Raw genomic sequence first — 144,179 nt, forward strand, 5'->3', positions numbered from 1 at the left:
CTCACAACCGCAGTTGAACAGGTATTCAGAGACATAGTGGAGGAGGAAGAAGAAACACAGATACTCATAGACAGAGTCCATAGAGTGGGCCCGCGCCGCTCGGGAGAACCCGGAACTCGCCTAAGAGATGTGCTAGTCACAATGACTTTGTACGCAAAGAACGACCAGATAATACGGAAAGCGAGTACGATGGAGCAGATAAGGATGAATGGGGTAGATATACAGCTCTTCCATGATTTAGCGCAAACGACACTCCAGAAGCACAGGGAAATGGCACCAATCACAAAAGAACTCATTGCAAGACAAATCCAATATAAATGGGCGTTCCTATTTGGTCTTCTATTTACATGGGAGGGCAACCAACAGAGAGTCACCACATGCGAGGAAGGCATACGAATCTTGAACATACAAGAAGAAGTGGAGGGAAAAGCTCATACTAGAGAATCCACATTAAGGCAGAGAGCCCTGAGAGGATCGCAAACTACAAACTCCAAAGAGCCCCTCCAAGAACCAGGAAGCCAAGTAGACACCACCCTCGATGTGAGGAGAAAAACAGATAGGAAACCACCAGAAAACCGACGCGAAAGCCCAAACAACGATGAAGCCACCGTCGGCAAATGCATAGTGACGTGGGAGCTGGGAATCGGCCAAGGATTTCCAGAGACCTTTAAGTGGGGTTTAAGACTCCCCACGACCTAGTTATACCTGAGTTTGAGAGGCCATGGTGTGAAGGGCAACACGCCCAAGCAATCATAGGGCCCAGGGCCTTCCTCAGGGAAGTTATGGGCGGTGGGTGGGATTTCAGGGATTAATGGGGAATGTTGGGGGAAAGTTGGGAAGGGGGGAGGGAGGACACACCAGAAGGAAAAAGAACCAAGTCAACGAATCCAAGCGAAACACCAAAGGCAGGATGACACCTACAGAAGATGGGGCTAAAAGTTCTTACATATAACATCAGAGGGCTAAACTCCTCAGTAAAAAGGAAAAAGGCGGAACATTTTCTACAGAAAGAAAAATTGGACATAATAATGCTCCAGCAAACGCATATTAAAAAGCAAGACAAGGGAAAAACCAGCATTAAGGGATTCACACAAATCCTCCAAGCAAATGGCACAGAGAAGAAAAGAGGGGTGCTAATCGCATTCGCTGCTCCCTCAATGTACAAAATCTAAGAGACGCTACCAGACAAACAAGGCAGATTTCTGTTTGTGAATGTGCAGATCAAAGGCTACCCCCTAACATTTGCTACCATATATACCCCCAATACGGGCAGAATGGCTTCATAAGAGACTACATAGACAAGCTGGAATCCTTTGCGAAGGCGGAAATAATACTAACCAGAGATTTCAACCTAGCATGGGACCCTAACAAAGATCGATCAACCTCCAAATCATCGTGGCAGGGAACGCCATCAAAGGCCCTGCAGAAGGCCATGGCAAGGCTAGCCCTGGAGGACACTTGGTGGAAAATCCGGGGGCCGACCCCGAGATACACACCCTTTTCACATGTCCATGGCACAAGCTCCAGGATAGACTACATTTGGACCTCCACAAACCTTTTGGGGAAGATTCAGGAAGTAGAGGTGGGCAACCTCTCTCTTTCAGACCACACCCCTCTATGGATATCACTCCCCACTCGAGGCAAATAATCAAACCTATGGCGATGGGCGCTGCCGGGAGAAATCCTCCAAGACCCCGTCATGAGAGAGTCAATCAGGGACACATAGAAGAATACTTCAAGGAGAATAATACGCCGGATATAACCAAAGCAACGCTATGGGAGGCCTTCTAAGCAGTAATACGTGGTCACATACTCATGCTTAAAGCACAAAGAATCAAATTAAACAGCAAATGGGAAGCCGAACTAGAAGCAAAGAGTGTGGAACTACGAGAAGAAATGTCACATGACCACTCCTCACAAGTGAAAAGAGCCTACAGAAACGTGCAGGGACAGCTAGAGACACGCCTCCTACACTTGAAACACATTGCTACTTTGTTAATGTTAAAGGACATTTGTACCACGCACTATCACCACCGGAGTGGTCATCTGGCACTCTGGCAGCTCTGAAAGAGGAGGGGAGGTTGAGTTAGTGGGAGGAAGCAGGAAAAGTGCAAGAGAGCAGTGATGTGCTGTTGGCGGCCTCAGCCCGGTTGGTCCGTTGGCTGGGCCTGGGGTGTTTGTGGCCGGTAGTCGTTGTGTACTGTTGTGAAAGACGGTGTGTGTTTTAGTTTTGTTGTTGCATTGTAGTGAAGTTTGTGCGGTTTGTTGTGCTGTGGGTTTTGGTTGTGTTTGGTTTGGAGTTTGAGAGGTGTATGCAGAAAGGGAAATTGTTAGTAGGGTTGGTTAGTTTGCGTCTCTATCCAGAACTGAGGCGCTCTGTTTGCGTAGTCTCCCCTGATGCGGCTCTGTCCTGATTTGGGTCCGACTGGCATACAGGTTCCTTACTCCTCTGGCCCCCACCTCTAACATGTTCTCTAGCAGCTCCCCTTATCCTCCCAGTGCACCTGCCAATGTCGACTTCTCAGGTAGTGTGGTGATTCCCAATATCTTGACAATTCCACACCACTGTGATACCTGGCGGTAACTAAGGGGTGGGCGAAAGTGTTGGTGGGATTGTCTGGGGTAGTTGACTCAGTCTCCGTGCGTGCCACCTGTGTTCCAGTCTATCCGGTGTCACCCATCCAGGTGCCATGGGAGTTACCCTCTCGGGTCAGGGATGTCCGTGTCCTTTCCGGTTTAATCATCCTTTTTCCGGTTTTGGTTTCCAGATTTAGTCTGTGGTGTTGAAGAGCCAGGTTTTTAGTGATTTCCTGAATTTTAGGTGATCTTCAGTGTTTCTTATTTCTTTTGGGATGTTGTTCCAGGTTTTTGCGGCTAAGTGGTAGAAGGAGGTACCTCCAGGTTTTCTCTTAAGGTATGGTTTGAGTTCCAGGCGGAATTTCGTTGCTTGATTGGAGGGGTCTTGTTGGTTTGTAGAGTGTCATTTTCTTTTGTAGGAATTCTGCTCCTTGTCCGGTGATTGCCCTGTGCGTTATGCACATTGTTTTGAAGGTGATGCAATGTTTTACTGGGAGCCAGTGTAGTGTTTTTAGGGCTGCAGTGATGTGGTCTCTTATGGATTGTTTGAGGAGTAGTCTTGCTGCTGCATTTTGGATCCGTTGCAGTTTCTTCAGGAGGTATTGAGGTATTCCGAGGTAGAGGCTGTTTGCATAGTCGATTTTTTTCCATGATTAGAGCGACGATAGTGAGTGCTTTGTGCGTGAAGGAGAGGAAAGGTAGAATTCTTCTTGCTGTGTGGAGGAGGAAAAAGCATTTCTACACTGTTGCATTTATTTGTGGTTCCAGGGTTAGGGAGTTGTCCATTAGGACTCCCAGATTTTTTACTACCTTCGATGGTGTTGGTGCATTTCCCATTTCCATAGGCCATGGGATGGTGGTTTCGTTCTCTTGGTCTTTGGATACGATCATGATTTCTGTCTTTCCTGGGTTGATTTTCAGGTTGTTGGCATCCATCCAGTTGAAGACTTCTTTTAGACAGTCGGTTAGGGTTGAATGGTTGGTGTCGGTGTCTTTGATTTTGTATATGATCTGAGTGTCATCTGCGTAGTTGTAACATGTTTGATTTGATTTTATTTTATTTATAAAGCGCAAAAAATCAGGCCCAGGGGCAACCGGGCACATACTCTTAAACATGTTACAAAAAGCAGTAGTTACAGTGAGTTACAAAAATATACAGCATATATACTTGTACATACTCTTAAACATGTTACAAAAAGCAGTAGTTACAGTGAGTTACAAAAATATACAGCATATATACATGTACCGAAGGGTACCATTAACAGCGTATAATACAGGGACAGAGCAGAGAGAAAACGTATATTCAGTTCTGTACCCCACATGGAGTCTGGACTGTGTCAAGGTCTCATGAGTCTTGGGAGAGCAGCCATGTTTTAGCATTGTTCTTGAAGGAGTGGAATGATGGTTCAATTCTGATAGGTGTGGGCAAGGTGTTCCAGAGTTTGGAGGCCAGGACGGGGAAGCTCACCCCACCAGCTTTTTGGAGTTTGCATCTAGGCACGATGAGGCTGTGAGTTTGGGCTGCTCTGGTAGGTCGAGTGGAGGTGTGGCGTGAGAAGCGAGTGGACAGGTAAGGTGGGGCGTTGTTGTTCAGACATTTGCGAGTCAAAGCTAGGGTTTTCAGGGCAATTCTCTGTTTTACCGGGAGCTAGCGTAAGTCCAATCTGACGGAGGAGATATGAGAACGTCTCGGGATGTTTAAGGCTGCCCTTAAGGCATTATTTTGTACAGTTTGCAATTTATTAAGGTTAGACTGACTGGTCCCTAGGTAGAGAGCACTACAGTAGTCGATTTTGGCAATAACAAGAGTTCTGGCGAGTGTGATACAGTTGGTGAAGTTTAGGAAGGGTCTACAGGCAGTGATAAGTTTGCAGGTATAGGCCGAAGCTGACCTAACTGCATAATGTTTTATTTTTTGAAGATTCTGATGACCGGAGTCTGATAGATGTTGAGATATAGTGGAGATAGTGAGGATGCTTGAGGCACTCCACAGTCGTTAATTCGTGGAGTGGTTTTGAAAGGTTTTATCCATACGGTTTCTGTTCTGTCTGCTAGGAATTATTTGGTCCAGCGTAGTGCTGTGTCTGTTATACCTATGTCTTCTAGTCTTTTGGTCAGGGTGTTGTGCCTAACTGTGTCAAAGGCTGCGGAGAGGTCAAGCAGAATAAGGGCTGAGGTAGTGTTTGAGTCTGCAATCGTTTTGAGGTTGTCCCAGATGGATAGTAGTGCTGTTTCCATTCCTCTTGCTGGTCTGAAACAAATTTGAGCTTGGTCCAGCAGGTGGTGTTTTTCTACATGTTCTTGGATTAGTTTATATACGTAGGTTTCTAGAATTTTTGCTGGGTACGGGATGTTAGAGATCGGCCTGTAGTTGGAAAGGTCATCTATGTCACCACTTGTGTTTTTCAGGAGTGGCTTGATGAATGCTGTTTTGAAGATCTTCGGTACAGTCCCTGTTGATAGTGATAGATTTAGAAGGTTTCTGTAGTGTTCTGCTGGCGATCCTTGCGCGAGGATTGATTTGTAGATGTCTGGGGGACAGAGGTCCATGGGTGATCCCGCTTTCTTGCTTCGCTTTACCAGCATTGCGAATGCCTCTGCTGATATTTCAGGAAAGCTTTGGAGTTTGTGCTGTGGTTCCGTGTTAGGTTTGTTGGGTTGTATGTTGTGGTTGGTTGGTCGCTTTTGTATGGTTTGTCAGATGTCATTGATTTTTTTTTTGAAGTGGTCTGCCAGGTTGTTGCATAGTTTTTCCGAGGGGGTTGGGGTGTTTCGTAGCCTGGTGGGTTTCTCATTTCTTCAATGATGCTAAACATTTCTTTTTGTGTGTTGGTGGCATTATTGATTCTGCCATCGTAATGTCTTCTCTTTGCCTTTTGAATTTCCTTCTTGTATGCGCGGATTTGTTTCTGGTACAGTGTTTTTTTCCCTGGGTTGTATTCTTTCCTCCATTCCAATTCCTTCTTTTTGTTTTCCTTTTTCATGCCGTTTAATAGTGGGGTGAACCATTTTGCCATTGCTCTTTTTTTAATGGGGTGAACGGTTTTTCTGGGGTGATTTTGTCTATTGTATCTGCAATCCATTTGTGAAGTATCTCGGCTTTCCCGTCAAGGTCAGCTAGCTCCAGTTCTGTAGTTGAGGGTTCCGTTAATTCCAGTTGTTCAAATAGGTTGCTTTCTTTGACGTGTTTCCAGTTTCTTTTGGTGGTGGTTGTGATTTTCCGATGTTGGATGTAGGCTTGGGTAGGCAGAGTGATCACGAATGGGATGATGAGATGGTCGCTCCACAGTATTTGCATCAGAGGTGCCGTGGTGATGAGTTTTTCTTTTGAGTCTAGGGTGTGTCCTGCTGAGTGCGTTGCTTCTTTGACTAGTTGTTGTAGTTTCATGGTGCTGAGTTGTTCAATTAGTGAGTTTTGGGAGTTGGCGTGGCTGTCTTCAAACCAGATGTTGAAGTCCCCCAGGATGATTAGGTGTTCGTGGTTGATGACTAAGTTGGTGATGGCTTCTATGAAGTTATCGACGAATGTTGCATCATATGTTGGCGGTCTGTATACCAGGGTGAATGTGATGTTGGTTTTTGGGCTTGCTGTTAGGTGTATTACCATGGTTTCGCAGTTGAGGATGTTGAGTGGTTCATCAGTTTTTATTTTCAGGTGTTCTTTGAATGCTATAGCGATGCCTCCTCCTTTGTTGTTTTTCCTGTTTATTTGTAGGCATTTGAAGTCGGTCGGAAGACAGTTTTGGAGTGTGATTTTGTAGTTGTCGTCCAGCCATGTTTCTGTGATGAACAGGATGTCAATGCTGTTGTCGTCGAGTAGGTCGAAGATCTCTGTTGAGTGTTTTGACATGGATCTTGCGCTTATTAGATTGTAGTGAAGTTTGGAGGTGTTGTTTGGTTTGGGCTTTGTCAAAGTCATCTTCTGCTCGGTGTTTAGGTTTCCTTCCTGGTCGGTCACTTGTTGGGCTGTGGGATTTGGGGTGTTAGCGTCTTCGAAGAGTTCTTCTAGGTTTTGTCTTGGATTTTTTTGTGTTGTAGTTGTTGATTGGAAGTTCTTCTTGCTTTGGTGTTGTAGGGGGTTATTACATCGGTCGTCAGTTTGTTGTTTGTGTTGGTCATCCTTCTTCTACTTGTTGTGTTTGCTTGTGTTAGGTTGTTTGATGTTACTGCTTCTAATGTTGGGTTGGGTTGCCTTGGTGGCCAGTTGTCTGCGAGGTATGGAGTTAAGTAGAGGGATTTTTCTCTTCTCTCAGAGTTGCTTCGGTTTGTGTTCCTGTCTGTGGGGGTCTGGTCTATAGTTGTTGTTCTAAGTTGCTGTTCTGGAGTGTTTGTTCTTTCATCTCTTTGTCTTTTCCTTGGAATGGGTCGTTTGCGCGGCATTGTAAGATTGAGAGTTTAGTCTTTGTTTAGTCTTTGTTTGCTCCTGCTTTGGTCTGGTTGTCTTGTGGTCTTGTGGTGTAGCGCCGGGTGAGGGGGTGTCCACTACTAGTTTGGGCTCTCTATGTAGGTGGTATTCTGGCTGGAGTTGGCATCTCGTTCAGTCATTGTCCTAGGAGGGGAAGGGGGTGGTAAGGGTTATTAAGTTGGGTGTTATCGGTGGCTCTCTTTACTGTCCTTCTCCCTGAGCGCGGTTCACTGTGGCGAGCAGGCTGTGTGGGTTGGGAAGGGTATCTGCTGGTTGGACAGGCGCAGCTTGGACTTTCGCCTTGTGATGCGAGAGGCCCTAGTCAGAGTGACCCACCCTCGTAATTCACTGGTGGCTTCTGTCTCACTTGAGAGTTAGCTAAGTTTGCGAGTGAACTAGATTAGAGATACCTGTATAGTGGGAGAGAGGGTTACTGGTCATTTGGTCGAAAAAAAAAAGTCGACAGGACAAATGGTCGACTCAATTTGGTCGAAAGACAAATGGTCGAATTATTTTTTTTTGTATTTTCACATTTTTTTTTTTTTTGGGGGGGCCCCCTTCTACTCCCTTTTTTGCTTAAAAACCCTTTTTTTTCCTAAACGAAAACCTGAAAAATATATATAAAAATAAAAAAAAATATTCAACCATTTGTCTGTCGACCAAATTGCGTCGACCATTTGTCTGTCGACCAATTTTCTGTCGACCAAATGACCGGACAGCGGGAGAGAGGCTTATCAAATTTGAGACGTCTGTACAGTGGAAGGGAGGCCTATCAATGCAGTTTGGAGATCACCAGTACAATTTGGGCACAGAGACCCTGCTAAGTTTGAGACACCTCTATAGTGGGAGAGAGGCCCATCAATGCAGTTTGGAGATCAGACAATGCAATTTGGTCACAGAGGCCCTGCTAAGTTTGAGACAACTGTATAGTGGGATAGAGTCCTATCTATGCAGTTTGGAGATCACCAGTGCAATTTGGGCACAGAGGCCCTGCTAAGTTTGGACACCTGTATAGTGGGAGAGAGGCCTATCAATGCAGTTTGGAGATCAGACAATGCAATTTGGTCAGAGAGGCCCTGCTAAGCTTGAGACACCTGTATAGTGGGAGAGAGGCCAATCAATGCAGTTTGGAGATCACACATTGGAATTTGGGCACAGAGGCCCTGCCAAGCTCGAGACACCTGCACAGTGTGAGAGAGACCTATCAATGCAGTTTGGAGATCACACAATGCAATTTGGGCACAGGTGCCCTGCTATTAATATAGTTTGGGGATCACACAATGCAATCTGGGCACAGAGGCCCCGCCAAGCTTGAGACACCCGTATAGTGGGAGAGAGGCCCATCAATGCAGCCCGGAGATCACACAATGCAATTTGGGCACAGAGGCCCTGCTATCAATGCAGTTTGGAGATCACACAATGGAATTTGGGCACAGAGCCTCTGCTAAGTTTGAGACACCTGTATAGTGGGAGAGAGGCCTATCAATGCAGTTTCGAGATCACACAATGCAATTTGGGCACAGAGGCCCTGCTATCAATGCAGTTTGGAGATCACACAATGCAATTTGGGCACAGAGGCCCTGCTAAGCCTGAGACACCTGTTTAGTGGGAGAGAGGCCCATCAATGCAGTTTGGAGATCAGACAATTCACTCTGGGCACAGAGGCCTCGCTAAGTTTGAGACACCCGTACAGTGTGAGAGAGGCCCACCAACGCAGCCCGGAGATCACACAATGCAACTTGGGCACAGAGGCCCCGCTAAGTTTGAGACACCTGTATAGTGGGAGAGAGGCCTATCAATGCAGTTTGGAGATCACACAATGCAATTTGGGCACAGAGGCCCTGCTAAGTTTGAGACACCTGTATAGTGGGAGAGAGGCATATCAATGCAGTTTGGAGATCACACAATGCAATTTGGGCACAGAGGCCCCTCTAAGCCTGAGACACCTGTATAGTGGGAGAGAGGCCCATCAATGCAGTTTGGAGATCGCACAATGCAATTTGGGCATATAATGCCATTTGGGCACAGAGGCCCTGTTATCAATGTAGTTTGGGGCAACGGGGGGTGATCACATTGGTCAACATTGGTTTTGCCTAGTGGTCAGGTATCTACGGTAGAGCTGTACCTCTCCCCAACACAAGCCACCCTACCTTACTGGTCCTTGTAGTTGCTGGTTGACGGCTGGCTACTGGCTTCCCCTGCAGACACCTGCTGACACTTCCTGGAGCTGCCTCTGTTGGAGCCGCCTTTGGCCTTGGGGCCCTTAGCCGATGGGGCTGCTGGGCAGAGGGCTGCCCTGGGAGGACCAGTGATGAAGATCGAGAGGCCTATCAGAGCGTGGGTAGGCGGGTCGGGGGGTGGAAGGGAGGCGATAAGGAAGAGGGTGTAGCGGTAGGGGAAGGACGGCAGCAGGGGGAGCAGAGGGCCCGGGGGGGTTTCTAAAACAAATTTAGGTCCAAATGGGCTTCTTGCTTTGGGTGCACTCACCGCGCTTCCACTGGAAAGTGGAGCCAGTGCAGGCGAGCAGGTCGCTCGGCCTTGGGCACTGGATAGGAACGGCCTATCAGAGCATGGGAAGGCGGGTCGGGAGGCAGGAGGGAGGCGATCAGGAAGAGGGTGTAGAGGTAGGGGAAGGACGGCAGCAGGGTGAGCAGAGGGCCTGGGGGGGGTTTCTAAAACAAATTTAGGTCCAAATGGGCTTCTTGCTGGGGGTGCACTCACCGCGCTTCCACTGGAAAGTGGAGCCGGTGCAAGCGAGCGGGTCGATAGGCCCTGGCCACTGGATGGGAACGGCCTATCAGAGCGTGGGTAGGCCGGTCGGGAGGCAGGAGGGAGGCGATCAGGAAGAGGGTGTAGAGGTAGGGGAAGGACGGCAGCAGGGTGAGCAGAGGGCCTGGGGGGGTTTCTAAAACAAATTTAGGTCCAAATGGGCTTCTTGCTGGGGGTGCACTCACCGCGCTTCCACTTTAAAGTGGAGCCGGTGCAGGCGAGCGGGTCGCTAGGCCCTGGCCACTGGATGGGAATGGCCTATCAGAGCGTGGGTAGGCGGGTCGGGAGGGAGGCGATCAGGAAGAGGGTGTAGAGGTAGGGGAAGGACGGCAGCAGGTGGAGCGGAGGGCATGGGGGGGTTTCTAAAACAAATTTAGGTCCAAATGGGCTTCTTGCTGGGGTTGCACTCACCGTGCTTCCACTGGAAGATGGAGCCGGTGCAGGCGAGCGGGTCGCTAGGCCCTGGCCACTAGATGGGAACGGCCTATCAGAGCATAGGTAGGCAGGTCGGGAGGCAGGTCGGGAGGCAGGAGGGAGGCTATCAGGAAGAGGGTGCAGAGGTAGGGGAAGGACGGCAGCAGGGGGAGCGGAGGGCCTGGGGGGGTTTCTAAAACAAATTTAGGTCCAAATGGGCTTCTTGCTGGGGGTGCACTCACCGTGCTTCCACTGGAAAGTTTGTGAAATCGAACAAAGCAGACAAACTACTGGCAAGGCAGATAACGGAAAAACAACAAAGCCAATCGATAAAAGCCCTGGTGAACGAACAAGGCCAGAAATGTACACTGTCAACCGAGATATGAACAATCTTCAAAGAATTTTACCAAAAACTGTACGCGTCAGATAATCCAAGAGAGAAAGATCAATCCGCATATTTGAGAAAAGTGACCCTGCAGACAGTGACGCAAGAGGAAAAGCAACAGCTCGACGGGCCCATCACAGAAGAGGAGGTGAAGGAGGCGATCCGGGACCTGCCGAGCAACAAGGCCCCGGCTCCGGATGGATTCACCACAAAATTTTACAAAACATATACAGGGGACTTGTCCCCAATCTTGGTGGAGTTATTTAATACCTTTGAAGATAACGTGAATATTACGCCATCCATGAACAAGGCAAAAATCAAGGGGTAGATGACAAAGGTAGATCATGGAGAAGTAATAGCTCTTGAGGAGGGGTACAGATTGACTCACATAACATTGAAGATATGTTCAGAGACTAACATATTGATGATGAAGTGGTTTTCTTTATGAGCATTACATACTAGATAAGGATCGAGAAGAGAGAAATCCCACAGCGAATGGCAATAATGCTGCAATTAACTACCAGGAAACAAAATGACTCCACTTTGTTAGGAAAGGCGCTTCACAGTTAGCCCCAGTTAGGTTGCTAATATTTAGTATGCTGTAGATTAAGTGTCAAGTTTTCGATATGAAAGTAATGAAATTCAAAGAACTGATTGATTCTTGGCAGGAATTGTTTAATTCACATTCCTGTAATATTTGCCGCCAAAATTTGTCTTTGTAAATCACACAATGAGTTTGCATCTCAAATTGCCCATAATACTCTGGTGCCAATGCATTTCGGATAAAACCTTCATCAGGGCGGTATTATAGCAAAAAACAAATTATATAGCATGACTTGTATTTCATCATTGTTAACAGTATATGCATACACATAACAGCCATTATTTAGAGGTAATTACAAAAGCACATACCAATCTGCGAGCCACATCCATTTGAAGAGATAATGAACACAAATAAATAAAACAAAACGGCATCCCAATTAGTTAACTGAAGTAAATGTGCATTTTCTCTCTATCTTTAAGCTATATGTGCTTGTCCTACCATGGTCGTGCCGAACGTTTGGATCGTGGTGTTGTACGGTAGTACAACAAGATCTACAAGAAAGTTAAACAATAATACTGAGTCATCTTCAAGAACTTCAGTAAGTGAAGCATGTGAAGCCTAATTGTTGCTGCTGTACTTACCAAGCATCTGCTGTTCACAAGCCGTGACGCAGAGTGAGTTGCTTTCAACGCGCTCGCGTTAGTTTACCTTTCGTTTTAAAGGTTACCATGGAGATGGTGCGAGGCGTCGTGGTCCAACTGGAGCACGTACGCCTCGTGCCCCACCCTCCACCCTACATTTTTTGCCGTAATTCTTTATGATTGGACTATACCTGGGTTGATTTGTTCATAATAGTAGAATGCTCTGAACTAATTGCTTAAATGACATCATAGCGATCAATGCACAATTAACAGAATACATGTCCATGTGATGGATTACACTGGATCAACTAATTCCTCCATACGCTCTACTTCCTATATTTAGTCGCTGGCTTAATGCGGACCCATAGTCTTTAATACATCATTACGATCCATGCAAAGAATACACATTTTTATTACCCTTCCTGTACAAGTAACTGCGCCTTTAAGGCTTCGAAGACACGAGATTACAATCACGCGCTTTGAATCCCAATGCGACGGTCACCATGGAGACATCCCCGCCCCCTGGCTCGCGCCCGTGGGTGGGGCACGAGGCGTACGTGCTCCAGTTGGACCACGACGCCTCGCACCGTCTCCATGGTAACCTTTAAAGCGAAAGGTAAACTAACGCGAGCGCGTTGCAAGCGGCTCACTCTGCGGTCACGGCTTGTGAACAGCAGATGCTTGGTAAGTACAGCAGCAACAATTAGGCTTCACATGCTTCACTTACTGAAGTTCTTGAAGATTACTCAGTATTATTGTTTAACTTTCTTGTAGATCTTGTTGTACTACCGTACAACACCACGATCCAAACGTTCGGCACAACCAAGGTAGGACATGCACATATAGCTTAAAGATAGAGGGAAAATGCACATTTACTTCAGTTAACTAATTGGGATAGCGTTTTGTTTTATTTATTTGTGTTCACTATCTCTTCAAATGGACGTGGCTCGCGGATTGCTATGTGCTTTTGTAATTACCTCTAAATAATGGCTGTTATGTGTATGCATATACTGTTAATAATGATGAAATATGAGTCATGCTATATAATTTGTTTTTTGCTATAATACCGCCCTGATGAAGGTTTTATCCGAAATGCATTGGCACCAGAGTATTATGGGCAATTTGAGATGCAAACTCATTGTGTGATTTACAAAGACAAATTTTGGCAGCAAATATTACAGGAATGTGAATTAAACAATTCCTGCCAAGAATCAATCAATTCTTTGAATTTCATTACTTTCATATCGAAAACTTGATACTTTATCTACAGCATACTAAATATTAGCAACCTAACTGGGGCTAACTGTGAAGCGCCTTTCCTAACAAAGTGGAGTCACTTTGTTTCCTGGTAGTTTTTTGTTTGATTAGGTCCTAGTGCTACAGGACCGTTTTTTGGATTGGCAGCTCCAGGCGAGAACGTTATAAAAGACTATTTTTTTATAGAAAATTCATGATTTTCTTAATCTAAGCAACTACTACAAGACTAAACTTTCAAGTGGTGCCCTCCTCACCCTCTTCATCTTCGATTTCCCAATAATGCTGCAATTGCCAGAATTTCTCCAGGAAGACCTCGAAAAAGTGCCAAGTGTCCTATGGACCACGGGCCCTTATGATGTAGGTTTATTGAAGGGAATAGGGGAGGTTGAAATAAAGCTTAAGCCAGGAGCAATTTTACCCCAAGCAAAACAGTATCCCATGTCCACAGAAGCTCATGAAGGTATATTTCAAACTATTTCAGCACTGATGAACAGGGGTTCCTGGTTAAGCATTTCGGTCGCAGGTACTCCCTTTTCCATTTTTCCGGAAAGAAATCTGTCACCGGCCCCTCTGCTCTCTCTCTCGGAGTCCAACAATCCTGATCTGATGTTTGCCCTTTGGGATCTCCTTCTGCATCCTCTGCTGTCTCTTCCAATGTGCGATATTTCGCCTGTAGCACCTGCACTTGTGTGTGGTGAGACTTTTCCATATACTCCAATTGACTGATCCTTTCCTCAGCCTCCCCCTCTCTTTCTTACACTGCTCTCAGGTCTGTTCTGAGCAGGGATACCTCCACTCCCACTTGGTTTATCTTTGCCTCCAAGCTATTTCTGGAGTGCATCACCACCCTCAAGACATGCACCATTAATCTACCTCAGTATCAGCATGGTGCACCAGGTCCTACCCAGGTATACCCTAGTGGGTGTGCCCTTGTAGCTTGTCAGCATTGCCCATTGTAGACCTCTCCATCCTGCTTTGCTTTGCTCTGGCGGGCTTATCCTTTACCATGGCTGTTGCCTTCGTGCCTCCGCCTATCTTAGATATCTCGCAGTCACCACACTGCTGTTTCTAGGCACCAGGCCTTTCTCTGTGCCCGCCCAGTCATTCTGTGGGTTGTCCCCTCCTCTGCCTTTCTTTGCACTCCCACCGCCAGTGAGGGACCTCCCCCGTCACACTGTCTCACTTTGTCCACTTCAGGCCACTGTCTGGTTAGGCCTTTGGTCCAGGACTCATCCCACCTCTTCCTGATGGGGTTAGACCCCCTTTCAGGAACCTCCTGTCTTCTCTGTGTCTGACTCTTGAGGGACAGGGAGTTCCCCCTTACTGTCCCTGTAGGCCTCTGTCCTCTCTCTTCCACAGTGTCCGCTCAACCACAAGGCCTCTTTTCTTCCCTCTACATCCTGTTTCCCGGGGTGCCACAGGCCACTCGGTGCCTGTCCCCACTCACTGCTGCCCTCAGGGCCTTTCCAACAGTGTGTTGCACATTCCAGGATTTGCATGCTGCTCGGCTGGTGCTGGGACAGAGACCGGTCAAGCCTCCTCTCCCCATTCCCATGCTGCCGTTCTTCTCTGGATGCCGGCGGCCACTAATGCCTGGTGCACCCACCACCACCCGGTATGTGGTCCAACCGCACTGCTACTATGCTACCTGCTCATCCTCGACCGGAGTGGCTTAGAGAGCTCTGCAACTCCACTGCCACCGGCCTTCAGATAGGATCTGCCATGCTGATCAAGGCAGATTAGCCTGGTTGGTGTCCTATCGGCTCCAAGGACCATTCCTAGGGGTTGCTTCTTTCTTTCACCTCAATGGACAGATATATTAACAGAAGTCTTGTGGGGTAGGTTGGGAGCCATCACCTAAGCATCCATTTTCTATGGGGCCTTTAATGGCTCTCACCTAATCACTGGTTAGGCCACTTTTTGTGCTTTTTTCATCCAAGAAATATATCCTTCCAAAGAACATTGTGGTTTTTACTTGCCTAACACCCCTGATTCATTGCTCAGAGTGCTGCGTTAAGCTACTGTTGTCTAGTCTCTGTCATTTCCTCAGGGGTGGGTTTTGGGTAGTGTTTTTCCAGTTAGTAATTTTGCAGTTGGCGCTTTTTATTAAAGTATATCTATTTTTATATAACCTTGATTGGACATTTCCTTTATTTTCGTCTGTTCTTCATTGCTGTTTGCATCTCTACTGAATCATATTCACACTGCTATTAAGCGCATATCTATCTCTCGGCCCATGTTACTACACAAGGCAAAGGAGGGCTTTTAGCTGTGCCTGCTTTACCTTAGTGGCTTTATTGGCTCTTGGTTTGTAGGAATGTGAGGTCTGAGGGTGTCCAGTCAAATGGTCGACAGACAAATGGTCGACACAATTTGGTCGACAGGTCAAATGGTCGGTTTTTTTTTTTTTATTTATATATATATTTTTTAGGTTTTCGTTTAGGGAAAAAAAGGGGTTTGCAGCAAAAAAATGTGAAGAAAAAAAAAAAAATCGACCATTTGACCTGTCGACCTTTTGGTGTCGACCATTTGTCCTGTCGACCATTTATTTTCGACCAAATTACCTAGAACCAGGTCTGAGTAGGCTGTTTATCATCTACTCTTGCTTGTACTTCTGCAGGGCGAATCCAATTTGTCATATATGCACAGGTATACATCTGTGTTGTCTCCGCGATGGTGGGCTTCCACTTCAACTCATGTGTTTAGTAACATTTGGCTGACTTATAGGATGCAGGATTCTTAATTTGTTTCAGCAATTAATTTCTTCAGCTACACAGTCAGCTAAGGAACCCTGCATCATACAGGTGGACATCCCTGTCGATGCTATTGCCAAAATTGTTGCCAGGGTGATTCTCGAATCACCTAAGGTGTGAGATATGAACGTCAATCAGCTGCCACTGAATTTGGCACAGCCTTTGGGAGATCATGAAAATGTCTTTATCTTTGCTTTACTTTCTTCATGGAGGAGGCAGATAGTACTGCTGCTTTGTGAGCTTGTGAATAGTTGTGCCATATAGTCCAGGAAAACGTCTCTTGGGTTTAACGAGAAATACATACATTTTTTTATCATGTAATGACTTACACCGAAAACAAAAGCATATTGAGGTTGAGTCACAAAATCTCAAAAGAAGAGAGGCGCAGGCTTAGATTCCCGTTTTCCGTCCAGTACTTGCTATTGAGCATAGGTTAGAGGGGAAGTCCAATACATTTAAAAACAGACTCCTGATTTACGAATTGGATATGCTTTGAAATACTTAAAGAGCGAAAGTATCCCACCGTGCCTGGTTGGTACTGGTGCAGAGGGATTCACAATGCATAGCTAACTTTATTTTATTACCCATCTGTGCATGTTCACTCAAACTAAGATGGCAGTGGTATGAACCGCTTTTGTCTCGCTTTCATCAAACGGGGTAGAAGAGTTTGTTCCCCCTATTTTTACACATTTCATCAAAATACGCACCTTAAAGACCAGTTAGGCTACATTTTTCCCCCACAAGCATTATAAGAGCTGACAGCCTGTAGTGCATCCGTGCCATTTGCACCCACTCCAGATACAGTTGTCTTTAGCAGAGCCAGCGCCAAACGATTTGCACTGGCATATGAACCCCGACGAAATCTTGTGTTCACATTTGTGCATTAGGTGGATATTGTAAAGTATGTTTCTAGTAGCAGCAGGTAAGTCTTTAGGTATTTATTCCATTACAAAGTAATCAGGTTCCTTCAAGATGTAAAGTATTAATAATCAAGAAGCAAAGGTCTTTAGGGGAGAGCCCGCTGGGTCCCACCACTCAGGCTACATTTCCACCAACTGCCTGGGTAGGAACTCTGAGACAGACAAGCATCAGTATTCCACCCACTCACACAACATTCTCTGCTGACATCACAGCATTCATGCATACATCCATGCAGGGAGGGAAGCAGGATACAGCACACCTTCCTTTGACATGTTACAAGCAAACACCAACACAAGGGAAACATGATACAACACTGCTTCCTTCCTTGACCATGCTAAAAAGGGAACGCCAGCACAAGAAAAGGCAGACCACAGCGCCGCAAGAGGAACCAGAACACAACACCGAACTTAATGACACAATTCCAAAAAAGCGCATCCTCTGCCGCTTTTGAGTTGCCTGATTCCTTGTGGACCGCCCCATTATGTTAACCCGAGTAATATGATGCAATTCACGAACATTCTAATAACCTGTCTTCAGAAAAAGGTTCAAATAGTATGCATGGGTAAGAATTGTAGTTGTTTTGAAAACTTATGAGAGTAAAATGAGAATTGTGCTCGGGTTACTGTTTAAAAGTAATTATTAAATACAGTGCAATAGATTTAAAGATAGACAATGTCAGTCATTCTTGAATTAGAAGGCCCTGAGCATTGATCAGACCTCTTCTATATGGTGACTTCTAAAGCCAATACATGGGGTCATGTTACATAATATTTGCCATCTTTCTTGACCACAGCTGGTGAATTCTTTGGCCATTAGGTAATGCTTGGACAGAGTTGGAACATAGAAATAAATGCTGCTATGTCTTTGTTGCCACCTCAGCAGAGCAGGACGGATCCACTGTACCTCCCAACAAATGGCATTGGCCTCACCAAGATACCTGTGTGTCAGTAAACACGCCGCTCAGTAGGGGACCAGCACAGGGTTTATCTTATTATGGCTGCTTTTTTTTGCCACCACCTTCCTTTCTTGGAGCAGGCAAGAAAGGGGTGGGGTCAGTTGTGCATTGGGCATTTCCCCATGCAATTTCGTACCCCTCATCTACAGTCTGCCAGTGATGACGTGAAGAGGCTTCTGCCAATGAGTAATTCCCACCATCTTAGGCTATATGCCCCGAGGGGGCAACACTTACACACAGGTGTGCCGTCAGAAATGGGACATTTTGCGACTAGCGTTTTTCCAAGTAGAATCTCTGTAGATTTTTGCCAATCTCCCTTTTTCTTTTCTTTTCTTTTCTTTCCTTTTCTTTTCTTTAACTTTCTTTTCTTTTCATTTCTTTTCTTGCTCTCACTCCCTCGCTCCTCAGCAACATTGGGAAGGCACAGGCTGTAAACACCGACATTAATCCCAACAAGACAAAGAAAAGGTCAAACGATTGGAAATCTGAAAGGCGGGGTTGCTGAATGTAGAGCGGCCTACTTTGCAAAATATTCAGAAGCAGTCCCATACTGGCAAAGCCAAATCAATGCTCTCAGACTTCCAATGCCTTTAGCCTCTAGCACAGAACAAACATTTGAACTGCTTTATTCTTGTATTTCCATGTAACAGGTTTCTTTATCAGTATCAATATATTGTAACAAGCGTAATCTCAAGACTAGTGCAAACAAAGCACTAGAGGGAATTATAAAGATTAATTCTAATGCACTTGAAATCAAGTCACGTTTTGCCTTTTATTACGCTTAAGATTGATTTCTCTATCTTAAACATTTTTTATTATATAGCACCCTATGCTTCTGCAGCTCATAATAGAATACAAAAAATAATAATATGGCTTTGCAGTCTGAGAGAGCGAGAAATGGCAGGTGGATGCAGAAGCTGACGCTGCAAACAGGGCCCCCATGAAGAAACAAGCAGGCATAGCGCTCTCTGACATGATGGAGGAGGGCATATCCTATGGCCCTCTATTCCCCTCCTCCACTGAGCCAACCAGACCTAGCCTCATAGCCTCTCATCTTGAGGTCAGGCATGCAGCAGTTGGCCTCCCTATCCGTGTATCCAGGCCTATGAGGAAGCTGCATCAATGCTTTCTTCTCCGGCCTTCAATCTCCCGGCTTCAGTGCCTTTGACTCTTTCAAACCCCCACTTAAAAGCCATCACTGACAGGTCACTGAGACCGGAATCATTCCCCCTTGACTCTGCTTTCTTGGTGCTCTTCACACAGAATCTGCTACCTTCTTTGACTCCGCCCACTCTTCCAAAAGAGGTGAGCTCGTTGGTCCCATAGTCAACAGAGCCCAGATCCCAATCCCTTCCCTCCTTCCTTCTAACTTCCTACCACCCTCCTTCAAGGGACTCAACTTGCATTCATGGGAGACTAACATTACAAAAATGTCTCCGACCCTCCATGTTGAACTTGGACCTATTCTTTATGATCACTCTCTTGACTCCCTTTAAAACCTACCTACTCACTCTCTACTTCTCTTGCTGTCCATTCTCACTATTGACCTCTCTCCTTTTTACCACTCTATTTTCCACTCTATTTCCCACCCAAGCATTACTGTGCCTCCCTTACTTGCCCTCTCTCCAAGCCCTGCTATAATTAAATGCAAATTCAATCCTGACTCCCTGCCCCGCTACCTAGCCAAAGTCAGGTCCTACCCACTCTCACTTTCCAAGTCTCCTCCATTGAACTAGTCTGGCTCCCTGCTCACCCTTTGATCTCCATTATCATAGCTTTACATCTCACCCTCTAGCCCCCGGCTCTGGATTACCCCACAGATCAGCCTCCTTTAAATGGATATGCAATGCCACCTCCACAAATGCGGCAAGGTTTGCACTTCTCGCCTTCTAATTGCCTACAAGAATGCTGCCTCTCCTTCCCCATGACCATTGAATCTGTCAATGCATTTTACTTCTCAAATCTAATATCCGCTCTAATCTCTCACCCATGCAAACTCTTTAGGCTGTAAGTTATCCTGGTCATGTATTTATTTTATTTTATTTTAACATTTGTGTAACACCCAGACCCACAGGTATCACAGTGTTTGTACAGGGTAACAACAGAGTAAACACTTTACAGATTATTGAGTTAGTAAGAAGTAGTATGGGCAAAGTAGGAAACAGTACATACTTACAGGCCGATTCATGAAATTAATGTGCACCGAAAATCGCAGCGCAAGCGTGCGAATCGCAGCGCAAGTGCGAAAATCGCAGCGCAAGCGTGCGAAAGCCGCTCAAATCGTTTCATAGAAGTCTGTTCACGTGTAAATCCTGGGATGTGCGCTAAAATTGTGCGTGGCGCACGCGGGCGCACACGTCATCAAACGGCGGGCGCTATGCACACAGCGAAAGCGCACATAGCGCGGCGCACACAACAAAAGTGGGCGGAACATGGGGCGTAACACGCGGAAAGGGGAACAATGCGTGAAAATGTGGGCATTACGAGGGGAGTACAGGAGGTAAATGCGCGGAACGCCCACACGTGCTCCTACAACACGGAAACACCTGCGCCAAAAAAGACGTGCTAATCCAGGAACACGTACGCCAGCAGTAATCAGGCGTACGCGGCCCGCACAGCATAAAAGTGCCCGCAAACAACAAACAAGCTCAGACACTACAATGAATATACCATTCCTCGCAGCAGTGGTCGTGGGACACCGCAGGAGGAGGAGGATAGCCAGGCCCAGCATTTTTACACCCAGTACCAGCCTTTTTGGGATGCCTGATGACCAGGTGTATGGGAGGTACAGGTTCCCACCGCACATAATACTCGACCTGGTGAGTGAGTGGGAGGATGACCTCACATCACCCACCCTGTGCTCCCAAGCACTGAGCCCCTTGGAAAAGGTGCTCAATGTACTGCACTTCTTGGCCACTGGTTCATTTCAGTGGACAAGTGCCATAGTGGGGGGGGGGTGTCACAGGCCACGCAGTCACGCTGCCTACACCAGGTGTTGGCCATCATGACTGCATGCTCTTCAGTCCGCAGGCACATATACATGCCCAGAACAACTGCAGAAAGGCAGGCTGTCGTCCAGGTCTTTTACGGGGTGGCACCCTTCCCCAAAGAGCTAGGTGCCATTGATTGCACCCATGTGGCACTATGTCCTCCCAGGGCAACTGAGCACATCTATAGAAACCGCAAGCACTGACATTCCATCAACGTGAAGATAGTATGTGATGCCAAGGGAATCATCACCTCAGTATATTCTTACTATCCAGGGTCCACCCATGACAGTTTCATTTTCAGAATGTCACCCCTAAACTGGGACCTAGAAGCTGGGCGGCATGGCGATACATGGCTGCTTGGTGAGTATAAATGCCTCTGCACATGCATGCATGTCAGATACTGAGTAATGTCACAACCCCACTAATGATACCCATCATCACCTCCCCAGGGGACAGTGCCTACCCTCTGAGCACCCACATGAGGACGCCAATTCAGAACTCCACCATACCACCCGAGGTAAGATACAACACAGCCCATATTGCAACCCGGGCATAGTGGAGCGCACATTTGGAGTGCTCAAGTCACGCTTTCGCTCCCTTGACCGCTCTGGTGGGCAACTGCTATACGCGCCCCCAGTAGTGTGCAGGGTCATAGTGGCAGCATGTGTCCTGCACAACGTTGCAACCCGCCGGGGCCTGCCGGTGGACATGGTGGTGCCCCCACATCCCCAACCACATGCACATCCGCAGCGCATGGGAGGGGAAAGGGCACATGGTGAGGCAGCCCGTACACAGCTGGTGGCTAATTACTTCACCTAAAATCACACCCGTGTGGAGTGCACACAGCCCTGGCACATACCAGCTGACAATCAATGATGATGACATAAGGGACAGTCAACTGTCACAACCATAGCAGCCTGAGATTGGTCACCTGGAAGTGTTACATTATGTGCATCCCTACCTATTGAAAAGCAACCAATGCTGTGTCACAAAAAGACACACATTTATGCTGCATGAATGACTACCCCCTTGCAAAATACAACATGAAAATAGTGCCATGTCACCAAACCCCTCCCCATCTCAGCTACCCAACACACCATGGCATGTCATGCAATGTGAAAGCAACCAAATGAATTCACAACACATGACACAAGTGTCACAAAGTGCTCTGTCCCAAATGGAAACAGGCCACAGACAATATGCTCTCAGTAATCAATACCAAACAGCACACATGAACAAATACTTACCAGCAACACAATACAACAACAAAGGATAAAACAGTGGCAAAATATGACAGTACAAAATCAAAGTAGTGCAAATCTTACAACCTGAATAAGCCAGCACATCGACCCCTTCCAACTGCAGAGTGTTGCTGTCAGGCAAATGTGTCAGTGTACTGCATACAACATGAACTGCATCTGCAAAGGAGACGGCCTTGTGAAGACATGAAGAAGGTACCTGTGAATAAGGAGGAAGACATGGATGCACAAGCACATATCAAAACGCCATGCAGTGTTCAATACAACAACATTCCCCACTAGGGATGTCCACACAGTTTTGACTATAGACTGCCCACACAGCTCATGGGAGCCCAATGTCACTGTGTAAGTCACTGTCACTTGGTCACACCCTTTGCAAGCCCATGGAAAGGGGAAGCAGGAGGGGTGTGTGTGTCATGAACCCAAGCATCTAACCCAAAGACAGGACAAGCCTGCATGTGCCCAGCTGGAATACACAGTGGATGCCCATGGGAGCCACACAAGGCAGCACACTGTAAAAAAAAAAGAAAAAAAGAAAAAAATGGCCATGTGTGGACCAAGGTAAGGCCACCCAGGAGGTTCGAGGACAGGGTGCACACCAACACCCACCTGCGTGGATGTTGAAAAAAAAAATACCTCCATGGGCTCATGGCCTGCACGGCTATGCCAATGTGGGAGAACTGCTGTCACTCTCTTCACCCTCTGCTGCTACATCAGGAGGTGGCGGTGCTATGGGAGGCAGCCCACACAAAGCCCTGGTATGGTCCTCCATGGCAGCAAGCATGCGGGTGTGGAAGGTCTTGTTCTGGAGGATGATAGTACGGAGATCCCCATGCAGCACCTCACGGGTTGCCTGCATTTCTGCACGCATGGCCTCGCGTGATGCCCGGATCTCCTCATGAGTTGCCTGCTACTCAGCTGAGAGCAAACGTGTGAGCTGTTCTGACCTAAAACTTCGGGAATCCTCAAGTTCACCCAAAGTCTCCCTGAGGAAATGGAGTTCTAACCTCAGGGCTTCCCCGTGGCCCTGTGACTCTACAGATATGGCTTCGCGCAGAGTCTCCAGTGCAGCCCGTCGGTCCCTGTTGGACGCCAACATGTCTTCCCTGTGTGATTGGCAAATGGAGTCTGTTGCCTGCTGTTGTTGCTCCATCTGCCTTTCAGGGGGGAGAATGGAAGTGGCCACCCTCTCCATTGCCTGAGCCATCATTTCAACCGATGCTCCCTGTTGTGCTGCTATACTGTAAATGGCGTTTCCCATACAGTAATGCCTGGTGGCCTACGACCACCGCGTCGGCGGGCACCACACCTGTTTGGGGCAAGGCGATCTGCACCTTGCTGTGCTGGCACTGCCTGAGGCTGCAGGACTGCATTCCCCCTCTGATCTGCTGGCCCAGGAACAGGATCAGATGTTGTGGAGTGTGATCCTGCATCCGTAACTGCCAAAGGCAGAGTTACCAACACTGACATCCCCATAGAGGGTCCTACCCCCAGTGCAGGTGGGTTGGACAGAACAGCATCCCTGCCAGAAACACTCACCTGCGACAGCACATAAGTCCCACTGTCCGATTCAGCTTCTGAATCATAGAGGTCTGGGGAGGTGCACCCAGAGACACCCGTGGACAGTATGGTCTGCAGGAGGATAGGGTTTTCACCCACCACCACACCACGTCCTCCACTGGTGCCTGGTAAAGGCTGAGATTCCTCCTGGGTCTGCACCATCAACTCCACCTCAACAGCATCAAGTGTGTCATCACCTGCAAAAACATGAAAGACAACAAATGGAAACAGGCATGAGCACCATAGCACACACATAGGCCTGACAAGGCAGAGATCCAGTACATGAATAACACATGTCCCACACGACTATAACCCTAGCATGCATGCACTGTCAATGATTTGGAAGGGTAGGCAAAAAGCGGACACTGAGGACTCCAAGATGGAAAATCAACACATGTGCTCCATGCTGGATACCACTGGCATCACATATTAGCTTGTGAGTGGCATGAGCAATCCACATACATGACACATGCCAGAACATAGATGGCACGTAGCATAGCCATGGTACATTTGACAAATACATCCATATGTCAGTGAATGAGTACTGTCACCCATCCATGTGAGATGGACATGATGAGATTAAAAATGCAAAATAGTGTGACAAAATACGCCTGTGCCACACACTGCAACACATCCAGTGTGCAATAATACAGTGATGGCAGGCAGATGGATACATCAATGGTTGCTCACTTCAACATGACAGGAAACAACAATCATGTTCCACATTCAAAAAGGCCCCAAAACTTAATGTGAGCAGGCCCTTACTCAATCAGCCTGAATGGTCAAATCATTCCCATAACAAGGTAATAAATGTGGGCCAATGTGGGTTGTAATCTATGACAGAAGCATGTCACATATGTGGCATTAGGAAAGAAAAATGCGTTGCAAAAATGGGAGGATTGAAACAATCAGGCTGAATGAACACTGAAAAATCAGAACAATGTTGTTGCAAGATGACAGTTCAAGGGCAACTGCAGTAATGTGGCGCTAATTGGCCACTGTGGTCAGAAGGGATACTGTCATACCCAAACCCAAGGCTGGTGAATGGTTTGGAGGAAGCACATGGGTGACCCATACCACTCAGGAGTACACACCCTCACCTGGCACTCAGTCATTACGCATCACCCAAGAAACATACACATGGATTACACACACTTGCATGGGCACTCACCGGATAATGCCTCATAATCTGGTAGGTCTCCCACGCCTTGGATCTGTTCCTCTGTGACGAAGGTTCCAGCAACAGACTCATGTTCAGTGAGTTGTTGGTCCTCTGGTGGAGACCCATCGCCAGTCACCAGAGTAGAGGCATGATTGGAAGCCAGCTTGTTCTTTGCTCTGTGTTTAAGGTCATTCCTCCGCTTTTAGCAATCATCAGCTGTGCACCTCACAAATCCAAGGGCCCTAATGTGGTCTGCGATGGTCTGACAGTTGGCCCTACGTTGAGCAGTCATAGTCTTACAGCCTGCAGTCACCAACATTTCGCAGCTATGTGCCGACACATAGGCCACATGTGCATCAAGTTCGGCGTCATTGAAGCTAGACTTCCTTGACATGCCAGAGTGTGTAGCCGTGTCTGGGGTCTCAGCCTGTAGTGCAAGAGCACCCTTCTTCTTCTTCTTGTAAGGTGGTGCGGATCCTGAGTGGCTTACGACGCTCTGGTCAGTAGGGGCAGAAGCGCAGGTGGACTGGGTACTAGAAGCCTGTAAAGGCACAATGACCATAGGTCTATGTGCAGGCATTGGCTGCAGGGTGATGTCGGCAGTGCCAACGTTGGTGTGATTGACCAGGACCGACACTGTCCCGGCTGGGAGACTCGGAGCTGGGGTGGATTGAGCTCAGTTGCCCCTGCAGCCTCCCCATCCTGCCTACTTGGGGCAGCAGATGACATTGCTGTCCCAGATCCACGTGGCCTGGTGACAGCAACTTTCACCGCCACACGTGGATTAGACTTGCTGACCTGGAAGTCAGCCTGGGAGTCATCCTGTGCCGGTTCAGGTGACAAAATGGGCCGGTCCAACAAGGGGTGAGCTGGGATGGTGTCAGCTATGTTTCCCACAACCATTAGGGGGGGGGCATAGGTTGCCTGATTGGTCCTCCACACATGGGGCTCTAGGGGCACCCTGCAAATCCTGGCCACGTCCCCTACCGCGCCCACCACGCCCACCTTTTGGAAGTCGGCCACCTTTGCCTCCCTTACTGCTTGGTTGTCTCCCAACCATGGCACTGATGTTGTTGTGTGTATGGGAGTTGCAGTAAACAATTGTCCTGGGCAATTGGGGTGAAAGGGGTAGGGTACTAGATGGAATTCATATCCTAGTGCTCTAGCAAGGCTGTATGTGACCCCTGGGGGAAGATGAGAGGTCACGCAACGCACAGGCACCCCACAAACAAAATTACACTTGCACGCAACCCCTGGTAGACCATGTGTGTGGAAAAATGAACCCGCACTACGCTGTGGCACCCAGAAACACAAAAATAAGCGTACACGTGTTACACACAGCCTACAATGACCTCTGAAGGGGTACGCGACACACGGGGGCAACCACAGTTGGAAAATACGTGTGCGACTCACCGTCTGCCTTGAAAAAGAACGTGAAAAAGATGCGTGTGTGCGCATTGGCAACACCCCCACCAAAAGAAGAAAAGAACGCAGTCTAAGGAAACAGGGAGTACGAACTGGAAACGTTGTGAAGTAATCACGTGTGAACCAACAAGAAGTACAAGAAACACCCGCTCGCTCTCCACAAAAAGCAAGTACAAGAAAATAGCGTGATACTCCTACCCTTTAAGCCAGCCCACACATGCAACGTCACTTACACGCTTACACGCTAAGGCCCTTTCCTCCGATAGCACGGTGATGTGCAGTTTTCTCATATGCTGATTCACAATGCACCCGTGTTGTGGGGAACGGGCCTTTCCTCGGATATCACGCTGACGTGCAATTTTTTCACGTGCCAAATCACTCCTTATCAAGCTGACCACGTGAAAACACACGGAAGACCACGCTCCTGCCCAAAAGGCCATTTTCCTGCCCCCAAGAGCCCCGAGCATGCTCCCACCAGCCATCTGCTGCTGCCTGCCTGCTGCCCACGTGCCCTGCTATTTGGTGCCTGCATGTCAGCCATCTGCAGGGGTCCAGTTGCTGTGTCCACCCCTGCTGGAACAGAAGACCCCCGACCGGGATACCATCGCTCCACAGCCCAGCCCCAGGACACAGTTGCCCACCCACGCCTGCCCTGGGGGGTCGCCATGTCGGGGCAAACACCATCTGAGACCAGAGAGGCAGAGGGCCACCAGCTTCAGTGAGAAGGAAGTTGGTGTCCTGGTGGAGCATGTCCTGGGGCATTATGATACCCTCTTCGGAACATCATGCGCCAACAAGGAAGGACGGGAGAGGATCTGGGAGGACGCAGTGGTTGCCATCAATGCGGAGGGAGTGGCAACCCACGACATCAAGCACGTCCGGAAGCACTGGTAGGACGTCAGGTCCGGGACCCTCTACAAGGCCTGGCACCTCGCGAAGGCAGAGGATGCAGAGGGGTGCCGGGTCTGCATGAGCAACATCCAGATGAGGATCCTGGAACGCGTAGGCCCAGCGCTCCATGCCCAGATCCTTCGGAGGCAGACCCGTCTGGAGTTGAGCGGTAAGTGGCCAAGCATTGCTGTGTGAGACAGAGCATGTTGCAGTGTGCTGGTAGTCTGATACTTGCCTGTATGTGTGACATAGGCCATGTATGGATGTCTGTGTGCAGGGACATCATGGTCATGCATGTGAGACCAGTAATGTGTGATCCACATGGATGGTGCATGTGTTCCAATGCAACATGGGGAGCTGTATGCGGAATGCACACATGAATGCATGCCAGTCTCTGTTCTTGGACATGAAGGGGGGGTGAGGGATGGGTGCTGCTCTCATGTACATGTATAGTGCACATGTGTGTGTGCCTGAGAAGTGTGTGTGTGACTTTGAAACGCCAAGGATGCATGACACATGTCCGTGATGATGTGTAGATTCACTCATGCAGTGCGGTCACCGTTGTATCCACTGTGTCTATCCACTGTGTCTGTGGTGTACAAGCCATGATGCATCACCCTCCGGTGATGTGTGTGCATGGGATCAGTGTGAGCCATGATGCATGTGAGTTTGAAGGCAACATTTTGGTTCAAAGAGGCCCTTGTACATGGATGCTGATGTTGATTGCAGGCGCCCTGCCTGTTTCTGCATGTGTGTTGCGTGCATTCACCCATGTATTGTGGAGGGACAGGATGGAAGTGACATTTGACAGAGCCACTCATGTGTTATTGCTTCCCGTCTATGGGAATATTGTACTGTACCCTGATGCTTGTGTTCTATGTCTCCCTCTACGCAGCGTCAAGTGAAGAAGAGGGCGGAGACGGCACTGTGGAGCCAAGCGGCAGGGATGCCTCCACCGGGCAGCGACGCAAGGCCCAGCCACCCTCCCAGGAATTGCCATCATCCGGGAGCGAGGGGACTGGTGCCGCGTCTGCCACTACGGCTGTAGTGGAAGGGCCGGGTGAGCCCCCACAGGGGCTTGCAATGGCGGAAGATGGTGTGGAGACATCCAGGTTGGTGGTCTCCACAGAGGAGGAGGAGCCTGCTACTGAGCCGCACATGGGGCCTGGTGGGGGTAGTACCACTGGTGCAGGTGGTGCAGTTCAGGGCCAGGGTCAGGAGGCAGCACAGGTCACCACGGAGGGGCCTGTGCATGTCGCTGTCCTTGACCCTGTGACCGCACCACCATGCACCTGCAAGGATGCCCCGTCCCAGGCCCATCTGCAGGTAGGGGGGAGTGCCACGTCATCTGCCTCTCCACTACCTGCGGACGAGGGGTCCCATGACCGTATGGGCTCCGTCCTGGTTGGTGTCGCATTGCGCATGCGCGACATTCGTGGTGACGTGCGTGCTTCCTGGGTGGAGCACGCACGCCATCACGAAGAGCAGCGTCGCGACATGGCACTGTTGGGAGGGGCCCTGGTCGGTGGGTTCCTACATGTGTTGTGCACTCTGGTGGACCTCTCCTCCTCTGTGGAGACTATGCGCCAGTCGTTCTCCCTGCCGTCTTCCAGCCCAGATTCCACCAGGGCCCCCTGTGGACCTGGCCTGACCAACACAGCCAGCTTGGTGGAGATCCCAACCCTGCCACAGTCGGGAGTCGGCGGTCCAGCAGGGGTGGACACCACAACAACTTTATGCTTTCATTTCATTGCATTATTTTTGTCCATAATACATTATGATATTTTACTTCCATGTGTGTAATTCGCTCTTTGAGTTCATGCATGTGAAAATGTGGGTTTGCACAATCAATGCCAACCAGTGTGTGTGTGTGACGGACTTGTGTTGATGTACATGTGTTGATGTACATAGTTGACTTTTGGGTTGTGTCTTGAGATAGGCATGTCAGTGTGGGGTGGATTGGGAAATCATTGCGTCTCAAGACTGGGGTGGCGTGCTGTGGTATTTTGTTGGAGATGTGGGCCATGATTGTGCATCTTTATGTCATGTAGAGGGGGGACATGAGTCAGGGCCTGGGGCTCACTGCTGGGTGGGTGGGGGTGCTGGGGGAGATGAGTTGGGAAATGCTGGCCGGTGCCCGTCAATGCTGGGTAGGTGGGGTTGCTGGGAGACATGAGTCAGGGCCTGAGGCTCACTGCTGGGTGGGTGGGGGTGCTGGGTGACATGAGTCGGGGCCTGCTGGCAGCTGCCCATCAATGCTGGGTGGGTGGGGGTGCTGGGGGACATGAGTCAGGGCCTGCTGGCAGCTGCCCGTCAATGCTGGGTGGGTGAGGGTGCTGGGGGACATAAGTCAGGACCTGCTGGCAGCTGCCTGTCAATGCTGGGTGGGTGGGGGTGCTGGGGGACATGAGTCGGGGCCTGCTGGCAGGTGCCCGGTAATGCTGGGTGGGTGGGGCTGCTGGGGGACATGAGTCAGGGCCTGAGGCTCACTGCTGGGTGGGTGGGGGTGCTGGGGGACATGTGTTGGGGCCTGCTGGCAGCTGCCCCTCACTGCTGGGGGGTAGGGGTGCTGGGGGACATGAGTCAGGACCTGCTGGCAGGTGCCCCTCACTGCTGGGGGGTGGGGGTGCCGGGGGACATGAGTCAGGGCCTGCTGGCAGCTGCCCGTCAATGCTGGGTGGGTGGGGGTGCTGGGGGACATAAGTCAGGACCTGCTGGCAGCTGCCCATCAATGCTGGGGGGTGGGGGTGCTGGGGGACATGAGTCAGGGCCTGAGGCTCACTGCTGGGTGGGTGGGGGTGCTGGGGGACATAAGTCAGGACCTGCTGGCAGCTGCCCGTCAATGCTGGGTGGGTGGGGGTGCTGGGGGACATGAGTCGGGGCCTGCTGGCAGGTGCCCGATAATGCTGGGTGGGTGGGGCTGCTGGGGGACATGTGTCAGGGCCTGAGGCTCACTGCTGGGTGGGTGGGGGTGCTGGGGGACATGTGTCGAGGCCTGCTGGCAGCTGCCCCTCACTGCTGGGGGATGGGGGTGCTGGGGGACATAAGTCGGGACCTGCTGGCAGGTGCCCCTCACTGCTGGGGGGTGGTGGTGCTGGGGGACATGAGTCAGGGCCTGCTGGCAGCTGCCCGTCAATGCTGGGTGGGTGGGGATGCTGGGGGACATAAGTCAGGGCCTGCTGGCAGCTGCCCGTCAATGCTGGGTGGGTGGGGGTGCTGGGGGACATAAGTCAGGACCTGCTGGCAGCTGCCCATCAATGCTGGGTGGGTGGGGCTGCTGGGGGACATGAGTCAGGGCCTGAGGCTCACTGCTGGGTGGGTGGGGGTGCTGGGGGACATGTGTCTGGGCCTGCTGGCAGCTGCCCCTCACTGCTGGGGGGGTGGGGATGCTGGGGGACATGGGTCGGGGCCTGCTGGCAGCTGCCCGTCAATGCTGGGTGGGTGGGGGTGCTGGGGGACATGAGTCAGGGCCTGCTGGCAGGTGCCCCTCACTGCTGGGGGGTGAGGGTTCTGGGGGACATGAGTCGGGCCTGCTTGCCCCTCACTGCTGGGTGGGTGGGGGTACTGGGGGACATGAGTCGGGGCCTGCTGGCAGGTGTCCGTCAATGCCGGGTGGGTGGGGGTGCTGGGGGATATTAGTCGGGGCCTGCTGGCAGCTGCCCCTCACTGCCGGGGGGCGGGGGTACTGGGGGACATGAGTTGGTGATCACTAGTGCAAGGTTACATGTGGGCTGGCTGGGGGGCATGCCCATGGTGGATGGGCTGCGTGTGGGACACGGCCAGGGGTGCTGGGTAGTCCTCTGTGGTGTGGGCTGCCGGCAGGGGTCGTGGAGGGGGTAGAGGGCACACCTGGGAGGACCCACACTGCCAATTCACGTGTGGGGCTCCCTGCGCACCCCACTGGATACACGTACCCCGTTCTGACAGCGAAATCACGTGTGAAACTTCCCGCGAACCCCAGTAATGCACATACCCCACTCGCACAGGGCCAATCGCATGTGAAACTCCCTGCGAACCCCAGTAATACACGTACCCCGCTCGCACAGGGCCAATTGCGTGTGAAACTTCCAGTGAACCCCCGAAATACGCATACCCCGCTCGCAAAGGGCCAATCGCATGTGAGACTTCCCGCAAAGCCCCGAAATACACGTACCCCGCTCATACAGGGCCAATCGCATGTGAAACTTCCCGCGAACCCCCAAAATACACGTACCCCGCTCGCAGAGGGTCAATCGCATGTGAAAGTTCCCGCGAACTCCCAAAAAACACGTACCCCGCTCGCACAGGGCCAATCGCGTGTGAGACTTCCTGCGAACCCCCGAAATACACGTACCCCGCTCTGACAGAGAAATCACGTGTGAAACTTCCCACGAACCCCAGTAATACATGTACCCTGCTCGCACAGGGCCAATCGCGTGTGAAACTCCTCGCGAACCCCAGTAATACACGTACCCCACTCGCACAGGGCCAATTGCGTGTGAAACTTCCAGTGAACCCCCGAAATACGCATACCCCACTCGCACAGGGCCAATCGCATGTGAGACTTCCCGCAAACCCCCGAAATACACGTATCACACAGGGCCAAATGCATGTGAAACTTCCCGCAAACCCCCAAAATACACATACCCCGCTCGCACAGGGCCAATCGCGTGTGAAACTTCCCGCGAACCCCCGAAATACACGTACCCCGCTCGCACATGGCCAATCGCGTGTAAGACTTCCCGCGAACCCCAGAAATACACATAACCTGCTCGCACAGGGCCAATCGCATGTGAGACTTCCTGCGAACCCCCGAAATACATGTACCCCACTCACACAGGGCCAATCGCATGTGAGATTTCCCGCGAACCCCCGAAATACAAGTACCCCGCTCGCACAGGGCCAATCGCGTGTGAGACTTCCCGCGAACCCCCGAAATACATGTACCCCGCACCCACAGGGCCAATCGCATGTGAAACTTCCTGCAAACCCCCAAAATACACGTATCCCACTCGCACAGGGCCAAGCGCGTGTGATTCTCGCTTTACAGGCGTTTCCGTGGTTGGGGGCCTGTATGCTGGTCCACTGGCCTGTGCGCCATGTACGTCATTTGTGCGAGGTACATGGCGCACGGTGACGGGTTGGGGGCGTAACTGGCGCTGCTGCAGGGTTGCTGCGCCACTCTGCACCACAGCTGGTAATGGATGTTAAAATCCATGAATACGCTGTGCGCGGAAATGGATTTTTCCTCCTGGCAATGGTTGACAAGTGCAATTTACAAGAAATAGAAAACTCCCCACCAACAAAAAAGCAATATGGTGGTGGTTAGGTGATCCAGCTACATATAGGAAAATAAACCATGAGAGGACAGAAGAAGTAGAAGTGGGAAGGGTGTAAAAACATATTTAGGGGCATCTATGATGTGAATAAACCTGGACTGAGTCTGAAACACACATTACTTTATGGAAATATGGGTGCCCAATTCCAATTATGAATGAGAAGGAGAATTTGAATAATGTGCAACATGGAACTATATAATGGCAAATCCTTAACCGTGACACATTGGGCAAGAACAAGCAAAAAGATATGTTAAAGTTCATGCCAACATTGACTCCTAGAGGAAAGGGGCAAAGAGACCCAAACATTGAAGGAACTAAAATCCACAAAGAACACCCAACACACAAATCCACAACCTAGAACCCATAAAGACAAGTAAATCATATATGACATGAAAGGAGGTGCTGCAGAATGAACAGTAAATACAATTAAAAGCTGCTTAAGCCGTGTCTGGATGTTAGATGTCAAAGGTCCAGGGAAGTACCTCATTGGACCACAGGAGCAGGAGATGATTGTTAGGGAAATTGGTGATGCAGTAGATACAGGGGACACAGAAAGTTACAAAAAAAACTGAAACAACTATCACGATTGTCAATAGATTTTCCCAGAATGTGCTTCTGTGTGAATAATTATTATATGCCCACTTAATCTGATCATAAGCGTCATGCCAGCCATTTCCCGCCCAATATTCCCACCTTCTGATCGATATTTGGTCTTCTTATCATGGGAACAAATTATACTTCATCCTTACAAGAACAAGGATTTGTCACACAAAATGTACCTCACAGCTATGTCAGGTTGTTAATAGTTTACTGTATGAGTTTGTTTATCCAATTTCTCTGCCTTGTGTTACCAACAACATCCACATTTTTACATATCCTACTCTTGGACTATGCCACTTTTGAGCTTTCGCTTGGCAGTTCCATAATTACTATTCAGGAATGCTACCTGTGGCACTATTAATAGACATACTCAGGTAAATAAGCCTAAATATCTTCCAGGATTTCTCGAGCACCTCTTGAGCCCCCCACAGGCAACCACTACATCATTTTATTTTAAACTATTCCAAAGATTTCTTAGAAACACAATCTATATTTTAGCACTACACATACTTGATTACACAGTCTCTCTCTAGGATTGAGTCCACATATTTGTACAAACACCCTAGAGTCATCCTACCACTAAACATTCTCTATCTGCTGCATATATTCCCCCTGTCTCGAGCCTGTTTGCCCACTTTTTTAATAGTGGTTACTGCATGCAGGGGCACACTATGCCATTCTACGGACAAGGGCAGGCACTTGGAAACTACGATAGAGGTAATTTGGCACAGAGCAAAAGTATATTAACATAACACTGCAAAAAGCAACTTTCATGGTATACTCTGTGGGTGAAAGAGAATGTGATATGCAAAACTCATCAGATATAAGGCTTTTAATGGCACAAAGCAATTCACAACCACCTTGGACCCAAGAAATATAATCATCACTGAAGTGCATACAATTGTTGTTAAAACCTCAAAAGAAAGGACAAAAACATAGCCTACAAGGAGGGAAGACCTGAAAATCATCAAACTATTGCAAATCCCAGAGAAGAATCCTGAGCCCTACCCAAACCAAGTGCAAGGATCACTCACAGAATAATTTGGAAGTAAGTTCCACCCTGAAGTCTATACCACGGTGCACCTACTTGTCCAAAGAAAGAGAGCAAATATTGAAATTAGGAAAAATTACAAATTGGATGCACAATTACTGCGTGTCAAGAGATGAATACTATCACCAGAGTTCTAGAGTTGCAACTTGGAGGATGATAAAACCAAAACCAGAAAATCAGTAACCAACCAACAGCAGCTCCTGGTTTACACCACATGCACTCATCTAAGTGCATTCAAAGGCTGGAAGACGAGACTGGGAGTAGCTACAGGGAAATTTGACAAACACTACACCCTTAGAAATGCTCACAAGGAGTGGAACTTTTGACAGGGAAGGAAATGACATGACTAGAAAGGAGAATGCAGGGAAACCCCAAAATACCATCACATAGTTGCCAACATGATCCATTCCAATCTGGTCTGTAGGTGCTTATCCACCTGTTTTTTTCTTTGCATTCTGGGATTTTTAGCCCAAGTTAAATATATATTGGAAAAGTGGAACTACAAGTCCCAGAATTAAAAGAAAAAGTGTTGGCAACTATGCTTTCATGGAAAACTGTGGGATTGGGCACACAATCAAATGATCCAGACCTTCCTAAATTCCCACAATAATTTGACCTAATATTTATGCTGGAAAGGTGGCTGCTTCATGGAGGGAATTTAAAGGATACTGTTCTGTATGCACCACTGCTAAAACACGGATCCGAATCATGTCTGCCACCATGAACACTCTGGTTCACCGCCATTAAAGCCACAAACTGTGTATTTCCAGAGTTATGGAAATCAACAGCGGACTAACAATCTATAGTCTGTCTGTGTTAAACTAGCCACATACATCACGTCGTACGGACAACCAAGCATGAGTTTCCAAGAACAATTTCAAAGATACTATATTGCTACCGCCACACATCAAAAGATATGGGTCCTAATATGACACGTAAAACCTCCGGCAAACAGACTGTAACAAAGAAGGGCGCCATCTTGGAGTGACAAAAAGTACAAAGGAGGCAACCAGTTATTTTCCTTTACCTGGATTGCATTGTGGTGAATAATGCGTGTACACTGATGCATCCACAGATATATATATTTTGTTTTTTCATAACGATTTCTGCACATGGATGTTTTACCATAGGTTCAAACAAATTGTCTTACTTTTACAATGCAAATTGTACAAATTCATGCCGTATTCTGTAGGAGACTTCAAAATTCAAACATCAAACATCAAACATAAAGCCAGCTGGGCCCATGAACATAACAATTGAAAAACATAGTAATTGAAAAAACAGAGAATGATACATTAGCATACTGGGCGCAGTCCTATAATTCGTCACCAGCCACAGATTCACTTATATTCGCACAAAGAATTATACCACTCCACGTCCAATTTTGTATGCAATGCATACAAATTAGCTAGATTGGGTGCCATAGCAGCGCCCATGGCCGTGCCCTCTGTTTGTTGGTAAAAAGTGCCTTGAAAGTGAAAAAAAAAATTGTCAGGGCAATCTCTGCATACCACATGATGAAACCATTAACATTTTGGCTCTTGACAAACTGCCAAATAGGAGACTTTGGATATCACTCGCATATATAGTACTGCTATTACATCATCTGGACACCTTTCATGTTAAATACCCTTTATACGTTGCTGATGTTAAATAATGGGTCATCACAGTAGGTTAATATATCGCTCTTTGCTTTTTCTATGGCAGTGGTCACGGGCCCAGAAGGTTGAATTTCAAAATTGCATACAAAATTTGACGTGGAGTGGTATAATTCTTTGTGCAAATATAAGTCAATCTGTGGCTGGTGACGAATTATAGGACTGCGCCCAGTATGCTAATGTATCATTCTCTGTTTTTTCAATTGCTATGTTTTTTCAAATGTTATGTTTATGGGCCTAGCTGGCTTAATGTTTGATGTTTGAATTTTGAAGTCTCCTACAGAATACGGCATGAATTTGTATAATTTGCGTTGTTAAAGTAAGACAATTTGCTTGAACCTATGGCAAAACATCCATGCGCAGAAATAGTTATGAAAAAACAAAATATATATATCTGTGGATGCATCAGTGTACACGCATTATTCACTACAATGCAATCCAGGTTAAAGGAAAATAACTGGTTGCCTCCTTCATACTTTTTGTCACTCCATGATGGCACCCGTCTTTGTTTCGGTCTGTTTGCCGGCTGTTTTACGCGTCATATTAGGACCCATATCTTTTGATGTGTGGCGGTAGCAATACAGTATCTTTGAAATTTTTCTTGGAAACTTATGGTTGGTTGTCCGTACGACGTAATGTATGGGGCTAGTTTAACACAGACAGACTATATATTGTTAGTCTGCTGTTGATTTCCATAACTCTGGAAGCACACAGTTTGTGGCTTTAATGGCAGTGAACCAGAACGTTCATGGTGGCAGACACGAGTCAGATCCGTGTTTAGGAGATTCTAACTCCTTGGATGTAAAGGTAAGCGGACCTCATGGTGTGATGCACTGATATTTATGGTGTGGTCGATCAGGACATTGGAGTTTAGAGTTTTTGGATAACGCTATGTTTCGCCTCCTTAGAAATAATAAAGTCCGTACTGCACTATCCTGGGTGTAGTTACTCTAAAGTGCTGCGGAATTACACCAGCTGCCACATCGTGATGAAGGTACCAGCACCTGTTTTGTCAGTACACATTATGTAAGGTGATGGCAATTGTTACGTGTTATAGACACCATATGTTGTACAATCTGGTTAATGGTGTTAGGTGGTGAAGGGTGTGTGTCGAGGTGTTTCAAAGGTGATGGTTTTTAGCCATTTGTGGTTATATGGGTGCAGTGGTATTATCCACTAGTTGTATACCTTTTAATGTGGTATATGTGTGCCGAGATGTTTTAAAGGTGATGGTTTTTAGCCATTTGTGGTTATAGCTGTACAGTGGTATTATCCACTAGTTGTACACCTTTTAATGTGGTATATTTTGGATTTATGTTTCTGTTTATTATTTTACTGTCTGTACAGATCTATGAACCAACAGGGCTACTTTGTGAACCCTTTGTAAAAACACAAACTGGATTAAAGAATTTTCCTACTATTGTTTGGACTTGAACAGTAGCGCTACCGAAGGCCTACTCAGATGTATAGAAGCTTTCTTTTTAAGGACAGGCCTAGTTGAGACCTGTATCCTTTATCTTTAGAAACCATTTTGGTTAGAGGTGCTCTGGAGTTACTTTAAGAACTGGATTCACTGTTTTTGGTGTTTATTGTTATCCTATGTAGGTGGCTTTACCCGTCGGATCGCCTTAGCCTTACCCTGGATTGCATGGTGGTGAAAACTGTTGTGCAAAGGTTTCCCCTAAAGAATGTTCAAGCATTAAGAAGCTGTAAAGAACTGAAACATGTCAGGATATTATTTTTTGTGAATTGATACTCTGTTTAAATGCATAGGATGTTGTAATTGTCCTGTGTCTGTTGAATCAGTATATGTTGTGAAATGTCAGTGTATCCCAATTGATTGATGTTATACCCACCACGTGGGTCAAATCTTGGGTTATTGTGTTTTAGAAAACATTTTTAGTAATGTTTTATCAATTTTGATAACAATAATTAAAATGGTCAAATTTATGAAAGTATATCGTTTAGTAAGTCCATTTTTTCAGGACCAGTGGTTGTAGGTTATTCCTAAACACCACATTTTAGATAGATGAGTTATTCACCATATTAGGTCTTTTGTACCTTTCGTCCTTGTTGTATAAATATCATTTTTTATTGCATTAATGTAAAAATGCATTAAGAAAATAAATGAGCAGTCTGCAATGATCCCTATGATGTTCCCTAATGATGTGTCCCAAGTTCATCGCACTACAGCACCATTGCATCTTAGCCAAGCTTAGATGTTACAACTTCCACATATTCGACCTCATTCCGAGAGTGACGGTCTAGAAATAAGAAGGCCTGGTGCACCATACCGGCACCCTTTCTGGTCTGCCACACTCCAACTCTGCCTTCCTGGGCCGTTGTGCCCAGCAGGTCTGAGCTGGCGGGTGCAACAGCCCCGGTAGGTGGAGTTGTCACGGAAGCACTGGCACCGTTACCAACGGTGCCAGTGCTCCCGTGTCCCCATTCCCATGGATTGCACTGGGACTCCATGGGAATTGGGACGTACATATTCTGCCACCTGATATCCCTGGCTGCCAGGACTTGTAATCTCCTCGTGACACTGGAATATCAGGCGGTGGAAACAGTCTTACGAGTTCAGCAGCAACCCGCCAGTAGCACACGCGGGTTACCGTCGAACTCGTAATGAGGCATAGTGTAAGACAGTTCAGTGGTCCTTCATACTGGAGGGGGGGCAAGCGAGCCCCCTTCAAACCAATCTCACAGGACAAGCACAGTACTGGTGTCAATATTCACATTCCTGTGAGACCACCTGGGGCCTGCTAGCAGCTCAAAAGCACCTGTGAACCTCCATCGGAGATTCAACATGTGGGACATGCATCGATGTGCCAGTCAGAATTCCTGAACAGGCCAAACAGTGCTCCTAGTTGTCCAAGATGGTGCGATGGGCTGATAAAAGTGCCAGTACACTTCCTAGTACTCTGCTGGTTGTGCTTGGCTGTGAGAGTGGTGAAAAGGGTGGATCTAAAAAGGGAGGGCACAGGAGAGCTTATCTTGTAGCTTGTGCTTGTTTTGTGAAGTTTCATATAATCTTACTCCTCCTTTTTTCTTTTTTCCCCTTCTTTACCCTCTCCTTCTTCGCACCCCAAAATACATTTTTTTTTAAAAGAAACCCTTACCATTTGTGTAGCCCTTCAAGTTGTTTGTTTTTTAATCCATTTCCCCCTAACTTTCCTACTTCCGCCACAGAAAATGGAAACCCTTCATGAAAACCCTTTGTGATTGTTGTTTGTTTGAATCCCATTCCCATACACCAATCCAAAAATTGAAAAAAGAAACCCTCTGTGAAACACTTTGTAATAGTAGAAACCCTTTGTGAAAACCTCTCCCTTAGTACTGCTGCCCAACAACTGGAATGGAACAAGAAGATCTCTTTGGGAGAATGATCATCTTTCTGTAGACCAGGACACTGAAATTGAAGGGGATTAGTAGAGGGAATGTGAACATGCGGATGAGAGGCAGCAGGAGGTGGAAAATGAGGAGGCAGAAACTGAAATTTAGTAGAGGAAGTGCATGAAGTGGCAGATGGGGGAACAAGGTGTGGAGCCTGAAAAGATGAATGTGGGGCAGCAAGTGGTTCATGAGGAGGTGGAACAGGCTGAGGCAGGTGAAGGGAAGGAAGAGGTGGAGAAGGAGGCGCAACAGGAACAGAGACAGTAGGAGGAGGCATGGTATCCAGAGGAGGGTGAGGAGGCTGATAGAGCTAATGCTGTTGGCCACTGTCCTGACAAGGATGTTAGCCAAACTAGAAGAGGAGGCAAACAAACGGGTACTGCCCCACCAATTTCTATTCAGAGCCACCCCCTCGTTGTGGCAGTCTGTCCCTCTGAATGAGGGGAAGGTATAGGCAGAGTTGTGTGAAATATCTGCATCAGTCAGTTTGCATGGGAAATAAGACTGAGCATTATGCATTGGATATAACTGTAACGCATAAACACATTTTGTGGGAGCATACACCAATCTATTATAGATATGTGCCATCTGCTGCTCCGCCTACATATTTACATCTTGAACTGGGATGGATGAAGTGACTGCAAGCCCATCTGGAGAAGCAGGTTGTTCTCCACAAGCAGCATTCAAAAGAAGCCCAATCGCAACCAGTGATACTAGCTTAAACTATCAGGCCTGAGCTGCTTTGGTTGGCTCCCCAACCCTCTATAGTGGAAAGGATGGCTTCACCCTATATAAGCAGTCGGGGTGAACCTTTGACCTGACATGTAGGCACACATTGCTTGCATTGCTTGGTAATGGACAGACCGAGACGCTAGAAGGCATTGCCATCAAAGACCACCCCAACATCTTCCCCTACATTGAGCAAGAGGAAAAGACTGACAGGCATTCCATATGTTTACCTTGACTCAGAACCTCCATATCTGGCTGTCCTTTTTTCTCACCACTCCCTCCTGGCATCCTACTAGGTAGCATTCTTCTCCATCTCTCTGTCCCTAGTCCATGCGGTGCATTCTCTTCTTCTCCTTCTCTATTCTTAATCCACCCCACCATTGGAACTCCCTCCCTCCCCTGGACATCAAAAACACTGCAACATATTTGCTTCCACATCAACCCCCTTACTCCATCTCCTACACTTATAAGACACTTATCCGCTCATTCTTGTCCCACTTGATCTTCTATCCCTGACCACCACAATATTAATGGCTGCTGACATCTCTACATAAATATGCTACTTTGTTCTCCTGTTGGTCCATTCTCTGTCCAAAGTGTATGTCCTACCTTTAGCCCACCATCAGCAGGGAACCCTGAGAAACAAGTTATGGTTGACCCAAAGAATTCTCATGTAGGCAGCTCTAAGCTAGAGGGGAGAACCAAAAAATGCTCATTATTACAGCACTCAGTGTAGAGAAAAAAAAACAATTCCTCTTCCTCTCCTTCTCTTCCTTCTCACCTGACATTCATGATGAACTCTCCTCTTGCCTCTCTGCTATTAAATCCTGGATATCCTCTCACTTCTTTACTCTTAAAGGGATGGTCTAGTAAAATTTTTTATTTAAAAAATAGATAGGCCACATAAAAAAAAAATACTAGCATCCTCCGTTTTAAAACTTCCTATGTAAAATTTTGAGCTATTCAAGCTCAAAATTCGAAAAAGCAAGCACAGGGGTGCAGCCACTTTGTGAAATGGAGGCCCTCCTGTTCTGGCTTTTGCTTTTGCGGCACTAATGAAGGAAAAGCCAGCCAGCTGTAGTAAACAAAGTCTACCGCTGGGTGGCTTTCCCTTCATTAGTGCCGGGACTCGGAGGACGCGGACCGGAGACCAGAGCAGGAAAGCTGCAGCTGAATCTCGGTAAGTGCTATTTATTTTTTTTACAAAAAATAAGCACTAGCTGCGTTTTTTTTTTAAAGTTTTCTGGGCTGGAGGAGCCCGGAAAACTTAGAAATAAAACCACAGCTTTAAAAACGTTGTATTTATGTTTGCGGTCGCTTTTGAAGCGACCGCAAACATAAATACAACGTTATTGTGTTGGAAAACGCTGCGGTTTTAAAACCGCAGCGTTTTCCAACACAACCGCGTTGTGTCTGCCTGAATCTGCTTTACCATTTGGGGCTCTCGGGCTCCCGGGGAGCCCGAGAGCCCCAAATGGAAAAGCAGATTCAGGCAGACACAACGCGTCATTGCGGAAAACAACCGCGTTGTGTCTGCCTGAATCTGCTTTACCATTTGGGGCTCTCGGGCTCCCCACGGGGAGCCCGAGGGCCCCAAATGGTAAAGCAGATTCAGGCAGACACAACGCGGCATTGCGGAAAACAACCGCGTTGTGTCTGCCTGAATCTGCTTTCCCATTTGGGGCTCTCGGGCTCCCCACGGGGAGCCCGAGAGCCCCAAATGGGAAAGCAGATTTAGGTAGAAACACTACGCGGCATGTAAACAGCAGGCAGAAACACACACGGTTGTGTTGGAAAACGCTGCGGTTTTAAAACCGCAGCGTTTTCCAACACAATAACGTTGTATTTATGTTCAAAAGCGACCGCAAACATAAATACGTTTTTAAAGCTGCGGTTTTATTTCTAAGTTTTCCGGGCTCCTCCAGCCCGGAAAACTTAGAAAAAAAAACGCAGCTAGTGCTTATTTTTTGTAAAAAAAATAAATAGCACTTACCGAGATTCAGCTGCAGCTTTCCTGCTCTGGTCTCCGGTCCGCGTCCTCCGAGTCCCAGCACTAATGAAGGGAAAGCCACCCAGCGGTAGACTTTGTTTACTACAGCTGGATGGCTTTTCCTTCATTAGTGCCGCAAAAGCAAAAGCCAGCACAGGAGGGCCTCCATTTCACAAAATGGCTGCGCCCCTGTGCTTGCTTTTTCGAATTTTGAGCTTGAACAGCTCAAAATTTTACATAGGAAGTTTTAAAACGGAGGATGCTAGTATTTTTATTTTTATGTGGCCCATCTATTTTTTAAATAAAATTTTTTACTAGACCATCCCTTTAATGCTGAAAAAACAGAACTCCTTTTCTTCCCTGCTAACACTCTTCCTCCTCCCTCCCCGCCCCGCTTCATTCTCTTTCCCCCCTCCCAACTCTCCTTCTCTCCCCACGCTCGTAACCTTGGCCTTCACATTGACCCTCACCTCTCCCTATCACACCATATTTCTGTTACTGCCAAATCTTGTCGCTTTCACCTCTACAACATTCGCAAAATACGACCCCTCCATAACCTTTCATGCTACTAAACTCTTGATCACCTCCCTCATCTTCTCCAGACTTTTCTACTGTTCCTCCCTTTTCTTTGGTCTTCCCTCCTCTCACCTCTCACCACTCAAATCTATCTACCACTCTGCCATCCGCTCCCTCTGCCTTCTCTCAACTCTTGACTCCATCTCCTCTACTCTCATATCTCTAGGCTGGCTTTCTTTTCACTCCCAACTTAAATTCAAATTCCTCTGTCTTGTCTTCAAATCCCTCCATGGTCTTGCCCCCCCTACCTTACCTCCCTTCTTACTCTCTACTCCCCCTCTCGTTCTCTTTGGTCTGCTGATCTCTTCCTACTCTCCCCTCCTCCGCCTCCCTGCGCCTCCTCCCGTTTCCGCTCTTTCCAACTCCTTGCTCCGTTCCACTGGAACCGCCTCCCTCTACCCATGCGCTCTTCTCCCTCCTACCCTACCTTTCGCTTTTCTCTAAAATCTTATCTCTTCCATTTCCCCCTAACACCTCTCACCCCCTCTTCCACTTCTCTACTCCCTTGCCTCACCTCCTACTTCTCCACCTCTACACCCTTTCCCCCCCCCCACTTCCCTGTGCATTTTCTGGTGATTTCTAGCCAGCAACATGCTTTCCAGTGGCCATTATGATGTTTCTGCTTCCAGCAATGCACAGTGATGTTGCAGGGCTTAGATGAGTGGGTTGATACATCCCACACTCTTTCTCTCCTCTCCCCCCCTCTCTCTCCTACTGTCACTTTCGCGTACAGTACGTGGCCGATACTTACAAGAAGACGCTGAAATGTTGAAACACGAAACTGCTTTACACCATCCAGGATACTCAATTCTTAATAATAACCCAGTAAATGTATATATTATAGGTGTTAATTAAACTTTGGTATGCATTCTGCAAGTGTGCAGCAGAGCTCTGCCATTTTACGTATCAGTAAAGTATCCTGGACCTATTCAAGTGACCTGTAATGTTTAATTCTTCTTACGTTCATACTATAAAAGGCTGCACAGGCGTTGCAGATCCTATAATAGAAGGTACACAAAAAGGGGGTTTGCTCTGAGGTCTGAAGTTCTGGGTTCTACTTATTGACTGTCCTTCCTCAAACGGAGAGTGATGAAAGTCTTTGCCGACAATGCCTGTGCCACTCCATCCTCAATCGTTGCAGGGTTCCCCAAGGATCCCGTGTCTCGCCCACGCTCTATAACATTTTCACAAAGCCCCTCTTTGACCACCTAGATTCGCCCAGCATAGCATACACCAACTATGCCGACGAAACACAGATTCTTCTCTGGCTCTCAAGATCCTACTACAAAGGCTGCTCCACCCTCAGCTCTACTTACGCCACTATCCAAGCATGGATGGCGGCCCATGGTCTCTGCCTCAATGATGAGAAGACAGAGCCTCTCATTATTGGTCAGGCAGCTGCCTTAAAAACCGTTGACTCTCAATATTCCACCTTCAACACTGACAGATCTGTGATCCATGTCTCCTCGGTAAAAACACTGGGAGTCCACCTTGATGCCACTCTTTCCCTAACTCAGCAAGTAACAATAATGATTTAGCATTTATATAGCGCTGCGAACCCTCAGGCATCTGAGTGCTACTTATGTGTGGTCATTTATCAACCTCAGAAGAATTAAAGGCTGAGTTTGGCCCTGCCGGGATTCAAACCTGCGTCAGCAGGCCCTGAACAGTTGTCAAAGTGAGCGCTCTACTCGCTCTGTCATGTCCTCCGCAGCAGCCTACTCAATAAAACAGCCCAATTCCGCCAGGCCCTTCCTATCCAGAGAAAACTGTCTCACAATCACCCTTGTTGACAAGGGGGGGCCCTGGGAGTCTCTCTGCCAGACATTAGTCCTGGTTACGAGAGACTTACCCAGAGTCTTTAGCTCACTATCTTTCATGGAGAAGAAATATCCCAAACATATCAGTCTTTGTCCTGCCCTGGGGCAGTCCAGCACCGAAATGCTAGGCAATTCTCCTCTGAACAAGAGTACCAACAGCATCCCCAGACACATGTTTCGTCTGGTTGGACCTCATCAGTAGGGAGGAGCTGTGCCTCTCTAAGAATAGTGAGCAAGGGGTCCACGTCTGGATTCCCCTAGTAACTTAGGGTGAGACCCAAAGTTACTTGAATATGCAAATTGACAAGGGGGGTCCTGGGAGTCTCTCTGCCAGACATTAGTCCTGGTTACGAGAGACTTACCCAGAATCTTTAGCTCACTATCTTTCACAGAGAAGAAATATCCCAAACATATCAGTCTTTGTCCTGCCCTGGGGCAGTCCAGCACCGAAATGCTAGGCAATTCTCCTCTGAACAAGAGTACCAACAGCATCCCAGACACATGTTTTGGTCTGGTTGGACCTCATCAGTAGGGAGGAGCTGTGCCTCTCTAAGAATAGTGAGCAAGGGGTCCACGTCTGGATTCCCCTAGTAACTTAGGGTGAGACCCAAAGTTACTTGAATATGCAAATTGACAAGGGGGGTCCTGGCAGTCTCTCTGCCAGACATTAGTCCTGGTTACGAGAGACTTACCCAGAGTCTTTAGCTCACTATCTTTCACAGAGAAGAAATATCCCAAACATATCAGTCTTTGTCCTGCCCTGGGGCAGTCCAGCACCGAAATGCTAGGAAATTCTCCTCTGAACAAAAGTACCAACAGCATCCCCAGACACATGTTTCGGTCTGGTTGGACCTCATCAGTAGGGAGGAGCTGTGCCTCTCTAAGAATAGTGAGCAAGGGGTCCACGTCTGGATTCCCCTAGTAACTTAGGGTGAGACCCAAAGTTACTTGAATATGCAAATTGACAAGGGGGGCCCTGGGGCAGTCCAGCACCGAAATGCTAGGAAATTCTCCTCTCCTCATCAGTAGGGAGGAGCTGTGTCTCTCTAAGAATAGTGAGCAAGGGGTCCACGTCTGGTGCCAGGCTAGATTACGCGCGAAACATGAACAACTACAAACCATTCAGAATAATGCCTTACAAGTCCAATCTAATGGGCCCTGCAGAGACCCATGCTCCCACAGACTGGTTCAAACTTAGTTCAAACGAAGCAAAGCAGGAGGGTCTAATTTCCCAGTCGTTGCCGCCAAATACTGGAGCTCTCTCCGCCCTGCCCTTAGAGCAGAAGAATCCTACTGCGTCTTCCGCAGAGCCCTCAAACCTGGTTATTCACTAAACACCTACCCATTCACCTTTATGGACCACGAATGCTGCATGCATGTAAGTATACTATTACATATGTGTTTCCATGACAGAGAATATTTATCTGTACCTATGCCTATGCCCAACCTTGGACCCCACGTAACTGGTAAATGTGCCTTGATGCTGGCGGGTTTGCGTGCACTCTACAAATAAATAAATAAATAAATAAATATCTAAATAGCCTGTTGTGTTTACAGAACCTGGGTCTGGTAGGCAACAAGAGCAATGCACTGTCTTTGTATTGTCCTCTTTGCCAGTTAAACATGTGCAGCGTACAATTCCAGTCAGTGATAATTGAGGTAAGCTGGTCCGATAGCACAGCGAGTAGAGCGCTCGCTTTGACATCTGTGCAGAGCCTGCTGACACAGGTTCGAATCCTGGCGGGGCCACACTCAGCCTTTCATCCTTCCGAGGTTGATAAATAACCACTACACACCGTGGGTAATAACAAACAGCACTCAGATGCCTGAGGGTTTGTAGCGCTACATAAATGCTACTTTATTATTATTATTCAAGTGATGCACTGGCATCTTATGGCACACTTGCAATGGTGTTAGGCCTGCTTAAGTGTGGCATGTTCTTCTGGGCCATGGCAATCATGGCCTTCATGGGTTGATAATTGCTGAAGAAATGAGTTACCACAAGAGAAATGATTTGTGCAAAACAAGGAATATGGCTATACAAGAGGGAAACCCCATTTCATAGGGCAGCCAGAATATTCAACCCATTCTAAGCAACAACAAAGCTCAGATGTAGGGGTCCAGGTCTAAGCCACTACACCACCACCACTTCCACTGTCACTTAGATGTCAACCTCCACGTGTCCTCTTCCTTCAAATCCTTGTGTACATAAAATGCAATGGTACAGACTGCATGCACTTGCTGGCCTCTATGACTACCTAGTAATCAGGACCCTTATCAGCTGGCAGGAGAAAGCAAGGTCGCCCAATGTGGAGCCAGTCAATCCTCTGTCCACTAGCCTGCATGTGCATGGTGAATTGGATTTTTTGTTCGTTGAACTGATCTAGTACCCGCTTCTAATGCCTTACATGAGGGCCCATCAAGATTGCCAGAGGTCCTCAATTTCCTTCACCAGTTTAATGGTTGTCTGAACTATACGAGTTTGAGAGCACACTGGCAAAGGGAATGGGGAACGGAAATAGGTGGTTCCTTTTGTGCTTCTAAGGTTGCCCCTGCTAGGATGGTCTAACGTGGGTCTCCTCCCTTGAATGAGGCAATGTTGAATAGTGAAAACCCTTCTGGTTCTTCCCTTAACCTTTACTGTCTTCTGATTATCAAAGATTTCCCTCTCTTAGCTGAGACATTGAGAGACCAGGCTGCAAGCAAGTCCAAGTCAGTTATGTCACTGTCCATGGCTGGACAGACAAGCTATCTCAGGCTTAAGTTATGATCACTGATGATCTGGTTTTCTCTATACGACAATGCAGTTCAATGTTCTTAGCACACATTCTCTAGTCCCCATCTTGCTCCAATATGTTTGTGTGATTGTGAACGTATACGCTATGTGCAGGTGATTTACATTTAAGCAAGAATAAATTACATCTGTCTCCTAACAGTTTGGAATAGGAAAACAAGAATCACAGGGAGTGTTCACAACGTTACTTTACCCGCCCAATGTAAGAGGATGTTGCCTGATTTTATTGAATAGATACAGGTACCCATCCCCTTTCATTCACGTATAAATCTCCTTGTGCAGCTTCAGGATAAGGAGTAGAGGAATTTCACCTTAACATCATTTTATATTGTCTATGAAATAACACATCTCCCGTTGCATTTTAAAATCTTCTAAGTGTTTGATGGCTCCCACAGGCAGCCAATAATGCCTTAGTTCGCTATCAGACTATGTACCTTCATGATTGATCCATAGACTGCATTGACTAATAAGTCTGAGGAAGCATATGGATAGATTTTAATTAAGTATATTTCATAGAAACTACACTTTATCTGCGCACGAATGTGGTTAGTGTTACATGACACACCACAGAGAAATGCAATCAATTTTACTAGAAAAAGTCTCACTTTGTATTTAATTACAATGAAAAATACAGTGCATATCATCTTACAGTGCTCCTGTCCCTATTGGGAAATAGCATCCTTCCCACACCACCCTCATTCCCGAGGAGTCACCATGGGCAGTACTATAGGGCAATCTGGAGTTATATTAGGGCTTAGTTCTTACTTCGAAATGTTGCTTTTTATTTTAGGGAATCAGTCTGGACCCTTTCAGTTTGTAATTCCTCAGTCTGCAAGGTCAGGTCCCTTAAACTGCTGTGGCCAGATTGCAGTATAGACCACTCTTCTCCTCTAGCAGACTTTATGGAAATCCAGCCCTTTTGTTCGTGTCACTTCAGCCAGGCATCTCTTTTGGGGTTAATATTATTATTAATAATAAAAACCATAACATCTCACATTGACGTGATAATTTAATCAGATAAAAACCATTAGACACTATGTGTACCCTGCGCACAGAGACATTATACATAGCCGTAGGATATTGATTTCTTTCTTCTTTTATTGCGTCTACAATGAAACTTTTGCACTACTCAAGAAAACACAGAATTCAACAGTGACAATAACATTATGATAACATTATTTCCTAAAACGTCATTACAATCTTGTTAAAAAGTCATATCAACTAACACTTATAGTAATTTATCATTAGAAAGGCCCAAACATGACCCAAATTATGCTTGTAACATTCAATATGCAAATAAAAGTGCAAATAAGTTTAAAAGGGCATGAGTGTATAAGCACATAAAAGTGCATGAAGTGCATTTTGTTCATGAAAGAGAACCCTATTTTTCCACCATGATTCTTCTCAGTGACACTAAACAATTGCAGACAGGAATTAGAGAAAAACAAGGGACAACCGTGAATTTCTACCTGCTATCACTCTTTGCCAAAGATATTCTGTGTTTAGCCAGCTTTTATCTTCCACAAATTTACTAAAGTGTTGTATTCAAAGTGATTGCAGTTGCGGACATACAACTATTAGATGGGTTACATTTTCCATGATGCCTATAACATTACAATATGAGCATTTCTGTACCTCTCAGGCCATTTTGTTTCTGACACCTATAATCTCACCAGTTGGCAACAGATTCAACATTAAACTTGGAAATTGGGAGGGGCGTGGCTACGAGGGCCATGTAGGAGGACGCGATCTGGAGGAGCTCCCGAGATCCTGAAATGATCCTGGTGAAATAGTGCATAACAACGTGCCTATGACTGCTGAAAACAAACATGTCGGTGTGTGAACGGTCTGACTGCGCTTGGTGAACTTTTGGAAGGCGTGGGAGAAACGGTGGTGGAGTTTTGTGCGAAAAAGATAAGGCGCGCCAGAGACGGAAGACGAAACAAAATGGCCGATCACCGACCGGAACAAAGGAAGGAGCAGGCCGCACGGTGGTCGGGCGATAGGAGCGAACTGTGTGCGCATTTGTAACTTGCGTGGAACGAAGGTCCCCTGGGTCATGTCTAATAGAACAGTGAGACCGAAGGCGAAGCAGCCCACGTTGTACGACTTCGCCAAGACGTCCCCTGGTCCGGAAAGTTCCAAGAGCAAGGATAAGTCGCCTGCAGGCGGCATGCCTGTGACGGGTACTAACCAAGAGGTCTTGGCTGCGATTGCGGACTTGAAGGCGGCCTGGAAGGCTAAGCTTGAACTGGCCATAACTGAGCTGAAAACGGCATTGGACCTTAAGGTCGGTGAGGTGCAGGAGGAGGTGAATCTACTCCGGCAGGACGTCAGGTCCCTGGCGGAGCGCACTGAGACCCTCGAGAATGAGTTGAGCCCGAACACCGCGGATTGTGCCTCCCATGAGGCCGAATTGCATGCCCTGGTGCAGAGAGTGGGCAACTTGGAGAACAGGGCGGAGGAGGCGGAAGGACGCGCCCGACGGAATAACATACGGATCGTGGGCCTGCCAGAAGGATCGGAGGGCCACGATCCCACGGAGTTCATCGAATCTATGCTGTTGCAGGAGATACCCAGAGGAGCCTTATCTCAAGGATTTGCGGTGGAACGTGCACATAGAGCTCTAGCAAGGAGGCCGCCGCCGGGAAACCCACCTAGGCCAGTAATTGCCAAAATCCTTAATTACCGGGTCCGGGAGAGGATACTAGAACACTTCCGCAAGGGAGGAACGAATACACGAGGAGCGGCAAACATAACGGCCTACCCGGACTATACCCTGACTGTGCAGCGTAGCCGAATGAACTTTGGGATGGTAAATTGGAGATTGAGAGAGGCGGGCCATAAATACATGTTGCTGTACCCGGCGAAATTGAGTTTTTCACAAACACAAGACTTTGTTTTTTGAGACTCCGGAGGACGCCATGGGATGGCTCGATGCGCAGGGATGTCCCCAGGAGCCTGACGTTCGGATGGGAAGAGGAGATGGAGGAGATAAGTAGTGCACGAGGAGGGCGCTACAAGATGGCGCGGAATAGGTCTCTGGGACTTGATTATAGTCATTTGAGCGGCCTTAGGCAGAGAAGGTCAGACTGTTGCACAATATATTATGAGCACTGTGACTATTGTTGTATTTAGGGGAGCCTTGCAGAGCGGATCTCTTTACCCCACTTAGTAACCTTAGTTAAGTGGCCATTAGAGCGACTTCACCCTACTGAGCTCTGGGCATTGGTTGGTGCTTGCAGGGCTAGATGTGGGGGTGCCTGAGTTGCATGGATGGAGCTGGGCAGCAGTTGGGGAGTGTGGTGTTGGGGAAGGGATGGGTAGAGGGTGGGGAGGGAAGTGGGGAGTTTGGGGTGTACATAGTTATGGGGAGTTCGAGTTTGTACATGAGGCTACAAGAAAAAGCCAGAGGGCTGTAACTGTATCGCGTGGGCAGGTGGGATTTGCTGCACGGAAGGGGGGAGGATACTTATGAGCTATGGGGGATCTTAAGATCGTAACGTGGAATGTCAGGGGACTCAATAGTTACTTAAAGAGGAACAAGGTCATGATGCATTTGAAAAGACAGAAGATCGATATTGCACTGTTGCAGGAGACGCATCTGACTCGGGAAAAGTTGGAACTGGTGGGGAAGAAGTGGAGAGGTATTGTAGTGGGCTCTCCGTATTCAGGCCTACGCCAGGGGAGTGTTGGTCTGGGTGGCACTGCACGTTCCGCTCCAACTTACACAAGAGGTAGTGGATACAGAGGGGAGGATGGTCATATTGAAGGCACTGGTGGAGAATAAGGAGGTGTGCACTGTAAATACGTATGCCCCCAATCAAAACACGGCGGCATATTTTAGGACTCTGTGTACCAACCTGGGTACATGTGTGGGTGGGGTGGTTATTTGGGGAGGGGATTTTAATTGTGTGCTGAACCCCAGGGTAGACAGATCTGATGATAAGATTGATAGGCCCACCCCAGCGGCCAGGGCATTGCAGACACTGCTCGACGACTTCGGGCTGGCAGATGTTTGGAGGCTGAAACATCCTAATGAGGAACAGTATTCGCATTACTCAGCCCCGCAACAACTGCATACAAGACTTGATTATTGTTTTGCCACGCCAGATGTGGTGGTAGAGACCACCCAAATAGAATAGAAAGCGAGGGTCCTGTCGGACCACTCGCCTCTGGTCCTGGGATGGCAGTACTGCCGCCCCAGAGCGCGGATACCGACGTGGTGCCTCCGGGCTGAGGCGCTCAAGGATCCAGTCTTCAGAGAGGATATCAGGGACGAGATCACACATTATTTTGAAGAGAACGCTGGCAGTGTGGATTCGGCGGGCACCCTCTGGGAAGCCTTTAAGGTGGTATTGCGGGGTGCTGCCATTGCTAAATCAAGGGGCCTGCAGGGTGGGGTCCTAACGGAGTATGGGAAAGCTGAGGATGAACTGGAACGGGAACTCAATAGGGGAGGGGGGGATGCGGAGCCAGTACTTAAGCTACAGCAGCGGTGTGCGGAACTTGTGGAAAGGCTCTGCAACCTCAACTATAAGAAGTATGTTGAGAGACAGCATGCAGGTGGGGATAAAACGGGCCGTCTCTTGGCGTGGCTATACAAGAGGGAAACCCCTAGGCCCCCGATTAGGATGATAACCAGAGAGGATGGAGAGGTAGCGAACACCCAAGAAGGAGTCAATGAGGCATTCTTAGATTATTACAGGGCACTATATGAGGACAAAGAGGGGGGCAGCCAAGAGGAGATAAGGGAAACTTTAAGAGATATGGGATTACCTAAGATTAGTGCCGAAGAAAGGGAGGAGCTGGATGCACCGATTACTTTGGAGGAATTGGAGGAGGTGGTGAGGCAGCTGCCCACCAGTAAGACCCCGGGTGTGGACGGACTTTTATAAAGCATATAGAGAGGAGGTACTTCCCCCCCATGCTAGAAATGCTTAATGAATCGTTTCAGGTTGGCCGGTTGCTGGAATCGCTTAGAGAGGCGATAATAATACCGCTCCCTAAGCCCAACAAACCAGAGCATAGCTGCGGCTCCTATAGGCCCTTGTCAATGCTGAACCAGGATGGCAAGATATTGATGGCGGTCCTGGCCAATAGATTGCGGAGAGTTATTAGTAAATTGATACATCCGGACCAAACAGTTATGTCCCCAACAGAAATATAACCCACAACCATAGGCGACTCCACCGGGTGATTGAATGGGGGAGCAAGAGCGAGGGTGAAATGGCGGTTGTGTCCCTAGATGCAGTCAAAGCTTTAGACTCAGTCAGGTGTTCGTGGTTGCTGGAGGCCCTGAAGGAATACGGGATGGGGCCGAGTTATGTTAGGTGGGCGAAGTTGCTTACAGTGAGCCGCTGGCTAGGGTACATACAGGAGCGGTGATATCCGAGAGGTGGCAGCTTAGTAGAGGCACCAGACAAGGGTACCCCTGGTCCCCGATGTTATATATTCTGGCCCTGGAGCCCCTGCCAGTGTACCTTCAGCAACAATATGACATGATAGGCATTGAGGTAGGAGGAGAGAAACACCTAATATCCCTGTATGCTGACGATTTGCTATTATGTTTGAAATATCCGGAGGAAAATCTTCAATATATTCTGGAGGTAATGGAAAGGTATGCAGAACTGTCTGGCATAGCGGTGAACCCCCAAAAATCGAGCATATTCCCATTGGGTAGCTACAGAGGAACCCTTTCGGAGCGGTTGCCAGTGTTGCCGATACCATGGGCGGTTGGTTCCTTCCGCTACCTCGGTATAGATGTGTATCACACGGTAGAGGAGGAACATTTGCACTGAGGTGGCTGTGGGAAAAATCCGTACAAGCATGAAGTTTTGGGAGAAGTTTCCGTTGGCGATGATGGGACGGGGTGCGATGCTCAAAATGGTGGTCCTGCCCAGGCTCTTACATTTTTTCAGCAATATTCCATACATGATACCTAAGAAGTTTTTTGCCAAGCTGAATAGTATGTGCAGAGACTTTCTATGGCATGGCACTCGGAATAGAGTGCTGCTATGGAAGTTGCAGAATTTCTATGAAAAGGGGGGTATTAAGCTGCTTAATTTTGAGGCCTATTATGTGGCTGGTCAGTTGCAATATGTGGTCAAATGGCTCTCTGATGAGATAACTCCCGAATTTAGGCAGTTTGGACAGGACTGCACTCCGTTCTACCTGAAGGAAATTATTTGGTTGCCTAGGTCAGAAATGAAGGAACGCCCGGGAATGATGTTGCTGGGGTGGAAGATGTGGCGTAGAGTATGTCGAATGATGGAGGACCCGTACCCGTGTTCCCCGCAGGTGCCGTTGGTTGGTTTGGCAGCGGAAGACAAACAACTAAGTATGATAATCAGGACCTACTGGGAGTCGGTCGGGCTGGTTACATTGGGGGATGTCTGGCAAGAGGGAGCCATTAGGGATTTTGAAGGACTAGGAGAAGAGGCGGGCTTGCATAGGGGCCAGTATGTCACATACCTAAGGCTGGTGCAGAATATTCGTAAAATCTGGCCTGAGACTGTATTGGCGGAGGAACCAAACGCCACTATGGAGACAATATATGACATATCAGAAGGGGGGCATGAGATCTCTAGATTGTATGAGATGGTGATGACCCGGGTTGGGAAGGAATTGACGCATTTGAGGTTGGATTGGGAGACAGAGGTGGGAGCACAGATCGAAGATGGGATGTGGGAGCGTGCTATGGGATACCACAAGAAGGTGTCAAGAAATACCAGATTACAACAAATACAGTTGTATATAACGCACAGAGCTTACATGACCCCGATGAGAATATCGAAGTTTGTAAATGCGGGACGACAAGCGTGCCCAAAATGCGATCAGGAAAATGCTGATATGACATGTTTTGGTCTTGCCCAGTGTTTGAGAGTTTCTGGAGAGAAGTGGCACAAAAACTAGCGGACAAAGGGGTCACGCTCATTATAGATACGGCCTGGGCCTGCCTGTTAGGAGGGTTTCCCAGACCATGGAAACTTAAACATGTTGGGAAATTGAAGGACTTGACATATGTGCTTGCAAAACGAAGGATTGCCATGGGATGGAAGCAGTGCCATAAGCCACGGGTGGAGGTATGGTGGCGGGAATTGCAGAAATGGGCGGAGGCTGAAACGGTGGTATGGCAGGAGGCATGTAGAATGTGTGGGGAAGAAGAAGTGGGTACCCTGATGGCATGGAGAGTATTAATAGCAGGACTGTTTGGAACAATAACGGATTCTGCAGTCTGAGAAGGAGGTGATACCCTGGAAAACAAAAGATACAAATGAATTTGTATCTTTTGTTTTCCTAGTTAACCCTCCTGGGTAGAATAGGTACCACACCAGGAGCCCTATTTTTTAATTCGGAGGTGATACCCTGCCACTCGCAGCAGATACGGAATGAGAAGGACGAACAAGCTCTTGAAGGGGGAGGGATTAGGGGAGCAGTGGTCTTGACTAATTGATGTTCATGTGATTGTTGCAAAAAGCGCTGCCAGTTTGGTTTGTATTGTTTGTTTGTTTTAAAAAATAATAAAAACCGTTTAAAAAAAAAAAAACTTAGAAATTGTAGACCCATTTAGAATTTGGAATGGCATTTAGAAAATGTATTTTGGGAGGTGTTGATTTTGCATGATTTTTCATTGTTTTATAATTGTAAACAATGCAAATTGTATATTTGTTAAACAAATATTTGCTTGCCTTCAAATAACGATTGGCTTTAGGTTCCTCCCACTTTCCACTATGAAGTTATTTATTTTGCATTTAAAAATGTCTTTGATTACTTGACAAAACATGAAGCTTTTTGCTCATTTGGACTCGAATGCATTCAAATAAAATACAATTTCTGGCCACCAGATATCCTCAGCGCTACATTACCCGCAAGCTCTTTTCCAACATACTTCTTTAGGGAAGCTCTAACATGTAATTTACTATTGGAAAAGAACTCGTGATTTGAAGTATAATTAACTGGCATGAACAAGCCCTTTAGTGTGATTCTTACTGTGGAGAAAACAATACCTGGTGATCTGAAGTCTTATGACACATATTGCTGATGTGGGGGCTTAAACTGCTCCAGTCGGAATCCAAGTTTACATATATTCAGAACCATTTTAAACTGAACAGAATGTTATTTTATACATAGAACTACTGGCTCTGGTTGTTTTTTTTTACCATTGTTTGACCAGAGTTAAATGAAATATATTGCAAGAAGCAATTGTTAAAAATGAAAGCATGGCAACTTCCCATTGAATCACACCATGATTTATTTCCATCTTTTCACTTTTCAGTGAGTTTCTTGGAGCAGAGGATGTGTCATTTGGTTTGCTGAACCAAATATATCGTTCACCCATTCAGGCATTGTTTCATTTAAATGTAAAAGGGCTTTCCTTTCTGTTGTTGCATTTAAAGTTGATTACAAACCCCTTCCTTAAGGGCCTCCTTACATGAATGTTTCTGGTGAGTATCAAATCTCAAACAGTTTGTGGGGTATCTCCACATCTTTCTTTTGGTGCTCTCTTGTATTCAAACAACATTTTCCATTTATGTTCCAATTCACACCACATTAAAAAGAAGCAGCCCAGTATTTATTTAGGATCAAGTTTGTTTTATGGGGATAATCTTTGGTTCCATTTATACCGACAATGGACACTGACAAAACAACTGTCAAAAGTGTGTCTCATTCACAGATAGGGTGTTGTTAGGTGTAGTTGGGAGGCTGCGGGGGAGGGCCTGGCTGCACAAGCTTCTATTGAGGTGCATTGTGTTGATGCTTTGTTGTGGTGCTTCATAAAATGCAAACAAAAAGATATTAACAAAAAAAGAAAGCATGTCTCAAAACTCCTAATTTCAGAAGATTCAACGACGTTGGAAGCAGACAACCTGAATTCCAACATCTACTTGTAGACAAGGAAATAAGGGATGCACACGAAATAATTGACAATGTAATAGTGACGGAAATGATGGAAGACAACTAAGACTATTCCTATCAGATCTCATTGCATTATCTGGTGTTTTGAGTGGTGGACCGAGAAGAACTTCCACAGAATGACTTTTTCTTTAAGTGATTGGTAAGATGATCTGTCCAAGTTAATATGTCATCTCTGTAAGCAATATCCAGGTTCTGAGCTGGGATTTGCGGAGAAGGAATGCTGCGAGGCCAGCTAAGGAAGCTACACATTTCCTTATATGTAAGAAGCAAGATAGAGCCAAAAGTGGTTTCAGCTAAACAATAAAGAAGCTAAAAACCTTTCTTCAGTTTCTTTCTAATTCTTCTTCAAGTTACAACAAAACGGGACCATTGCTGCCACCCTCCTGCTCCTAGCATGAGGCTGAAAGCACCTGCCACCTCATTGATCCAAATAAAGTATTCATAGGTTGAAGCCTTGCAGCCCTTGTTTATGTTCTGGGAGGGTTGTTATGCCTGGCACCGGCTGTTCTGCAGAACCATCTTTGAGAGACTAGTCACATGTCATGCACGAACACATGGCACCCATGGCACCCATGGCATGTGAAATGCCTCTAATAAAATAAACAATGATCCCGTGGTCAGGTGGGCATATAACGCTGTGAATCTCTAAGTGTGTTCTGCAACACTCCAATGCACCACAGAACCCTGGTAATAATCAAACCACTTCAAGTAACAAAAATGCAGTCCTCATTTTGGCATTTAATTATTCTAACTACGTGTCACTTCTTAACACATTTTAAAACGATCAAAACGTTTGAGAAGAATGTTCTGTAGATGGCGGTTCTTTTAATGTTTGCACGCACGAAGGAATCCATTACGTGGCTGTGAATAAATGCAGATTTGCACAACTTGGCGCGCTTCTTCGACAGGAATTATGCTGACATCAGAAACTGCTCTCATCTGCTCCAGGCACAAACAAAAGGAGACTTGTCTCGAAAAGGTCCAGGAAAACGTTAATTGTTTGGCAGCATTTATTTGTGTTTGTAAATCACTGCATGAAATAAAGGTTCGTTTTTATTGCTTTTCTTAGAGGAATGCTGCACAGTAATTACGTTTTCTTTTCGCTGCTCCTAGTCTGTTTATCTTTGAGCCTGACTGGTGATTTAAATTCCCGCTTATCTTTCCTCATGCAAAACATACTCGCCACCCCTTCACCATAAAAATACCACACACTAAAAATATCCATGTTTACACCACAAAGTGAAAGTAGTGAAGTGTCAATGTTTGAATCTGCAATTTGGCACCTGATGTTTCACATTAAAACAGTTCTGCATTAACTGAGTTAAGGTAATATGATTTGGCAGTAAGTGGTAAGTCAGTCATTTATTTGAGGGAGGGGCGTGACAACCGGGTTTCTTGAATAGTGAGGGCCATTCCTATAATGTAGGGTTTTGAGGACCCCAACAAATATATAAGTGATATATGAGACCGAGTACGTAATAACGAGACCTACTACTGGAGCGCCCCCTTTTGCCTCGCTCCTCTACTCAGTCACAGAACTCCTCAGTGACCTGCAATATCCTTGTATGATACAGTAGTGGGTACTTTACCCCATATATTTCAAATAAGGATTGATGTGACACAACTAAACTGTAATAAGAACATTGCAGGCAAGGTTTTATGCAGATATCGCAGGTATACGTATACGGAAATACTTACATGCAATTTTGTATATTTATTTAGCACTCATCTTGGCTCAGCACTTGATCCCATCTTTGTGCTATTGTACAAGCACCCTTTGCTGGAGTTCCTCCCCCATCTGTGAACTTGTTTTTGTAAGTCATTTATGATATAAATTGGCATCCATGTTCTTCAAATAAATAAAAAATACGAATATTATGAGGATATAATAATGATGCTTAATTTGTTGGCAAAGAACATTATGTTACAAAACCAACAAAATCATATCAACAACAATATAAAACAATAAGATACATCCTTAAATTCGTTAAACACCAATTAAAATACGGGGTGATAACGTGCTTTCAAAATCATTAAGAATACAATTGCAGGAAAATATTATAACTCAAATCTAGTAGATAGGATTTCCTTAACACAATAAAAGTCTAAATGTGAGGCTTCCGCTTTCCAGCACCAATAAAAGGGTAATACAACTGGAGTTAATAGACAGCCCTGCAATGCTGGAATTTTTATTGGACAGTTGGCGTCTAGAAGATTACTATGACCCCTTTTATATCACATGTGTTACCACTCAAATGTGAAATGCCACTCAAACCTGTCGCTATGTCCCTTCTTATTTGGTTAATACTTTCTATGGGTAGTACAGTATATAATTATGACACTGATACCCATATAATGTTTGTTTTTATCAGGCACTCAGAACCCAGTACTGAGTTCATCCGAGGCCTTGTATCTACTAATGTTGGGGTGACAAAACTCTCAGGTGGCGAATCCTTCTAAAACAGAGATTTTGGTTGTAGGAACAAGTATTGACAAATGGCTAGCGAAGCCTACTACGTGCAAATGGGGTTATCACCTCTGCTTCTAAAAACGGTAACACATCTGAGCACCGTGATGGGTGCCAACCTTTCTTTCCATGTCCTCCTTGTTATCTGCAGCAGTAAGGAAGCAGTTTCTTTACCTGAAGATGACTATATTCAAGCTGCAGGCTTCATTGGAATATCATACCATGAGTCCACTAAAGGAATTATCCTGGGGCTACTGATGTACCAGACTGGGAGTTTGCAGTGTATCCAAAACACAGCTGCCATTCTTTTACTCATGTTTCAGGAAGCAAAAAGTAGTCTATGGTGCCCTCTACACACACTAGATTGGCTGCAGGTGAACGCTCAACTGGAATTCAAATTTGTATTTAAGGTCCATCAAGCTATTCATAATCAAGGACCAAGACTTTTTAGACAGGATTCAATGCCACTTTCTGGGGTACACTTTTCCTCAAACAGCATCCAACTGCTAACCATCCCTAAAACAAGGACATGTATAAATTGAGATTGCACCTTTGGGTTATGGTGGCCAGACTGTAGAACAGCCTGCTCCTGTCACTAAGAGTGACAGAAGATCACACCTAATTCAGAAACCTGGTGAAGACCAACAATTTTCCACATTAACCCCTATTTTTATATTCATTACACAGACATCACAGCTACAGTTAAGCTCTTAAACTCTTTAGCACCTAGAGGCTAGCTAATCTGTGACAGTAAACTCTATAGGAATCTTTAATTTAACTTAATCTAACTTAATTTACCAACACCAATGGTGGCATTTCCATTTAGTGTGTGTGGCAAAGATCCCTGCCTGATCATTGTGGTCAGTGGTGGGTTCACCAAGGGGGTCATCTAGGTACCGCCACCGTAGGCACGATGCTGGACTTGGGGAGACAGTATGGGGAAGATCCCCTGGGCTAGCCAACCATGCACGATAACTAGGCAGGGGAGTCTAGCATTGACCAATCCAGCATCCCCAAGTCTACCCCAGCCATTTTAAGGCACCCTCAACCCATAATGCCCAGGCAGTGAAACATCCTTGCCCCATATACTCACATACCCATTGCCCAAGACTCCTGTAGCGCTGACCGCAAGCAGAAAACCATTGACAATGTGGGAACAGGCTAGTGTATGCTTGGGTGAACTGCTTCACAGCAAGCAACTAGCTTGTAGACAATCCAAAAGAGCATCCAAACATGGCTCTATTGTGTCCTGCTCAGCCTGGTCTGCAGAACCAATCCCCACTGGTCCCTAATTATGACACACAGCAGGATTCAATAAGGAGCAGGACTTTCCAGGTGGTAGGGCTGAACAACTATAAAAGAACTGAAAATGGTGGGTTAAGCTGTCAGGCAGAAGTAGTTTGGAGAGAGATGGTGCTTTGATCAGGAGCAAGGAAAAAGATGGTGTTTGGAGCAGGAACAAATTTGGAGCAGGTTGGAGAAGGAGCAGGAATAGCTGGACCGAGAGGCTGAAGAATGTTGACAAGAGCTTACGTTTCGAGGTAATAGGGAGATAGGAGTGGATAATAAAATCGACAATGAGGTTGGAAGTGATATCAGGTGAGAGAAAAAGAAGATTATTGGTCAGGAGACATCATTTAGAATATTGAGATCAAGAGTATTGAGGTGGCAATATCTAAGGAGGACTCTGTTGAGGAGGTGAGAGTTGATGAAAAGGTCAACATTAGAACTTAGAGGGGACAAGGGAAGAAGAGTATTCAGAAGAAACACCTCACTATTAGCGTATCCATCGATAATGTCACTGGGGAAATTCCCTAAAAATGCACCACCCAGAAAATTAAACACGTTCCTCAAATATTCTCGAATTGGAGGTAAAAATAAATAATAACACCCCTCCTAGAATACTTGGGGAAATAATTGTATGGGGTAATTTAAAAAAGTCACTTACCTGGCGACATTGTCCTGGCGACATAATCACATGGAACCACTATGAGGAAGTGGAAGAAAGAGAATCAGGAAGATTTTGAGAAAGAGAGGTGGAAGGTTGATGGTTTAAGGATCGAGGGTGTGGTGTAAAAGTATTCAGGAGGACAAAAGTAGCATGGAAAAACCAGATTGAGAAAGAGGAAATGAGGCTGACGGTAGAGTGAGATTGCAGGGAGGAGACTGAATAGGCAGTGAGACAGAGAAAGTTAGGATAAAGCGATGGGACATATTAGAGTTGGAGCGAGAAAGCAAGTCATCTGAAAAGGAGAGATGGTTGAGCAAGGAGGTGAGATAAAGAAAGAGATAACAACTTGGTCGAGGAATTTCTGAAGATGGCGGAGAAGCACAGTATGATAAGGTGGCCAGGACAGAGAAAAATTTGACTGGAGATTTTAAGACGAGAACTATCAGTACAAAGGGATTCATGGCACTTGTTCCATTGGACGGAAAGAGCCTTCTGATAGATGAGATAGATACAGGGAAGAGGAGTTTCAGAGTTTTATGAGAACGATTGGGAGGAGACCAGCTGTGAGAAAGGGCCCAGGGACAGCGCCAGGATGAAGGTGGAGTTTTTATGCAGGATGAAAGCTAAAGAAGTGGGCGTGTGAGGCCCTGAGTAGGTGACAGTTGCTGATTCAAACTTTGAGTCTGCAAAGAGCAAGCCTTAGTGATCTGAAGAATTTAGAGCATGGTTGTGCATTGAGGTGATGCAGATGAAGATGAAGAGGCAGCAGGAAAGATTTCCATAGAAATCAATATGCAAGGAGGCATCAAGGAGGAAAGTGCAAGGGGGCTACAAAACCATAAAGCTACTTCTCTGGAACAGGGCAGAGAACATACCAAATAGCTTTGCATGTCTCTTGTCGACCACTCTGAAGCACTGTCAAAAACCCACACTCAAACCCAACTGCTTGTCAAGACCTACTGTAGCAAGTGACTGAACATGGAACCCAGAAGTTCCATGACATGAGTCTCCCAAGAAGACCAAGGAAAGCACGAAGACCAAGGAAAGGGAGAAGTGAAACGACTAGTAAGATGATGAAGTGCGGGACACTTCATCCCTGGACTGTAAGTGACTTTATTTTTACCAAATGCTGGGAAGGTGCAAGAGCCTAAATTCTGGCCAACAAACACAATTTACAGAAAGACTTGAGCTGGACCAGGTAATCACAGGCACTAGGAACCTAGAGAAGAAGATTGTTCACTAGAGACGCCATTCTGACAAGTTCCTCCCTTTTTGGTATCTGGGCCTTTGCGTAAAAACTCCACAATAAACACCAAATTAACTTTCAGTCTATTTTCCGTCTGGTAATTGAACCATGCCCATGTCGTGACAACCCCCATGCATGTCGGTAAGGGGTAGCGTGATGGATGGTGACTGGGAGGTTGGGTAATGTGGTTTCACCTTTAAACAAACAGCAGGAATGCCTCTGCAAGCATATTTACAGCTGACAGAAATGAACCGCCAGTTGCACATAGAACCTACTCGTGATCTCTATAATGTCATTGAATTAATATATATCTGAATGGTGTGCACATCTGTGAGTGGCAGTTGTGTGGAGTGAGGTTGGTAAAATGTGTTTTTTGTGTCTGGATTTTGTTTGAGTGGAGTGGGTGTCAGTTGACTGTCTGTCTAAACAGAATATGCTCTTTATGTGTTGACGTGGGGTGTGCCCATTTTTGAGTATGAAAGTAGAGTGTGTCAGTAAATATAGGTTTTTGTAATTTCCTGACTGGGGATGTTCATATGGCTTGGATATGCACATGGAAAGAGTAGGCAATTAGCTTTCTGAGGACAGGAGCTGTTCTTGAACTCGCTCTCTAAATCAGTTTTTGGGGTATGTCCTACGGGTGATAAAATGTCAGCTGTCTGTGTCAACGTGATTACAATTGACATACTCAATTATCCGAATCAGGATGCCCAATAATCAATGAAATCGTTAAGCAGTATATTTAGCCATGTGGCACATGTGTTCATGATATACAATATAGTTGGAACATCAGACAATGTGTACCTTTTATAACCTACTTTGGTTTCGAGTTTTAAATATGCGCCTATTGACTCATTAAGGTCCTACCATGTCTCAGGTTTCACTGTGATGGACATCTCAGTTAGGTGCTTGACCTATAATCTCACTGTATTATTTAGTATTCTCTATTTGTGTTCGTTTGCAGTCACTCAAGGGCCAGACCTAGTTTGTGGCACATTGCCATTTTAACAGTCAGTGGGTGCCTCATATAGAGTGGTGTATTGTTTGTGCTTGTGGGCACACAGACAAATGCAATCACGAAGCATTTGTACCTTGTAAAAGCCCTTCCTACAATGGAGCACATCATTTACTGCCTGATTCATGGAATTATTTGCGCCGAAAACGGGGATTTGTGCGCCATTCTGCCAGCAAATCCCCATTTGTTAAACAGGGATTTGCGGGCAGAATGGCGCACAAATCCCCGTTTTTGGCGCAAATAATTCCATGAATCGGGCAGTGTTCGGTAGTTCATCAGTGCCAAATCTTCCTCATTTGTATGGCCGAGTACAAAAGGGGAGGGTAAAAAGACAGCATACTAGCTTGCATGGCAGGCAGCGCTTACAATGGATTCCTATGGAGTACACCGGAAAATCCATGCCCGCCCAAAAGCTGTAGTATGTGTATCGCGGAATAGGAAGAGATTGCTGAAACATCAGTTATGATCCACACTTCCTCTCCATCATAGAAATCCCATGAAAATAAGCCATGACGTGAATGAAAGCATTTACGTTACATGCTCATTCAGAATAAGATCCAAAGTGTACACAATTGTGTACACAGGCTTGCACATAGGTTTCTGCTCAGATTTGTCATGGTGGCCCACTTGTTCCACAGCTTGCACATAATAGGCCCAGCTAGTGGCAGCATTGAGTGTTAGTGCCCAGAGGCATGCAGTAGTATATTCAGTGCCACAATTAGACACAGTAACTATTACTGTTGGAAACATGTAGGAGTGTCCTATTTGTGAACATTCACACATTATGTTTAATGTGTCACCACGCATGTTAGTGTGCAGTAGCACCTGGAGCATTCCAAGTGCCAGATGGGATTACCAATAAATGATTTTACACTTTTCAGATTTCACGTAATGCTCTTCGATGTTCAATGGGGTGTGCAGACATCCTTCTACCATGTCAGTTTGAGGGTACATTCGATACAGTTGACTGAGTACATAACATCTCTCATATCTTCGATGCAGTATTGGGATGATACCTGTTGTCATGCACAGTGTCTTTCTGTTGTTCTTCCAATATGACAGATGATAGGGGGCAGGCACTATAGATGACATGTACATCTGCCTCTCTACATTCTCCCCTCTGGTCGAGGCCTCGACCACTCCTCAATTTTCTTCACCTTTTCTTCACACTGTGGTTTCTTTGGAATCCATATCTTCAACACCTCCCTCAAGCCACCTGCATTCTTTATGTGATCATCCACACTCCAGGTCATATGGCAACACTCCCCAGTCGGCTGACAGAACACCCAATGTCCCACATAGTTGTGATGTTCCTAAGGGTAATAAAGCGTAGTTCCTGGAGGTTTCAAGGGACTTCCTTTCAGGTGCTCGCAGGTGGTGTTTTCAGTCTGTGTGTGTTCATCAGTCACAGAGTTCATATTGATCGTTATCTTCTTCCCAATAGCTTTCTTTGCTGTCTTTTTGCACTGTCCTATGATTATTCTTACAAGACAGAATGCCAGCAATACTAACCCTAGTATTGCTCCAAGCAGCTTGAATGCATTGGCCAGCCAGGTTGGATCCCATGAGAACAGGGACGAAAACCATTCTTGATCTTCAGTCTTATCTACTTCTTCCACCATTTTCGTATGCTGGGTCGACAGCATAGTTATTACTTCTGTCAGGATTCCGTTCTCCCCCATCACGGGCAGGTATTTATGCACAACAATAAAGCCCCATATTGGTGCAAAGGCCATCTGAGTCTGTTCTGGTTTCTCTTCTTGATGACATTGCTTTACTTCAGGACCGCAGAGAGGTTGGTGCTGTTATTCTCCTTGACTTCTCCATGGCCTTTGCCACTGTTGACCATCACAGACTTCTCCACTGACTCCAAGAAGCTGTAATTTCTGGCACCCCCCTGCTAAAGTTCTCATACTTTCTCTCTAACTGAGTTCAGACTGTTTCTCTTCCTCCTTTTACTGCCTCTCCCACAACTTTGGACTGTGGGATCCCGCAGGGGTCATCTCTCTCCTCTCTTCTATTTAATCTGTATATGCTGATCTCTAGTCACGGCATTAACCTTTTGTCCTATACCAATGACACACAGATTATTTTTCATCTTAATGCCCCTTCTACTTATCCTCCACATAAGTTAAAGAACTGTCTCTCTGTAGTCGCTGACTAGATGTCCAAAAACTGGCTTAAGCTTAACAGTGACAAAACTGAAGATTTATTGGTTGGCTCTACCTGTCCTAGTTCATCCTGGTCTTCCGACTACTGGCCCTCTTCTCTTGGCCCATGTCCTGAACCTGCCTCTGTTTTTAAAAGCCTAGGCATAAAAATGCTTTCCTCTGGGTCCAGATCAGCCCAAGGGGGTCATTACGACCCAGGCGGTAACCATGGCGCTAGTAGCGCCATGGTTGCCGCCGGTATTTTATCGATTGCGCCATGGTGAATGGCGGAATTACCGCCCCATTCCAAGGTTGGCGGGGCGGTAATTCCCCATTCACCATTGGCCCTTCCCTATTCCCATTTCTGCCCCCATAGGGCTCAATGGAAATGGGGAAGGCGGTAGTTATGGTACCGCAAATTGCAGTACCGTAAATACCTCTAAGGTCCCTTTGCGGGTCCAATCCTTAACAGTTGGTAAAAACCAGCCGTTAAAGTCGGGACCCGCAAAGGGACCTCATAATTAGGCGGTAAGGGGTTAACGGCGCCGCCACCTTTTACGGCGCCGTTAACCCCTTATCACCTGGGTCGTAATGAGGCACCAAGTGTCTGCAAATTGCAAAACAGGCTTTGCCAAACTCAAACTATTGAAAAACATTCTCCCTTTCCTTCCGATTGACTCTAGATCCAAAATTGTTACGGCCTCTATTATGGGGTCCATTGACTACTGTAACGGGATATACTTCGGACAGCCTGAATTTCTGCTTTAACATTTGCAGATTCTTTAAAACTCAGCTGCCCGTCTTGCTCTGAATGCTCCCAGACTGGCTCATTCCCAGGACATTCTTTGCCAACTCCACTGGCTTCCAGTGAAAAGCCGTATTAAATTTTAAAGCCCTCTGTCTCGTTCACTGAGTTATTCAAAATTCTGCGGCAGAGTTCCTGCAATCCAAACCGGTACCTTACAGACCCTGCAGAGCTCTCCACTCAGCTAATCTCTCTTTGCTCTGTATTCCTCAATTCCTACAGACTAGTGCCAAATCAAGATCTTTCTCTGTGCTAGCTCCTGCCTTGTGGAATGCTCTCCCTACTGAGATTTGCAACATCCCTCATTTTCTCCATTTACATAAATGTTTTGTCCCATTCTTTCAGGCATTCATCAGTCACTGTTTGCATTATCTGTACAGGCACTGTCATCAATAAATGTGCGCTAGATGCTAACATTCCTTCTTCCCTTCCTGTACTGATGGCTACTCATTCATTCACCAATAGCTGAGGTCACTCCCAGCATCCTGGCAATCCTGGTGTTTCCCATGTGTCTGCACAACCCAGTCTCTTTTGTTCAACGGTCCTTATCTGTTCTCCAGTCATCCCACTGAATGAAAATAGGAGCATTCTGCTTTTCCACTCTGGGTCCTTTTCCATGTTCTATGTTTTTATGTATGCATCTTCATATGGGAACATGTTTTTCGACTGCCATCGTAGGGTTGCCCATCATCCTTCAAATTGTCCTCTTGTTGTGCATGCCATTAGATGGCTGAGACATTTTGCATCATGTGTAGGTATTTCTCTTGTGATAAATGATCTGGCTATGCTCATGGAATAAGAGATGAGAGAATACACGTGGCAGCTCTCATTTGATGTTCTCCTCCCCACCTCCTTCATGTGCTGATACCACATATTATTCTTTAAATGGGCTGAATTATCAAGTTACGTATTGATATCCTCATGATCTTCTTCAGCATCCTCTTAAATCTGACAATTTGCTTAGAAATATCATGGAAAATATCACACATGCTTTTGTTAGGGATACAACTAGATGTCTCATTGCTAAACACTTCATTTGTATAATAGAACATTATTTAATGAAATGCTATAATAATAAGGACGAAAAGACAAATCTTTGTACAGAAAGAGGTTACACGAAGTACTACAAAAGAATTCACTGATCTTCTTGCTGGCAATATATCTAAATTCTTGTTACTCTTTATAACAACCATACTTCTTTTGTAATAACAATTGTAAAAGTATCGCAATGATGATCCTGAAAATAATCTGACTGTTTTTAGGATTTAAAAGAAATGTTATAATATCAACATGTAGTGTCACTAAAGTTGGATGAGATCGAAGTTTGGATACAAAAACAGCATGCAGAAATGTGTGCAACATTATAGGCCACATAAAGTGTCATGTGCAATCTTTGTGTTTTATCTTTAAGGCTTTGTATCTTTAGCCTCACTGGAATTGTTCAGTAGATCGTTGCATAGTTCATTAATTTCCCCTTGAACTTGGGAATAGCCGATAGTTAAAATAGTTTTTACTTTATCTGTTCTTTGTTTTGGCTCTTGGTAGCCAATCCCGTCTGCATCTGCCAGAATCTCTTCTCTTGCTTCGCTGTCAGCAGTTGCAGGAGAGGCCAAGATCTCTCCTTTGTAAGACTTTATATCATTCAGATTAAGCCAGGCTCTTCTTCCTTTGATCTTCACTGCAGTAGGAGTGACCCCCCTCTACTAGGTACGGTCCTTAAAAATGGGGCTTGTTCCATGTGCGGACAAAGCTCCTTAGAAGCACTTTGTTGCCAGGGTACAAACTATGTTGTTTCAACAGGTGTATGGGATCAACTGTTTGGCAACCTTCTTCAATCTTCTTCAACCCTTCCCTCTGATTTTTGATCTGTTGAAAAATAAAAACAACACTAGCGGTCATATTTGTCAAATAATCATGCATCTCATCCCCTAATGTTTTTGCTAGACTATGGGCATCAGTTTCTATTCTAGTGGGAGGAGCAAGGGGTACTCTCATACAGTGTCCCTTCACCAACTCATGAGGAATCAGGTGGTGATCTGAGCAAGGCTGGTTTCTTAGTGCAAATAATGCAAGCGGTAAGCAATGCAGCCATCCCTTCTTCAAAGTGATCTTGATCTTAGCTATCCTTTCTTTAAGGAGTCTGTATAGCCTCTCACTAATACCAATTACCTGTGGGTGATAGGCAGATGGAAAAGTGTGCTTTATGCCTAACAGAAGAGTGATCTGTTCGAACATTTCATTTAAAAAATGCGGCCCTTTATTAGATTGCAGATTGTGAGAAACCTAAGGGTGTTCTCCCAAGTAAGAGTCGGGAAACCCTTAATCAGGTGGCCAGGGTAGGGCTGGCATGCTCAGAAACCAACACTGGGGGTGGGCGACCGAAGGAGTATCACCTTGGTAGGGGAGCCCGGGGTTATGCTTGGGGATGTGCCCCAGGTGAGACGCTGTACTATACCATGGAAGAAGGAGAGGAGGACGAAGTCTCTGAGATTTTCTTTGGTTATTCCACATCTACCTCCCTTCCACCTAAAGAAGCTCTCGTACTAAAATCCTATCACCCCTACAACTCTGGTAAACCAACTAGGAACCCAAACCCTGTTACCCTTAAAAGCCACAACCCCCAGGATCCTTGTTTTCCTGTTTGCCACCCAAATACTCCCCATCCTTCGTCTCTGCGTCCCTCTGTTTATCCTTTTCCGAAAACCCAGTCTACTCTGACAAAACACTACTATTCCCCCAAACCGCCCTGTACATTTCACAATAATAATCCGGATCATTCCCGTTTGTTTCACAAACCCCCTGGTACGAGGGCTATAATTTCTTAAACGCTTTTTCCCTATCTTGCCACATGGAATACCTGGAAACTCTAACCCCCGCCCCTTTTCTGACAAGAACACTTCAACTGACAAATATGAAGACGGTCTACCTGACATGTCCCAACCCCAGGGTCAGGCAAAGTCAGGCAATTGACCAGAATCACACAGACCTGAAGGCCCTTTCCTTTTCCCACAGAGATAAAAGGTGAAGCATGAGAGCACAATTCAGAGCAAGGCAGACCGCACGATGAGGCAGCTATCCAAGCACAGCACTTCAAGAGGAGGAGAAAGGCAGTGAGAAGCGAGAGGCTGACAAGGAGAAAAGCGACCTTGCCCTTTCCGAGCCAGACCCGCGAGACCTCTGTGGAAGGAAAGCTAAGAACGCGAACAATACCCCAAGTGTGTTTCAGCAGATGTCAATGGTACACAAAGCGTACCTATGCTGATAAGCAGGACAAAGGGAGACACCTGCTACTGTGGTACCAGCCTTGACGCCAGATATAGTGAAAAGCCAAATGGTTCATCACAGCCGGTGAGTCAAAGTGGAATCAATAAAAAAACCAAACTGTGTTGAATGAAAGTCGCAAAGGGGCACATTGAGGAAAGTTCAAAGAACTCTAAATTATTAAGGGAACACCAACTGCAGAAGGGTCCGGCACCACGTAGGTGCTCATTGGAGAGACTCATGTTGATGAAAGATTGAAGTGGTCATACAGGAGTCTAGCAAAATCCCCGTACAGTTGAAAGTCTTTGGCCGACAAACGATTGAAAACACAAGGGAAGTAAATCATGCATCAGAAGAAAGTAAAAGGAATTGTGAAATGGCAAGAGTGAACCCAGCGGAGGGATGCCAATAAAGCGGCGTGAAGTCTTAAGTGTGAAGAAACAGTGTTTTAACAAAAGTAAACCCGGCAGAGGGATGTACATGGTGAACTGTTTAAAACGACGTTAAGACTTGTGAGTGTCACAGGTGAAATTGTTCAGAAAGGCGGTAGTGGCCGAAACGGAAGGAGGCTGAGATTTTAGAAGGATCTGGGCCTGGAGAGGGGAAATCCAAGGATGAAAAGTTGTCACCAAAAGAACTGGGAAAGCAAAAGAGGAAATGCATGAATGAGAGCCAGAGCAAACCTGACAGAGGGAGGCCAATAATTGAGAAGGGTCTGAGCCCAGCAGAAGGGATTTAAGGGGGTTGAAAACCATCACCACATCAAAGGGTCTGAACCCGGCAGAGGGGGACACAGGTGGTGGAAAACCTTCAACCCATCGACACATGAAGGTAAGAATAAGAAATCTTTTGAACGCAAGCAAGACTGAACCCAACGGAGAGAGGCTGATATTCGAGAGGGGTCTAAGCCCAGAAGAGGGAGACACAAAGGTGAAGAATTGCGACCTCAAGTGCAATCCAAAAGAACTTTGTGTTTGTTATTGGAAGCTATCAGATACTCAGAAGTAGGAGAGACAACTTCTGAAGATCCTGGTATTGATAAGAGCTGTTTGAGGGTTCTTATCATTTGTGAACACTTCTTTGTTTCTTGTGAAACCCTATGCCATACTCTTTTTGTATTTAGCGTAAGGATTGGCAATAGGTTTTTCTTAGTATAGGCCTTTTTATTTGACATACACCACTAGCACTGCCTTATTATTATTTGATGGTCGTAGCTTGCTCCCATCTTAGATTTAGGTTTAGATTAGGCGTTTTTCCAACCTACCTATAAAGTTTAATAAACACCCTTGAACTGTAATCACTTGTGTCTGTCTATTCTTGATACCATGCTTTCCTTACATGAACTTCCTATACACCCCATCTGGGAAACACCTCACCTACGAAAAACTTGGCAGCACATGTGGCATTGCGGTGCGTATATGGGCCTGCCTCAATTCATCTGGAAAAGGCACATACTACCACTAACATGCATCTATAGTGATTGCATGTTTGCAACATATCCACATAATCTATATGTAGATGCTGACAAGGACCATTGGGTCTGGGGATTGCTCCTCTCAATGTTTGCAAAGTGGACCATGCTGTGAACTTCTGGCAAATAATGCAGTTCACAATAAACTGTGCGAAGTGTTCTAATAATTTTTTTGAAAACCAGTCTTCTGCTATCATGGCAACAAGACTTTTTGTAGTTGTGTGCGCAGGGTAGTGAAGCTGCTCCAGCGCCACCTTCCATAATGAGATCCTCCTCATCGGCACACCATCTCCATCCTTTTCCCTCACTCTCGGGCCTGCCTCCCTTGGCCAGCCTCCTACCCCTACCTGCAAGCCTAAGAACCTCAGGGTCATCTTTGACTCCACACTTTCCTTCTCCGCCCATATCTCTGAGGTCTCTAAAAAGTCAAACTTCTACTGCACCTCCTCAGAGGTACTTTGCCTTTCCTCTCCTTCCCTCAGAAGCTCACTGTCTCTCAATCTCTGGTTCTCTCTAGGTTGGACTATTGTAACAGCCTCTTTCTAAATCTATCTGCCTCTACTCTCTGCCCTCTGCAACCTATCCAGAACAGGACTGCAAGACGTGTCCTTGGTCTCAAGCCCTGCGATCGTATCTCTCCAGCTCTGAAATCTCTCTATTGGCTCCCAGTGGATGCAAGGATTAAATTCAAAACCCTCTGCATTGTCCACAAGGCTTTCTGGGGCCTGGGTCCAAAATATCTTTAGCTATCCCTCCGCAAATACCTCCCCCCTCGAGCTCTTCGCTCCTCTACCTCTAACTTCCTCCGGGTTAATCATTTTTCAAAGAAACAAGCTGGGGGTAGATCTATATCTTCGGCTGGGGCCTCCCTCTAGAACAGCCTCCTTGCCACTCTAAACTTGAGGAGAACCATCTCCGGTTCCGTAAGCACCTAAAGACCTTCCTCTTTGCTTCTGCCTTCTCTCCCCCTCTCCCCTGCTGACCCGCTCTCGCTTGGCTCTGTGCACCTGGCAACCCTCTTTCCCCTGGGTCCAGGTACCTGCTCACCCTGCCAACCTCTTGCACTGCCTCCCGGCCACCCCTTGCACTGGATGGACTGTATCTGTAGGCATACAGCCCCCCCACCCCATTTTCTTCTTTTCTGCACTTATCAGACTTACCCAGTCTGTCGCCACAAACACAGCACATGCCACTTGCTGGCTGCACTATCACTGTTTATTGCCTCCATTCTATTTTTTTATTTATTATTTATTTATCTACTCTCCTCTGCTCTGCACTTTCCACTCTCCCCCCTTCCATGCACTGTTTCCCTTTTCCCCTCCCCATGCACTTGCGTGTTCTCAATGTCACTGGGCCTAGTAAGATTGTTGTTTTGTGTTCTCCCCTGTTTCCCTTCCCTTGCCTAGTCGCGTTCTGAAACACCTTTGTACGAGCGCGATACAAATAAAAAATCATATCATATATATGCTAGAGGCATAACTGGCTTTCCAGTACTATCTTGTATCCAGTAGCCTCTGTTTTGGATAATGAACACCCCCATCTCTTTCATAAATCCTGCTCTTCTTGTGAAGCTCGACCTTGTAGCTCAATTAACTGTACAATTGATAACATATTAAAACCTTCCTTCACCATCATGCATCGCCCTGATATTTACTTAACACTTTCTACTTCAAAGTTAAGAAATATTTGAAAATATGCTGCCCTTTTGGCTTCAACATCTACAGCTTCGTTACTGCAAGAAATCATGTCTGCCCTCTTGATATGGGCTGCGCATTTCACAATTGTGATGCCAATGCGAGTTTTAATGGCTTCATGAGTTTACCCAGTAGAGATGCATGTTGCACTGGTGTGCCTTCTGCTCGGAGGTAACCCCTCATTTTCCAACGTGACAATCCTGCGTGTAAGGTTGACGTCACATAGGCAGAGTCAGAGTACCCTGTCACTTTCTCATCCTCAAACCTGCGGAGTGCAGTGATAAGCACCACTTATTCTGCAGCCTTTGCTGAACAATATGAAGGCAGTCTTTCATTTGTCACTACTTCAAATTCACCATTTATTTTAGCTTCACTACTGCCGATCCTGTATGTCTTTCTACTGTTGTTTGGTCCATTCTTGAAGAACAGTCAATAAATAGAATGTGCCCACCTCAGAGAGCATTTTCTCTAACATGGGGAATATTGTCATAAAACTCAGTGTACATTGTGCAGACATGTACATAGTCCTCATTCTCTGCTGGTTCTGCTATTAATGTCTCTGGATTCACTACTCTACATCTAACAATTTTGATTGCTGGGTTTAAAATAATTACTTCATATCCTGATGTTCTTTGTATAGTTAATGTACTTTTGGGTTCCTCTAAAATGGTGAATAATGACTGCCCAATGAATAACGTCATTGAGCACCCATTGTAATACTCGCAGCTTTTTCAAAAAATCACAAAAGCAGCAGCATCTAACGCTTGTTCACAAGGACAATGTACTTTCATTACTGGGTCTAAAATCCCACAATAGTAGGCTAATGGTTTATGTCCATGTCTTAATGGCATCTACTGCATGAGGACTGCTGTCATTACTTCTCCATTTGAATGTGAGAATAAGTACAACTCTTCATTATAGTCTGGAATTCCTAACACATGGGCTGTACAGATCGCTCTTTTTAATTCTTCAAATCCTTCAGTCATCTCATCTGTTGTCATGCCCGCGCCGCTGGCACACGCATTGGCAACCATAATGGACTACTTGGTACTCATTTATCCTCCTAATACTCCTTGAACAACTCCTTTTCACGCCTTGGTCTTTTATTTCCATTTGCTCAACTTTGTTTCTTTCTTATTATATTCAATTAACTACATTTACCATAATGCACCTGCCTGCAGTCCTCAATTCTTGGCTATTCTCATTCATCGTTATTGGGACCACAATCCCCAGAAGCCCTAGCAGCCCATGCTGCTTCCACCTGCTCAGGACCAGAGAGGGAGGAGGCAGATTGTCTTCAGGTGTGCTGCTACAGGTGCTGTCAATTAGCCTGCCTCAGAACCGGGCAGTGCTGTATATAAGCAGCTGCCTGCAGGAGCACAGTGTCTTGCATCTTGAGTCTCCCCACTCCTGTTTGCCTTGACCCTTTACTTTGTATGCTGATCCTGTTGCTGCTTTATCCTGTTTTGTTCCAGTGCCCTTTCCGGGCTCCCTGCCTTGCAGCCGATCACGCTGCGCTGCCTTCTACCTACAGCCCTTGTCCTCTGGGCTTCCTGCATTGCAGCCTATTACAGTCCTCTGCAGCCCTCTACAGTCAGCGGCCCTGCTCCTCTGGGCTCACTCCTTGCTGCCCTGCTTCTCTGGGCTCCTTGCCCTGCAGCCTGCCTCACTCCGGCTGCCTACAGTCCTTGTCCTCTGGGCTCCCTGCCCTGCAGCCTATCTCACTCTGGCTGTCTACAGTCCTAGTCCTCTGCTGCCAGCCTTGCAGCCTGCCTCACTCCGGCTGCCTACAATCCTTGTCCTCTGGGCTCCCTGCCCTGCAGCCTGCCTCACTCCGGCTGCCTACCGTCCTTGTCCTCTGGGCTCCCTGCCCTGCAGCCTGCCTCACTCTGGCTGCCTACAGCCCTTGTCCTCTGGGCTCCCTACCGTGCAACTTGCAACCTTCTGCTGTCTCCAAGCCCTTGTTCCCTGGGCTCCCTGCCTACAGCCCTGCTCCTCTGGGCTCCCTAACTAGCGGCCCTATTCTTTTGGGCTCTCTGTCTGTCGCCTACTACTAATCTCTCTCTGTCCTGTTCTTCTGGACTCCCTGCCTTTCAGCCTACTACAGTCCTCCGCAGTCCAATACAGTTTGCCTGCACCTAGTGCCACTCTTGACTGCAGACCTGCTTCCTACTTTGCAGCCTTCTGTTTTCCTGACTGCTGCTCCTTGTTCTTTTCCTTGAGTCCTCTGTACTCCACCTTAGGTTATCTATTTCAGTCTAACTGCCTTTCCTTCATTTCCTTCTGCTAGATTGCTCATTGACTTCCTATTTTCGCTGGATATTTCTGTTCTTGTCTTCTCATGTGTCTTATGTAATCCCTTTGTACAGAGCTTGCCTGTTGGTTTCCGGCAGGAAACCTCTGCCCCTTCCTTTGTCGCGTTTTCAGTGTTACAGACACCCACTGCTGTTGTTCCCAACCATGAGCATACAGCGTGGGCCTCTGTTATAGCAACCTGTGCAGAAGGCTGGAGTTTCCTAAGGTTCGTGGAACACTCTTTCCCATTTCAGCATACACCCCAAGAGGGAATCCAGTTTGTTTGCACCTTTGTATCTTTGTATCTTTTTCCCCTTTTGGCTCACAGCTACTGTTTTGTACTCTTCTTTCTTGTTGAACTTCCTGCTGTGTGTGCTTACCTGCTACATTACCTCAGCACAGCCACTCAAACCCTACTTGGGTACCCTGTGCCACTCTTGACAGAGTGCCATTCCTGACATATGTCCATATTATCTCACTTTTACACATCTGTACTTCCTTGAGTCCTTTCAAAAGTGGTTTGAATATATGTACTGTAATCAAAAACCCAGGCCCTACAATAATTGTATAGGCCTAACAATTGTTGCATTGCCCTCGGTGTCTCAAGTTTTGGAGTCTTCATGATTGCTCTGCCCTCTCAGGTGTCACTATTCTCCCTTCTTGTGAGATTAGCTGTCCTATGTACAGGACCTCTTCCTGGCAATATTGTTATTTCACTTTGTCTACTTGATTTCCTTTCTCTGATAGTATGGTCATTAGTTGAACTGAATCTTTTTGCATTTTTCTTCTGCCACACTGCACATTAATATATAATCTACATACTGAATCATTGTACTCTCAAGTTCTATGTTACCTAGGTCCATCTGAAGGGCCCTATTAAAGATTGATGGGGACTCACAATACCCCTGAGGCAGTCTTGTATGTTTCCAGCACTGGTTTCTATATGAAAATGAGGTCGAATCTTGGGAGTCCTCATGAAGAGGAATTGAAAAGATAGCATTCTTTAAATCTATTACTCTAAAATACTTGGCTGTAGCTGGAATGTTGCATAATATCGTAGATGGATTTGGAACCAGAGCAAGCTCTGCTTCGACAATATTGTTTAGGGGACGTAGATCCTGAATAAATTTCCACGACCCCCCTGTTGATTTCTTCACTGAGTACACAGCATTGTTAAATCAGGATTCTGATGGCACCAATATTCCCTGCTCCATGCTCTTCCCTCATCATCTGTCCCATGAATTATCACCATTTCCTCTCTCACTATCACTTCCTCCAATTTGATGGGGATTATCTGTCCCATTCATAGGTTTTTCTGGCCTAAAAGAAATACAACCGTTTACCTATCAATCCAGGAAGCCATGTCAACAAAATATTTACTCCATACAGAAATACTTCTGGTTTTAAAGCAACTCCTCGTAGTGCCTTTTGGCCTGTAAAAGCTAACATAAATTCTCATATATTCATATAATGTATCCCTGGAGTGGAACACCCTATCCCTTTGTCAGTGAAAGATATCATCATGTTAAAATTTGTCATCAGGTCACGTCCCAATATGTTAACTGGTGCCTTCCCAGAATACAATAGTGGCATAGAGACAGCATGTTCTCCTACAGAAACTCATAGACCCAGAGAATCCATGGGCATTAATGGAAATACCATTGATTGGGTACTTTCCCCCTCGAACACAGGAACAAGTTGCTCCTGTGTTGACAAGAAACAAAAAATGTCTTGCCTCCTATCATTACCCTGACCCTCGGTTCCTCTTGGGGGTCTGATGTCACTGATATTACTGTACACATCAGGTTGCTCTGTGGGCTTTCCTATTGTGTGTATACATTCATCCCTGTACCCTTAAAAGGGTTCCGTCCCACTACTGTCACAGTCCCTATACTGGGAGGGAATGCTTGTGGGGCTCATGTATTCGTATTCCATTGTGGTACCATTGCTTGTTGTGTCTGTGCTTGCTGGGTCTGTATCTGTTGTGTTTGCATGCTGTGGTTGCACTTGTGGCACCTATGATAGCAATGGAACCTGCTGAGTTGGCTGTATTTGTGGCACATGTGTCTGATTCTGTGTGTGATCTTGAGCATAATACGCCTGCTGTTCTGTATTATATTGTGGAGAATAGTCCATCCCCCCTCTTGGAGCTTGCAAGTTCTGCTGCATGTCTCCTCTACTTCTGATTGTTCAGGACACATGTCCTGTTCTCCCAGAAATTCAGCATTGTTGCGGCTGTCTGTGACAAGGCAGAAAAAGAAGAGCCAGATCAGAGCCTTATTCAGAGCCAATTAAATAACTGTACAGCAAGCTAGGAAGGCTGAGGTGATTGTGATGTCAGCATGTGTCATGAAGGGAGGGTCTCTGTAAGAAAGAAATTTCTCTGGCCCAATGTGAAATGAAAGGAATGGGTTAAAAGGGTGCTTTTCTTTAATACTGGACTTCATATGTTATTATTCGTTTTTGCAGCCTTTTGAAGAGGAGGAGGAAGGGGTTTCCCACGAAGAAGATGCCATATACGAATGGGCTTACTAGTAGGAGAGTCTAGCCCAAGACAAATCAGAACGCTCCCGTTGAGCAACGTTTGAAGAAGTTAAACAGTTGTGCGAGTCACGAAGGTTCACAGATTTTCAAGTGAAGTGAGGCGTTTACCGGCATCAGGGAGGCCGAATGCTCGAACGGAGAAAGGCATTCACGCTAAGGCATCAGTGACGCACCTCCAGCTGCATAAGTTGCCGAACAACCTGTGTCAAGCAGCTGGGAAGAGCTCGCTTCCTTGCTCCAACCCCCACCGTTGCGGAGGAGGAGCCTATGCAGCGAGCCAGGCAGAGTCTTTGAGACCAGCTGACGTGCCACGGCTCCAGTGAGGCTTGGGAAGCCCCGGCCTGTCATCCGACAGCTGATCCACGTTCGGACAAGAGAGGAGGGGCCGGATGGCTTTGGAGGCCGCCGCCCCTCTCACAGACAGCAGATCTGAGCCGCCGCAAGAAGACGAATGGCCGGATCCCTCCAGGAGTGCCGAGATGATGCAGAATCCTCGAGAATGCGGTGAGAAGGGGGGAAAACCTATACAGAGCAGTCGGGTGAAGATACAGGAAGCTATGATAAGTACGGACTTTAAAGTGAACTTGAACTTTTAATGGGGAATTAGAGAGAGAGCCCTGCCAACCACTATTCTACAAGTAGAAAATTAAGGCACCGGAGTGTGAGGGGCAAGCCTTTGGCAGTACTCTCCATACTCTTTCCTTCATCTCGAAAACCTGAAGGTGAACATGTATGATACTACCACCAGTCAGAGTAGTCTCTGAGAGGAGCTGTAATCTGGTGGCTAACACCCAAAAAGACTCTTAACTCCAGAAGACAGAAGGTCTCCCTAATAACCCAAAAGACTGGCGACCAAAGGAGAAAGCACGGAGTCGGCCCTACCCGTTGAAACACAGTTGGTTACTAGAGTTAAAACTTAATAAATGAATCCCATTTCAAGTTAGCCTCTGGTGTGGTCATTTCCCATCCGCCTTGTTACACTGTCCTCCATTAAATCCTCCTCCCCCTTGAGGGTTTTGAAATCCACCTCCTCTTCCTCTTGGTCAATTCCCTCTACCTCTTGCCCAAAAATGTTACTCGACTTGATCTATAAGGTATCCTACATTTCTTGGCTGCACTGGCTGTAACTCTTTGCCACTCATCAATACTGCTCATTCTATAGCAAATTTTGGCAATTTCTTTAGGAACTAACTTTGCTTGCTCCTGCTTTCTATTCTCAGCATTTTTCTTATTCTTCTCTTCAAATAATCAACAATGATGTACAATAGACAACTGTATTTCTGGCCATGGCTTTGCTTCCGTCCCTATCTGTTTCTTTGTCTGCCAATGCACTGGCTGGGGAAGTCCCTGACATAAAATTTGATAGAATAATGCTACTGTTTTATCCCACAGTACCCTTGTCTCAGAATTTCAATGTTCTTGAATCTCATGAATAAAAGCAACAGGATCTTCGTCCTCAACCATTTTCCTTGTCATAATTGCACCAATGTCTGATGTGTCAGGATATTGTACTCTAAGCACCCACCATACGTCTGCCCTGCAATTGTTAAATGATGCTCCATTGTGTGTCGTCGTGTTTTGTGCTGTCACACTTGCATATGCTGCTCTTCTCCCAATGTCGTCAGCTCTCTACCCTAGAATAGCTGCTAATAGGCCTTTGATGTCACCCACTGCTAACGTCAGTCCCGCTGTCATTCTTTTTAACTCATAAATACATTTCCCTGCAGTCAAACTAGGTAATTTACATTTCAAATTATCTTTGTCCATTTGTGGCCATGGTATATATTGTGGTCGTCCCCCCTCTTTCTCTAATAAAGGGAACTGTCTAAATCCTGGTCCACAATCACACCCACCTACACTTCTTGTCTTCCAGGTGGAGCTATTTTCGCCCATACATCTTTGTCCTGGTAATGACCTTAATCTACTTTCATAAAGTGGGGATATATCTCCTGCACTGCGCGGCAGTGCTTGTGGTCCTTCAGAATATGGTGTTGGTTCTTGTGTATTTTCTTTTGGGTTTTCTAAATCTGAAAATGTTACCCCTTTTTCTATATCTAGATCTATCAAAAAACCACATGCACCTTCTCTTTGCGTTCTTTCCTTTCCTTCCCTTTCTTCATCTGACATCATTATACCCCAGCTCATATGGCTGTTGGCCCTTTCCTCATCATCAAGATCTAGTCTACTTAAGGACAGTGTTCTATGCTCGTGCATCATTATGTCACCCAATCTTCTTCCTGTTTCTTTCAGTGGAGATCCTTCAATGCTCCCTTTCGTTTTGTAACCATCTTTCTCCCTCATTTGCCTATATAAATCCCCAATCCTTTTCCTTCTGCCTTCTGCCTCATGTTCAGAAGCCCATGTCTGTATACTCAGTGTGCCTTGCAGCTCTATGCGGGGCTGTTGTGACCCTCTCTCTTCTTCCCATCATACTCGTGCTTCGATAGGTATTATACATCTATTAACAATGTGATCTATTATATCATCCCTTTGTCCCCTACTCCTTCTCATTTCTTCTTCCCTTCTTCTCATCTCCCTTTTCTATTCTTCTTATCTCCTTCTTTGCAAACTACATTCTTTCAATCTCTTTGTTTCTATTTCTTCACGTTTCTTCTCCTATATTTTCTTTCTATTTCTTTTGTTCCTCATACCTTCTTCGTTCGCCCTTTCGCTTTTCCTTCTTTTTCCTTCTCCTCTTTGTATATCCTTTCTCATTCCTTTTCCTTCTTTTCTCCTTCCTCTCTTTCTTCTCTTTCTCTAACATCATCAACACCCTTTCTGTCTAATTTGAGTAATATCTATCCTCCCATCCGCTCATTCTGTACTATTGTTACTTCATTGGTTTTGTCCTTCCCTTTTTTGTCTTTTAGTTTCTCTTCTATCAATTTCTGTTTATCCTTTCTTTCATCATGCTCCTTATGTTCATTGCATGCTGACATATATTTTCGTTCTTTCATTTTGCTCTCTTCTACATTTTCCTCACAACTGTAAGCCTGGGGCGGGTATATCAAATTAACATACCCTGCCGCTGCTTTTAACTTCTTTAATAGATTGAATGCCTGTTTCTCAGTGTCTGTACTCTTGTTTTCTTTCAGAAGGAGAAAGAGGAGTCCAGGGTGTTGCATCCTCCTCTTTTCATTAAGCATCCACTCATTTTTGGGCAGGTCTCCTTTCTCACTTTACATTTTCCATAATTTTAAAATGGCTTATCTTTTTTGTATATGCAGCATGTAGATATGTTGTCATGTCTTGCAATACTGTTCTTGATAACAAACCTTCTTGAGGCCAGGGCATGAACATTTTGTCAGCTGTGCCTTTTAGCCATTTGGCATGGTATTTCCTAATCTTGGATGTGTATCTTGGTAACTTTGTACAAGTGTAGTAGGGGAGTGGCCCCCAAAATGACAAGGTATCTTTAACTTTCAATACCTATCAGACCTTTTATTCTGATATTTCTTTAATTAATGATATCACAACAATCAATTTGGGCCAGAACCATCAATTGCCGCCCATTGCCCAAAAAAAATTCTTTAACCAATTTTCAAGCATATACAATAATGTTCTCTGTATCTATTTTTTTTTATAGTTCTATCGATTCTTGCTGTCCTGCTGTTTTATTATTAACACTCTAGGAATCTTGTTTTACTTAATATCTTTTCTCAACTATTATCCTCCAATGCTTGACGTCAATTGCTTATTTTTTAGAATCTGATAACCAGCTAGATTATTAATATTGTTTTATATTTCTTAGTTTAAGCAAATCAAAAAGTTTTACGCTGACATATTTATAACCCCAAACAAATGTGCACTTTCAATGTTTTACAATCGTCTTCTCTTACTCTCTCTAGTAAAGGTATCTCATCTCCAATTTGCCCCGTCTTGGAGTCTGACACACATTCTTGATATCGACCTTGCTTCAGGAATCCCTAAAAAATACCCCCTCTGGCAGTGTAATGCGTGCCCTTCTGTCCCACTGGGACTAGGGATCGAGGTATCTCTGTCCTAAAGCAAATCGGTTACTATATATATATTTACACTTACAATACAATCCCTCCCCTTTTGTTTGCCACCTTCGATACTCTACTTATGTCCGCTGCTCAGCTCGAGTCCATCTGTATTGACTCTTCCCCAATCGACCAATTCGCCTTCAGTGGCGACGCGCCCGTGAGGCCGCTCAGCCATTTTTTCAAAGGGGCACCTGCAGACTGTCTTGCTTTCACATATGTGTTTTTTCTCTGCTCTCCAAAAGAAACTCTGCAATCTTCTAGCTAATGGTGGAAGATGTCAAACATCCGAAAGTCTGGATCTGAATTGAGAGTCTGGAACAGAACCGTCCGCATCACTAAAAATATGTGCATTAGCACCCGGAGCATTCCAAGTAGCAGATGTGATTTCCAATAAATGATCTCAGGCCCCATTAACCAGACAAACTCAAAGAATATGGCAAAATGGTACTTTATTATCAGCTCAATAAAGTAGGGAAACCTGGTGAACAAACAGATCGTAGCTCACACACTCTCAAATACATTTGCTTTATACCTCGATGTACATTGGCTATGATGTCATTCTATGTGGCAAACAGTAAAAAACTATCAGACGGAGAGATTGGTTAGGGGAACATATATACCTATAATTCGTTTAGGTGTTAGTAACATCATTGGCTGCACCCTATTGGTTTTGCACGCCTTGAACTAGCTCTAACTGCATATAATACAGATACTATCAGAATAACAGCAGCAGATTGGCTTCTGCAACAATGTATATGCCATCACTAGATAGGCCTTCATGATTGGCTGGCATTTTCTCCCAACCTTGGATGTTTGGCTCTTTAGCAGCACATAACCAAAACGAAACCCAGGTGCAGCGTCAGACAACTTCCCACTTGGCCAATTAGCCTACCATCTTTCATCAGTTAAGCCCTAATCCAAGGCTTCATCTTTGTAGTTGACCTTGCTGACTGTTCTCGTCCTCTGAATTTTAAAGGGAGAGAAGGTACATTGCAATCTTCTTCTGGAGCTTAATGAATGGGCCTTGTTTCCTGGTTTTGCACCACGTGTCAGGAGACCAAGATTTTGTAAATTCTAAGCTTCCATTTAATGCTACTTGATTTAATTATACTGGGTGCTATTACTCTTCTTGGCATCTGTAGACTTGTTTGCTCCGTCTTGCATATGCTTTCTGCATCTTTGATTGTTCAATACTTGCCACTTGCAAATGTTCACTCCTTTGGTTAATCGAAGAGAAATCTGTTGTGCGTATGTAGCTTATCCTCCAAGCCAAACAAATAGCCTTTGTTCTTTGCACAAAGCTGTTTTCCAGCACCTGTCAGCTCTGCAGCCTTAGTCTCCCTCATTCAGGATTCTTGCTTACTATTTATACAGAGTTGACGTCCATTTTCTTATCATGGCTTCTTTACCCATGTTATATTTTCTACTGCACCAAGCTTCTATATGTCTAATATACCTTGTGTTTCTCCATATAAACATCTACTGTGTCCTTTCTTATAGTCTCAGTGTAAATTATTTCAGTATTTACATATCGTTTCAATGTGACCTCGTCTCTTCTCTTCATGACATCACTTTACACAGGTCAGATTTCACTTATAGCTCTTCTATGTTCAATGGGGTCTGCCGACATCCTTCTATCGCGTCAGTTCGAGGGTGCATTTGATACAGTTGTTTGAGCGCATAACATCTCCCATATCTTCGATGCAGTATTATGTTGATACCTGGCGTCATGCACAGTGTCTTCCTGTTGGTCTTCCAATATGACGGAGGTGTGGTGGCGAGCACTATAGATGACGTGTAGATCTACCTCTCTACATTAGTGATCCATCAGCCATTCTACATAGAGCATGCCCCATCACAACACTCAGGTAGCAGTAGCAGGCTCTTCCATGTATAGAGGTAGACAGGTGAAGGACGGCCTACCAAGCACTGCAGAATTTCCCTTGGACTATCACTACTGGTCACACCTACTTGTAAATAACTCTCAGCTGTCAGAGCAGCATTCACACCCCTTGTGACAACCGTGGTTCGTTCCTGCCTCCTGCTTGCCATCTAACGAGATATTGAGAATGACCTAGTTGAAAAGACCCTCTTTAGCACTGGTTCTTGAACATCTGGTGTACCTGGTTCCCATCTTGCTCAGGTTCAGTGCACTTTTAGGGAGCGATCAGAAGAGCTGTAAAGAGGGTACCATTTCCACCCTGAAAACATTAAATCGCGCTCTATGGCAAGATAAGTGGTGAGGCACCCAAATGACATGTCTCCTCGGGGCAGAAAACCTTGTAGTATACAAGATGTACCTAGATTTGCCTAAACTGGAGTGGCCCTTTTACCTATTTACGGTCCTGGTCATCTCAGTGGACACTGAAGCAATGGCCAATCAGTGCCTTAGTTCATGAGTCACAACATGGGACGTTTCTCATCAATAAGTACAATCTTGTTTGCGTTTTATTCCAATACCACTCCAATCACTTAGGGCATTTCTAAAATGAAAACTGTTGGAAAGGATGGGAGCATTCCCTATATGTTCAGAAAGGCGAGAAATGGGATGTGAGGAGGGATACACAGCCTGGTTTTATTTCTCCTATCAATGGACTGCACATGGCCATGCTTACCCCTTCAGCAATTCCTACCCACTACTCGGCCCCTCCAACCCAAAATGAACCCTCCTACGATCTCTTTGACTTTGCTCTATCGTGCAGTAACATTAAACTATGGGCTTTTATGGAACTGCTGTTGTTATTTCTAAACAGTCTTCCCAAAGGTAATAGCTTAAGGTCAGGCAATAGCTTAATTGAAGCTGCAAATCCACTCCTGGCGTAATAAAAGTGTGCCTGAATTGATTTTTAAGCAATTTCAGTTTGCTTGCATCTGTTCCTTGCATTGGACGCCTGTTAAAAGCAAGCATTGGCCAGGCCAACATGTGTGGCTTTATTATAAGCTTTAGATAGGCATTTGCCTGTCAGTAACATCATATGTAAGGAATCAAAATATAACGTCCTCTTATACCCTTCTGATCTTAATTTTTATTTTGCAGAGAACAATAATCGGTAAAAAAAAAACATTGTATTATTTAAATATATCAACAAAACTTTAACCAGCTGTGTCCTTATAACATATATTATGTGCACCTCAAGGCCACGTATTTAATGTATTTAAAATACTTGGTGTATGTTTAAAAATAGTATATTTAAGAAATGCGTTATCCATTTTATCAGAGAAATGTATGCCCGTTGTAATTATTATGTTGTGATCCATAAGGAATTAGAAACAAAACATGTTATTTTGCTGCAGTTGTTAGGATATTCCCTGAGACATCATTTTGCTTCTCTAACCACAGCATAGTTCCCGAAGTATAGCAAGTACACTGCCTGTACTATACCTAAAGAAATGCCAACACTGCTGGCTTTGCAAATGCGCGTAAAAGACACGTGCCCAAGTGCCAACAACATATTCAAGTCATTTTAGCACCAGGGCAATGATTGCTACTAAAGGATGGCATTTGCCTTTGTTGAAGCACATTGTAAAATTGCACGTGCATTGATGCAACGTGTCTGTAATAAGGGCGCATTGACGAAATTAGAAGTTTTGTAGAGACCAATTAAATGACTCACACGCATTGAACCTCCACCCATTGTATATTGCTACCTGCAGCTTTCGCTTGCCACTGTCATTACACATCATTTCAATCTGAGTTTAGGTTAGCTAATTTGGTAAACGTTTCTTGAATGATATCGTCACTGTGCTGCCTGGTTCTGGGTGTCCTTGACTCGTAATAAGCAGATCTTCACTTTCTGCCTGCTCCTGTTTTCGGATTCCCCCGGGAGCCTGAGCACGTTCTGTTCTGCACACCATGGCGGCTGACAGCAGCGAGACAGCCCAGCGCCGGAGGCGGCAGCAGAGTTCCCACTCCTTAACGTTCAGCCTTGGTTCCAATTCGCGCTTTGATATTGTGAGTTGTTGAAAGGAACGTCGCTGTTGTTTTTGTACAAGTTGCTTCTTGTAGGTAATTATCCATCATATAAACATTAGGCTGTGACTTCCACTGGCAGCGTTCCAGAGTAAACACGGTTTTGTACCACAGCACAAATGCTGCAACGCGGCAACGTGTGAGAGGAAGCTGATACAACTCAGTATCAAATCCACCTGGACAGGTTGTACACACTACACGCATGCTGTTACATGCAATACAATATTTAAAAAAGTACCTACCCATTTCATCTCCTCTTGCACATATAAGTATTTACACTTAGTGGGTGCAACATAGGGCTATTGGGTAACATCATGCTGTGTAACCTACTCGATTTCATGTCAAGGATAGAGGTGGGTGGGAACCTGCTCCACAGCACTTACACCTTAGAGTGTGGAACTTTTAACAAAAAGCCACAATTGTGATGGGTTAACTTATAAGATCTGTGTGCATGATTCGGGCCGATGGAGCGTGCATGATGCGCGCCCCACAAGAAGAGAACAGATACCATTTAATTGGGAAAAAACGTTTCCCCAATCATTACAAAATGCAACAATTACATTCTTTGCTAATACAACAAATTGGTTTTCTATTGTAACAAAATTGTAGGTACTATATTGTGCAAACAGCACACTTATCTCACATCACATCTAAGCATGTGGGACAAGGTCAGTAAACTGGACTTCTCAACATGGGATCAGGATCTCTTTCGGCCTGGGGTGGGAGGGCTACCTGAGTGGAAGCCAGAGCCTGTCTAACGCAGAGGGGGAAGGTGGCAGTTGTAGGGGCCCAATCCCTGTCCCATCTTCTAGTGCCAGTTTGCCTGGATACAGTGCCACTGGCAATCACTTAATACTTTCCTTGCATGATGCTAGCCACTCGTTCTCTATTTTAACAGAAAAACAACATCTCCCAGCATTCCCTGTGAGAGTAAGAACCATCGCCAGCTGACCGGAAGATATCCCAAGTGCCAGGGAGCCTGTAAACTGTTTGAAGGAGAGACCGCTCTGAGATGCCGGGAACCGCAACCAGCAGCACAGTGAAAAGGAGCCATACCACGAACCAGAGACAGCAGAGGAACATGCACACACAGCCTTCAAGGGACACTGTACTTACCTAGGGGAGAGCCTTGTAATGGCTACCCAGACAAATGAGCAGACTGACAGTCCAACAAGGCCCTCGCATGAAGTGGGACTTAAGCACCATAACTCACCATCAGAATCCCCCATTGCAGAAACCACACAGCACTCCACACAAGAAATGGGTGGGGCTTATACCCCTTTTGTATCTTTTGATGTTTGTCCCCCTCCCTGATGGGGGGGAACAGGGAAAGATTGGGCCAGGACACCAAAGGGAAGAAGGAGGCCAGTGTAAAATGAGACCTGGGACACAGGAAGTTGTGGGTTGTTCGTGCAAGGTTTGAGGGTATGGAGGTGGACCAATAGACAAGGTGGAGGAAGGACGGTGCAGAGGAGCATTAAGGAAGATTATGCAGGTGATGTGCAAAGTGAGGAGTTGGAAGTAAATGTGTGCGAGTTGAGCGCTAGAAGAGAGTAGGGAGTGAATGAGAAGGTGAGTAGGGAAGTGAAAGGAGAGTGCAAGTAGTAGAGAGATTCAGGAAGAGGAATATCAGGGTGCAGAAGGAACAGTGAGAGTAAATAACCGGGTATCTGGAATTTGCAATCCTTGAGTCATTCCTGTAAGGAAAACCTTTGAATGTGAGTTGCTCACAGAAGAGGTTTAGGTAGAAAAGGCTTTAGAAGACTCATACTGGTTTAAACAGTATAGGAGTCATCGATCTCTAGAGTTAGTCCCGGATAGTGGGAGGCCCAGGTTAAGGTCGGACCACCCATTTCTAGGTTAAATGGAGTGGGACGGCCATTAGTATGATTGCTAAATTAAAAATAAAACCCTTGAGCTGTCTCTGGAAGTTGGTGTGTTCTTGAAACCATCTGTGACACAAACCGCGTTAAATCAGTTGGTCTTGGGCATGTCCACCTCCAGACACCCCCCACGCTCTAGCAGTGACCCCTGAAGACACAGATATCTTTCCTAAACCAACGGACTCTCTATCCTGCTCCCACCTCCCCTGCAGCCCTTACTGGTTCAAGATCATCCTATGAGCGCTTGCCTGGCACCTTCACTTGATGGCCCTAATCCTCAGGACCACCCCTATGAGCAAACAAACATGTTAAGTCTCCATGACTGTTTATAACCAGCCTCGTATAAATATCTTTGTATCCCATACATGCCACAGTGCACCAGACCTATTGGTCAGAAGCACTTCACCCAAATGTCCACACACATCTTGCTCATGGAAATGTCATTTTTACAAAAGACACCAGTCCAGCAATACATATCTTTTTCCTTCTTTTTGACAAGTGCATGCCATCTTTGTGAACAATCTCTTGCCCCCTGATCAGCCCATGGGTTACCACTCGAAAACACCTCCAGCTGTACCATCTCATTGCTCAATTCTCTTGCAGAAACTTTATAAGGCCTTGCCTGAAGCCCCTTGAAACAGCAACACCTGCTTATCATATGCAACCATGCCACAAACTCATCTGGGCAAAACCTTGTCCCCCACGGCAGCTCTGTCACTGGGCACTCGTGCAGCCACTTATGCCCAACGGTAACCAGATCATTTCCCCCCTTTGTGTAGAATGCCCAGATCTGGTCTGGGCAAGTGACATTTTTGATTTGCTTTCCTCAGCATTTCCTCACTTGATGAAAGCGCATCCCTCTCAAGCCAATCTAAAATATCAACAAGCCTTCCATGCTCTCCTTGTCCCCAGGCCTTAATCTCAAATCAGGTAAATCATCCTTCTCACAAAGGAGTGGACGATGACCTGGACCATCAGGCAACTTGCCTTGATCTATACAAACGGATAGAAAGCACATATTTATTTATTTGAGGTATACAGGGCCTTTATCCATAGCACTGATCATAGTAATTTCAAAAGTGCAATACAATGTATTCCTCAAATGTTATTACACATCAATAAGCAAGTAGGGAAACATGTACATTCGTTTTTAACAAAGGCTGATTCCAGGACATGTTGTTTCAAGATTTTCCTAAATAGATTGGAGGTGGTACAAGACCATGTTTGATGGTAAACTATTTCACATTTTTGGGGTCAGTAATTTGAAGGAACGATACCGTGAAGGAGCACGAAGGTGTGATGTGTAGTTAACAGAAATTGGGTAGAGGAGCGTAGTTGTCTGGGTGGTTGATATAATTTACCCAAATCATATAGTTATGAAGGGGCTAGTCCATTCACACATTTGAGGATAATGCATTGATAATTAAATTGAAACACAAAGTGAATAGTCAGCCACTGAATGCATGCTACATAATAGGTATTATGGTCCAAATAACTTAGTTTAAAGAGAATACAAACTACAGAGAGTAAAATTGATTGTAGTTAAATAATTTAATATTTAGGGAATCCAACATGAAGAGAACAACAATAATTTAGTTGGGATAACACCAAGGACTGAAGTAGTAACTTTATAGATAAACATGTCAGTAAGTGACGGATCTTACGAATGTTGAAGAGCTGGAATCTACAAGTATGTGCGGCTGATAAGGTTTGTTCCTTAAAAGAAAGAGCAGAATCAAAGGTAAAGCCTACATTTCTAGCTGAAGGGCTGGGAGCTAGATGAAGATGTGGGAATTGAATAGAATGGGAAATGACAACCAAATATGATGCTTGGAAAAACAGGATCTCATTTTTCTCAGGATTTCATTGTAAAAATAAGATGAAATCCACGATTTGATGGCCATTAGATATTTTGAAAGTTGTTGCTGTAATGAATCAAAGAAATCAGAAAAGGAAAGACATAGTGGGGTGTTGTCTTCATAGGATAGAGCTTGAAACCCAAGGAAGATAGATAGGAAGGAGAGGCAAGAGGGAAAGGTACAAGTATCTTTATTTATGTACAGATTCAAAGCAAAATCAGATAGCTATCTGGCTCCCAACACCTTGCAGTGTGTACCTGCAGACACCGTGAGGAGACAGGATATCCCAAAGGGTGCTCTATTTATATCCCATCCCGGTTATTGTCTAGCCCTTCTCCAAACTAATAAGTTACAAGAATGAACACAATAAGTCTCAGCCAAAGCACACTGTTTTAGTTGTTCTACAATCTCTTCGGTTGTTTGAATGAGGATGAGGCTGTGGGCGCAGACAACACTTAGATTGCAGTTCATTCTAGTCACAAGGTTTCTTTGCACAGAACAAACATTCTGCTCTCAGCAGCCTTAATGTTGGCATAGCTCAAAGTTCACTTTGCTCAGCTGCAGCCGAAAAATCACAGTCTACCATTTTAGGACACAAAGCAGGAGTTAAAAATCAAAATGGCGGATGGTTCTAAGATGGCAGCAAAGTCAATTCTATTTGGGGCATTTTAGACGCGGTTTTCCATACAATGTGAATGTGCTTAGGCCAATGTTCCTAACCAGACGGTATTATGCGAATATGGTTTAACAAGGGAAGCAATATTAGATGATTAAAGGAGTACATGTATCTAGATTTCATTTCTTTAATATTGGTAAAACTATAGCATGTTTAAAGCAAAATCGAAATGTATCTGATTGAAGTGAAATATTGAAGAAGGTGACCAAGTAAGGTAAAAGCAAGGACAAAGTAGGCTTAATCAATGGAGTAGGGGGGAACTGAAGTAGGATGTGCCTGAGCTAGAACTTATACCATATCAAGTTTTGCAACAGAAAAAAAATCAGGGAATGAACAGTCTTAAGGTTTGGAGTGTGCCTTAAAGGGCTAAGAGAAGTATGAATATTTGTTATTTTAACCACATAATATGAACATAGGTCATTTGTAGAGAGTCTAAAGGACAGAGATGAATCCAGAGGTGGAGAAGCTAGCAATTTGTGGAAGTAACTGGAGGAGGTGAAGAAGCATATGTTCAGATAATAGACTGAAATTATTAAGATTTTGCTGTGGTAACAGAAGTGGAAAAAGAGGTTTGTAGTTGAGAGTTGAGAGTGGTTTAAGACATTTTGAGTAGTTGTATGTTTATATAATTTAGTTCTACTTTACAGAGAAATAACCTAAGATTTTTCAATGAACTTGTGAACCATTGGTGGGGAGAAGTGCATTAAGGAGTAAAAGGGATAAGTGGGCATAGTTTATCTAGTACAGTTTGAATAGTACAATTGAAGAATTTTGTGAAGAGATCACAGTGAGAATATTTAAAGTTATCTGCAATAGTGAATTTAACAGTGTCAGCATGATTACTGGAGATATTGGTCGGAAATTATGACGAAGATATATAGTGGTCGACTTAGCTGTAGGAGTAAGAAAACTTGGGAAAATCAAAAATGATGAAATGACTAAGAAATGATCAGCAGGTGGGGTATAGATAGTTTGCAATTAATTGTTACATATGATGTCTGTAGAAGCAAAAATAAGATCGAGAGTATGTCGCTTGAAATGTATAGGAGGGGAAGGAAAGAGAACAAGATTATAGGAATATGTAGTAAGTAAAAGTGGATGGCAAATAGTCTTTTCAGTATCTTTAAAGGGATTGTGAAAGTCGCCTGTGACAAGGTAAGGCACAGACTATGAGGAGATAAAAGAGATCATTAAATCTAAGTCCTCATAAAAAAGAGGAAATAGGGCCTGATGATCGATGCATGACTAAGTAGCAAGAGGAACAGGGGCAGAGAATATAACAACGTGGAATTTAAAAGAAGATACTACAGGTGGTCGGGAGGAGATAGAAGATGGAACCCAATGAGGATGGAACAGTAAACCATCTCCACCACCTATACCTGAAGATCTAGCCAAATGAGAGAATGTTGAAACAGCTGAAGGAAGAGCAGCATTACTGTGAGTATATTATTGACGTATCCACATTTCAGTTATGCAAAGAAATGAAAGTTGTAAAGAAATAAAAATATCAAGAGTTATGTCAGATTGATTCACTATGGACCGGTGTCCAGACAAAGGATCTAAAACAAAAGGATCGAATGCCTTTTGTTTTAGATCCTATGGACCTAGGATTCTAAAGCCCAAGATTGATAGATACTTGGTGGTAATTGATGGCGTGTATTGGGATCAGTTAAATTTGACAAGTTAACTACATTTCTATTTTGTTTTGGTTTATGCCTGGTAATGTTAAACGGGAAATCATATTGTGCCTCCTTTCTCATATATATTGGCCTAAGCCTAGTCGCTCTGCGAAGAAAACCGTGTTGCAAAGTTCCGATTTTAGATCGACTTTGCTGCCATTTTAGGATCATCCACCATTTTGATTTCTGATCATATGTGAGTCTGTGTTCTAAAATGGAGGACTGTGTTTCCAACTTGTAACCGAGCCTTCCCGACCTTTTGAATCTAGTTAATGGTTAGACTGTCCGAGGGCTGAATGTTTAGACTAGGTAATGAGACCTTGTCCCAAGCATGACTTGTAGTCTAAGGATTGTCTGCACTAACAAGCTTCATCCACGAACACACATCGAGGACAATGTAATGCAAATATCGAGCATGGACACTGGCAGAACTACATTGTAAGGGGATATGTGCTAAGGCTTACTGCTAAATCCAGGAATACACTTTGCCATTGTAACTTGTTGAAGATGCAAACCTATGTAATCCATGTGCATATTATTGTATGAGCCATAAGTGAACTCGGCACGAACTGTAGACCACAGATTATTAACCTGTAGAGGGGCTGGACATTATTACTGAAATATATAAATATGCGAATGTCTAGATGTCCAGCACTTTCACTCCTCACTGTGAAGGGCTGGTACTCATTGTGATGTATTGAGAGCCAGATGGCTATCTGATTTTCTGTTTCTTTGTAACTGTACAGTAGAATAAAAGATCTGTGAATCTTTTATAGCCCGTGTTTGGTGTATTTCCTTTTGTGGTACTCAGCCTCGATATTTCCTTGCTTTTACGGAATAGGGACCCTCAAGATTGATGCCATCTCGTTGAAGTGTTGACGCCGCTATCGGACCGGGATCGGACGGTGAAAAAGGGGGCCCCTTTCTTGGATGAGACGCGATACCTCAACAGTACTGCAAGACCCAATCCCTGGACAGTGAGCCTGCGGTCCAAGACGGCATCTTGACGAGCGTCCATATATCGAGGCAGGCAGTTTTGCCGAAATCACCAACCACGTTTGTCCTTTGTTGTCCTTAGTTATCCGATCGGACCTCCTTTGTCCTTTGATCAGGTGAGTAGTGACCCGATTCTTAAGTATCCTGATAATTTGTTTTGGCATATTGTACTCGCAAGCACAATTATTGACCAGGTAACACCAGGAATCTGATATTCCAGAGAAATTGTCTACCTGCTTCAGGGCATTATTCTGCAGTAACAGACAATCTTTGGAATTTGGCCGACCGACTGTAACGCTCACCTGATTCCCGTAGAGGCGCCGGTCTTGACTGGGCGTATACCGTATCTTCAAAGGTGATGTGTAACACACGGCTGGCTCTTTGGGCTGGACCTCTGTGCACTGTATGTCTGACTCGAAGGGTAAGATGTCTGCAGATAGAAAATATGGGATTAAGGAACTGGGTTATTGAATGTCTCTCTCTTCTTCCCTTTCTCTTCTCCTGTAGAACCCCAAAGGTTAACGCTCTCACCTTAGGTAAGTGAACGCTGTGCTCTCCATCTGCCTCGGGGCAGGGTGCTGTAACCAGTTTCTTCACTGGATAAGGGGAGCAGGCCTCTTGACTTCAGAGGACTGCTGTCCGTCGTTTACTGCACGAACGGTAAGTTTCGAGTAATTCTAATGTCTTTAAAGTCTTAAGTAATGATGTCTCTTGTTTTGCAGGGTTCCGGCGATGGCGGATGACGGGCTGAAGTGAGTTGAAGATGGAGCCCGTGTGATGAATAGAAGCGCCTGGAAGCACGTAAGTAAGCGCTTGTTGCCTGCTTCACGATGCGCTCTAACTGTCTTTTTATTTTGCAGGTACAAGTTCGGAGCGGCTGCAGGGTGCCGGAATACCCACTGGGTTAGATGTGGAAAGGAGTAATGGCACGTGAGTATTAAAGTTCCCCAATGTCTTTAAACGCACCTTGTTTTGTCTTTCAGATGCGGGATGCAGCGCCAAAGGCCTCCGGAGCGTGCGAAGAGTTGGTAAGCTTTTGTCTTTCAGATGCCGGAATGCAGTGTGAAGACCTCCGGAGCGTACGAAGAGTAGGTAAGCCTTTGTCTTTCAGATGCCGGAATGCAGCGCGAGGCGTTGGTGACAGCCGATGGACCAGGTAAGTGAAGAGCTGTCACTGAAGACCGTAATGCTAACCTGTTCTTTCTTGTCTTTATAGGTGTTGCTGAAGACTGGATTCAGGATGGTAAGCCTTTTTCCTTAGGCCCAGGATCAGATGCAGAAGACACGATGAGCGTTCTGCTGCAGAGGATGCAGAATAACGCAAAGCAAGATTCATCCATCGGGTGTGGTTTAAATAGCCTCCTGTAGTGCTTAGGTGTCTCCTTCCACAGCCACGCCTAGGTAAGAAAAGAGTTCCTGCTTTCCAGAAGAGTTCCAGTGTTCTGAATCTAGGGAGTGGCTCCTGCCCCACCCAACAGGAAAAGTAGTTCCAAACAGAAGAGGATCAGAGGCTCAACTGGCAGGCAAGTAAGCAGCATGGTCTGCTGCAGGTAAGTCCACCCAAGCATTATGAGCCCGGCGCTTCCAGCGCTGGGACTGGGCGTATTTATGAGCCTGGTGCCACTGGCGCCAGGACTGGGTCCAAAAGGTCCCAATTGGGACTGGTTGGCACTCGGAACCTGGGTTATGGATCTGCTTCCAAGGGAGTTGGGAAAACCCTGACCTTTTGGAAGCAGAGATCATGACAGTACCCCCCCTCAAGGCCCCTCCCAAACCGGGCTTCTCCGGGGGTTTTGGCTTGTCAGGAAATGTTCGGTGAAATCTTTTGATTAGGCGAGGAGCGTGGACATATTCAGCAGGTTCCCAGGATCTCTCTTGGGGGCCGTAGCCTTTCCAGTCAATTAGGTAAAATAGTTTAGATTTGGAGATCTTGGAGTCCAGAATGCTTTTGACTTCAAACTCGAGTTCTCCATCAACTAGGATAGGTTTTGGAGATTTAGTTAGTCGGGTTTGAGGTTGCACGGGTTTTAATAGAGAGACGTGGAAGACCGGATGTATCTTCATGTTTGGGGGAGGAAGTCCAACTTGACCGCTACTGGGTTTACTATGGTAGTGATGGAATAGGGACCAAGGTATCTTGGGTTGAATGTGCGTGGCCCTTTTAGAGGTAGATATTTGGTGGATAACCAGACTTGATCCCCTACTTGATATTGAGGGGCTTCCTTCCGATGTTGATCTGCTCCTTTCTTGTATTGTTCTTTAGCCCTTTGAAGGTGAGAAACAGCTTCCTTAAAGGCTTGGGTGATTGTAGAATGCAGGTAGTCTACTGCTGGTGTTTCAAGATCTTGGAGGGGATCCAACTCCGAGGTTCGAGGGTGACTGCCGTACAAAAGAAAAAACGGGGTTTTCCCAGTTCCCGAATGGACAGAGTTATTGTAGGCATATTCGGCTATCCAAAGGATGTCTTTCCAAGTTTTTTCAGTTTGCTGCAGCATGCAGCGTAAATACTGTTCCAGAGTTTGATTGGTCCTCTCGGTTTGTCCGTCGGTCTGAGGGTGGTGACTGGTCGATAGTCTCACATCAATTTGAGCCGACCGACAGCAACTTCACCAAGAATGAGAAATAAATTGACTACCTCGATCCGAAATTAGAACCGAAGTCGGACGATGTTTTCGAGAAATTCTCGGGCCAGAGTTGCTGCTGTTGGCAAGCCTTTGAGCGGAATGAAATGCGCCATCTTGGAGAATAAGTCCACGATTACTAGAATCGTATTGTATCCGGACCATGGAGGTAGATCGGTGATGAAGTCCATAGAAAGCGTATGCCAAGGGCGAGGTGGGATGTCAATAGGGCATAAGAGGCCTGCTGGTCTTTCCTTTTGAATCTTGTTTTGGGCGCATACTCCACAGGACATTATAAAGTCTCTGATATCTTTTTTCCAAGACGGCCACCAGAAGTAGCGCTTGATCTTTTCTGAGGTCTTGGCCATACCGGGATGTCCTTCCATTAAAGAATTGTGATAACAAGAGATTACTTTTTTCTGTAAATCTGTGCTGGGTAGGTATAATCGTTCTTGGAAATACAATAAGTTGTCCTTTACTGCAAAGTCCTTTCCCTGCAGATGCCAATTCTGTATGTCTGCTGGAGTTACAAGTTGCCTGGCTTTATCCTTAACTTCCTCTATGGATTCTGTGGCGATTACACCCAGAATTCTTTGTTCGGGAATGATTGGTACAGGTTTAGGGTTGATCAAGTGTTCTTCCACTCCCATCCGAGAAAGGGCATAAGCTTTACCGTTCTTTGTACCAGGTCGATAGGTAATTATGAAGTCAAACTCGGCAAAGAATAATGCCCAACGGAGTTGTCTAGAGGATTGGGCTTTTGCGGTTTTCAAATATTGCAGGTTTCGGTGATCCGTAATCACAGTAACGGTGTGTCGGGCCCCCAGCAGATAATGCCGCCAAGCCTTAAAGGCAGACTTGATAGCCAGAAGTTCCTTGTCAGTAATCGTGTAATTGATTTCAGGAGGCGAGAATTTGCAGGACCAAAATGCCACGGGATGCAACTGATTGGTTACCGGGTCCTTTTGTGATAGAACTGCCCCCATGGCAAGGCTTGAAGCATCAGTTTCCACGATGTAGGGGAGTTCGGGGCGAGGGTGTTTTAAGATTGGTGCAGAGATAAATTTAGTCTTCAAATCCTGGAAAGCTTGTTCCGCCTCGGTAGACCATTCAAAACGTTTGTTTTTCTTTAACAAGGCAGTGATGGGCTGGACTATTCGAGAGAATTCAGGGATAAACCTGCGGTAAAAGTTAGCGAAGCCTAACATGCTTTGCACACCTTTTACGGAGGATGGTGATGGCCATTTGAGAACTGCATCGACCTTCTTTGAATCCATACGCACTCCGCCAGGTGATAATATGAATCCCAAGAATTCAACTTCAGTCACGTTGAAAACACATTTTTCCAACTTAGCGAAAAGTTTGTGTTGACGCAATCTTTCGAGGACCATTTTCACGTGTTTCCGATGTTCAGATTCCGATGAAGAATAAACGAGGATGTCGTCAATGTAAACAACAACACACAAATCTATGAGCTCTCTGAGGACATCGTTCATAAAATATTGAAAGGCGGCCGGGGCATTGCAAAGTCCAAAGGGCATGACCTGATATTCAAATAGCCCATACTTGGTGCGGAAGGCCGTCTTCCATTCATCGCCCTCTTTTACTCGTACCAAGTGGTAAGCTCCTCTAAGATCCAGCTTTGTATATATGCATGCTTGTCTGACTTGGTCCAGGAGTTCAGGGATCAAAGGTAACGGATATCTATTCTTAACGGTGATCTGGTTCAGGGAGCGATAATCTATACAAGTTCTAAGGTCTCCTTCCTTTTTTGGAACGAAGAACAAAGCTGAAGAAGCAGGGGACTTGGAAGGACGAATAAACCCATTTGCCAGGTATTGATCCAGGTATTGTCGAAGGTGAAGGTTCTCAGGCTCGGTGAGGGCATAAATTCTACTACAAGGAGGAGTAGATCCAGGTATCAGGTCTATCTGGCAGTCATAAGACCTATGAGGAGGTAGAGAGTTAGCCTGATCCTTCCGGAAAACATCTTGGTATTCTAGGTATTCGGGAGGTAACTGGGGAGTCTCTGAAGAAATTGCTGCCAGTGCAACACCAGGTGGAGGGTGACAAGTAGAGACACATTCTGGAAACTGGACCGTTCTTGCTCGCCAATCGATCAGAGGATTGTGTTTCTCTAACCAAGGTATTCCTAGAATAATCTGAAACTGAGGGGCCTTGATCACATCGAACACGATCTTCTCATGGTGTCCATCTTGACTTACTAGCGTCACCTCTTGAGTGGTATGCGTTACTGGCCCGGAGGCTATCTCCGTACCATCCACCGTAGTAATGACGTCCTTTACAGCCTTGGGACAAAGATTTAGATTCATCCTCAAAACCATTTCATGATCCACATAATTGCCGATGGCACCGCTGTCGACGTAAGCTTCAATTGCATGTAATCGATCCGGATTATCAGGGCTAATGAGGACCATAGGTATCACGAAATGCAAGGTCACGGAACTGGTTTTCACGCTCGGCAAGAGGACCGCTATTCTTGTCGGGCGAGGTCGTTTCCCTGCTCAGAGTTTGTAACTTTGGTAACTGCAGCTCCTACTGCCTTCTTGGCAGGTTTCACCGGACAGTCTCGAAGAAAGTGCCCTGAGTTTCCGCAATAGAGGCATAATTGCAACTGTTTTCTCCTTTCCCGCTCCTTTTGTGTTAGAGGACCTTTCAGACCCCCTATTTGCATGGGTTCCCCGGAGTCTACTCCTTTGGAAGGAGTTGGCGGTTTGGAAAATACTCGAGCATCAAACTTGGAACGATCGGCCTTCCTGTTCTGCAGTCTGTGATCTATTTGAACGACTAAGTCTATATAGTCCGAACAATCTTGTGGGGGATTCACTACTTGGGATAACACATCTTTGAGCTCTCCACGTAGACCTCTATAAAACAGCGTAATCCTTTTGTCCTCAGGCCATTGAGTTTCCACTATCAGTCTGTTGAAAGACGCAATATAAGCCAAAAGGTCTTGATTACCTTGTCGCAACGAAAGAAGCTCATTGTCCAAGGCCTGCCCCTGTGAATGTCTTGCGAACAGTTTTTCCATACTGAGCTGAAAAGCTTGAAAATCATGGAGGACCGGATCATCTTGATTTACTAGAGGGATCGACCAGTCTGCCGCATTGCCACTAAGGTATGAAAGCACGAAAGCTACTTTAGCTTGATCAGTTGGAAAGGCTGCTGGCCGGCATAAGAAATGCAACCGGCACTGATTGATAAATACTGCAAACCTCTTTGGGTCACCAGAAAATCGTTCGGGCGGAGCCAGAGGTACATTCCCAGGTAGGTTGATCTGCACTGGATTCATAGAGGATGTAGAAGGAAGATTTCCCCCAGATGCGGGTAACGGGGTCTGTCCGGCTTGTGACTGTAGCAATTGTCTAGCGAGATCATCTGTTCGCTCCTTGGAAATAATCAGTTCCCTTCTTAGAGCGTTCGTTTCCTGACGGGCTGCATACACTTCTGCCCTTAGTTCCCCAAGTAACTGGGCTAGCTGGTCGGTATCCGAGGTTTCCATAGCGCCTGGACGGGAGTTTTGTGGTAGGCTTTGCGTTCTGTAATGCTCACCTGATTCCCGTAGAGGCGCCGGTCTTGACTGGGCGTATACCGTATCTTCAAAGGTGATGTGTAACACACGGCTGGCTCTTTGGGCTGGACCTCTGTGCACTGTATGTCTGACTCGAAGGGTAAGATGTCTGCAGATAGAAAATATGGAATTAAGGAACTGGGTTATTGAATGTCTCTCTCTTCTTCCCTTTCTCTTCTCCTGTAGAACCCCAAAGGTTAACGCTCTCACCTTAGGTAAGTGAACGCTGTGCTCTCCATCTGCCTCGGGGCAGGGTGCTCTAACCAGTTTCTTCACTGGATAAGGGGAGCAGGCCTCTTGACTTCAGAGGACTGCTGTCCGTCGTTTACTGCACGAACGGTAAGTTTCGAGTAATTCTAATGTCTTTAAAGTCTTTAGTAATGATGTCTCTTGTTTTGCAGGGTTCCGGCGATGGCGGATGACGGGCTGAAGTGAGTTGAAGATGGAGCCCGTGTGATGAATAGAAGCGCCTGGAAGCACGTAAGTAAGCGCTTGTTGCCTGCTTCACGATGCGCTCTAACTGTCTTTTTATTTTGCAGGTACAAGTTCGGAGCGGCTGCAGGGTGCCGGAATACCCACTGGGTTAGATGTGGAAAGGAGTAATGGCACGTGAGTATTAAAGTTCCCCAATGTCTTTAAACGCACCTTGTTTTGTCTTTCAGATGCGGGATGCAGCGCCGAAGGCCTCCGGAGCGTGCGAAGAGTTGGTAAGCTTTTGTCTTTCAGATGCCGGAATGCAGTGTGAAGACCTCCGGAGCGTACGAAGAGTAGGTAAGCCTTTGTCTTTCAGATGCCGGAATGCAGCGCGAGGCGTTGGTGACAGCCGATGGACCAGGTAAGTGAAGAGCTGTCACTGAAGATCGTAATGCTAACCTGTTCTTTCTTGTCTTTATAGGTGTTGCTGAAGACTGGATTCAGGATGGTAAGCCTTTTTCCTTAGGCCCAGGATCAGATGCAGAAGACACGATGAGCGTTCTGCTGCAGAGGATGCAGAATAACGCAAAGCAAGATTCATCCATCGGGTGTGGTTTAAATAGCCTCCTGTAGTGCTTAGGTGTCTCCTTCCACAGCCACGCCTAGGTAAGAAAAGAGTTCCTGCTTTCCAGAAGAGTTCCAGTGTTCTGAATCTAGGGAGTGGCTCCTGCCCCACCCAACAGGAAAAGTAGTTCCAAACAGAAGAGGATCAGAGGCTCAACTAGCAGGCAAGTAAGCAGCATGGTCTGCTGCAGGTAAGTCCACCCAAGCATTATGAGCCCGGCGCTTCCAGCGCTGGGACTGGGCATATTTATGAGCCTGGTGCCACTGGCGCCAGGACTGGGTCCAAAAGGTCCCAATTGGGACTGGTTGGCACTCGGAACCTGGGTTATGGATCTGCTTCCAAGGGAGTTGGGAAAACCCTGACCTTTTGGAAGCAGAGATCATGACACCGACGCCAATGGAGGGGTCGCCGGCATGTACTATGTACTGTAAGCACGGCATTGGTAGTATAGTGTTTAATGATATTTGTCACAGACAAACTAGACATGCTTCCGAACTTCAGTGGCCAACTAATGGTAGTTTTGAAATTCCTCGTATAGAATATTTAGAGTCTATACTGTTAAAGAAAAAGGCAAGACCTGCAGCATTTGACGTATTACAAAATTGGAAGAAAGAAGCTATGCAGCAACTTAAAAGTAGAGAGAAACATGTGCGCCGTCACAAGTCCAACGCCGAAAAAGCGTTGTTGTATGATCAAAGTAAACAGTCAGAGTCAGTTAGAAATATGGATAGGGCTTTCCAGCTTGGTATCCAGAAAATGTATCCATCTAAAGACTTTCATGCGTCTGATGAATTAATTGACAAACTTCTAAACTGCGCCACCTCCGTATGTACATATTCCTGCTGCTTTACCTCTTCCTGCTGTCGTTCTTCCTCCCATAGTAATTCCTGCTCCTCCTATCGTTCCTCCTATTGTTCCTCTTCCTCCGGTTTTTGTTCCTCATCCTCTCGTTGCTCCTCCACCTGCACCTCCACCTTTACCTACTGTTACAGGTCTGGTAGATTTGCCTTCTGCACCCGTGATAGCACCTTTGTTACCGATTGTACAAGATTTGTCTACTCTTCCTCTTCCAAGTGATTCTGTTCCGCTTGTAGTTAATAAGGGAGCGGAATCAATGATTGTAACTCGCAATACTGTGTCTAAAGAGAGAAAGCGCAATTTGACTGCATGGGCTAGACAGTGCAAGGAGAAGGGTGAACAATCTGATGTTTTTGTGACACATTTTCTAACCTAGAAAATTATCCTAGAAAAATGTTTTGATCGAAGGACTGGGAATTCATTTATGTGTAATGTGGAACAGACTAGATGATGTAGGTCTCCCACAAGGGTTGAAGGATTTGAATGTTTTAGCATATTCAAGAGATACTGCGGAGAAAGTATATGAGCACGTCGAGAGGGTTTTTGAGAATAGAAAGAGTTAGAAAAGTTACAGAATGAAGAAATTGATGGTGGTAGTTTTAACGCTATTTTTGTACAGAAACGGTTCCTTCCTCTTTGTAAGTCGATGAGTGAGGAAACACGAATTTGCACAAAAGATGTGATTAGATGGATTTCAGACATGTCGATATCTCCCGTAGAAGTAAATGACACGTATAGTCAGTATACACCAGAAATGCAGAGGAAAGTGATACAGGTAATGGTAGAATACCTGCAGGATGAATGTATAAAAAGAAAAATGTGTTGTCCCGCAGAATTATTGAATATCTACAAGAGAACTTTTTCGTCTGACACTCCTTCAGCTGCTTTAGCGCTCGATTTAGCTCTGTTGCTCAGTAATCTTTCGGAGTTTCCTATCTCTCAGTTGCCTATGAGAGAGGTTCCGCCGACATTTGTCCCAAAAGTCAAGGTTCCAGCTAATGCCGGAGTTTGTTCACGTCCCGTTCTCAAGACAGGAAGTGAACACCATCAAACAATCCATCCCTGATATTAGAAAAAATCCAACAGGGTTATATAAAGAGATAGAATCCGTTTTGCAGTAGTCAGTATTTACTCTGAGCAATATAGATTTGTTATTTCCTGTGCTCCTACCCATGGATTTGTGGAAACAAATTAGGACTGTAGACGATGTACCATGATTAGTGGACACATGGGATAATATGGTTAGACAAGATAGGGATAGACCAGCTGGTAAGAAACCGGCACAGGTAATACTGACTTTGCCTGATAGAATAGTGACAAAACTAAAAGTCATAATTCCTGAGAGAAGGATTATTTGGGACAAACTTACTGCTTGTGTCCAAGGAAAGTCTGAGGGTGCTACCGAATTCTTTAATCGGTTTGAACAAGTGTTTTCAGATTTCAGTGGACAAGATTTGAGCACAGAGTCTGGAAGATGACTATTTGTAGACAAATTTGTGCGTGGATTGTTGCCTGACATCCAGTCGCAAATTATGACTTCTGCGAGTGCTTGGCAAGCTAAGTCTCAGTCTGAAGTATTGCATATGGATCAGTACTACGAACACCGAGTCAATAATGAAAAAAGAAAGGATTGAAAAGAGAAAGGGAGACCTGAAACTAAAGTTCTATTACAACAGATTTTAAGAGGCCCTAGAGAGGGTAATACACAGTTTAGGGATACTCCACAGGGTAATGTGCCGTTGGGTCCTGTACATGCAAACCAATGTGCTTATTGCAGACAAGAGGGTCATTGGTGAGCACAATGCCCGATCCTCCAGCAGAGGTCAAATAACACATTTGGTACCATGGGTAGACGATCCAGAGGCTGCCCTGGAGCAGGGGGTCCTGGTCGAAGTCAGTTTTCTCAGAATTTACAACCTTTTTCGCAGGACAATCAGTCACCGAGTGTGGATAATAGAAACATTTTTGATCATCCTCCTACTGCATATCGCTCTGAAGACCTTCCTTTTGATGACATTTTGTTTCGCTAGGATTGCCGAAGCAGGGTTTGGAACCAACGCCTATTCCAGTTAATCAGAAAGGTCCCTACTTTGAAATGATAGTGGGTAATATGAAACATCTATTCTTGATAGATACAGGAGCGGAGAAGTGTTCCATTGACCGTTCACGGATTCCAAACATTCCACTGTCAGGGCAAACCAATGTCTCTGTAGGGTTTTCTGGTATACCAGTAGTTTGTCCGGTTTCTTCGCCGGTACCGATTACATTGGGTCTATTTACAGATCACTTTCCATTTCTTTTGACAACGAACTGTGGAGAGAATGTGTTGGGGTTGAATCTGTTGAAAGAATTAAATGCAGTAATTCATTGTTCTTCGGATGGAGTGCGTTTGACGATTTCACCACATCAACTTTCTGTCTCTCAGTTCCTGACTAGACCTTTGCCATAGGAATTTAGTGATGTTCCGGAGTGACGACAATGGTGTCGTCTACAAATTGAGCCTGTTAAGATCATTTTGAAACACAGAGTAAAGTTGCCATGTATTCCTCAGTATAAGATTTCGGTTGATGGTGAGCAAGCTTTGAAGTGCATAGTCTCCGATTTTGTACATCATGGGGTAATTGAGGAAATTGCAGGTAGTTTGTGCAATAGTCCAATTTTGCCTGTGTATAAGAAAGGCGATAATGCAATTCCTTTTCGTTTTATCATTGACTTACGCGCTATCAATAAGATTGTTGCTCCACAATTTCCTATTGTGCCCGATGTGACGACGATACTAACCATGATTCTGGATTCTGCTACTCACTTTGGTGTTGTAGATCTTAAGAATGCTTTCTTTAGCATTCCTATGCACAAGGATAGCAGATACCTGTTCGCGTTCACCTTAGGGGGACGCTCGTTTACATTCACCCGTGCGCCACAAGGTTACACGGAAAGTCTGAGTATTTATAGTAGGGCTTTGAAAGAGCAGCTTGATAGACTCGAGTTGCCTACCACTTGTACATTGCTTCAGTATGTAGATGATCTTCTTTTAGCTGCTGACTCAGAAAGTGCCTGTAAGGAGGGCACCGTGTTGTTGCTTATTCACCTAGCAAAACATGGACACAAAGCTTCACTCAAAAAGTTTCAATATTGTCGACAGGAGGTTGCCTATTTAGGCTATCTCCTGTCAAAGGAGGGAAGAAGGTTGACGCCTGAACGGATTAAAATCATTTCTAGCATGTCTGTCCCAAATACACAAAAGGAAGTCAGAGCCTTGATAGGAATGGCTTCTTACTATAGGCAGTGGATCTCCAACTTCTAACTAGGGATTAAACCAATGTTGGCTTTGACAAAGAAGGGCATTTCTTTGCCATTGCCGTGGAACTTGGAACACCAGAAAGCGTTTAATCTGTTCAAGACTGCACTGTGTTCAGCACCAGTTTTGGGCACACCAAATTATGAAAAGGCCTTCGAGTTATATGTGCATGAATGTGATGGATGTGTTTTGGCTGTATTAACGCAGGAACATGGAGGGAAGAATAGGCTGTGCGGCTACTTTTCTTCCGCCCTTGATCCTGTTGCATGCGCTTTGCCAAGATGTTTGAGAGCTGTCCCTGCTGCTGCTGAATCTTTAAAACAGAGCGAGGGTATGGTCCTAGGCCATGCTTTAACCCTGATGGTACCCCACTCTGTAGATGTTCTATTAAACAGAACACAAACGCAACACCTCACCTGCGCACGATTAACGAGATACAAATTGATCTTGTTCGCACCACATATTAAAATTCAGAGGTGTTGTGTATTGAATCCGGCCGAACTATAACCTTTCCCACAAGATACTGCTTGCAGTGAAGAAGTGTCACATGACTGCCTCTACACCACAGAGCAAGAGACTAAAGGCAGGATCGACCTGAAAGATACTCCTTTGAACAATCCAAAAGGGGAGCTGTTTTTTGATGGCTCCTGTTTCAAACTTCCGGATGGTACATCCACGGCTGCTTATGCCATCACCACATTCAGCACGATTGTGGAAACCAAGAGAATCACGCATAACTCCCCGCAGGCTGCAGAGATTATTGCATTGACTCGAGCTTGTGAACTTTCCGAAGGGCTTAGAGTAAACATACATACTGATAGTATGCTTTTGGGGTAGTTCACAACTTCGGTAGACTTTGGGCAGAATGAGGTTTCTTGACCTCACATGGAACAAAGATCCAATATGGCTCCTTGATAGTACGGTTACTTTCAGCGCTTGCACTTCCCACTCAGTTAGTGATCATGAAATGCGCAGCGCATCGGAAAATCATAAATGATGTAGGAAAATGGAGCGCTTTCGCTGACCAGATAGCCAAACAAACTGCCACTGATCTCTATTCAGATATGTATACTGCAAGGGAAGCCACAAATGTTTGTACCATAGATGAAGGTATCGAATCTGTTAAGAATATCCAAGCCGATGCCACATTAGAGGAAACTAAACAATGAGCTGAGGGTTTGGCAAAATTGGATGACGACGGGTGTTGGGTGGATAAGTTACAGGGAAAATGGACGCTGCCAGACACGTACATTGCAATGATGGTCACAATGGCTCATGGGCACACTCATATCTGTGCAAGGAAGGTTTCCAAAATGTTAGAAAAAGTCTGGGTGAATGATAAAATCTCAACAACAGCTGAACGTTTTGTTCAAAGTTGCATGATCTGTCCACTGTATAATATGGGAGAGAGTACATCGACACCAAGGGGTAGTTTTGGTCCAACTTCTGTCCCCTTTGAAGTTATCCACTTTGATTTCATTGAAATGGAGCATTGTAATATCCTTAAGTTCGTCTTAGTTGTTACTTGCGCCTTTAGTAAATGGGTTGAAGCTTTTCCTGTGAAAGATGCTACAGCAATGACAACGGCAAAGACCATGCTGAAGGAATATTTCCCTAGGTTTGGTTTGCCAAGGGTCATCTGGTCGGACAATGGCCCACATTTCATCGCTGCTGTAATTCTGCAGATATGCGCGGGATTACAGATCGATAAACGGTTCCATTCGGCTAGACATGCTCAAAGTGCTGGATTGGTAGAGAGACACAATGGAATTTTGAAGAACAAGCTCGCTAAGACGTGTGCCGGCACCAAATTGAAATGGCCGGACACCTTACTGATCGTGTTACTGTCGATGAGAACAACCCCCAGACTAGGACTGGGCTCTCCCCTTTTGAAGTGGTTATGGGGAGGCCAGCTAACATTTCGAATTTGCCTAAGCCTAAGGCCCTGAGGAATATTGAACATGTACTTCTTTCTGACTACTGTGACCGGTTAACTAAAAATCTGTATTTGATTCATCAACAGGTGCGAGAAGCCCTCCCAGTCAAATACGAGGGGCCAGGTCACAGTATCCGACCTGGTAGCTGGGTGCTTGCAAAAGCATTCGAAAGAGCATCCTGTCTCGTACCGCATTGCAGGGGCCCTCACCAGGTCCTCCTGGCCACACAGACCGCCGTACGAGTGACTGAACAAAAACACTGGATCCACACATCGCATGTCAAGGGGATTCCCTTCCCTTTGCCACACGATACAGAAGATACGGATAACCTTACCTGCTCTGCTCCCAGAGATCACTCAGCATTTAGCAGCATTGAGAGTGCTTCGGAGACACTCCCTGAGCCTGTGGGGCCTGGGGAAACAGCCGCTTTATCTCCACACTCTCCGATAGATCCTTTTTCATCATTGTTAGGTTCTGTTGCGAATCCACCACTTCCATCAGGAAGCAACGACACGTTGTTCGCAGATCACACCATACCAGGAGTCACAAGGTACAATCTGCGTCCACGGAGATAAACTTACTGCACGGTTCGGCTGTGCCAACGGGAAAACCATCATAGGGCTTGTCTTTTGGCCCTGTCTTTTGCATACAAAGACAAATTGTTGGCTAGGGATTGGGAAGGACTAAGATAATGCGCGATCAGGAGATCGCCACCAAACGAACTCCGGGGCTTTTCGTTTTGAAGAAACAATGCCTGTTATCACTCTCACTCGTGCGGAACAAAGAAGTGACTGTGTGGCCAATCAGAACAATGGACAATCAAATACGTGGTCTCTTAAAATGTATTATTTTCTTGTAATCATGTTAACCGGTTTCACAATAGTAATTGCTTTAGGATTTTGGTACATGGAAGAAGTACATCCTCTCTAAACTCTTTTACCCACTGAAAATGTACCCACTGTATCTACACCTTTTGTGCATCTGCACACTCTATCTCCTAGAGACTCTCAACACAGACAGAGTTACCATAATAACACAATACTACCCATAATGAATGCAACACATGCCATTTTTAATAGGTCTAATTGTTGGGTCTGCTCTCATTTACCGCAACATGGAGACAAGGGGTTGGGCTGGAATATTCATCCTTTGCCTCTGACTACTGCATGTTATGCTTCCTTAAGGGCACTATTCTTTGGCCGATGGAATGATAGCATCTTGGGGAACTTTGATGGGAATTTGATGGGACAAATTCTAGCCGCTAGGATGCTCACTTTTTGCAAATAGGAGCAAGCTTAATGTTGCTTCTATTAGGCCTTCTGATAGACTGTCCCGACCTTTTCAATCTTTGATCTCTTTAAAGATGGCTCCTATAGGCAATAGGGATGCCACACCACCTTCCTACACTGTTAACTACAGCCCCGATTAATTTTCTTTCTGCATCCAGAGGAATGGTACTCAGTCAATGGGTGATTTCAAGGGTTGCACCAATGTTGCGAACCTGACCAGTTAGGACAGACCTTTGTATGTAGGCGAACCTGTCTACTTTGTTTGCATTAATGAAGCTTTCCCATGGCTCCCTAGGGATTGGCAGGGAACCTGTTATTTAGGAATTCTGTTACCAGGGGTATTCATAGCAAGCACCATAGAAAGCTCTAAAGCTCGTCCAAGGCGGGATGAGAATGGCTATACTTCATCACAAGTTCTGGGTGACCTAGTGAAATCCTTTGTACCATTTTGGGGACAAATATTAAACTCTGAGGATATCAGAAGACTAGCGAGAGTACTGGAGAGGACCATCAACCAGACCACTGACATTCTCTATAACATGAATTTAGAACAGAAAGTGATAAGGTTAGTGGCCCTACAGAACCGGATGGCATTAGACGTCATCCTGGCTGAGCGTGGTGGAGTATGTAAATTAGTGGGGTCCGCTTGTTGCTTTTCATACCAGATTCCTCCCCAACCATCTTTGAGGCTATACAAAATCTACATGTCCTTAGTTCAGAAGTGAACGTTCCCGAGGGAAATTGGGATCCTAGCGCTTGGTTCTGGGACTTCTTACGATCTTGGGGATGGAAGCTACTTTCAGACTTATTGATTATTCTGGGTATTTTGTTGTTCTGCTGTTGCTGTATACAATGTCTTCCTGTCATATGTTCAGTGTTAGGAGGATGTTGTGCACAGACTATGGGCACATTAGGACAAAAGGTACGTGCACCAGAAAGAATGACCAATGAATTTGTGTTGAAAGAAATTTCTGTTAAAGACCTTATGGCGATTGACATTTCCGATGATTGTGATTCAGGTTGTATGGACATTGAGACGTGGAGTTACTCGTAAAGTGACTAATGGTAGTTTAGCGCTTGGCTTAGGCCAAAAGGAGGGTTTGTTAAACGGGAAATCATATTGTGTCTCCTTTCTCATATATATTGGCTTAAGCCTAGTCGCTCTGTGAAGAAAACCGCATTGCAAAGTTCCGATTTTAGATCAACTTTGCTGCCATTTTAGGATCATCTGCCATTTTGATTTCTGATCATACGTGAGTTTGTGTTCTAAAATGGAGGACTGTGTTCCCAACTTGTAACCAAGCCTTCCTGACCTTTTGAATCTAGTTAATGGTTAGACTGTCCGAGGGCTGAATGTTTAGACTAGGTAATGAGAACTTGTGCCAAGCATGACTTGTGGTCTAAGGATTGTCTGCACTAACAAGCTTCATCCACGAACACACATCGAGGACAATGTAATGCAAATATCAAGCGTGGACACTGGCAGAACTGCATTGTAAGGGGGTATGTGATAAGGCTTACTGCTAAATCCAGGAATACACGTTGCCATTGTAACTTGTTGAAGATGCAAACCTATGTAATCCATGTGCATATTATTGTATGAGCCATAAGTGAACTCTGTACGAACTCTAGACAACAGATTATTAACCTGTAGAGGGGCTAGACATTATTACTGAAATGTATAAATATCCGAATTTCGAGATGTCCAGCACTCTCACTCCTCACTCTGAAGGGCTGGTACTCATGGTGATGTATTGAGAGCCAGATAGCTATCTGATTTTCTGTATCTTTGTAACTGTACAGTAGAATAAAAGATCTGTGAATCTTTTATAGCCCGTGTTTGGTGAATTTCCTTTTGTGGTACTCAGCCTCAATATTTCCTTGCTTTTACAGTAATTCGGACAGGTATATTCATATGCAATAATATATATGTCGCAAATAATTAAGCAGAAACACTCAACTCAGGGAGCTCCTTTCCCCCCCAATCAAGGTGCCATGCACCCAAAGCGCTTTTACAGATTTAACTTTACTAAGGCCTCCAACCCTTCTTGAATCAGCCCAAAAAATAACCTCTATGGCCCAAATGAGCTAGGAACCAGACCGGGGTACAGTAAGAGTATATGTTATTTATTTAAGGTTTGACAAAACATAATATCAACCAACATCAACCACCATTAGTGTGGCAACACCCAATATCGCAACTCAAAATTACTTTCCGTTATTAAAACAACACAGGTAACATTTTGAAACATGCAGGCACAATTTACATCAGATTTAAATGCAAATTAACCAATAGAAAACATTCACAATACAATGGAAACATTGTTTTGGCTTGATATGGAAAGGCAATGCTTGAGAAAGAAACTGAATGGGAAAATTGTATCTTTTAGGCTTTTATTTGAAAGGCACAGTTGGAAAAAGTAACTCAAATGGTGAAATCGTTTTTCAGCACACATTCAAATGAGAAGCAATGCTTGATAGTTCTGGTTTGGGATGCAAGGGAATAAAGGGGAATTTCCTTTTTCACCCTCACATTCACTTGAATAGCAGCATTTTAGGGTTACTTATTTGGGGATTATGAACGCCCCCCTTTCAGACAGGATTCAGGGGTTTCAGAATGACAGTCAGCCAAGTCTTTATTGTCTATACTGGCTCTAACACACTGGGTATGATCTTTGTTAGTTTTGAATTCTAACACCACTCATCCCGTGATTTTCTATATGGGAATTAATTGATTCAACTTCAATTAAATGCGCTATGGATCTACACAGCTTCCCCCCATCACCACAATTTAATGGAAAAGATTAAGACAGGCTGATCCCAACACAATTCGATTTAAATGGATAGGGTGATTTCTATAGTGGAATTAATTTGAATTGGATTTAATACAATGTGCAAAGGGCCTTCCCAGTACCACCCCCTACATGCTATGCGAGATGGAGATTAAGGCTGGCAGTTTCCCCCTTCAAACCTTTGATGGCATTTAGGATATCTCACTTACATGGGAGGTTTTGGTCAGGGAAAAACAGCAGGGTGAATCTGAGGACAGCACAGATCTAGTCAAGGATTTATAGTCAAGGATTTTCTCCTGCACCCAGACTCCCTCTGGCTCCTATGATTGGGTCCCAGCTCCCTTCTAGATCTCCCGGTCACTGTCTCCAATGCAAGGATTGATGCCTCTCTGTTAGTTGTTGCTTGCAAGAGTCCGTCAGCAGGCTACCTCTCAGAATCAAGTGGAAAAGCCCTGTACTGATGCAAAATTGACCTCTTATCGGGCTGATGACACTCCTAAATTATGATAATTCTCACGGCAAGGATTGGCTAGCACTCTCCCTTTAGCTGCCACCAAGATGCCCACTGGCTGCTGATAGGACCAGGAGTTGGGGTGTGTGTATGATGTAGGCTGAGAGAGCAGAAAGATTCATCATCCCAAAATGACATGTGGGATTTACCTTTTTGGGTTCTGAAAATCTAACTACATGGCAGCTATACACATTTTTCTGATAACTATGTAAATCTATACATTTTTGGATTCCACACTTTATGGTGTGTCGGAAAATACTAGTTTTATTTTGGCATGCCATTCCTGGGCAAAGCCACAGTTTTTCGCGGTTTGCTGCTGGGCCAAAATTGTTATAACTCTGATACTACATACTTACAACATTAATTTCATTGTCTATTACTCTATCAATATTTACAATTCCTCAGATTTATGAAAAGGCCAGAATCACAAAATGTTTGTTTTTACATGGTCCCAAATAACTTTCTATCCCCTTGAAAGGGCTTTGCTCAGGGCTAATGCAAAATTAATGGGGAACCTGGCCTTAAAGGTCATTTCTGGTGGGTGTCTTATCTGTAAATCCCATATTTTCAATCTATATCTTTGTATATTTTAGCATTTAAATTGACAACCAGACCATCTTCTCCTAGGGGTTCTCAGCCAAAGGTCTTGAGTTCACATTTTCAAAGGCACAGACCTTTCAGTTTATTGGGAAAAAAACAAGCTGCACCGATTCTTCAGAAAATACAGCTTTAAATCAACAAGATGTGCTTACATGTAACATTTTAACATTATATTTAGGCCTGCTGTTCATAAATACAATCTTTCTTGTCTACTACATTAGAAAAGTGGTAGATTCAATATTAATCTAGTGCACACAAATAGGCCACAGTTACATAAGAACCAGTGTTCATTTATGCAAAAACTTAATAGGCCTTTCCCTATAAATGTTGTCTTTTTACATGTTGAAATTAAGTCTCTTTATTCCTCAAGAAGGCAATTTGACATTCGACTTTGTTTTTCAAATGTAAGGCATCATTCCTCCTTTTTAGATTCCAAACGCACAGTATTTCAAATGTATGTATTTCCTTCCATGTGCACTCCTGCCACATGTCCTTGGAATCCATTGCACGCAGATAACAATATTCCAGTTCTAGGTCTCACTTTTGTTTGACTGACTGCCTGGACATTCTTACAAAATGGAGGGAGGCCCATTCTGACTCATTCACTAGGCCTTATGTTAAAATCACTGTTTTGTACTGTCTGTATATTTCAATGGCACTCCACACTTAGCCAGCTTCATTCTCACAATGGGGCCTAGCACGGCCTCTCCATCTCTCTCGCTCTGGGGCTGTCTTTTTACCCCACATGTCCCCCCCACCCCTGGGTCTTTGATTCAGGTGACTCAGAGAAAAGAGCAAGGGGAGAGTGGGGTTTTTGTTTTTATATTTTTGCCCATACCATGAATGTCCTTGTTGAAGCATGTCCGCTCTTTTTCCTGTCCTGAGGGAGTGGCGCTTTGGTCTGTAATCCACTCTTTTTGGATTTTGGGTTTTGGTCCTGGACCCTTCCCTTCTTGGAAACTCCAGCCTCCCCAACTGTTAAGGTAAGGAGTTATTGAATCTGAGAGAGGTTAAGTATTTTATACTGTACTTCTTTCCCCAGTAAATAGGGATACAACTTGAACAACAAAACAACAGTTTATACCTTGCCACCAAATGTCAACATTGATTTCACTTGACATACACAATTCAACATTATCTTTCTCTAATATTGGTATATTCCTTATAAGTATGATTTTTTTTTTACTCCCTGTAAATGTTTGATATTCTCCATCCGGGTTTCCCTTCTTTCCTTTATTCTTCAGATGGTTCCTGGGCTCTACCCTCACTCGGTTCTTCAATCAGTCGTAAAGTCTGTCTGGGGTTACAGCTCTTCAACTGATTGATATGGACATATTTCTCTTCTGTATGTTCTCCTTTACGGATGCAGATCTTATAGATGACATGTGAGATTTTATCGACAATTTCAAAGGCCCTGCACCAAGAGGGGAGGAACTTCCGCTCCTTGGTCTGGTTCCTTTGGAAATTGTACTCCTACTTTGTACTCCTTCTTGGTACTTTTTAAGTCGTAGTAGGCTTTCATTCCCTCTGCTGACTTTTCTGAATTGCGCTGAGCATAAGCAAAAGCGCGCTGAGGTGTTTCCGTAAATGTTCACTGTACTCATGGGTCGTGAACACGTTGATCAGGGACTGCTCTTGAGTTCTGTAGAGCAGATGCTAAAGTAGCACAATTTTTTTCGTCCCGCCATGAGCTTAAATGGAGATTTTTTGTTGCTTAAGATGGTGTAGACCCTATTGCCATTAGGACAAGTGGTAATCGGATGTCCTAACTAGATCCAGAGTTTGCCACAACTTCTACAAGAAGCCCACAATTGTTTTATTGTACCTCTCAACTCCCCCGCTCGAGGCTTGGCAGTAGGCAATGTTGAGTTTTCTCTTTACCACTAGTATCTTCCAATTGTTGGTCATCACCTTGCTAGTAAAATTACTTCCTCGGTCTGACTCAATCCTTTGGGGAAGGCCAAAATGAGAGAAGATGTGATTTATCATTAGTGCGGCAGCTGTCTCTGCCTTACAATTCGCGACTGTAAGATATTCTACGTACTTGGTAAACAAGCATGTTACAGTCATCAATGTATTTGATTCTGCCAGGGGAGTGAATCACTGGTCCAATTAAATCGACTTGCAAATCCAACCAAGGCAGTGTCATTTCCCTTTTCTGTAGGGGAGCTCTGAGTGAGAGAGAATTTGGTTGAAACTGAGCACACACAAGACACACCTTTAAGTAGATGTCGAGGTCCTGGCCCATGTGTGGCCAATGTGCGACCTTGCACAAGATTTCTAATATTGTATGAAATCCCCTATTACCGGCAGTGGCCACGTCATGGGCGTGACTTAACATCAGGCTTCAGAATGAGGTGGATACCACCCCGGTCACATCCAGATATGGATCTCCGTACCAACAACCCGTCTTGGATTTGGAACATTTTGGAAAATGTCATCAACACCCAGAGATCCTCCTTCCCAATATGATCTGATTCTGTCAAGGGAAAATTCACAGTGTCTTCAATATGTTGGTAACATTTCCCAATAATTGGGTCCTGTTTTTGTGAACTAATCAAATCTGCATCTGGGGTTTCTTTATTCCACTGGGCAGTTAAGAGTTCATTTTCCGCATGGTTTCTGGACCTGGTGACAGCAGCAACCTGGATTTCTCCCAACAGGGATTCGGTTTCTAGCAGATCCCCGTGAATGGCTCTGGTTTTGGCCAACTGGTCAGCCAGGTCATTTCCAGTTTTGTCTGTTCCCTCTATTTTGGAGTGACCTCTGATCTTTTTACAATAGATTTTCATCTCATTAGAAGTTTCTAGATCATTAATTGATTGGATTAATTTCCCGTGCTTGAATGGTTTGTTATTCGTACACATCATGGCTCGATTTTCCCAATTACGCAGGTGTTCCACTAACCCATTCCTGACATAATCTGAATCAGTGATTATGACCAGTTCTTTGAAATGGTGTTGCACAGCATTGAGGATATCTTGATGTACCGCCATCAACTCTGCCACCTGACTACTTCAGTGACCTATCTTGTATGCAGCAGAGGGTTCTGGGGTATCATTCACCCAGGCATTCCCAATGCCAGCCACTAGTTCTTCTTCCCTGTGATTGTCAACATTGTAGGAGCACCCATCCACAAAAACTGTGGGTATCCCGACACGTGTCTTTCTCATAGACTTTGTGAGGGGTAGATATTTTTTTTGGTCCTTTGACTTTCGTCCTCAAAACAGTTTTCTTGAGCAGAGTAATGCTAGTCAGCCAATCCAGCGCACTAGAAGACTCTTCTTGTTTTGGCCATATCTGACCTCTACAGGAAAACCTTGCATGGACAGAATCCAGGAAGTCATTCTGGAATTATTCACGTTCCCTGTTCGGATTTGGTCACTTTTTTAGTATTGCAACGGTTGGTGAGGAGTCTCCAGTATGATGTGCTCCCCCTGGATGAAGGGGCAGTGATTCTTCAATGCACACATCATTGCGAGGAGTGCCTTTTCGCAATCATTGAATTTTTCCTCCACAGATGACAAAGTCATGGTCGCGTGCCAGATTACTTTGTTGACCTTGCTGTATTTTTTGCTCTAATACAGCTGTTAAGCAAGTATCTGAGAATCCTGTTTCCAAGAAGAACTCCTTGTTCTTTATGGGGTAATCCAATCAAGGGGCTTGGGAAAGGCTTCTCTTTAATTGTTTTACTGCCTCAGATTGTTCTGGACCCCACTCCCACGTGACCCTGCCCTTTAATACATGGACCAAGGGTCGGGTGACCTCTGCGTAGTCTTCAATGAACTTTCTACTGTAATTTGTGAGTCCAAGACCCTTCATAGTTCTCGCAGAGTAGTAGGGTCTTTCAATTTCAATTATGCATCTACCTTTTTTCGCCTGGGGATTTAGACCCTCAGGGGTGATTTTGTATCCTAAGAAGTTCACGCGGGTCTTACACCACTGTGCCTTTTGAAATGACAGTTTTGCACTGGCTTTCTGCAAGTGAAGCAGAACATCGCGTATTTCAGCTATGTGTCCCTCCACAGTTGAGCTCTTGATTAAGACATCATCTACATAGGCCAGGTTTCCTCTTTCGCCCAAATGGGGCATGACCTTATGTAGGGAGATATTAAATTAATTGCCAGAATTTATGTATCCAAGGGGGGTTTGGGTCCACGTGTATTGCTGCCCCCGAAGGTAAAGGCAAGCTGGTACTGGTCTTCCCTATTCAGGGGTACTGTCCAGTAACCGTTGGTCAAGTCAATGTTGGTATACACCTTTGACCCTTGGATCTGGGCCAGTTCCTGATCGATGTAGGGAAGGGGCCATCTTGACATGTGGACCCTTTTATTTAACTCCCTTGGGTCTGCACAAAGTCTCCATTAGCCATTGGGTTTGAGTATCCCCGTACCGGGTTATTAAAGGTACTGTGGATTGGATTAATTATCCCGCAGGATTCTAGGTTTTTAATAATCTCTGTGAGTGACTCCATAGACGTGAGAGGTAACCGGTATTCCATCACAAATAATGGAGCCATCTCAGGGGTCTGTGGGTATGGTGGTTGATTGTATCTCTGTGCATCCACAATCATATGAATCCACTGCGAAGATATCCTGAAAATTCAAAAACACCTGTTTCAGCTTCTGCTTTTGCTCCTCCGTCTCACAGGCATCAGCGAGATTAATTAGTTCTTTGACCATCTGCTTAAAGCCTGGAAAGACCTCAGTATTTGCAATTTCATCGCTATCCTCCAGGTGGGTGGAGAGATCTCTTGTTATGGTGTTGGCCTGGACGTGAGGTTCCAAGGATGGGAGGTAGTCACTGTTGACTTGGAATACCACCTTATCCTTCCTAATGTCACAAGTCACATCTGCCACACCATAAGGCAGGAAGAGTGCACCAAGAAATGTCCCCTTTACCTGGTGAAAATCTTTTCTGGGGGGATACCACCATCACTATGTAAGCAGTCATTTGGAATCGGTCCAATGATCTCATTATCTAAATCAATAGAATAATGTTGGGCCTCAACCGCCATTCCAATAAAGGTGTTCAGATAAAGGTGTCTGCGTCCAAAGTGATAATTCGACGGTCGCTGTTATCAACCAATATTTGAATGGTGTCCTGTTCAAAGTCAACTAGGGATGTCTGCTGTAAATACAAACCTTCATGTTGGAGATGATAATTCAAATTTGTGTAGGCGTCCTTGTTTTCAAGGTTCTGTCCTCTCTTAATTTTTAAGGGATTTGTAAATTGTCGCACCTATCCTGGGATGGTAACCTCTTCTCTCACTTGAACTTCAACCTCATACGACAGCAACTGAACTGAACAAAATGCTTTCTTAGTGTTGTCAAAGCCCAAGGAGTTACCCCCAGTCGGGACCAGGCTTTATTAATAATTGGGTAAAAATTAATTGCGAACAGATTGAGAATGTCACTGCCTAAGTAAAAGGTAGACGGGACATCTCTCACAAACCAACAATTATGTTATATGCTTTTGCCACCAAAGGAAATTATTAGCATACACCTGCTTGGCAGGAGATGTTTGGAATTTGGAGTTTCCAGGCCCATTTAACTGTTACAATGGCCCCATCAATTCTTAGATTTCTATTTCTCCTTACACATGTGACCAGCCATCTGCTCGGGCGAATGTTTATTCTACCTGCCTCTCCTGAGCTTCAAAGGGCTTTGCTCAGGGATAATGCACCATTAATTCGTAACCTGACCTTAAAGGTCATTTCTGTTGGTTGTGTTATCTCTAAGTCCCATAATTTCAACCTACGTCTTTGTATATCTTAGCACTTAAATTGACAACCAGACCTTCTTTTCCTGGGGTTCCTTAGCCAAAGTCTTGAGTTCAAATTTTCAAAGGCGCAGACATTTCAGTTTAGTGGGAAAAACACAAGCTGCACCCATTCTTCAGAAAATACAGCTTTAAATCAACAAGATTTGCTTACATGTAACATTTTAACATTATATTTAGGCCTGCTGTTCATAAATACAATCTTTCTTTTCTACTACATTAGAAAAGTGGTAGATTCACTATTAATCTAGTGCACACAAATAGGCCACAGTTACATAAGAACCAGTGTTCATTTATGCAAAAACGAAATAGGCCTTTCCCTATAAATGTTGTCTTTTTACATGCTGAAATTAAGTCTCTTTATTGCTCAAGAAGGCAATTTGACATTCGACTTTGTTTTTCAAATGTAAGGCATCGGAATTCCAAGATGGCCGCCGACACCAGATAGACGGGTGTCGACGGCGCTCCATAGCTCTCCAACCAAGTTCAGCGGTCCCACCACCCCAAGCAGGCTAACGAGAGGCTGATTATAATGTTCTGCGACCCCCGCACTGACCAGGAACCGGGGCCGTGAAAACGTCCAGTACAGGACGAGAAAGTCGGGAGCGAAGCCTAGACGACATCGGAGGCCCTCAGAAGGCGTGAGGTGCCTCGGGCTACTAACATCGGCTGCGGTGGAGGAGGTGCACCGGGGCAGGAGGGGGGGCTGCGGCTCCGTCCCCACCACCCGAGACAGCATATAAAGGGAGAAAGTCACCCCCAGGAAAGCAAGCGGGAAGTGAGGTTCGGTGCCCGACTGCTCCTTCGTCCGGCACAGGAGCCCGAGCCCTCGGAGGCGAACAGGGCCATCGATGGGCGCAGAGCCACTTGGGGACACAGAGGTGCGGCCCCAGCACTCTCCCAGGTCAGGAGGGACTTCTGGGCCTTTCGGCGGGGGAGAGATCTGGAGACCGGGAGCATACCCGTGGGGGTCTAGCCCGCGGGCACGCATCGGACCCGGGCCCCTCCTGAAAGGCACCGTGGCTCTCATTGTGCGCCCGCAGCGGCGGACAAGGACTTTGATACCGGCAGCAGGCGCCAGAGTTGGAGGACCCCCCGGGGAGTGGAGGAATTTTTGTCAGAGCAGCGGGCGCACAGACGGTCCCAGGAGAGCATCGCCCAGCAGGCAGTCCAGGTGAGGGGGTGCAAAATTCTTTGAAGAGGGAGGCCGGGGTGCTCCGGTGAGAGCGGGGCTCTGGTAGCGCCAGCCCCGAGGAGAACCTGGGAATCAGAGGGGCTGGTTGCAGGGGAACACTCCCAGGCACAGAGGGGTTCTCCAGCTGGGGCCAGATTTCTAAAGCGTAAACGCCTGACCACCCGCACTTGATTGTATCCTATAATCATGTCAGCCAAGAGTAAGAGCAGGGCAAACAAAAGCGTATTCCCACAAGCTGACACATCAAGCCCTCTTGTTGCCATGTGGGCAAATAAAGACACCAACGAAGACCGCAGGGGTACACAGAAGGGAACCATGGGGCAGGAGCACTCTGAGACCCCTGATCCGGCAGCCCAAATCTCACGCCAAGACCTGCGGGGGGAGTTGCTCTCCCTCCAAACATCATTGGGGAAGACATTTCAGGAGCAATTCCAATTAATGAGATCAGATATTAACCAGGCAATGGCAGAAATCCAGCAGGAAGTAGGCCAGCTGGGAGAGAGAACGGACCTCGTTGAAAAAGGCCTGCAGGAGGTGGGCAGAGAAATGACGGAGAATAGCGAGGCAATCGAGAGACTGGACACGGCAATGCGAAACCTAGAAATCCAAATGGAAGACATGGAAAATAGGTCCCGAAGGATCAATATCAGGCTGAAATTATTGCCAGAAACGGTACAAGACAGGGACCTAAAGGAGACTGTTCAAGGGATCTATGTAGAGCTTCTGGGGGTGTCCTCCCTCGACAAGATAGAACTGGACAGGGTCCATAGAGTGGGCTACCTCAACAGGAGCCCGAAGGCCAGACCTAGAGACGTCTTGGCAGTATTCACAAGGTATGCCCAAAAAGAAGCAGTTCTCAGAGCCGCCAAACAGAAGGAGCTGATACTCTATAACAACCAACGTATCGAATTATATCAGCATCTCGGCAGCAGTGCCCTACCTACAGGTGCTGCCCAGGGGGCAAAGTAGACACATCAAATGCGCCCACGTACTCGAAGCAGAGGGAATGAATGGAGGGGAAAAGTCGGGGGGACACATTCTGCAGGAGCGGGAGACATTTACCGTTCAAATGGGTAACCCATAACGTTAGGGGCCTCAACTCCCCACTGAAAAGAAAAAAGCTTGAGCAATTCACAAAAAGGGGGAAACCAGACTTCCTGGGGCTGCAAGAAACACATTTGCTTCGTAAAGACCAGAGTCGACTAAAGCTAAGGGGGTTTGATCAAGTGTTTCATGCATCAGGGCCCACAAAATCAGGAGGGGTGGCGCTGGCCATCAGGAATTCGGTCAACCTCAGGGTGGAGGAGACTCTTGGAGACAAAGAGGGCAGATTCATAATAGTGAGAGGCAATATCGCAGAGGTGACCTATACGATAGGGGTCATCTATGCGCCGAATTCAGGGCAGGACTCCTTCCTGCGGGGCATTTTAGGAAAACTAGAAGAGTGTGCAAGGGGCCAGATCATTTTAATGGGTGAGTTCAACATAGCTTGGGATAGAGCCAAAGCTAGATCAGGGGGCCCAGGAGCATGGGTGGGGGAGCGGTGGTCTCAACGGGATTGAGGGACAAAATGGTGTGCATGGGGTTGAGGGATGTTTGGAGGGAACTGAAAGGGAACGCAGAGGGTTACACCTTCCTCTCCGAAGTCCATGGGACACAGTCCAGAATAGACTATATTTGGGTCTCAGCGAACTTTGTAGGAAGGGTTAAGGGGGTAGAGGTGGTAATAGCAGACCACAAAACATTGTCTATGCAGCTAGATGGAGGGGAGGGGGGGTACAGGGATGGAAATACCCAGAATACCTGTTGAGGGATCCCATAAGAAGGGAGGAGATAAAGGGCAAGATGAGAGAGTTCTTTGAAAAAAATAAGATGGGAGACTCTGGAGAAGATATGAGGTAGGATGCATTTAAATCTACGATGAGGGGGGAAATCATAGCAGTGAAGGCGCAAAGAAATAAGCAACTGCTGGTCCTTGAGACCAGGCTCGAGGCAGAGGTGGCGGATGCACGGAACAAGGTAGCTGAGACCCCCAACAGACACAATCAGAGGGAATACAGGAGGGTGGTGGGTCAACTGGAGATCTTACGAACCAAAAAGGCGGAGGGTCCCTGCTCTGTGTGAGGCAAAAATGTTACGCTAGAGGGAACAAGGCAGATGCTCTACTAGCGCGCCTTCTCTGGGGAATACAATTACGGCCCTAAAGACGGAAACAGGTGAAAGGGTCACATGAACAGAAGATATTCAAGAAACCATGGCCAAATTCTATGAGGCATTGTATACTTCACAAAACCCTCACACCCAAGCCCAGCAGGAATTCCTGGAAAAGATAGATTTGCACAAAATAGATAGAGACACCCAGACCAGTCTACATTAGGAGATAACAGAGGATGAGGTGAGGGGGGTTATCATGAACCTGCCCACGGGCAAAGCCCCAGGCCCAGATGGGTACTCGGCGTCGTTTTAGAAGTCCTTTGCCGGGTTGCTGGTGCCACAACTGACCCGCCTATTTAACTCCTTTATGGATAGGGGTTAAATAGTCTCATCCATGACAGAAGCAAAGATCTCCCTGATTCTTAAAGCGGGCAAGGACCCCCAAGAAAGATCATCCTATAGGCCAATAGCGCTCATCAATGTAGATGCCAAGATATACACAAAAATCCTGGCCATTCGGCTAGAGGGGCTTCTCCCAGACCTGATTCATCAAGATCAGGCGGGATTTATAAAAGGTAGGCAGACAGCGGACAATATACGGAGGGTGGCACACTTGGTGGAAAAGGCAGAAAAAACTCACACTCTGGCAGCTTTACTATCTCTAGACGCTGAAAAAGCGTTTGACCGGGTGGAGTGGTCATTCCTCTTTATGGTCATGGAACAAATGGGGCTTGGAGGCGCGTATTTACAAATGGTCAAGGCAAACTACGAGGGGCCCCGAGCGAGAGTGGTTGTGAACGGAACGACATTGAGGTCGTTCCAACTCCAAAGAGGCACAAAACAGGGATGCCCTCTTTCGCCTTTGCTCTATGCAGTCTACTTAGAACCCCTCCTTCAGGCTATTCGGGAGTCGGAGGAAATACAGGGAATTCCATTTGGGGGCAGACAGCATAAAGTAGCGGCCATCGCTGATGACATGCTACTCACCCTGACTAATCCCATAGAATCAAGCAGGCAGAGTATATTACTACTTGAGGAATTTGGGGAAGAGTCGGGACTACGCATAAACATGCATAAATCCGAGCTGATGGACCTGACGCTGGGGAAAAAAGAGGGAGGATTTGAAACGGGTGACACCATTCACATGGCGACCTAGGGGGATCACATACTTGGGGGTTAGGATTACCCCGAGTCTCACAGGATGGTACGCAGCAAATTACCCACCCCGTAATGAGAAGTATTAAAAGGGACCTCCACACGTGGCGGAATCTTAGGATTTCCTGGCTTGGGAGGCTGGCGGCAATAAAAATGGTCACGCTGCCGAGGATGCTCTATCTATTTCAAGCTATCCCCCAAGCAGTCCCGGCAAGCTTCTTCAGGGATCTCCAAGTTGTAACGAACAAATTCATATGGGAGGGGAAAGGAGCAAGGGTTAGCAGGCAGCAACTCAGGGCCCCGAGGAAAGAAGGGGGACTAGCCCTACCTAACTTCCGCCAATACTATGAGGCAACCCAGCTTAGGGTTATTAGGGAATGGCTTAACGAAGGGGAAGAAAAACACTGGGTTAAAATGGATAGGGCGGTCATGAAACATGACTTGGGGGAGGTTCTGTGACTGCCCAACCAGCACCGACCGGAACACATGTATGAGAGCTCCATCACCAAACTAGTTGCGGATAACTGGGATAGGCTGGTCAAACATAGGGAAATCACAACATTCCCGTCCCCCTTCTCACCTCTATTCAACAATAAAGAGTTTACCCCTGGGCTGGAGAGGGGGGCATTCAGGGTCTGGCGAGAAGGGGGTTGTCGGAGAATGAGAGACATATAGGGAGGGAAATCAGCACCTTTGTGATTTTCAAAAGGGATTTCACATTGGGGGAGGGTGAGAGACTGAAATACTCCCAACTACGCCACTGGCTCCTACAACCGTCGAACAAGGAAGCGGCCACAAGATCACCGACTCCCTTCAAGAAATTCGTTATGACCAACGATGGCTCGAAAGGACTAATTTCACAGCTATACAAGATCCTGGATGAAGCAATCTCAAGGCCACAGTGGGCGTACATGGGGAGATGGGAGCATATTCTGGGAAGAGAAATAGAGAAGAGGGACTGGGAGAAACTTTGGAGAAGAATCCCCAAATTAGCAAGACCCTCACAAACCCATGAAGCCTGGTATAAAATACTCTTTGGGTGGCATTATACTCCAGCTCGCCTGCGTAGGATATACCCTGAGACAACGGGAATTTGTTGGAGAGGATGTAAGTAGGAGGGCACAGTGGAACATATCTGGTGGAGGTGCCCAAAAAATAGTTCCGTTCTGGAAGGAAGTTTGTCAAGCACAAGAACAGGTGTTTGGACCAGGGGGTAACATGCCCCCGGAATGGACCTTACTGGGCCTCCGACCTGAAGGAGTGGCGGGAGAGCCGAGAGGCAGAGAACGAGCATGTGTGATGCTAACCATAGCTGGAATGACAATTATTGGCCAGAGGTGGAAAAGCTCAGTCACACTGACGTTCCAAGACTGGTTGCGCAAAGTGTGGGAGATTGTGGCAATGGAATGGGCTACATACACTATGAACAATGCATTGCAGAAATTTGCAGGCGAATGGGGGGAAGTGTTAACCTTTCTCAGAGACGATTTCAGGATTGGATGGCGTCCGCAACGCCTAAAACTCTTAGATCTGCAGTGACCCCGAAGAGACATAATGAGGCTAACAGCGAAAGGAATGCAGCGGAAAACCTGAGGTGGCACCAAGGGGAGAGGGGGCGCTGGGGGGGGAGTTACGGGGATTGTTATACCTGTTGAAAAAATTAATAAAAAGAATTAAAAAAAAGAAATGTAAGGCATCATTCCTCCTTTTTAGATTCCAAGTGCACAGTATTTCAAATGTATGTATTTCCTTATATGTACACTCCTGTCACATGTCATTGGAATCCATTGCACGCAGCTAACAATATTCCAGTTCTAGGTCTCACTTTTGTTCGACTGACTGCCTGTACATTGTAACAAAATGGAGGGAGGCCCATTCTCACTCATTCACTAGGCCTTATGTTAAAATCACTGTTTTGTTCTGCCTGAATATTTCAATGGAACTCCACACTTAGCCAGCTTCATTCTCACAATGGGGCCTAGCATGGCCTCTCCATCTCTCTCGCTCTGGGGCTGTCTTTTTACCCCACACGGCCCCCCGCCCCCGGGTCTTTGATTCAGGTGACTCAGAGAAAAGAGCAAGGGGAGAGTGGAGTTTTTGTTTTTATATTTTTGCCCATGCCATGAATGTCCTTGTTGGAGCATGTCCGCTCTTTTTCCTGTCCTGAGGGAGTGGCGCTTTGGTCTGTACTCTGCTCTTTTTGGATTTTGGGTTTTGGTCCTGGACCCCTCCCTTCTTAGAAACTCCAGCCTCCCCAACTGTTAAGGTAAGGAGTTATTGAATCTGAGAGTGGTTAAGTATTTTATACAGTACTTCTTTCCCCGGTAAATAGGGATACAACTTGAACAACAAAACAACAGTTTATACATTGCCACCAAATGTTAACATTGATTTCACTTGACATACCGAAGGCCATGCACCCAAGAACAAAGTTATAACCTCTTAACTTATAAGCCAACATGGGTTTTATATAGTGCAGTGGTTGTGGGCAGGACATAGACTTTTGGTGCATGGCTGCAGGCTGTATGCCATACACCCAAGTGTGTACACCCTGCCCACAACCACTGCAGCATATCAGATTCATACATCACACCTATACAATCGATTATGTGTCTGGTAGGTGTGGGCAGGGCCTAGAGTCCTGGGTAGAAATTGAGTACATGCTACAGTTACAATGTTTCATTCTATGGATGTGCTACTGATTTAAAGCAACCATGGGTGTAATATGCTGAGGTGGTTGTGGCCAGGGCCTAGAGTCTTGGGTGCATGGCCGTAGGCCGTAGGCCGTAGGCCATACTTCCAAGACTCTAGGCCCTGGCCACAACCACCGCAGCATGTCACAGCAATGGATACAACTGTAGTATTCATTATCGATCAGATGGTTGTGGGGAGTGTGTAGAGGCTTGGCTGCATGGCCGAAGGCCCTGCACCCAAGAACAAAGTTATAAGCACTGGAGTTATAAGCCACTTCACACCCATAGATTGAAATATGTATGGGCATACACCTAACACTTTAGGGCCTGGCCACAACCACTGCAGCATATCACAGCTATAGATACACCCGTAGTATTGAACATCACTCAGGTGGCTGTGGGGAGGGCCTGCAGTCATGGGTGCATGGCCAAAAGTCCATGCACCCAACAGCACATGTATACATAGTGTAGTTACAAGCCACAATGGGTGTGATATGGTGTGGTAGTTGTGGCCAGGACGTAGAGTCTTTGGTGCATGGCCAAACAAAGTTATAAGCACTGCAGTTATAAGCCACTATGGATTTTATATACTGTATACCCATACATTGAAAAATCTATGGCCTTACACTCAAGACTGTAGCCTGTGGCCACAACTACTGCAGCATATAGGTAAAGGTACACTTGTACTATCAAACATCATTCAGGTGGTTGTGGGGAGGGCGTAGCATTTTGGGTGCATGGTCAAAGGCCATGCTCCCAAAACCAACTTCATACGTAGTGAAATTAGAAGCCACAATGGGTGCGATATGCTGTGGTGGTTCTGGCCATGCACCCAAGACTGAAGTCATAAGCAGTGAGATTATAAGTGAACATGGGTGTGCTGTGGTGCGGTGGTTGTGTTCACGACCTAGCGACTTGGGTGCATGGCTGCAGACCATGCACCCAAGAGGAAACTTATAAGTAGTGAAATTACAAGCACCATGGTTTTCATATGCTGCAATGGTTGTGGGTAGGACCTATAGTCTCGGTTGCTTGGCCGTAGGGTGTAGGTGGTAGGTTATACATCGAAGACGCTAGGCCCAGCCTATAGCCACTGCACCATATTTCTGCCATAGATTAGATGTGTACATTCGAATATGTATGACATGACTGTAATTATACTTACTGTTTACTTTGTTCAGAATCCATATATGCCTTACATGACTTTAGTCATTTAGTCAGACTTGGCGGAAATATCCTTTTTTAATTTCTGCGATAAAAGAAAAACGCATGTTCGTGTTTGCATTTTATGAAGACTTATTACATTGTATAATAGACAGTTTAGTTTTTTTTTTACCCTCATATTTAGTTTACAAACCAGTGTACTGTGCATTTTGCCCAATTTCTGTGTTTGTTTTTCAAATCCTTGGGTCTGGGGAAAAATATCCTTGTCGGATTAAAAAAAAACATGTATTTGCTATGCTACAAACTATTTCTTTGTTTCCTTTGAGTGTTTCCTTGTTATTTCTGTTTAATGTTATGTCTGTTGCCTTGTTGGAGATTTTTAACAACAGTTACAATACCTGTTGGCGTATTCTAACTGTGCATTTGTTGTTACAGATCTGTTCTTCGTAGTTTGTTTTAAGTACTTCTTGCCATCTGAGGTGAATCACAGCCAACATTAGGTTGGAGACCATGCTCACTTCATCTATTAGTAGCATTTTCATTTGTTTTAATACTCTGCGTAGTTCCATTGCAGCTTCGGCAGAAAGTTTGTAATAGTCTAATTTGCTTTGGTGTTCACTGGAAGGAGTAGTAATCGGTGTAAAGTGACACCGCCTATGTTGTAGGCAGCTAAACCTGTGGCGGCAGTTACAACAGCTGACAGTTTGTTGTTTGTCAATTGTTGAAGGAACTTGCTGATGATTTTGATTAAGAATGTTTTTCCTGACCCAGCTTCACCACTGACGTATAGCAGTATAGGTTTGTAATTTTGGCAGGTACATTTTCGTGCTGTACACCATGTGCAATTTGTTTTGTTACGTCTTCAAAAATGGTGCGCTGATCTTTGTTAAGTTTTGCTTGTTGTACAGTTAAGTCTTCTATATCTTTGTGATAGTGACACATGGTGTTTTCCACTTCTGTCATAGCTAATTCTGCCTCATTTGCTATTAGTGGGTGTCCTAGTGGTTCTTGGCTTCCTGTTCCAGAAGGTTGACTACTGTCGGAAGAGTCCTTATCTAGTTGGGCCTGAAATTCTTCTTCGTGTTGCTGTTCATTGTGCAACATTGTTTTGTACTGCGTAAAATTCACATCGGTGATAGCGCTTTCATTGGCTTTGAAAGCATCTTCATAACAGTCATAGTTATCTAGTATCTCTTCCTCTTTTCTGCATGGTTTAAAAAGTTGTAGCAGAGACATGTAATATAGTTCTTTCTGTTGAGGAGTTTTTAATGACAATTTGACATGATTAATTAAGCTTTTGTTTGGTAAGTTTCACTAAGCTGCCTCCGCAATCTGTCACTCTATATCTACATTTGCTTTCATTGGGTTTTATATTATTTTTGTATGCAAAGTTTTGAGCTATGTGGTATAGACATATGCTTTCCAAAGTGCTACTCCTGTTTCGGATAGTATGTGTCCAGTAAATAGTTTTTTTAAAATGTCTTGGCTGTTGGGATCATTTCTGGCAATTGTTTCTATGTCCTCATATGATTTGAGAACTCTTTTTCTAGATTTAGCAGGACCAAGACTTAGCCATACTATGTTTTCTGATTTTCCATACAAAGCAGTACCGGTTAAACGATCTGCCACTTCATAGGCACCACATTCTCTATGAGAGAGCATTTTTAAGCCTAGGCTGTACAATTTCTGAGATAGTGTTTTGTCTGATGATAGGTCATCCCAGAGGTCTTGAAGCTCTGTTTTTTCTGCTTTTGTTAAGTGGGCTGTAACATATCGTGCAACAGCAGTGGAATTGTCTGCAATGTACTGCACATCTATGTTTGCATTTCATAAGAGGGCAATGATTGCATTGTAATCATGGATATATTTTGATTCGTATGTTCTTTTTATGTAATACGTGTTCTTAGGTGATTTACCTTTAACACTATGTCGAACTAAAGACATGAAGTTGTTCACGTCACCTGTTTCTGTAACTGGTCTTGGGAAAACAAAGCAGCATTTGGTGTAGTATTTCCCTTTGTTTTTGTATTTGCGATGACAATATTTGCCACATTTGTGTCTTTGAAATTGTAAAATCTGCCCATGCAGGTCACTATGGGCCTCATTACGACCCAGGCGTTAAGGGTTAACGCCGTCGTTAACCCTTAACGCCTATTCTGATTTTAACGGCTGCTCTTAGCAGCCGTTAAAATCCATGGCGCTAACCTGCCATGATGCTAATTACGCCACTGTAATTTACGGTGGCATAATTACCGCCTTCCCTACTCCCATTATGCCCTATGGGGCAAAAATGGGAATGGGGAAGGGAAAATGGGAAATGGGGATTTACCGCCCCACTCACCTTGGAATGGGGTGGTAAATCCGCCATCCACCATGGTGTAAACGTAGTTTACACCATGGTGGTAAAGTTGGCGCAATTAGCGCCTGGGTCGTAATGACCCCCTATGTGTCCGCTGTGAAGGGATTTCACAAGTGACATATTTTTGGATGAACTGCAAAACAGTGGCATCACTGTCGTGACCAAATTTAGGCACGCCTTTGATCCATAAAAGCATGTGAATATGTGGTGCTCCTCTCACTTGGTATTCTTTTCTCCCAAAAAAGTGTTGCACTTCTCCAAGGGGAGCAATAGTTTTATTGCAAATAAAGTGTAGCATAGCAATGAAACGATGATGGAAATATCTTGACACATTAACTGGATCTAGAGAGCAAAGTTCTCCAAGTGTTAATATATCTATGTTGGTTTTGTTGTTGTTTGATATGCGTAGGCACTCATGTAAATCTTCCCATGCATATTCTGCACAACTTAGTGTAACAAACCAAGTCGGTGGTCCAAGGTTTCTGATCATACAACGTACGTCTCTGTGCCGTCGGAACCAGTATTCTTTTGTACCACGCATGTTTGCCAACAGATTTGTTATACTTGATTATGAAACCTCATCTTTTTCTTGTACTTTTTTTTATTAATTGCATAGCTGACATATTTTGAAAGTGGGTTCCAGATTTCAAAATTGTGCAACTCCGTAACATAGGGTTGCTAGTTCACTTTCAAAGAGTAGGTGGAATATGTATTCCATATTTTGTCTAAATCTGGGATCTTGCGAATACATTCGCAATGAGCGGTATTCTGATGCCGTAATCTCAGTGGGTCTATCATCGTATCTTCCACCTTTGCCAGTAGGAAATAGCAGTGGAAAAGCATGTGCTTCTATACTTTTTTCCCATATGCTCATTGGTGACCCTTTGGTTTGTCACATTTGGTAAGTTTCTAGTGCATCATCTATGCTTTCATTGGAATGCAATGGATGAATTGTGTAATGGTCCAAAAGAGTGGATACTGCGGCAGGATCCAGAAGTTCAAATTGTCCAGTTTCTGATGACTGTAGAATTATTTCAGTTGTTTCCCTTAAGCTTTCTTCAATATTTATTTCCTTGTAGTATTCATTATTGTCTTTTAGATATTGCAAGACTTGTCTAAGTTTATGTAAGTCCACCAGTTGTTGCCAAATTTTGTTGTCTTTTGTTGGTACACCATTTACCAAGACAATTAAAGAATGCTCTATTGAACGTTGCACTCCTAGAGTGTGTACATTTTCTTTTAGATCTAATGGCAAATAAACTACTTTGCCACAAATGCCTTTCACCAATTCAGAGGGAGGTCATTTTGCTGTTTTTGGTTGAAGGCTTATAATTGCTTGAAATCGGTGAACTGTTTGAATTATGATGCTCTCATACAAATTGGGTTGCAGCAGGGTTTTTGGTAGTGGGAACAATTCCAAATTATTTGTAATAGCACGTGAAGGAGTTTGGTTGTTGTCCAGTTTTGTACTGCAGTAACTGCAACATATTAGGGGTTCACTTATTTGGTATTTGTTTTCTGCTAAAAGGTAGAGAGCTAATTCAAACCATTTGGAATCTTCATTGTCTTCTATTTTGTATGCTATGTCTATATTTTTTGTGTATCTTTTGTAAAACGTTCTGCGACAACACACACACACACATGGTTTGGTACTTCAGCCGATGCACTTTTAAATGTTAGTATTTATTTTTTGTATGTGTGTAATAGAAGGTTGCTATGTGCTGAATTGTTGCTAGTCTGTTCAAAAACTATTGCATTTTGTAAGTGGCTTTCACTTCCAAAATATTTTCTCTGGATATGGTCGATTTCTTCTTGTAGGTATTTGGGTGTACCATGCAGAAGAGTGTTATTTAAATTGGCTAAATCTGAACCCGGACTTTTAGCATAGTATATTTTATACACTAGATTTCTTACATTTGAATGATGTATTGATATCCTTTTGATATCATAGAAGGTGCTTTTGCAAATAGGTCCTGAAATGCAGGGTAATAAATGTCCTTGTAGTCCTGTGTATTTGCGCACTGGACAGATATCCATATTTTGCAGCACTTTCATTTTATTTTTGTCTTCTCCTTTCAAATACTGATTGAGGAACTGATGTAAAGATTTGAAAGATTTGTTAGTAATGGCACACATTGACGTGCACGGCCATTTGTATACTGGACGGTCTGGTTCAGTCGAATCGAGAGGTAATTCTGAGTTTTTAGGGGATACTTTTCTAAGCAGTGTTTCTTGTTCCACGATGGTATTATTGATTTTTTCATACCCTCGTCCACTGCTATGGATGGCAATTGTGTTTGTTTGATTTTGTTTGTATGCTTCTTCATTAAAATATGGTTCTGTGGTTGTTGTTTGACTCCATTCACCTACACAAATATGTAAGAAGTTATTTTTGTTGACATTCCGTTTATTGATAAGTTTCTTTTGTAGTTTGGTACTTAGTTTTGTTAGTGGTTTCATCCTATTTAACACTAATATAAACAACTTCCTTTTGAGAAGGATTGCACTGTCCACGAGAGCTTGCAGGATTAATTTTCAACGGTAGGTTTTAAGGGTTGAGGATGATTTCGGTCCTCTTCTTATTAGATTCTAAAGGACTCTGTGGCGAAACATTTTTCCTAAAATACTTTTTTTACTATGGGTTCTTTTTACTATCTCGGGATTAATAGGAGAATTGTTAGCAGTACTGGTAGCCGATTTTTTGTGAAGAGTTTTGTGTTTTGGGCCACATTTTGATGGAGGATGTAAAGTTTCGGTAGTTGAAGCTTCCTTTGTTTCGCTAAATGACTGTATTAGCTGTTTTGTTCCAACGTTCTCTCCAAACTCTGCTACAGATGGATGCTTAGTTTGGACACTTTTATTTTTATTTGCTCTATTTCTGTGTTCCTTTCTATGGACTTGCTTTTTGGTAGGCATTCTTTGGGGTCTGTTGAAAAAAAGAAGGCATGGTTTGGTCTGTTGTACAATGTATGTGTGCTGTGTGCATGCGTGCATGAGTTAGATGGGGAAGCTCTTTGTGGTGGTGTGTGAATGTGCATTGGTCTCTTACAATGATTTGTGAAGGCTATTTTTCTGTTTGTATACTACTACAATGTGCTTCAGATGAGAGTACAAAGTGAGCTAGTGGTGAGGAGAAGCATTAATAGGGAACGTAATGGTATAAAATTGAAACAGCTATTTGTTTTCTAGTACTAACATTCTAAGGCTTCTGTATTTTATTTGAGTTCCAAAAACACAGGGATTTGTGAGCCATTCTGCCAGTTATTCTTTGTTTAATTAATGGGGATTTGTGGGTAGAATGGTTCAGAAATCAATGTTTGTTTTGGTGCGCAAATTAAATAAATAACCCTGTACTTTTTTTTGCGGAATGACCAGGTTTCTTCGGATATGTCGTTTGCAGTGTAGATGCTGTTGATTTTCAGGAGAGTAGTCTTCACTGCGATTGTAAAAAGAAGAAGTTAGTAACTTTGTGTGTTCAAAGCAGTGATGTTACTGTACACGTTAATTTTGCATCTTTCGTCAGAGTATTCTCCTTTGATATTTCAACACAGTGCATGTGTGCATTTCACTTCACTATGTACTGCCGTTGTATGTTATTTGCAGTATGTTAGTTGCACGTGAATCAGAAATGAGTACAATTTTTAGGTTATGAAAATGCCTTGTTTTTTAAGCTGTGTTATCGATAGCAGAGAGGTTTGTAAGTGATAGGTCATTATAGTAGATGGGAAAAATGTCACTACTTTCATATTATAAGTACGAAAAAATCGGGAGACCCTCAGAGGGAGATGTCACCACAGCAATTGGGAGCGTTTATTTTTCTCATACGATCGCATTGGAAGTAGCATTAATGTAGGCGGTACACAGTAAAACATTGTGACATTTTCTAATGGAAAATCGAGTTTCGCACTAAATAGGGAGGGTTGTAACATATATATATAGGTTATGCGGGAGACAGTAAGAAGCAGTGCGGTTTGTCAATGAAAAATCGGACATCTTGCACTTAAAGGGGAAGTGATGGTATGTATTGGCTATGCAGATTTAGTGGCATTAATTTGTTTAAATGAACTCATAAGGGTTACACATGTCCTCTGATTAAAATATGCATACCTGTGCTTTATACTCATGCATGGAGCTGTACGTAGAAATCCGCGACACTTGCACAGTAGTTTTCGAAGTATGTGCTTTGCAATGATATGCGACTTGCATTAAGAGCGATCAATAGTGCATTTGAAGTGCGAAACTTTGATTACGGGGTTAGATGTAGGATGTTGAATGTGATTGGTGGATGGTTGTGTGACTGCTTAGCTGTGTCCAATGGGGGAATGGATTCGCGAGGGATGTGGAAAGGGTAAAAGGACTAGCTAAGAGTTACGTGACGCACATAGACAACGCTTGTCCGCGGGTAGGGCGTGTCACATACGGGGTTCTACAGCAAATCCAGCATGGAAAGGGGACTGTAGGCATCAGCCAATCAAATGTTCACATTGTTCTTTTGTGTCGAAAGACGGTGCATATACTGAAGATGGCAGAGGAGGAGAGGGTCAGGGTTTTGGTGCTTGGAGATGTTTTTGTCCATGGTTTACAGCATTATGCCGAAAAAGTAGACATGTGGCACACAATTTTGATGTGAGAGGAGTGGAGGTGGTGTGGAGCGCTGAGACTGATGGCAATGTTGTGGTAATTCTCCAAGTTTGCAGAGAAATGCGTAGGATGACCACTCCCCATGTACTTTTGCACTACGGTGCTTGCCATATGGGGTATGTGAGTTCACCTACTTTGTTGGAAGATTTGGAACAGTTGGTTCAAGCAGTCATGAACATCTTTCCAACTGCGAAAGTAATTTTTTCTGGGTTACTCGCTAGAGGAAAATTGGACAACAGTTCTGTTTTCAGTCCTGATCAAAATATTGGGAGGTGTAACATCAATCGCGGCATGCATGCTTTCATGTTACGAGCTGGTATGTTTTTCTGCAGCCCCGAGAACATTGTTCCTAGTAATGTGGCTTATTTTGAAGCAGATGGTGTTCCGTTATCTTCTTTGGGAAATGCCATGTTCTTTTGGAATGTAAGGCTTGCTTTGGAGAAGGTTCTGTAATGGTTGTAGGAGTAAAGTAGGAAGAAAAAATATTTAAAAAATACAAAATAACAGGTGTCTGTCAGGCATCTGCCCAAAAAAAAAAAAACGCCTCTTTTCAGAGCCCACCTTAAAGGGGAAAAGGGGAATAATATTTAAATGTACAGTCGTCACGCTCTGATCCTCTACGTGTCCGCGAACATGGCGGTAGTTTGCAGGCAGCGCGTATTACCAACGGGGATTCTGGGGTGGAGACGCATGCAAATGAGAATGTGCGAAGGTAGGGATTGGTCAGTAAAGGTCAGTGGGTGTGTTCTGAACAGAGAGATTTAGTGAGAATGTCTTTTTCCTGAGAGGAGAACAGACAGCTATGGCTCTGTGTGCTCGAAAACAGATTATCTGGATTTTGGGAGACTCATGGATACATTGGCTGAAGGTGCATACAGAACGTTGTGGTATATCTGCAGATCTTGGATTTCCTGATGTGGAAGTGCACTGGCATGGCGTGCGTGGAATGAGGTGGCGAACTTGGTACCTCTCTGTGCTACTTTACAGACAGAGCGTCATCCTGATATACTTATCATTCTTTGCGTAGGAAACAGTTTAGGCCATGTCTCTTGAATTTCTTTGCAATTTGCAATGAAGGAACTACTTGCGAAGGCCAAATAGTTTTTTCCCGTATTGCACAAAGACAAATATGGCTGCGTTCTTCTGCATTTGGTCCACAAATGGAGAAAGCGAGGCGCAATGTCAATAAGGCTGTTTGTGCCTTTCTATGAGATGTTGGCATGTCCTCATTCCACAATGAAAACATTTTGTTTCGCAGCACTTTTATTTTTCGCAGAGATGGAGTCCATCTCACATATGCTGACAATCCGATTTTTCTTCGCAATGTACAAAATGCATTGCAACCTTTTTCTGGATTCATAGTCACCTATTTGACAATCCGTTTTTTCCAATGTACAGTTTTTGAAACACACAACACCACCGAAAGGCTCTTTTCAGAGCCACCACTTACTCCCAGCGAAAAGTGCATTGATTTTGCTCCGCTTGCACCCTCCATTTTTGTGCATCCTACGACTGTCCGCAGACTTCTTGAGAAATGCGCGGGGGCCTACAACGGTCACTTGATAGTTCTATTGTTAAATGAGAAAGGCAGCTCTGAAAAGAGCCTTTTTTGTAATTTTATTGTTTTCCACTTTACTGCTTTTGAGCACACGACACACTAGGAGTGGAGGGCAAAGGAGGGTAAGGAAGGGACACCAACCACAGGGATAAGAAAGGACAAGTGGACAGAGAAAGATGTAGGGTGGGCTTTACTTAGGTAGGGAGCAGTTCTTCTGGTGCTCTGTGACCGTAGCCTCAAAAGCACTTCGAAGACTCTCCCCCCTGCAGAGTACTGCATCGCAGTACATATACAATATTGTGACCCTCGAAAGGTAAGGGTCAACAGCATCGCGAATGACTTGTGAGGCAGCTGGAGGGATTCGCTCCCCCACAGGAGTGTCTCTTGTGGTGAGAGGATCGGACACGGAGGATGCTGTGGAGCAACTCAATCTACTACGTTCTTCACATGGTACCACCTTGCGAATGTCCGCACTGTGGAACAAAGTTAGGTGTCGCTTCATGGTTGTCGTACCAAAGCTGTACGTACCAGGTCTCCTGCGACTCAGCACCAACTGGCACTGGTTACACTTGACCAGGTTCGCACGTTCCCAAAAATGGAAAACAACCGCCACACCCACGACTCCCAGCGAGTGCTTGTAGTGCGGAGTTCCTCCACCTCATTCTCTTCTTCCTCTTCTTCCTTGATCTCTACATCCTCACCCGTATTTCCCTCTGCAGGCCCTTGGGGAGGTGGTGGCGGTGGAGGGTTTGGGGGAGGTGCTGAGGCTAATAAAGCAACAGTAGCCATGTATGCCATAAGGATTAGTTGGCTAATGGTCGCTACAGCAGTAAAGGCAGTACAACTCAATCTGCTATAGCCAGAAGCACAATGAAGATGAGCTCGGGGGTGTGGCCATTTATAGGGGTGGAGGGGTGCGGCTCATGAACATATTGATCCCTCAAAAGCGTTGCAAAAATTCTAAACAATACGTTCAAAGGTAGAGCCATTGTATGGGACATGTGAAATGGTGATTTTATACTGTAAAATAATTTCCCATGTTTGCATAAGTTCTTTTGCAATGTTGCAGAAGCAGACAAAGTGCGCAAAATATTCCACACGCTCAGTGTGGGGGCGGTCACATGATGACGTCCTGAACACATCCGCGAAGGAAATGGGTGCCCGCTGGACAGCAATTGCAGAGTAACGGACGTGTGCATGCATGCAAGTGTTCTACGGACAGTGTTCGGGTCCTGAAACTAATTAAAAGTGCGACACAAGTGAGACGGACAGTTAGGGACAGGCACGATGTTCGCAGTACTTATGGGTGTAGTGCGCATGTGCCTACATGATCTGCTGACTGTACGGCCAGGCACAGTGTCCTTAGGACACCTCCATTTTGTTTGACTACGGACATGCCGGCCACCGCGCCTGTTCTACGGACGGTTCCATCTTGGCTGTGGATGGTACAGACAGGTATAGTGTCGTAAGGACACTCCCATTTTGCTCATTTGCAAACATCCCGGACACCTGGTGTGTTCTAAGAACATGTTTTATCTCGTTTGTGAGCGGTACGAAGAGGTATAATGTCCTTAGGACGTCCCATTCTGTTCATTTGCGCACAACTTGAAAAGATGGTGCGTTTTAAGATCAGTTCCATCTTGGCTGCCATTGGTACGAGTAGGTGTATTGCCGTTAGAACATCCATATTCTATTGCTTACGGCTAGGTTGAACAGGAGCGCTGTCCGCAGAGATTTTAACTCTTTTTAAAAAATGTTTTTTGCCTCAGACTGTTCCACTATAACTAACATAAAAAAACTTTCAATACACACACACACACATCAAATAAGAGAAATACAGGGGGAAGCAGATACTGAAACAAATATAGGGGACTTAGGGTTTAACACAGGCTGGTTGTGAGGGGATGATTTGTGAGGGGATGATGGGATGGATGTTTCATCAAAACGTTTATTTTCTTCTTGAAGGTTTGGGGATGGTTCACTGGGAAATGGAGAAGGGGGGCAGGTACAGGTGGGACAGTGATCTCGTATTTTTCCTCTCACAAATTCCTCCACAAATTCCCTTAAACTGTTAAAATTGTCATTTAGTATGTCCATTTTCATTTCTATCCTTTTTAGCCTGTCTTCCTCTGTGTCCTTTGTAGGCGTTTCTTCTTCTTTTACCTGGTCTGTTGAAAATAAATATATATATGTTAAATGCCCATAACATACTGACCATTAATTTGCTTATGCAAAATACTTTGTACCATTATTATCTCTATCTTCGGACATTTCCCCATGTGGAAAATTCTCCTCCAGCCACTCCAAAGTACTGCACATTTCTGTGTCAAAAGAACAGAAAGAAAAAATTTGTTCTGCCCCTCATACAAAAAAAGTACACACATATATAAGAAACATGAAGTTCACTTACTATTTTGTTGTAATTTGTCTTCGTTGTACTGTGTGCATCTACTGTTGCTCGTGGCTGCACAATTTCTGTGAGGTAATTACGTTGGAGGCATACCTTTTTTTGTTATGGTATAATCCATTTAATTTTACATGGTCATTAAATGCATGGTTATTGTTTCAGACGGTTAGGTTTATCTATAATGTCTTTATGTTTCCTTTTTCAAAGTTGTACATTTTTTATATGACACAATAGTACAATTTCTGATACCCCCAGACTGTTTGGGTACTGTTGACCTCGTCCGCGCCCGTCCGCAGACAGGCGCTCAGTCCATGCCTTTCAAATATCATTAGCGAGGGGGTTCAGTATGTTCTATGTTACATGAAAATAAAGTAAGCAAATTATACTACATATCTCCTAAAATCACATGATGAAAGTGTATATTTAGCAAAAAAACTTTATTAACGAGATGTTATGATTAAGTTTCTCTTCAAAAAACCTGTGAAATTCAGTTAAACAAAACTTTGTTAAAGGGACATTATGGCTAAGTTGCCCTACTAAAAACCCGTAAAATTCACTAAAACAACTTTGTTAAGGGGACGTTATGGTTAAGTTGCCTTACTAAAAACCTGTGCAATTCACTAAAAAAACTTTACACACCCGACATTATGGTTCAAAGTAAAACCGATAAACCCCTGAAATTCCCCAGTTATGGTTGGCTAAGTAACCATAACTCGCGCCACCACCTTGCACTGCTAAGAATAACACCCAGAACATTAAAGAGGACATCACAAATATCATTGATGACATCACTGATGACATTACATGTCCAGCCCCTTTTTTTTGTTCACTGCCATATCTAGGCCAGGTGATTTTATTTACTGACAGTCAAAAACTTAACATTCAAAAGGTATTACATTTATAGATGTTGCTATTCTCACATGTTCTTACACTACTTTCCTTAGAATTTACTTGCATCTTATGATGTACATATATAGGGGAAGAAGCAGGCATTAAACACAGCAATCATTTTTGTGCGTTAATACAATCATCTAGATTATACACAGTTGCTAATGATACTGCCTCTTGTTTGCTTACTTTACTCTCCACATATAAGCCCCATATTTGTATACATTGTAGTCCATTCATGTTTTGTGTGTATTAGTAGAAATATCTAGTAAGTGATGTATTATTACCTACTTAGTACATGTTTCACAGTACAGAAAAGTCTGATACAGAACCATTCACCATTTTCTTATATAGCTTTGGAAAATTACAAATATTGCACCTCTAAGGCCTGGCGTGCGCAAAGGGCATCGGAAATTGTGGACTACAGGAGCTGTTAGGCTGTGGCTGCGACCCCCTCTCACCTGCCCTCTCATCATCCGGAGGATTTGAGGTGCTGCTGTGGGTCCGCTGATACGCAGCTTGAGACCGTGTGGAAACGGCGTGCAGGACTGGGCGCCGTAGCGCTCATTGGCTCCGCCCCCTGCCCGCCCCCTGTGATGAAATCAGGAAGTGAAACAAAAGCTGCCCCAGACACCCTTGCGGTGCTAAGCCTGGCGCGCGCAAAGGGCATCGGAAATTGTGGACTACTGGAGCTGTTAGGCTATTTGGCTGCTTGCTGTGGCTGGACAGGGACAATCTAACTACCAGCTACCGGAAGATACGGTGGTGAAGCTGCACGAAGAAGCCTTAGAAAGAATGAAATCTATTCCGGCATTCAAAGGACACACAAAGTACAGGTTTAAGAACACGTCTGCAGGTAAGACAGAGATTTGGTTCACTCCCTGAGATAACTGGGAGTCCAGAGCAAACCTCTAGAAGCACGACGTTAAAACAAAGTCGCTACCATATTGTATTGAAAATAGAAAAAGTCTATCAGTGGGAGAAAAGCAATCAAATATGGACAAATTCAATCCCACACAGTTGAAGGACATAGACGAAAATCTGTGCCTGGCACCGAAATCCCCTGAACTACCTATGCCATGTACGATCCCCATGGAAAGAGAAATTGCAAAAACCCCTGTACCACTTACAAATGGCGGTCAAGTAGAGATGCTACTTGAGGATTCTCGCAAGGGGAAATCAGATGGGCTAATCTCCTTGAAGTCCGATGAAGTGGATGAGTTAACAAGGGATGACATCTGTAAGGAGAACCTGGTTCCATTTGATAAAGTAGCAGTAGGCAAGGATTATATCCTTGTACAAGAAAAGGAAAACTCAAAGTGCCAGACCCCTAATTCTCCAGAATTATCTATGCCATTTACGACCCCTATGGAAAGAGAAGCTGTAAAAATCTTGCTACCTCTAATAAAAGCTAACGTCGGCCAAGTGGAGACATTACTTGAGAACATTGACAAGGAGAAATTATATGGTCTAACCCCCGTGGAATCTATTGAAGTAGAAAAATCGGGAATCGATGGGATCTGTAAGGAGAAAGTGGATCCATCTGATGAAGTAGCAGTAGGAAAGGATGATATCCCCGTCCAAGAAATTGAAAAATCAAAGTTGGAAGTATTACCAACTAGTCCATTGGATGGCATCTCATGTAATCAGAAGGTCGTGCAATTAGGAGATGAGGATATTGGAACAATATCCAATCATGGAAACGGACTAGACTTGAGTGAACCAATAATTAAAGAAAGTTCGGTTATAAATCTGGAGAACTCTATACAATCACCAGATACAAATAATCGACAATCAGCAGATATATCATGGGACCAAGGAGACAAATGGGATGTGCTCGAATTAGGACACATCGAAGAGGCACTTCATGACTCAATCAATCAAAAGGAAAAGATTGATTACAGAGGACTGATAAGGATAGCCCAAGAGACTATTGATATTTTTCAACCATATAGGGAAGAGAGGATTAGTCCCATTTTGAAGAACTGCCCCCCAATTGCAAATCCCACAAAAGGGAATGGATATCGATCTGTAAACTACACAATTGAATCGAATAAAGGAATCCATATGGATGAGTATGATTCAGAACCTACTAGGCGCAATCTGGGGGGGAAGAGACCTCTGGAAAAATCGAATATGAAGATTGTTAAAGTCAATCCTCCAGCAAGTCTGAGTAACTTATGTCTTGCAGACAAGATAATGCAAGACATTTCTACATTGACGGATAAAATAGAAAGAGAAAAAAGAAGAAGTTTCTACCTGATTAACGAGAAAATGGCCGCTCTGGATAAAGAAAAGGCTGATGATATCGCTACACCACCGATTTGGCAGAGTGGAAATAGGCCAGCCCTAAAAGAGACTCAACTGCCATTTGAGGATGGGAGAAATAAAAACTTGCCAGCGAAAATAATGGAACAGTGTATGGGTAAGGCAGTACCCGGTCTGGAACAAACAAGAAATAATATAGCCAGTTCCCAAATCTTGGAAATCGAAAGCAGACCTATAGGAGAAATATGGAATCAGCAAATCATAAAGACTATCAGTGAGGTCTGCAAGACTGAAAGGGAAAAAGATTTGGGCCACTTTGAAAAAGTGGTAATGGCCTCCCTAACTATAACAATGGCCCCTTTCCTCAAGCTTTATGAGGCAATTAAAGACTGAGTACAAGAGGTAACTACCAGCAATGCACAAATAAAAGAGTCACACGTCAACATGGCCTCGGCTTTGCAAAGCTTAAATGAACGAACAAATAAAGAAGCGGAATTAACCCATACCTGGCAATCTCGCCTTAGTGATTTAGCTAGACGAGATGCGACGGACAAATCTGTGTTAATGGAAGCGGTATTGGAAGACTGTAAATGGATGAGATCTATCCATAAACATGATAGTCCGAGGGAAAAGGAGGATCGGCCGAATATAACTCCTAAGGAAGGAAAGGGACCAATGAAATTGAAACAGGATGTAGCTGGCCCCCCCCCCAATTAAAAGGAGCACCATCAGGAAAAGGTGACCCTGATCCCACCTGGGATAAAGGAAACTAAAAAAGATACATCTGGAAAACCAGAACGATCTTCTTTTGCAATCTTTGCTGGAACAGTGCCAAAAGATTTGAATGATGAAAAAAGGAGGGAGAACATAAGTGCAGCGAATGAAAAGTGGAAAAAAACCAAGAACGAATCTGTTAAACGAAAAGTAAATGGCTCAAGAGCCTTTTTAAGAAACTTAAGAACGCCACCCAGAAGAGAGAACTCACAATGTGCAAAGAAATCTCGCAGAGAGGTGAATATGAGTGACCACATAGAGACTGGGGCGCGAAAAGATCAAGAAAAGATGCTAATGGAAGACAGTAGAGAGGACTTAGAACAGCAAGCAAATCTGACTGATCTCATAGATCTGATGGAATCCGATAGTGAGAAAGAAGCTTGGGACAGCATAAGTGACTCGGACTGGCAAACACTTGATAATTGGGAAACAATCGATCTAACTGCAAAATCAAAGGAAGCTACAGAAATAGAAGCCTCAAAAAAAAGTGCCAGAGAGATATAGTAAGGAAAAAGAAAGAAGAGATTGTGGAAAGGAAGTTGCCTTAGAACTAGATCATGAGCCCAACAGATTTAAGACTCTGGAGCAAAAAAGAAAAGATACGGTGAACAAAGAGAGGACAGATCAAAAGGGCTGTGACAGCCCCTGTCCTAAAGAAATAATAAATAAGGGGAAAAAAAATAATAATAAGGACATTGAAACAAAAAGAAAAGAGATACCGCTAAGGTCACCCCCGATCAAATCAATTCTATTTAGTAGGATGCTACTTAAAACTAGAAACAGCTGCGAATGGACCAAGAAGGGCAATCTTAAATAGGAGATATGTGGTGGAGCTTTGAAAGCAAGTTTTGTCAGCAAGAGAAATTTCAACGGATGATATAAAAGTAGTCGAATTCCCAAAGGAACAGAGGCTAGACCAAGTTATCTTGCATCTGACATCAAAAAATGTAAAGCGGAAACTCTTGGATGTGTCAGATACCTTAAGAAAAAGAGGTTTCGTGCTGGAGTACATGGACGATGAATCCAAAAAACTAAAAGAAAAATCTCAAATGGAATTAAGAAAGGATACAAAAAAGGAGGCATCAGTAAAAACTAGATCCTCAACTACCGGGGGAAAATTGGCAAAAGACAGAATTGATGCTGAAAACCTGAAGAAAAATAATGGAAAAAGCGAAGAAGAGAAATTGTCGCAGGAGGAAGAGTCTTCAATACTCGAAAAAAGCAAAGAGTCATTGAAAACCCTGAGATTCACAGTAGATAACTCAGAAAATTCAAGGAGGAATAAGAACAATCCCATTAAAGCAAATAATCAGAGCAAGGACTGGGCTTGGATGGCCAATGCTCTGAACTCAAAGAAGAAACAATAGAGTACGGAGTATGAGCAGAACTCAATCCTCTGTGCATCATGGAACACAAGAGGATTTAAACATCTGCTCTCGGACACAAGCTATTTCCTCACTCAATATGATTTCATTTCAATCCAAGAATCTTGGTTACGTGAGCCCCCCGTGTGTGAGGGCTATGAGGTCTATACCAATCCAGCGAGAAAGGGGCCAAAGGGAAGACCGTTTGGAGGCCTCATGATACTTAAGAAACTGGAATGTCCCCTAAAAATAAAAGAACATCTAACACCAAACCCATATGTTCAAATTCTCAAAATTACGTCTGAACCAGATGGCCAGACAAACCCGAAACAAATGATCCTGATAAACGTCTACTGGAGCGAGAATATGTTAACCCAGGAGAACTTTCTAACGTCAATCACAGAGGTTATTGATCAATCCATGACGGAGGGGAATGATCAGTTGATAATATTAAATGGTGACTTGAACATCAAATTACTGGATAAAGATGGAAAGATCAAAGTCACCGATCATTTGTTAGGAAAGGAAAATGTCTGGATGAAAGAAATGAGAATTCGTGAGATGAAGATGTTAAATGGTCAGACTAAGGGAGACCTCCAGGGTGCCAACACTTGGCACAGTGGGAAATCAGGCACCTGCTTAGACTACTGCTTTGCAGGAGGAAACACTTTGGAGCGGGTGCTATCCTTCAAAATAATAAAACAAGCGAGCAGTGATCACTGTCTGTTAGCTACTGCTCTTGCGTGGGAACTAAGTACTAACAGAGGGACCGAAAGAGTAATGGCAACTGAGGTCACTGGAGGAAGAAATCATTTGAGAATTAAAATTCAGGCAATTCCAAATTTAGTTCAAGGATACCAAGAAGCGATTAACATCGATGAGGGGATGGTTGACTACAAATGGCTAATGGAAGCCTATGAAATTAAGTATGATCCAACTCAAAAAAAAGGGAACACTAAAATAAAACATGTGTATGACGAACAACTTGTGATAAGAAGAAAACAATATAGGTCAGACATGAGATCTATAAAAAAGAAAAAGGGCCCAGGTCAATATGATCGCCAGAGAAAATGCCAACAAACATATAAAAACTGGCTGAGACAAACTCAACATCTAAGAATGCAGAATGATGCTGAAAAAATTATCGCAGCAATATCGACAAACAATGCCAGAAGTACCTGTGACCTACTTAACGACAGAAAGCAAAGTCAATCTGCCATAGGTATCAATCAAGTCGCGGAAGACAAATGGTTCGAACATTACACTACTCTCTATAAAGGAGATAGTGAGGAAAAAACCACAAAAGAAATCCCTGACACAATTAAAGAAAACTGTGAGACCTGGACGGAGTTAATCTATACACTATTCCAACAAATTATGAAAACTAAACAAATACCATCTACATGGACGGAGGCTTATATAGTACCGATCTATAAAAAGGGAGATCGCGAAAACCCCAGGAACTACAGGCCTATAGCTCTCTTAGATTCAATTGGCAAGCTATTTGCATCTTTACTACTGAGGGACCTAAAAAATGGGCCTCGGAGGCGAAAATCCTAGATGAAAGACAGACAGCTTTTGTAAGTGGAGTCGGCACCGCCTTGAATCTATTCTTGATCAATCTGTTGAAGGCAAATACACTAGCCAGGAAAAAAAGCTTTACCTGGCTTTCATCGATCTCAAACAAGCTTTCGATGGTATCAACAGAGAGCGCTTGTGGTCGAAGATGCAAAACTGGGGATGCCCCAAGGACCTACTTGAAGCTGTCAAAGCATTATATACTGATACCTCCATCAAGATCCAAATAACAAGTAATGGAGGACTTTCTAGGAGGATTGGAACCTACAGAGGAATTAAACAGGGCTGCGCAGTAGTGCCATTCCTCTTTGTTCTATATCTGGCAGATATGAAAACCGCTCAGCAGAAGATCCGTGCATTCCCGCCGAAGATAAACGGAAAAGAGATACCTTGGATGTTGTACGCGGATGACGCGGTATTCATAGATCAAACCCCTATAGGCCTACAAAGAAGGATTGAGACCTTTAAGAACTATCTAAAGGAAAATAGCATGAAGATAAATGTAAAAAAATCTATGATCTTAACTATGAAATCTACCCGGGGGAGGAAGCAAGCTAGAAAAACTGCGATGTGGTCATTGGAAAAGCAAAAACTGGAGGAAGTGGAAACGTCACTTTATCTGGGGATATTGATCAACAAAAATTGCAATGAACAAGCACACTATTCTCTGATCCGGGAAAAATTAGTGGCTCTAACAAATCAAGGAGTCTGCATACATCGCAGATATGGGAAGTTTTCGCTAACCCCTATTGTCACCTTCTTCAAGCAGAAAGTGGTGGCGGTCATCACCTATGGTACGGAGGCACTCTTGGCCCTAAAATGGGAGGTTTGGAATCTTTGTGAGGCATATTTTTGGCGCAAAATCTTACGCCTCCCAACTTTGCCACCAGTTGAACTCATAAGAACTGAGCTTAGGCTGCAATCAGTGACCTCTGTCGCTCTGTGGAAATCCATATCATTGTATAGGAAGTGTATTCTGGATGATCCACCAAAACCATTTGAAATTTTAGCTCGGACGAACATTTTGAATGAAGACAAAATGTTTATGGAGTGGAAAAGCAGTTGTAAGGCTCACTTGCTGAAACTAGACCTTTTAGAAGACACCTTAAAGAATAACCCGGATAAAGCAAAAAGACTAAATCGGGAAAAAGACTGGGAGGAAACACAGGAACAAATACTGAAAAGAAACTTATGCTATAACATCATGTGGGGAAAAAAAGCCTTGAATAGCCTACCGCCTTACCTGTTGAAATTCCCGAATGAGCACTATCGGGATCTGTTGCTGCGCTGCAGACTTAATATCTGGAACTGCAGAGAAGTTAAATGGAAAAGAAAGCAAATTGAAGATACAGCAGCCTTTTGCCGATTCTGCAAAAGGAAGGATCAACTGGAAACAATAAGGCATGTTATGTTAACTTGCCCATCTTTAAAATCTAAAAGAGAGACCTCTATGGGAAGTTACGTAACGAATATTACTGAGGAGACGGAAGAAAACTATTGGGAACGACTCCTCACTGTTGAAAAAATTGGGAAAACGCTTGATGCATTAAAATTTGTTGAAATGCTAAACCTGAACCAGGAGGAGGAGGGGCCGGAACTATAAGAAAAGGGCATGAGTTGCCTTATGTATTAAATGCTCGAGTTACCTAATTGGTGAAAAATGGAACAGTGGACCATAAGGTAACTGGGGGTAAGGAATCTGTAATCACTGTGTGAAGAAAATTTGGATTGGAACTAAGACTTTTTAATGAAGAAATAATGAATAATGAATTTACCAAAGTCACACGGATGTAATGTTTAAGGTTTAAATTATATTTAACCAATAAAACATTAAAAAAAAAAAGAAAAAAAACATTGCACCTCTATGGTGTATGCTGCAGCCAATACCTACATTTCTGTATGAGTAGGTTCCTGTACTATAAAAGAACACTGCAA

Source organism: Ambystoma mexicanum, chromosome 5p (assembly GCF_040938575.1).
Source record: "Ambystoma mexicanum isolate Mex_15411 chromosome 5p, UKY_AmexF1_1, whole genome shotgun sequence".
NCBI classification, from domain to species: Eukaryota; Metazoa; Chordata; class Amphibia; order Caudata; family Ambystomatidae; genus Ambystoma; species Ambystoma mexicanum.